Source organism: Lemur catta, chromosome 2, assembly GCF_020740605.2.
Source record: "Lemur catta isolate mLemCat1 chromosome 2, mLemCat1.pri, whole genome shotgun sequence".
In the NCBI taxonomy this organism is placed as follows: Eukaryota; Metazoa; Chordata; class Mammalia; order Primates; family Lemuridae; genus Lemur; species Lemur catta.
The window spans coordinates 140,166,115-140,310,293 of NC_059129.1; the positions used below are offsets into that span (position 1 = coordinate 140,166,115).

The window sequence follows — 144,179 nt, forward strand, 5'->3', positions numbered from 1 at the left end:
ACATTAATAGAAATAGAAGGTGTCACTTGTTATAGGGTAGGGGTTAGGTGATAACAATGAAAATCATAGAGGATATTGTCATTTAGATTTTGATGATATAACAGGACATTTAGGTGGAAATAACCAGTAGGAAGTTAGAAGGGGGAGCTGAACTTAAAGGAAAGATTGAGGCTGAGAATACAAGCCACCCTTGTAAAGGTTCAAGTTGAAGCTTTGAGATTGGAGAGGTTTCCTAGGGAGAGTGTTGACCCTTTATTACAAGTTTAAAAACCAGAATAGGCAGAATTGGTCATCTTTTCTCCAAATTACAAACTGTCAACAACTAAAGTACTTCCAATTCTCATTATTTGTGGTAGTTATAGTCCATAAATTTTCCACAAACTCTGAATTAGCGGATACTAAACCGTTGCTCCTAGGGGAGATACAAAATTCGGTTCCTGTGGGCCTCTGATCCACAACATTTTCATCAACCACTCAATGCATGGCCTTTTTAAAATGTATGTTTCTGTTTAAATAAGCTTTATTTGACATACATTGTTCATTTGTTAACATAGGTCTCGTGGCCAACAGCACTATAACTCATGCTTGCATAAACCTTTTCTAACACATGTGTTTTCTCTGCGAGGCACATCACTTTGCACTTTGTAACACTAGACAGCACTTCAGCACAATGCTTGGGGGCCATTTTAAACAGTGAAATCACCAACAAGATCACAAAAATATGAAAAATGTGGCGCTAAATAAATAGTGCAAGGGACACTTACTTACAGTATGAGAGCTGGAACAAGAAGGCAGAGTTTCCACTTGTTAGGTCTCAGCTGGGAATGTGCCAGTTGGGTGATTCCAATTTCCACCACCCTGTTCATATCTGAGAGTGGCCTTGACAGTGCCATGAGTGCTGAATTTGGGGTTACAGATAAATTTTATAAAGTGGGCTGATTTGTAAACTGGAAGCTGTGAATAATGAGGATTGACTGTACTTGTATGAGAAGAATATATAGTGACTAACAACTGGCATCGTTTACTACTTGCTTCCAGCTTTAAACTTTAGGTTTAGGAGACCATTTGCAGATTTACCTGCAGTAAATTTTTTTTTGAGACAGGATCTCACTCTGTTGTCCAGGCTGGAATGCAGTGGCATCATCATAGCTCAATGCAACCTCAAATTCCTGGGCTCAAGCAATCCTACTGCCTCAGCCTCCCAAATAGCTGGGATTAGCACCCATCACTATACTTGGCTAATTTTTGCATTAAAAAAATTTTTTTTGTAGATACAGGGTGTTATGTTGCTCAGGCTGGTCTTGAACTCCTGGCCTCATGCAATCCTCCTACCTCAGCCTCTCAAAGTGTTGGGATTACAGGCGTTGAGCCACCATGTCTGGCCTCCTACTGCATATGTTTTAAAGGAACAGTGTAAGACAAAAATAAAGTTTTCTTATTAGATCTTATGATTTTTTTTCCTGTTCAATGAACACCTTTTAATGCTTTATATAAACATTAGACCTCACAAGCTCTTTTGAAACTTCCTTTATTCACTTACTGATGTACGACAGGGCCCACTGACTTTTATGGCTGCCTACAATTCTGCAGTGTGAATGTACAATACTTTGTTTAGCTACTCCTGCATGGATGGGCATCCATATTATTTTATTTTTTACCATTAGAAGCAATATTGCAAAAGCACTGCCCATCATCCGTATGACACACGAGTGGATTCTTTGGAACGGAGGCGCTGGAGTGGAACTGCCCTTGCAAAGAGAAGCTGGAACACGTGTTGCTTCTCTGTGCCTGTCTTCCATCCTCCCTCTTTCCGATAATAGCATCTCCATTTTCCTTTGGGGGACATGGAGGTGTAGTAAGGCAATACCTCTATTTTCTGTCCTCTGCTGTTCTTTTAAAACAGCGTGGCTAGTGCTTTCCCATCGGGAAGAGAACGCGGCGTCCCGCCCTCTAGTGGAGAAGGGGCCTCACGCCATCCAGACTGGGCCAATCAGAGGCTCCCCCGGGGGAACTTGAACCCTGAGGAGAGACACAAAAATGGAAAGTGATCCAAAATGATTTGTCCAGAAAGAGGTGCCTTAGAGAAGCTGGCCAAGTGTTTCTGCATTAGAGCTTTCCTGAGTCCTGTTTTTTAGGAGACCTTGTTATGCAGCCATTTCTTTAATCCAGTGAGCTACTCCATGTTCTTCTAACACTTGTTGGTTTGTTTGTTACTTAATTTAGCCAGAGTGTGTCTCTATTGTTTGTCAATGATATAAAGGATATGTTCATTTAATATTTTGACAAATACTTCTACGTGCCCTCCAATCTGAGGTAGCAATTTATATTATACTTCTACCAACAGTCGGAAGTGTCTGGTTATTTTGTTTTGCTTTTATTTTATTTTGTTTTGCTTTGTACAGGTCTGTGGTGTTAGCAGAATTTCCTTTTATTCAATTTTCCTAATACAATACCACTTTGATTTCCTGATAGAGAGATGTTGTTGATTTCTAAATAAGTGAAATGCCGTTTACTGTAGTGGATTGGCCAACAAATAACTCATTTATTATTGCCAGAATACAACTGGTTTGTATTAACTTGCCAGAGGTATAGCTGATGAAATGATCTAGTGTCAAATCAATTTCATTTATAAGTGGAGTGATTCACAAGGATACGAGCCGCCAACTTGGACACTAAGTATTCCAAAACTCAGCATTCTTACACGATTACCTTCGCCGCTGTACATGGTGACATAATCATCAAATACCACTAAAAAGAATGGTCAGGCATGGTACAAAAAGTTCCTTTAATGAACATTACGTTCACCGATTACTTTATTCTTAGGAAAACCAGCTGTGGAAGTAGAACAATCTGTGATCTGAATTGAAGGCATACAAAAATAATTCAGATTCTCCAACTGGGCGAATAAACATCACTGAAATGATGTCCCGTGTGTGTGTGTGTGTGTGTGTGTGTGTGTGTGTGTGTGTCCTTGTCCTGTGTGAAGAAAAGTGTCCAGGTGATTCGTGGAAAACGTGAGCCACAGGTGAAGATGAACTACAGTGAGAACTCAGTCACCCAGAATCGTGCACACCGGGAAGGGTGTGAAGAAATGAAATCATGCCCACAGCCAACTTCTTGAAACATTTCCTACAGAATGAATAAGGGAAAGAATATACACAGTGGACTTTTACCTCCTCTTTTTTTCACTTCACCTACTTTTGTTGAGATTTTAAAAAAGCATGGAAAATGTTCAGTGGAGAGAGATTTATAATCCTGGAACAAGGGCTTTGCAAGGCTTTGCACAAGAGCAAAAGTGTTATTCAAAATATTTGACATCCAGCATAGTAATGTAAATAAATTTATAAAGCAAAATTAAATCAATAACTACCATGTGTTTTATAGGATCTCAGAAAGGAAGATTACTTAAGTAAATAAAGTTGTGTTGTTTGGTTACTAAGATACATGGACAGGATTGCCTTTCCTGTGCCAAGCAGTACAACTGATGGCAGGAGACTCTCCAAGTGCCTGGAATAGATAAAGGCTCCTTGCCAAGGCCTCCGTTGTGCTGTCCGATGGAACCGATAATAGTGGACATCACCTGCTTTGCAGAGCTCACAATTAAGAACGGTGTTTGCTGTAGGTTCTTTGTACATACTATTGTTAGTTTACGGACTCTCCTTTGTGTTTTGAGTCCCTTAAGATTTTTGTTTTTTGACATGAAAAGATGTTGAACTTTATCAAATACTTTTTCTGAGTCAAATGAAAAGACCATATGTTTTTTTCTTCTTTAATCTATTAAATGTGGTAAATTATATTTATTCTAATGTTAAACCTCTTCTGAATTCCTTAGATAGAGCAAATCTGGACAAGACACATTTTCTTTTTTTATACTTGGCTGGATTCAGTTTGTTAATGTTGCATAGGATTTTTGTATCAATATTTATCAGTTAATCATCTGTAACTTTCCTCTGTCATATCATCTTTGTCTAGCCTTGGCATCAGGCTTATAGAATGCTACTACGGGAATACTTCATTTTTCTATGTTCTAGAAGATTGGAACAATTTTTCCTTGAGAGCTTTTTAGAATTTTCCCATAAAGTTGGCTGTGCCTGCTATTTTCTTTGTGGGAAGATTTTGAACCACTGATTACATTTCTTTAATAATTGTAGGGAGCATTCCAGCATTCCCTTTCGTTTTGAGTCAAATTTAGTAAGTTATCATGTTCCACGAATTCATTTATTTCAAATTTATTAACATAACATCTGAGGAACAAATGAAGTAATTATTGTAGGTAGATAAAATAATTATGATAATACATAATTATTCTCTTTTCTTTTTATGTCTACTGTTTGTGTAGTTGTGTATCTTTTTAAATCCTACTACTCTTATTTGTGTCTTCTATCCTTTATTCTTGATAAATCTCACTAAATGTTTGGTTATTATTTAAATCTTTTCTAAGAACCATTTTTTTTTGCGTTAGATCCTCTATTGTACCTTTGTGTTCCTTTTCATTATTGTCTGCTGATATCTTTATTGTCTCCTTTTTTTTAAAGAGTTTATTCTCTTGTTCTTCTCCTAACTTCTTAATGGGAAATCAGCTTATTTTCAGTCTTATATTTTTAAATACAGTATTTAAGTATTAAGTATTTAAGTATTTAAAGCTATATATTTTCCTCATGTATACATATTAAGGCTATGTATTTTCTAGTTTTACATCTTATAAGTTATAATATGTACAAGATTTATTATTGTTCAGTCTGACCATTAAAAATTTCTATTAGGATTTTGTCTATGTTTAATTCTAAAAATATATTTTAAATTTTGATTTTGATTTCTGACTTTATTGTACTATAGTAAGAGAATATAATAAATATATTAATAATACAATTTTTTGAAATTTGATATGGCTTCTTCATAGCATACTTCATGGTCAATTTTTATGAATATTCCATGTGTGCTTGAGAATCATGTGTATTCTGTATATGATCATTAAATCAACCTTCATAATTGTCTGGTTTGAATTTTCTACAGCTTTAGTACTTTTTATGGTTTATTGATAATTGAAGAAAAAATGTTGAAATCCTCCCTTTTTCTTGATTTAGAAGTTATACACTTTATATTTTTTAGCTATTACTCTTAAAATTTCACCATATTTAACAACAACAACAAAAAACTCAAGTTAATTTCCCATCTTCCCTCCTGAACAATACAAGTTCATTCGAATACTCTTAACAAAGCTACCCCAACTGGATTCTACTCTTTTGTGATCTAGTATTTTAGTTGCCTTCTTTTTTAACCCTATGATTAAACATTTTAGAAATTATATTATACAATTGATGTTTGTTTAGATTTGTCAACATTAATTTTTACAATTGCTATGTTATGTATTTCATAGTCACATCACTTCTAATACTGGAGGTATAAGTTGGGTAAAGATTTTTAGAGAGTTCTAAATCATTTTTGCATTTTTTGCAAATTTGACTCCACAAAATAGCATTATCACAACATTGACTTTGTGTATAAGCATTGTGCACATACATAAAAATGTTGAAATTTCAATAAACGAAGGATGTTCTTTTTGTATCTCTACATTTGTGAAAGATGAAATTTGTTGAGCTCTGCTTCTGCTGGGGATGGAGATGTCTCTGACCTACGCTGCTCAGGGGTCCAGACCGCTGTTGGGGTCAGAGGCACTCAGAGCCAGCGTCGGCCTGCAGTGAGCCCAAAGATGCATTAAAACCCCACCACATCTATACCACATTCTGTTGATTTTGCCCCACAGTATGTTGTGTAGGGATTTCTCTGTCTCTGAGGCCCTCATTCAGGCCTTTATGACCTCTCATTGGGATTATTTTAATGGCCTCCTAACTGCCTCTCTGCCTTGATTCATTTCTCCCACCAATCAATTCTACAGCTGGCTGCCGCGTTCATCTTTCTAAAACGCAGGGTTGATTTTTGTGGTGTAAATCCATTAGGTTGGTGTAGCTTGTCACTTTTTTGAAAATGCTGCTACTAGGTTGTCTCACTTATACATCACTGCCCCTTTGTGAGGAGCAGTTGGTTCACGTTTCCGTTCGGTGGCTTCCTCTTGCCTTCGAAATCCCGACTCTCTCCTGCCTTTAAGCTTTCCCATTAATAGCTCTCTCCTATCTTTGAACCTCATCACCTGCTCACCCCTTTCATGCACCCTACAGTCCAGCCAACCTGCACTTCTCAAATCTCTCCTTTTCCTTCCTTGCATTGGTCTCTCTGGGGAGAATGTCCTGTCACCTCTGTTTCCCCTGGCATTACCTTTCCTTCAAGGTCTGGTTCCAACACTGACTCTCGCCCAAGGCATCTTTCACTGGCTTCCCCAGCTGGACACGTTCTGTCTCTCCTGTGCACTAAGCAGTGTGTGTGTATAAACATGGATGTGTATCTATATGTGTGTGTGTGTACACACTCACACACACATACACACATATCCTTCCATTAGGAATTAATGACTTTGTCTTATAGCTCCTTTTCTTTTCTTTCTTTCTTTCTTTCTTTTTTTTTTTTGCCTCTTTCCTACTACTCTGAAGCTGCTTTTTGAGTTCAGGTTCTATTTCATCTTTGTACTTGATCCTTTGTTCTGTTCACTCCAACCCCATTTTTAATAATTTTTCAACTTAAAGAAGAAAGAAATGCATTTGCACAATCCCAAGTATTGTGAAGGGAGCACAGGGGAGACTGGGGTGGTCACAGCTGCATAATTCTGCCCAGTCGCTCCCTGAAGGATTCCTAGATGGAGGGTGGGACTTAATTCTGAAGAGCTAAAAAGCTAGAAAGGGTCTCTACTGATCTGTGTTTCATATGAAAGAGGAAAACCCAGACAAAGCAGAGACACTGTCTTGGATGAATGGTGGGGAGCCCAGGGCTTGTTGGCAGCGTCTGTATTCAGAGGGCATTAGAACAAGGCAGGGACAAATAGTGCAGGGAGTGGGGCCCTCGGTCCCTCTGTTGGGGGACCACGCTTGCCACAGAGATTCTCCTCCCTGGTTGGAGAAGTCCTGGTGAGGCTCTCCTCTTGGAGAACCTGTACCAGTCATCTGATTTGGAAGCTCAGCAGTTTCAAGTTTCCTTGTAATATGTGATACTTTGCATATTTTCTTTCTTGCCAACAGTTAAAACAAGATGTCTTACTTTTTAAACACATTCCAATGACATTTTCATGTAAGGCTCTGCAAACCAAGCTAACAACCGCATAAAAAGAATGTCTGCATTGATTAATAGCCTCGTTTAGGAGTTTGCTAACTATTGCAATATGCAAAGTGACCATGTTGCTACGTTTCAACCTTTATTTGATATGAAGTTCATTAAGCCATACAGAGAAGTCACACCTTAAAGTGAATGATACATCATTGAGCCTTGTGCTGTGTTGATTCGAAAATATCATTTGTCAGGAAAACAATTCCAGACACTGTCTTCATCTTGTTTGTGCCTTCAGGATTGATCACGGCGCTTGAAGCATAGTAGGTATTCCATGAACGATTATTGAAAAATTCAGTGAGGTCATTTAAATATGATTTTTTAAGGCCCAGTTTGTTCTCTGCATTGTTGGTAGGTCTGTGAGATATGCGGGAGTTTGCTCAAGTCAGGAATAAGAACACGTGATTATAAACCATGTGATATGAAACATAAGTGCTAAAGGAATTTGGAGGGAAAAATTTTTTCAAGGCCTAGTCAGGGAGGGCTTCCAGGAGGAGGTGGCATACGATTTGAATAAATATTGTAAAAAAATTTGTTGGAGTAAATGGATTAGGTAAAAGGGAAATGTATGGGGGCTGTCCAGGCTAAGGGAAGTGTGGGAGAGAACACCAGGGTGGGGGGCGTTGATCTATTGGAGCAGTAAAGAGGGAAACCCTCATCGTTTCCATCTGCAAGATGCTGCACAGGGGGCCTTGTTAAACGCCATGAGGCTGCACACGGAGTCTGTGTTGGACAGGCTGCTGCACAGACTTTATGAGCTGCAGTATATGTCATGTTTTATGAGTATATAAGAAAGATACTTGCTGTAAAAGCAAATCGGAAGGTTTTAATCTAGTTTGCAATATTCTCAGGTACACAGGACAGTGGGACACACTGACAGAGGATGTGCCCAAACACGGATACAAATAAGAGGGCAAAGTCTCGGAGGAGCAGAGAGTCATGCCCGTGACCCCGGGCAGCAGGCCTCAGGGGCCTGTGCAGGTGTGCGCCCTCCCCAGCAGCAAGGGCTCAGCTGGAACAGAGGGCAGTGAACTTGGGGTAGAGTCAAGAGAAGACGAGTCACAGGTTCAGTGAGCCTGGAGATTGGCAGGAAAGCAGGTTTCCCGCTGCAGGGTCAGCCTGTGGTAGTGAGATCACACCTCATCTGATATTTCTAAACTGTGTCTGCCAGAGCGTCTCCCGGCCTGGGGACATCTGCCCATTTGTTCACCGAATTGCTGCTGTGCATGGAGGCTGTTCCCCACAGCCGGGGTCTGCGCGGGAGAGGAGCGGCAGCAGGGAAGGGGTCCGGGCTTACTCCGACCTCTTGCAGAGGCCGGTTCTACTGAGCTTGTGCTACTGAGTAGAGAAGATCCCTCATCCACGCGTGCATGTGTCCATGGACTCACAAATGGTGGCTGTGTGCCTGCCCTGGGTCATGTCCTATGCCAGGTGCTGGGGATAAGAGGTGAGCAAAACCAGGCGTGATCCCAGTCCTCGTGGAACTGACCATCAGGCTGGGGTGATGGATGACGGGTAACCACAGAGACAGGACCACAAAGGGAAGTTGTACCGTGCTTTGAGTGGGTAGAAAGGGGGGATTTTACCTGATCAGAGAGGTCAAGGGGACTTTGGTAAAAGCTGGCCTTTGAAGGGTAGGCAGGAAGGCAGAAAGGGGCAGGGGACAGGATTGGCTGGTGCAAAAGCCCTGTGGAGAGGTAGCACGGTGACCCTGAGACTGGAACGGTGGGTGGCCAGAGCAGCCGGGGACATGGATGGGATCTTCCACAGAGAAAGGGGAGGAGAGTGGCAAGGGCCCGGCACTGCAGAGCTGGAGGGACAGTGGCGGGAGGAGCAGAAGAGAAGTCAGGACAGGATCCGGTGTCAGAGGCAGGGAAAGATGCTTCCAGAATGAGGAAGAGGCCATGAGCTGAATGCTGCTCAGGGCTCAGCAAGTCATGACTCAAGCAGGAATGGAGAGGAGGGCTCTTCCCCGGGCGGAGGCAGCCTGGGAAGCAGCTCTCGTGCTTTCTGTCTTCAAGAGCATCAAAGAAGTATGGACGAGGCACGACTCGTGAGCTGTGTCAGAGATGCACATTGGTTTGGATTGTGCAAGATCACAGCACGTTCCTCCTGGATGCCAGTGTCTGTGCAATTCTAAAGGACCTAAGGAAAATAGACTTTGCTCCTCAAATGTTGCCTGAGAGAGCTGGTTATAACGCTGATGCAGAAAATGGCCCTTTTTCTAAAGTCAGAAAAATCTAAGTGTGAATAAAAGAGGCCCTTTGTCCTAAATGCCTCCCTGCTGACGATTCCACATTGGAGAATACTCTTTGACTGGCCTGTAGTGCCAAGAACACTGCATTTGCAAATGGAGGATCAGGATTTGCTCCTGGTCATGCTGTTTACTGAGCGTATAAATGTGGGCTGTGCACAGAACCTCAGTTTCCACCTCTGTCAGATGGGCACAATAATGTATCTCCCTCCTTGATGGTTCATGAGGATGACTGAGATCATGTTTTGTGAATTGCAAAGCACCACACACTTGGACAGGAGTCCATGAAGCCTTGTTAGTCACTTATGCACATCTCAGCTAGAAGGGGATGATCAGAGCCTCTAAGGCGGTTTGATGGCTGTGTGGGAGGGGGTAGAGTACAAGAGGATATGCTGTGCCTGGGTAGGTGGTGTGAGAGGGGGATGCCACCCAGGAGGAATGGGGCTGAGGTCACCACAGGCAAACTGTACTTCATCACCTTCTCCAGGGCTGGTCACACTGGCAGGTCACACTACCAGCCAGGGGTGGGTGTTCTTTGGGAGAGAAGGATCTTGCTGGGCCTTTGTGTGGCTTTCCAGGGGACAGCCCACTGGACTGCTGGTAGCAAAGCCCACTCTTAGCTGTCAGCTGGTCCAGATGCCATCTGGACCAGCTGTCCCATGTCTGTGCCCCATTCATGAGCTGGGTACACTATTGGGGCTCATTTCAGGACTGCTGCACAAATGACGAGTCTTCCTATTTCAAGAGTGAGAGCCAGTGTGTCCTCATGCTGTCCGAGGCGCGTGGGGCTTGCATGTCACACCCCACACACAGCAGCATGGACCCGGGAGGGCAGCTCTGCTCTTGACACAAGGCTGAGGCAGGAAAATGCAGCAGGGAAGGCAGCCAGATGTGTGTTTTCCTAGCATAATGCCAGGGCCAACTTTTAAAACTGCCGACTGCAACCTGAAGAAGACTGCATTTTGAGCTCTTGTTCTACCTAGATTTACTAACGCCAAACTGTGCTCTTTTTAATTCCATAGGATTAGGGTGAATGTACCCCTATGTCTGCCCATGGGAAGTGCACGTAGCGTTATAAACCTCCTTGGTGGAAAAGTAAAGTAAAGGAAGAGATGGGCGACATTTATAAAAATTCCCTTAAGCTTCATGGCCTCAATAGCACAGTAGTTGTCACACTGGATTGTCAGGGGCTGTTTGCTTATCTGATACATTTGATTGTGAGCTCACGGAGACCAGGGCTGTCTGTGTCTTAGTCACATTAGTATGCCCAGGTCCCAGCATATTACCTGCAACAAGAACAGGTGTTCAACAAAGGTTATATAAAGGGATAGATGAATTACGATTTCTCTTGATATGGCCCAGTCCTGTGCCCACTGACAAGTGGTAGTTGGCAGAACTGAAATATCTGCTTCCATTTGTGGAATGAAGGCCTGATTTACCTGGGCCATTAGATAGAAACTTGGAACACAAGTCTGTGGGCTTTTTTATCATGCCAACAGAAACATTCTCAGAACCCTTAACAATGCATGTGCTAGGCTGGGTATGTGACATCTTAATTCTATATGTTTCATTGATTCCCAGGAGATTTCTACGAAAGAATAGACTTGCCTTGGCACTGCCTTGCGGTGGAAACAGGTCAGAGCTGTGCAGAGGAAGCAGCTTTTGGGCAGTGATGGTTTGTAGCAGTTTTTTTTTTTAAGGAGCACCATTTCTTTCCTGCATCTTTTAAACCCTGAGAAGATGAATAATATAACAGTGAGGTCTTAAGCAATTGTTTGCTAAGAAGGATTGGTGACCATTTGGATGATAAGGAAGTGCCTCTGATAAATCTGTACTGGACGTGGGGCGTGCAAAACTGAGTTTTATTTGTACTCTCTGCAGCGATCTTGATGCTTTTATTGAAAATCTGAGAGAGAGGGACCTCCTGAGGTGTCTTAGTGCAGTGGAGAGACATGTGCAGTCGGAGTCAGAAGTCTCAGGCTGGACTCAGGCTTACCAGTTAGAGGACCCAGGACATGCCACACAACTTCCTGGAACTTTGCGTTTCTCCCTGTAAAATCAGAATTGTGTCTCTAAAGTTGCTGTGAGAATCAGAACAAAAGGGATACTGCGCAAGGGAAGTTTAGTAAAGAATTATTTTATTTGATTGTCAGCTAGAAGCAATTTTTCTATCATCCTCCTCCCAGGTCAAGGTGAAATTGAGATGGTAGAGTCTACTTGCCAACCTCTGTTTTTTCCCCTTTCCCTCTGTTCCTGCAATTCTCCAGATCCATTGTGCCTAAATGATTGCTCTCCCCACAGTGACTCCAAGCACCATAGGTACACCCTCTCTTTCATTCTGCTTCTGTGTAGTCTTTTAAAAGTCAAGTGCACATCACTGTTGTGTAATGGATGTGTAATGTCCCGCTGTAGTCACAATATATAGATATATACAAATGTGGTGCTTAAAAAGGAATTAAAGAGCCATCTGAACCAAATCAAAGACTGAACAAGATTTGGCATCAGATGCATACTATGAGGAATGCCCTTTCAAAATTCTACTTGAGTTTGTGCTGGATGGTCATGCGAACTTGGTTCTCATTTATTCAGAACTTGGTTCTCATTTATTCACATGAAACACGAGGACAGCATTTTAATGTAACCTACCACGTGACGCAGGAGTGCCATGACAATGTATGTATGGAGAGTGTTGAACTCTTTGGATGTATGGTTAAGAAATAAGTAGAATCAGAAATAGTGTATGTGGAAACAGACTGATCCAAAAAGCAAGAAGTAAACCCTAGAACTAAGTTGAGCGTAGGCTAGTAAAAGATCCCATTTTATTTATTTATTTATTTATTATTTTTATTTTTTTTTGAGACAGAGTCTCGCTCTGTTGCCCAGGCTAGAGTGAGTGCCGTGGCGTCAGCCTAGCTCACAGCAACCTCAAACTCCTGGGCTCAAGCAATCCTCCTGCCTCAGCCTCCCGAGTAGCTGGGACTACAGGCATGTGCCACCATGCCCAGCTAATTTTTTCTATATATATTTTTTAGTTGGCCAGATAATTTCTTTCTATTTTTAGTAGAGACGGGGTCTCGCTCTTGCTCAGGCTGGTCTCAAACTCCTGACCTCAAGCGATCCACCCACCTCGGCCTCCCAGAGTGCTAGGATTACAGCCGTGAGCCACCTCGCCCGGCCAAAGATCCCATTTTAATAGCTGATGTCTGCCTAGCCCCAGAGTGACCTCTGCTCTGTTTTGTTTTGATGAAAAAAATAGTAGCAATAGCCAGAAGATTAAGAAATTATGTGAAAAAATGGTAACATCTCTCAGTACAATAGCGACAACAAAGTGGACTCCAAATTGGAAGGAAGAAGACTTCAATGTGCTTATATTTTTGAGATGATCACATTCAGGACAGATGACTATGATTCACAGTTTAGTTTATTTTGAGGTCTCTTAAACCTAAAAGTATAATTCTTTGGAAGTCTCCCTTAGGACATGTTTGATTAAACACACATTCTCAAAGTTGTAATCAAATCAGAATCAAGACTCATAACTGTCAGTAATTTCATTTAACATCTAACATCCCATGATGGATGGTTCTGATCTAGTTATTAGAACTCTAAAGCTGAAAGTAATTTTGCATTGCACTTCACTCTGAAACCTCCACCTAAGAAAGTTGCTTAGTAAGTAACATTCTGGGGGTGGGGAGGTCGATAAATGCACACGCAGCTCATGAGGAAGGAGGGAAGGAAACCACTCTTTGATGAGCTTTCACTGTGTGCCTGTACAGATTATGTGATGTGATAATTTCATTAAAACTAAATTGAGGCGTGAAATCCTGAAATTATGAAAGTCCTAATGGAGAGGTAATGACCAGGGTGAGAATAGTGTGGCTTGGTATGTTGCCAATTCTCTTTCTCCTCACATGCACTTAGTTGGAAAATCATCCCATCTGTACCTTTGAGATGTGCCAGGATCTCATCAGTTCTCGTGCCCCATTGCTGTCCTTCAGGCCCAAGCACCAGCTCATCTCCCCGGGATGCTAAGAGGCTGCTCACCTGGCTCCTCTGCACTCACACCTGCCTCAGCCTGCAAGGTCCTGACTGCTGCCCTCCTCCCTTCTCTTTGACTCACCTCCTGGTAGTCCTCTGCTCTTAGTCACCGCTGATCCCCAGGGTCTAAAGCAGTGTTGGGCACATAGATTCACAATAAGGATTTGCCGAATGAACAGATGGACGGCAATTAACTGGACATTACTATATGCTTGATACTGTGATGGCCTCTTTTGGGTGGGAGATAGGAACTAAAGATAAATCTTGGTTCTTGTCTTTTTAAGGATGGGGGAATGTACTAGCCAAGACAGGTGTGGCTTTCTTCTTTCTTGCTGGTGTCCCTTCTGACTGGAGCCAAAGCCACAAGCCCGTCTTGGCTACTGTGTTGGTGTCCTCTGGCTGCTGCAACAAATAACTGGGTGGCTTAAACAATAGAAATTTATTCTCTCACAGTCCTGGAGACCAGAAGTCTGAAATTAGTTCACCGGACTGAAGTCCACCACAAGCTCTAGAGGAGAATCAGTCCTTGCCTCTTCATCTCCTAGGAGCTGCCAGTTTCCCTGGGCTTGTGGCCACATCACAACCGCATCTGGCTCCATCCTCACCTTGTGTGTGTCAAATCTCCCTCTCCTTCTTATCAGTATACACATGATGGCATTTAGGGCCCACCCAGATAATCCAGGATAATCTTCCTATCTCAAAATGCTTAATTTAATCACATCCCCCCCCCCCTTATATAAGGTGACATTCACAGAGTCCAGGGACCAGGACAGGAATATCTTCGGGAGGTGGGGGGGGGGGGGCGTGTTTCAGCCTGCCACCGCCACCGTCACCATCCTTCCACATCCACAAATGAAGGCAGAAAGGGGGAAGACTTTTCCACGGGCTCCAGTTAGAAAAGTCCTGACTCTGAGTGACCTGCCTTGGCCGCTGGAGATTCCTGAGCCAATGGGGGAGTGGGGCTGTGGGAAGGAGGGCGGTGGGGCTGTCACTTGATTGGAGTGGGGGAAGGGACTGCTATTCCCCAAAGCAGGGCAGGGTGGAGGCTGCTGGGTAGACGAAAGCCATAGCTGCTTAGCTGGCACGTGGGGAAACATCACCGCATCAGGGAGCAATGTAACCAACTGCATTTTCACAGTAAAATGCTTGCAAACTCTGAGGGCGCTGGGAGCTCATGCGGTTTGCAAGATGAATGAAGAAGGAACTCTTGTCGGGAACCAGGAGCACATTTTCCCAAGAGGAGGGCGGTAGGTTTATGCCTTCCTGGAAGCTCAAATCGGGCAAGAGGCACAAGCCAGGGCTTAAGGGCCTGGTTGTGTTGTTTTCGTTTTTTCTTTTCAGAAAGGAGATACCGTATTTCTAATTTCATCAGTTTACAATTCATTTGTCATTTTTTTCCTCTCTGCAGAATGCCACAAATCTGGTCAAGTTTTGGGAGAGGAGACTCTACATTGGGTTGTGAGTTCAGCTGGATCAGGTCTGCGAGGACACCGGTCGCTGTCGCCTGCAGGGGCGCTCCGAGCCTGCGTGTCCCGGGCGGGAGCTGACCAAACGCAGGCCGGAATGAGGAATCCGCAGACCCTAAGGCAGCGCTAAAATCACAGAAATGGGAGAAGCGAGGTCAGTTAGGTCCCTGGCCTGGATTATAAAGCGCGCTTGAAACTGTTTCCTTCTCAACTAGTATCATGCGCCCCGCAGAAATGACCGCCAAGAGCGACAGTGTCTCAGGATCTTCTAAAAGCCCCTTTCCCGGGCGCGCCAGGAGCGTGGGAAGCACGGGACTAGCCCGGGAACGACGGCGACGCGCGGATGCCGCGCAGGGTCCCGGCCCGCGGACACGGGCGGCATTTATTTAACGGGCAAAGTGCGTTCCTGGGCTTGGCAGCCACTGGGCGTGACGGGCTGTTTCCCCAGCCAGACAATGAGACGTTAGACAGGGGGACGAAATTCCCCGGCCCCGTGGCCACGGCGACCACCGAGTTGTCAGAATCTCCCAGTTGGGATGGGGCGCCTGGGACCCCGGCCCCGCGCCCCGCCCCGGCCTCGGCCCCCGCCGGCCCCTCCTCGCCCCGCAATGCCGCCGGCAGGGGGCGCCCGCGCGCGGCTAAAAGGCGCGGCGGGAGGCCGGCGGCCTCAGTGGCGAGCGCGGCGGCCGGTGCGCGCCGGGAGCGATCGCCGCGGGGCCGGGGCGCGGCGGGCACTGCGCGGAGCGCGCAGACCAGAGGGACGGCGGCGGGGACCCGACGGCAGCGCCTCCGCACCCCGACTCCGGCCAGCGCCCCCGGCCAGCCCCCAGCACCCGGGCTCCCGATGGCCCCCGAGGCCGGGGCGCCCCCGCGCCCGCTGCCCTGGGCGGCACTGCTGCTCCTGGCCGCGCTGCTCCCCGTCGCCTCCTCGGCGGGTACCCCAGGTACGCAGCGCCCGCCCGGCTGCCGGCTCTCGGCGCCCTGCTCGCCGCTTCTCTGCCCTCCCGCCCGCTGCTCCGGGGACCACCGCCCCGCTGTGTGGCGCGCGTCGTGTCACTAACCTGTGCGTCCTCCTCACTCGCGGGTCGGGGCGCGCGCGGTCTGGGCACAGCCGGTCCAGAGGACCGTCGCGCCCCGGCTTTAGCTTTGCCGTCGAACGCCTTGGGGGCGGGAGGCTCGAGCCGTCTAACTGCCGTGAGATTCGACAAAGAAAAAACAAAAAAGGAAAACGTTCAGCGTTGCGGGGGAGAAAATGCCTTGGTGTGCCCAGAACTGCCCCGGGGGCGCAGGTGGCCACCCTTCTTGGCGCACGTTCACCTGTCCCGAGGCAGGATGGCTGTTCAAGGGGGCACTCGAGGAGCGGGGGGAGGCAGGGAAGCAGGACTGTTCTAGAAGGGCCCAGGGAAAGGCTAGAGCCGCCCCGGGGCCGTCGGGGTCTCTGCGCTCCGGGAGGAGCCGCGCTTTGGGAGATCCGCTCCCTCCCGGGAGCTGTGGGCCCGCGAGCCCTGGTGGGAACTTTCCAGCTGGGAGAAGACTTTTGTCTTGAGAGGAGGGAGAGGGAAGTGGGAAAGTCCGTTGCAGAGAAGCTCACCCTTCCCCGATGGATGGCTCGCGCTGGGGCTGGGATGGATGCTTTCGTAGGGAGCAGTGCTCTTCAGAAAATGCTAGCGCGCTCTTGTGAGGTTTCTTGCACGCTTCCCGCAGAGAGACAAGTTTGCGGTGAGTTTTTCATCCCTATGCCTCTGGTGGCCCTTGTTCCCACCCCCAGTGCAGGCATTTTCACACTTGAAACGGTGTGGCGTTTATTTATGCCATCGGCTGGTAGGAATGCAAGAAGTAAACGCTGTTGATACTGTCCACGTCCAGCTGTGTTAGAAAAATTCAGATGCTATTGCAGTGAGGGTTGCTTGCTTTATGATGCAATTTAGTGTCTATTTTGCTCTCTTACCACAAGGGTAAGGGGAGAAAAGTTGAGGGTCACATTGCTTTGCGACTTTTTGGTGGATATATCATGCTTAATGCTTGGTTCACGTTTATGCCAAGTATTCTGATGGCCATGCCACTTTTTAATAAAAGGCTGTGCCAGCTGTAGGGTCCTTTTTCCCCCTGGTAGTGATCTCTAGGAAAGCATTCACTGAATATTTTGAACATTACTTGACAAGAATAAAACTATTTCAAAGTCTTCCCACTCCCCCACCCACAACTCCTGGCTTTTGTTTTTCTAAGTTAAAATTTTCTGAGTGTTGAAAGAGTTTTTGTTTCAGAAAACAGTCAGAAACTAGAGCCAATGCTAAACCGGCTTTGTGGTGATTACAGCTTTATTCCTTTAGACTCCTCTGCCACCTGCAGATGGGCTACTAGGCAGGGTTGTTTGTGAGGCTCCCGGAATCCTGCCGAGTCCTGCGCTGTTCCTTCTTTTGCCTTCTGCTCTGTAGATCACAGAGCTGTGGAATGTCGGAGCCGGAATGCTTCCTGGCACTTCTCTCTGCTGTGTTGACGTGGGATCTGCAGTCAAATGATGACCAGACTAGAAATGGACAAAGGAAGACAAGCACATTTCAGAATGAGTATCTACCACATTTAAATTAAATCAGAGGGTATAGAAATACACTTAGCAAGCTGCAGATAGCTTCCAATGCTGTGGAAAAAATCATGGGGCACATAATTTATTTCATGGACTCCTTCTGATGGCAACATTGTGGGCAGATTGCTCGCTCTCTCTGGTTGAAGTAATGCAGGGACCAAGAAAGCTGCTTGTGTCCAGCCCTCCTAGCCTCCTACTCCTTTGGGGCCAGACTCTCTGTAAGGAAATTGCCCAGGGTGGCATAATAGTGGCAGACATTGCATTGCAGCTCCAGAGGAACTCTCCTAAAAGCAGAAGTGATTTGCAGGACACAGTGAAGTTCTAAATAAACCTTCAGCTTAGGGTCAATTAAAACACAAAACAAAATAAACAAGCAATGCAATGCTCCACATCCCAATCCATCCCTACACTAGGCTGCTGTGCAAACATTAAAGTCATCATGGTGCTTGCCAGTCTGATATGATACATTTTTTCTAAAAATCGTGTGTACACACATGCATGCACACCTTTATAGTGGCTATCTTAGAGTGGTCAGAGGTGATTTTTATTTTCTTCTTTAAAGATCCTTTCAGGGAATCTTTGAGGTCAAAACTATTTTCAAAGTAATATCAAGATGCTATTTGCCTTTTTCACTGCATTAGCATTTACACTGAGGGTGCAGAGGCTTGGTGGATAAACTGCTGGTGCCTTATCATGAATCAAGGCAGGGACACTGTAATGCACTAGCAGCCATTGAATTTTTCTAGCCTCTGCAGTTAAAAAAAGATTTGCCAGTTTCAATTAAGAATGTCCTTGATGCCACAGTAAAATTATTAATTTTACCAAATCTTTATGTCTTTGAATGCATGTCTTTTAAATATTCTGTGTGAAGAAATGGGAAAAACACAAAGCACTTCTGCTGACTACCAGGTTTAATGGTAACCCCAAAGAAAAGCACTTGTGTGACAGTTTGAGTTGAGAGTTGAACTAGCTGCTTTTTTTTTTTTTTATAGAATGTGGTATTTACCAAAAAGAATGACTACAGAGAAACTATAATTATTTTGATGTGGGTATTTGGCAGACATTTTCTCAAAAATGAACAAAGAGAGCCAGCTACTTCTAGTAAAATAACTGCTGGCATTTCTTGCCAGTGATAAAATTTGAGCTTTCAAGTGAAAATTAGAATTTTGCCAAGTTGTTTCCATCATTGTCAGCTTGAAAGCTTCTCAATACTTAGAAACTTTTCTAATGAGATAAATGGTGATATAAATGAATGTGATTTATAAATATGTTGTAAAATGTGTCAACATTTGGATGATCTCCCTAACCAAGTGATCCAATAAATCCAAATGGCCAGTGTGTAATGAGTGTTACAAAAAATCTTGCATGAGTAAAAGATCCATTCAAAGTGCATGACGGCCCAATGCATTTTTAATGTAACAAAATGTGAAAAATTCATGATATGGTTTCAGATTCTACAGTGGGACTAACCTTTAAGAAATTGCTACTTGATGAGTTTTGGTGTAGTATCAAAGATTTTCCAAAATTTTTCTCCCTCCCCCAGGTTTTCCAAATTTATCCAAAAAGGCTATTGAAATACTTTTCCAACTACACGTCTGTGTGAGGCTGGATTTTCTTCAACCAAAACAACATATTGCAATAGAGTAAATGCATAAGTAGATCAGAGATCTGTTAAAGAGATTTGCCCATATGTAAAAACAATGGCACTCTTCACATTATTATTTTTTGTTTTAGAAAACAGTTTTTATAAAAATATGTTTTTATATCAATATGTAATGGTTTATCATTTTAGAATGAATTAATAAATAAACTTTTCTTAGTTTTAATTCCTAGTACAGTAGGCAAGGATGGATAAAACCCACATAAACATAACCTGTGTGGGATCCTCACAAATTTAAAAGTAGAAAGGAATCCAGAGACCAAAAAGTTTGAGAGCCACTGGTATATGTGGAGGGAAGTAGGTTAAACAATCAAGATGCCTGGGTTTGAGTGGCAGTGCTGTCAGGGGACCACTGGGGACCTTTAGCTAGTCTCCTCTCTGGGACAGAGCATGTGACTGAAGATTCCTCCCACCTCTGAAGGCTCTCAGAAGCTTTCCAGTGGGCCAACCTGCCTCCAGCTCTGTAGAGTTTCCCTGTTACTTTTGTTGTCCTTGAGGGGAGGCTGTGAGCACAGCCTTTCCTTTCATCTTGTGCATTGCAGCCCATCAATGAGAAATGGAGGACCTGTTTGATTCATCAGCTGAGCATGAAATTCATTACTGTGGAATTAGAGATTATAATAGGATTGCAGTGACAGTTCACAACCCTGGAAAGTTATCACCAGACAGTTCCAGAGCATTATCAATATGTCCTACCAAGATCTTTTGTATCCATGTAATATATTTAAGTACTAAAGGCCCATTCCTTGAAAACGAGGGGGAGAGGGTGGGGAGTGTGTTAGTTTCCTACAGCTGTTGTAACAAATTACCACATATTTAGTGGCTTAAAACAACACAAATTTCTTATTGTGCAGTTCTTGAGGTCAGAAGTCTGAAATGGGTCTCACTGGCTAAAATTAAGGGCTGCCTCCCTTCTGGAGGCTGTGGGGAAGACAGAATATGTTTACTTGCCGTTTCCAGTGTTGAGAGGTGCCACGTTGCTCTCGTGGGAGGACTTGCACAGGACATCTTTGGGGGACCATTATTCTGCCTACCTCAAGGTGTGAGCATGGGGCAGGGAGCCTAGAAGCAAAGGTTTCAGGAGAGGCCCCGTGGCCCTTGGTTGATTAAGGAGCAGACCTCTTTCCATTGTTCCCTTGGAACTTAGGGATTTCTTGAGTTGTAATTAAACCTCTGTTATCAGGAGCTTTTATTTCAGCTGGAAAATACAGAGGTGGGACCGGGCTCAGTGGCTCACGCCTATAATCCTAGCACTCTGGGAGGCTGAGGCAGGAGGATTGCTTGAGCTCAGGAGTTCGAGACCAGCCTGAGCAAGAGTGAGACCCGTTTCTACTAAAAATAGAAAAATTAGCCGTGATCACTTGAGCCCAGGAGTTGGAGGTTGCAGTGAGCTATGATGAAGCCACTGCACTCTACCCGGGGTGTCAGAGTGAGACTCTGTCTAAAGGAGAGAGAGAGAGAGAGAGAGAGAGAGGTGTGAGTATTTCAAGGCATAAAAGTAAAAGAGAGAATAGAATATGTATGTGTATATATTTACTTGTAAATGCATAGGATATTTATGTTAGGATACACATGAAACTGCAAACTTTGCTGGCTTTGGGGAGAACTGGCTGGCTGGCTGAGGGATGGTGGTGGGTATTGTTCCATCCGTTATCTTTTACCAACTTTAGCAGATGTTAGAGCTTTTGGAGTCAGGGAGGTGTCCGTTATTTGCCTGAGTGAGCATCCTCTCTTCCTTCCTCCTAAGTTACCCTTGTCTGCAGAAGACCCGCGCCTTTCTCCTGGCCCTGCGCGCGGCCGCGGGGGCGCTCTGCGGCCTTTAGGGGGCGCTCCCGGCCCTCCGGAGGCGGCTCCGCCTCCTGCCGGCCCCTTCCCTGCAGGCCTGGGATGGAGAGAGGTCCTTGGCGGGAGCCTGGGCTTTGGAGATAAGGAAATTAGGACAAACCTTCGGTTCTCGCGCATTGTTCCCTTGGTGCTTGTCTTTTGGCAGTTTTGCTACTCGCTGGCGCTTCCTTCAGATACTGAGCTGGGAAGGGGACATCACTGATAAGAGTCGAAATGAGCGACTGTTGGCAGCTTTGGATGAAGCATTGGTAGGAAAGGAAATGGAAGCCTAAACCTAAAGCCTGGGCCAGCAGTGCGTTAGCTGTTGGGGTGCCCCAGCTGCCTCTGCAGGCCCCGCTAGAGCTGCAGCGGCCGGAGGAGGGGGTAGGAATAGGGGATTCCGGAGGGGCTGGCTCAGTGTCCCCTCGCGGCCTCTCCCCTCCTCCCTCAATGTTTATTTTTGTATCAAGGGAGAATATTATAATTATAAGTAATATCTAATTATAGTAGTTATATATAGTATTTGTTACTATAATTATAACAGTGCTGCACTTGCAATATAGCAAAATAACTTGAGAGCTGTTCGTGTTGACTAGAAAAGAGATGATACATTTTTCTATTTATGTCTCCTATACGCAGAGGAAATTATGATTCAATTATGGCATTGTCATAATCTATCCATAATTCTGTTTTCATCTTTATGAGTTCTTAGATGTACATTTTTATTTCCTTTTAGTAATAACTGGCAATTGAAAGTGTGGTGGAGTTTGCCATTTCTCTGTATGTTATGTCATTTAATTTTCACAGTAACCTTGTGAGGTTGGTAATATCCTCGTCTTCCTAGTGCAGGAATTGAGTTCAGAGAGGCTAACTGGCTTCCCCAAAGTCCACAGTCCAGTACGTGGTAGTCCTGCGATTTGGACCCCAATCTTCTGGACCAAATCCCACACTGTCCCTGCAGACCACCCCGGCTCTTGTTGGTTTGAGTTCACTGTGTGGCCCTTGTTTACTTCTCCAGGCTGGGTGTGAGTGCCAGCACCCACATTGCTGTGTGCTCAGAACACCCTCTCAGTCTATTCTTGTAACATTGCCGTTGGCTGTTGAGAAATGATTCTCTCACACACAGAGATGTGTTGAACTCGAGTAGGGCTTAACTTAAGATGCAGTTGCAGTGAACCTATTCCCTGTTACAAAATAGATTTTGCCTGTGGATACAAGCTAGGTCCTCACTGTGGGAAGCAGGCTTTACTCGGGGGTCCTGTTAAAACCTGCCCTGGCAGCTCCCGGAGGCCAGTGCTTGTGTCTGGCTCATTACATAAACCCTGCACGTTAAACACAGTGGCTTTCTGTGAGTGCCTGATCCTGGAGATGGAAATCACGACCTGTCAGGGATATATTTGAACCAGAAGGCTCTCGGAAGTCCCACCACCTCTGCTAAGACATTCAGGTTTGTTTACTGGACCACTTAAGTCAAAGAACAAAGCTGAGAAACTTTAGTTGCTAATCTATGGGGTTGACAAATTCCTGCCTCTCATGGTTGATATTATTAATAATGGCATTAAAGAGTCTTGAACTTTTTGGAAAAAATATGTCATTTAAATGCAGGGCTTTGTTATTTAGGGCCTTTTTTTTATAGTGTCACATCTCTTCATCCAGTTTATTAGGTCTTGATCAGCCACTGATTTGGCTGTGTGACTTTGGGCAAGTCATAACTCTTCAGGCCTCAGTTTTCTTATCTGTAAAATGAGGGGATTGACCTAGGTATTGTTAAGGGCCCCTGCAGCTCTAACTTTGTGCCAGTCTCCATATGAAGGGTGTCCATTCATTCATCATTCATTCAGTTAGCAAGTGTAAATACGTGTCAGATGCAGGATGCAAAGTCAGATAAACGTAGTCCCTGCTGTCAGAGAAGGCACAGGAAGGGGAGTGGCCGGGCAGGGAGGGAGAGCACAGATGGTGATATATGATAGGACAGAGAGGTACACGTGCCTTGGGGGTGAATTAACTGGAAGGTCAATGTGGGAAGGTGCCTGCCTCCCACAGCCAGGACCTAGCTTGTGTCCACAGGCAAAATCTATTTTGTGACAGGGAATAGGTTCACTGCAACTTCATCTTAAGCCCTACTCGAGTTCAGCACAGCTCTGTTTGATCAGGGCTTTGAATAGGGCATAGGCATCAGCTGGAGAAGGAAGACGAGAAGGGACATCTCAGGTAGAGCACCAGACATTCAGGCTTGGAGGCATAGGCAGCAGCCGGCTCAGGAAGCTCCTGAGTTTGACCTTGATCCACAGTGTTGGTGACAGTTGAAGGAGTGTCTGCAGTGCACAGCTCAGTGGGAGGCTGTGCAGGCAGCGGAATGGAGGACAACACTGGGCTCCGGCCAGAAGGGGCAGTCGATCTTCCGTTCATTGTGTTTGGGGGCTTCTTTTGTATTTGCTTGCTTACTTTGGGAGTTGGAGTGTTTCTTGACTACAATATAGACCAAGTCTGCTACTAGCTACTGTCTTTACCTTTAGTCCTATCTTATTTGAAGAATCTTCTTTGTTTCATGTTTTCTGAAATGGCTCATATGTTCTAGAAAAATCCCACTTTGGAAAAAGTTCCAGATTACCATGGGTCTCATGCATTCAGATGTAAACAGTCCAGTAGGATTTATAATTAAGGTAAGAGCCCTGAACGGCGGAGTGCATTGGCTTTGAGGCCATGGGTGAGTCTATGGGCAGAAGTGCAGTTTCCAAGTGGAGACCCTATGTGAGTAATTTTAGGAGTTCATTGGGAGGGGTGGTAAGTAACTTGGATTAAAGAGGAAATCAATAGATATAATTTATTTAGACCTTTATGAAGTCTGCAAAGAGAGTGGAGATGAGCATGCATTGCTCTAGGAGAAGTGTGGATAATGGGTCCCTTAAGCAGCAGTGCTGTGGCTGGAGCCAGGTAGCATTTCATACACAATCTGAGAAGGGTGCAGTGACAGCTCTTACTTTGTGATGTCCCATGTTTGTCTGGAGATGAAGTCTCACCAACAGCTACCCTTGGCAGAACTCACAGGGCTTGGTGGGGTGCGACAGGTGTGGACAGCGCAGAAGTGGTCATGTGTGGTCAGGTGTGGTGTCCTGGGAGCTCAGGAGAAGCCACCGCAATCAGGCGGGACCTGGGGGTCACTGTGAGCTGCCTTCTGAAGAACCAGATGTTTTGATAAAAAAGCTCCATGAAATTTGCTGCCCCCCTCCCCGCCCCCACAGTCGAGTGCCCCGGGGGATGGCGGGAGAAGCCGCTGCAGAGGCACAGACCCACCGGGGAGCCCCCTCATCCTTACAGTGTGTTGTAGAATAAAATCCCCCTGCAGAGAAGCCAGTATGGCTGCATTGATTGTCGTTCAGTGCCAAAGATGCATAAGGTTTTCCTTTCTCAGTAGCCAATTCTGGCATGCCTGTCCCACGCCCAACCCCGCCCCCCCCACTCACACACACATGTAAGGGTCAGGCTTTTAGACTTCACTATAGGCTTAAAAACCTATTTTTCGAAAAATGATTTGTAAAAGTTTTTATTTTAGGATAGTTGTAGATCCAGTGTTTAAAACCTTTTGACATCTTTGAGGGGCTTCCTCAATATCAAAATTTTAAATTAAGTCTTTTTGACCTAGAATTAACTGTGGGATTTTCCTGTTGAGCCCCTGGAGAACACTGAAGGATGTATTTCTCATCTTACAGAGATATTATTGATTCATTAGGCTTCTTTATGGTATGGGAAACACTCTCAAATGGTAAATGATGCTAGATCTTCTTTAAATTACATTTATGGGTATGTTATGGATATGAATGTTTCAAAATTGTATATATTCATAGAAATCTAGTATGTTGTCAGTCATAATTTCAGTTGTTAAGATATTGTATGCCACAAAAATAACCAGATTTCCTTGTTGATTGCTGATTATAATGAATTTCCATCAGATTTTTAACCGTGGCTCTTCTGTTCCTGTCATTCACAGTTATGATTAGTCTCTAAAGACATTTGCCATCAGATTCGTGTAAAAGACTCTTAAATACAGGTTTCTAATAACTTTAAGGTCAAAGAACTAAAAACATTTTCTGAACTGTCATAAAGAAACTGATGCATTCATGAAACTACTAATCAAGATCAAGCAAAACAAAAATTAATTACATGAGATTAAGTAACTGATCATGTTTTCATGACTTTTACTTAAAACATTGTTGGTTCTTTACTTCATTATATTATTTTCCAGATTTAAGGAGATTTTCTCTCTTAGGCTATCTATGGTTTATAGCAATTTGATAAAGTCTACATTTGTGAACAAAGGTGGAAACTTTTTCTCTCTACTTGATTCCTCCATAATTTGGAAATTATTCATGAATATCCGCATGGCAATATGGTTAATTACGTAAGTTCAGTAAAAATCTTCTCTCTTTTTGTAACAGGATACAATTAGCAGCATTGGCTATATCACCAAGTCTTTGACTGATATATCATATTTGAAAATGTACATAAAATGCCTGGCTTCAAGGGTCCCTCATCTTAGCGTGAGTGAATAAAAGTTGTCACTTCCTGACAGGCCCAGAAACCTTAAGACTGCAAGGAAAATCTAAAGTCTGCCTAGCCTCAAGAGGTTTTTAAATCTAAGATTCCTATGTGATCAATGTAGAAAAAAAGTTATATTTTTAAAGAAAAATTATAATACACCTGCTGTTAAATTGTAGTCCTGTGCCTGTTTTTGAGTTCTTGTTATCTACCTGTGGACTAGACTACATCCTGAATTCTTCTAGATTCCACCAGTCCAACTTTTTTTCCATGAAATTATTAAACATGGGAACTACTCTGTTCCTGAAGCCCTATAAGCTAAAATGAAACAAATTTTAAGGGACGAGTCTCGTGCCTGCTGTATGGGCCACACCAAGCGTCGACCAAACAGCTTGGTGCCATAACCAGAGACATTCAGACTGCAAACCATTCTGACTGTCTAGTCATGGAAAGTACCGAAGTGGATTCACAATCGATAGGCAGATTGAAGAGGGGAAATTGAATTAGATTATCTATGTTTCCTTTCAACTCTCAATTCTAATTCAAATGTATTAGCCAAGATTAGGGAACAGGAGGACCCAAACCCACTCCTGCTATGTGAGGAGGGAGAATTGGCCAAGAGCCAAATGGGAATCATGCTAGCTCATTTCGTGTTGGGCTTTGATTGATGAGATCAGCCGTTTTGTGGCTCTAATTCCTAGTATTGATATTATCTCGCATCTGTTGAGTGCTTTATGATTTTATTTCATATTTTATTCTTGCATCAATCCTATGAGGTAGGTAGGGTAACTATAGAAAAGGAGCTAATTAAGTTTTATATTTGCAGAGAGAAGCTTTAGTGGCCTATTTGCTTTGTTTGGGGGCCTTGAACGATAGTGGCTGATCTGATTAGAAGAGGAGAAAAATAGGCTCTTTTCAGCCTTGACTTGATATTGGACATTCCCTTCTTGGAATCTCTCCTCTCCTGGCTTCCATGATGCAACTTGTGTCCTGGTTCTGCTCTTTATCACTAGTATTTCTGGCTTAGAATGTCCTCTCCTCCCCCCCGTCATCCCTCAGATGTCTGTGTTCTTTGGGTCCGATGCGAGATGTCGAGTCCACAGCTGGACACACGGGCACACAGGGGGAAGCCAGGCTGGAGTTGTGAATTCAGGAGCCATCCGCATGTGCGTGGTATTTGCAATCGTAGGACCAGAGGCGCTAAGTTGGGGAGAGAGGGCAGAGGAGTGCAGTAGAGGAGAGGGAGGGCCAGGGGCTGGGCTCTGAAACACTCCAGCATTGAGGGTTCTGGCAAAGGAGGAGGCGGCGGCAAGAAAGACCAAGAGGGAGAGGCCAATGATGTGGAGGAGAAGCCAGGGGGCGGGTGTCCTGGAAGCGGGTGGTCAGGGAGGATGGGAGAAGAGTTGCCTCTAGGGCGAGAAGCAGTCAGCGGTCATTGGAAATAGAGGCAGGTGAGGACCAAGAGACGAGGATTTGGAATCTTCTTGACATCCATACAAGATCTCATTTGGTGCAGTGAGCTCATGTGTCTGCATGACTTCAGCTGCCACTGGTGGCTTTCAGTTTTGTGTCTTTGGTTCCGATTATTCTCCAGGTCTACAGTTGCTGCTTTTAGTTATAATTATAGTAGAGAGGCAACAAAGTGTGGTAGAAAGAGCATGGTCTACGGCTTCAGATAGGTCTGAGTTTGACTGCTGTCACTTACTAGCTGTGTGGCCTTCAACAAATCACTTAACTTTCGGAGACTCGGTTTCCTGATTTATAAAAATGGGGATACCGAACAGTGTCGTCATGAGGGATAAATAGTTATAATAATGTAGAACTCTTTTTTACCCACTTCTGGTTGCCTACTTTCTAGCTTAGAATCTGACACATAGTAGGCACTTAATGAATATCTGTTGGAGTGAAATGGCTGGCACTAAGTATGCAACAAGTGCTCATTTCCTTTCTTCTCCTTTGCTCATATATTTTTCCTTTGTCACAAATGTACCCACTGCAAAACTCAAATTCTTTGCTCATTAGGTGTGTTTTGTATTTTTCCCTCTTTATTGATATATTATTTGCCTGTGTGTGTTCATAACCATTAAGTGAGTATCTGAAATGTTGAAAAAATGCTCCCTTAGCAACCTAGGTTGTCACTAGGTCCACGTGGTGGCCGACCCGGCTCTCGTCGTGCCTGTCTCATCTGCTCTATTTCAGACCAACCTCTCCACAATATTTCCTTGGCTTCTCATCTAAGGACATTTTTCTGGGAGCTTTCTGAGTAATATGAGTGGTGATTTTGGGGACAGTAATGCCCAAGTATTTAACATAGTTAGACAATGACTTTCACATTTCAGGAAAAGGAATGAATTTTCAGGGAGTTTTTTTTTTTTTTTGACTGGTATGTCAAGCAGTTTATAGTAGGCTGAGTTTAAGCTGGACCAACAAACAATGGTAATTCTTTGAGAAACTATTTCTTGATTACAAATTGAATTTGAAGAATGTGCAAAAGATCCCACAGAAACCTGGAAAGTCCTGGTTTCCAGCTGGGTCTCTGATGCCTGTCGATGGCGGGCACGAGCCCTTTCCAGCCACAGCATCTGCTCTTCAGGACCTTTTTCCCCTTATTATTGTTATAAATAAATATACCCATTGAATCCCTCCACTTCCATTTTCCTAAAGTGTTCTGGAAAGCTGGTAGTTCATATGGGGAAAAAAAATCTCATTTTTTTTCTCTGGAACAGTAGCTTTTCCTCATACTTGTTCCTGAATCAAATGGCCAAGAACTTTAAAACCTCAAATCCTAATGATCAAATTCTGCCAGCTCTGCTGGTTAAGTCCATTCCAATTTCTGGCTGCATCATTTTCTGGACAGATGAACTTGCTCAGGTCAATGGCATATTGGCAAATAAGCATTCACACTGTCAAAATTAAATTCCCAGAGGGGATCCTTAAAATCAACAAACAGAAAGAAAATCAAAGTTAAAGCAAAGCAGCTTTCCTTTAGAAATCAAGAGGAAAAGTGATTTAATTTTACAGATCCAGAAGTGACAATGTTAGGTAGCAATGGAGCCATGGATTGGGCTGCTGTTCACATATGTGACTAACTGTGGCTAAACACGTGAGGGAAATGTTTATCTCACTTACCAATAAACCTGGGAGCAGAGAGACTGGGCCTGGCCCAGTGCTTTAACAAGGCTGTCATGGACCAGGATCATTCTATTTTTCTGCTCTGGCCATGTCATCATTCTCGGGCTTGTCACTTCATGTTTCGAGATGGCGGCTGCATCTCTGAGTGTCATGTTGACGTCACAAGGGGAAAAAAAGGAGGAAGATACAAAGGCCACGGGCACATAACAGCAGAGCTTTTAAAATGCTTTTCCTGGAAATGGCAGCAGTAACTCCTCATATATGTCATCGGCTAGATCATATGGCCATCCTAGCTGCAAGGGAAGCTGGAAAGTCACGACCAAATGTTTAGTATTCCAACCTCTGTAGTAGAAGAAGGTGAGGGAGAAAGAAGTTGGAAATGGCTTTTGGATAGACAATCCACAGTGTCAGCCATGGTGGTTTCTGAATTTGATGTAAGCTGCTAAACTGTTATAAATTAGCTGGGAAACTTGGTTTGAATGGGACTAACAAAAATCCAGATGAAAAAGTCCCAGAAAACACCCTGAAGGAGAAGGCAGATTTATTTTAAGAATACCGTCTGGGCAAGCCACGGTCCATCTCTGTTAGCTTGAGAATTTGATTTTAGTTTTGCCACTTGCTGTTTATTTTGAAATAAAATTCCTTCGTGCTTTATTTCATTGTTCCATTTTTGTGTTTTTCTGCTTTGCAGATCTTTTCCAAGTTGGGAGTGGGGTGGGGAAGGAGGCACTGAAGTAGGGAGATAATGAAAGGGACTAATGTATGATAAACTATATTAACGAACATTCTTTCCCTTCACTCCAATTTCCCCCCAAATACAAGTAAACAAACAACCTAGAATCTAAACATTCTAGGCAGAGTTTGTCCATAAGGAGCCATTCACCCTAGAGGTAACAGAGCACGTCCCAATGCCAGGCTTTGTTTGCCAGCATCACGGGTTGTGCAGGTGGTCTCAGGTGGAGGTTGGGGGCCGACTCCTGAGGCAAGAGGATGAAGGGGAGAGAGAGCTGCCCAGGTCCAATGGGGGCTCTTTCCTTAGGAAGTGCCCGCATGCTGATGGCACTGTCTGGCAGCCCCCTGTGTGACCGGCTTGTGTGCAGCACCCAGGCAGAGCCAGACGACATGGGGATTTGAATGCAGTTTACTGAAGCCCAAGCGTGAGGATCACCTCAACACGCGGCCACTTGAAACTCGCCCAAGGTGGAAAATACTTGCACAGAAACTGGTGAAGGTGGTGGCGGCGCTGGCAGTCTGGAGGGGAGAGAACCAGACTCTGACAATCTCCATTTAAAGATGGGCAGGTGGCTGCCGTTGGAGATTTGGATGGCTTCACCATCTGGCTTCTTTGAGCGGCTGAAGAAACAATGTGATTCACAATTGTATTCAGGGACCACTGAACGCCCTTATGAGCACGTTGGCATGTATGTGTGCGATTTGGCCTTTTAGTCTGAATAAAATGATGCTTTGTTGTTGTCAAAACACTGAAAAATGCCAGAGAGGCTGGGGACAACCACAGGGAATTCAGGTTTAGCGGAGGTGGCTGGGAGGTGAGCCGGCCTCCAGCTGGCTCCCTGGTCAGGAGTGAGTGCTGGACGTGCAGCTCCCAGGGCTCCTCTCTCATCACCTGCCGCCCTCCCAGGCAAACCCAGCAGGGCACTGTCGGGCCTGGGGGTGGGATCCAGCAAGTTACCCTTATATGGGGAATTGACCAGGTGTGAGGACGATGGACCCGGGACAGAGCATGGTCTGATTCCGTGGCTGTCCTTGATCTCCCAGGGGACCCGGGACATCTACCTGCTTTGATGTTTCTCTCTGACCTGATGACAGTGCTGTGTGGCCCCCCATGGTGGGGTCAGAGGCTCTGTTTGTAAAACTCTTTCAGCTCCCTGGAGTGTTTTCCAAGTTCAGACTCTGAAGACCTAGAGTTTGATGTTATTTTTCATACAGTTATCCCTAAAGACTGAATGGCTCCTGTGGAAAACACTTTTATTGAATGCCGTGCATACGAGGACTGCCAGACAGGGAGCAAGGCTGCTATTTTAACACCAGACTCTGTCGGCCCAACACCATCCTCCCAGGGGCACAGTTCAGTCCACCATCTGTAAAGTTTCCTTGTGTCAGTCTTACGTCACACAGCTACAAAGAGATCTGGACTTTCAGGGTTTTTGTTTGGAGAAGGGGGATCATAATTGTTTAGAAATATAATTGCACTATCCATTTGAAAAATTATTTAAAATTGGGTCAGTCATTTCAGTGTCAGTCGTGTTGCTAAGTACCCGGATGTTTCTGAATTTCTGTATATTCTTGTGCTATCTAGTATCATATGGGTAATAGCTAAATTTTTCCACCTTTCCTCTGAATTGTAGTCTCTAAGTTGGATCTCACATTGATTCCTACCCCGTAGCTACACTGCAATTTTAGTACATCCTAACCTCTTGTGGCTTATCTATTGGATTTTTGATCAAAGACTCATGGTTACACTGAGAGCTGTGTTTTCTTCATTTCAGAGTCTGGGAAGTGTTTGGTGGTTTCCAGTGTAAAACTTGAATTTCAAACAAAGATGAAATAAGGAGACTTACATAAACATGAAGGTTTTTTTGCATTAAAGAGCAATCTTTGGTATACTTAAGAAATAATTTTGGCATTTTTGGGGTTTTAAGGGATGAGTTTATCTCAAGAGCCCTTAACATTGCTCTGGGGGTTTCTGTGTAACCCAGGTTGTCCTCACCTGCTCCTCAGCACCCACCACCGAACTGGGTGGGCTGCACGAGCGAGCGCTCAGCTGGGAGTGGCAGCCAGAACCGGTGGCATTTGCCTTCATTCCTTTGGGTGTGTCTGCACTGGCAGGCTTTTGTGACCCAAGGCACTGGCTGTGGGGGTAGCTTCAAAAAAGCTTTTTTAATTGACTTTCATAGAAGATCTTGATTAATAATGTCCTGGTCCATTAGGGTCTGACTGCAAATGGCAAAAACTCAACTTGAACTAATTTAAATCCCAGAATTCAGTGGCCCTCAGAGCTACAGCATGGGAAAGGCAGGGCTCCAGCTGGTCTTAGGGAGCCTAGAACCAGGGCTCCAGATGCCGCTGGAACTCTCTCTTCCTCTCTCGTCTCTTGTCCGTGTGGCAGCAATTGCAGGGCCCTCCGTTCACAGACTCAGGCCAGAAAGCACAGGCAGCATCTGCAGTCCGGCTGCACTTAGAACCAAGCCAGGGAAGTGTCCTGGGCAGTTTGAGGTCACATGGTCACAGGTCTGTTACTTGAAGAATTGGGGAGCTGTACTGGATAGACAGAAATAATCTATGTCCTGTATGCAGCACAGCTTGGATTTGCTTCCTCATGGAGAATTTAGGATCTGGGGACTCAAAGAATTCAAGCAAACGGGAAACTTTGGATTCAATTATTCTTACTTTAGGGAATCCTGAAGAAATGGCACCAATTTCAGTGAATGGTGGTAGAGGCTCCAGTTGCTGGGGGAACTCTGACCCCATCTGGGCGTTTGAATGAATCTCCTCTGGCTCAGACTAAACAGTATAAGAAGTAAGATGAAAGCTATTTGAACTTTAATTTCTTTTGATTTACGCTCTAAGATAAAGAAGGCTTTACTTGTGAACTTTAAGTTTCCCCTGGGAATTTTGTGATGGGAGGGATTTCTATTAAAATCGGGGTATTTTTATATTGTGTGTATTGTGTTAGCAGTGCGTTTTTGTGCCACCATGCCAAATCATTGCTTTGGGCTCTTTGGACCACGTAAACTGGGAAAAATTCTGGATTGGAACAGGACAGACCGGGAGTGGATTTTCAGCCTGAAGGTCAACTTGGCTTTGGGGTTGGCTCAAGCATGATCCTTACTCATGTCTGAGCTTCTTGGGGTCCTGGCGGGGGTGGTATCCCACCCAGAATGCCAGGAAGATGCATGGCGGGACTTCAGGGGGTCTCCTGAACATGGGGCGAGGTTGTCCTAATCCTCACCCTGAGGGGTGGCCATAGCTTGACCACAGGTGGATCATTGTGCTCAGCGGGGTCAGGGACGACCCTCTGGAGATATCAAGGGGTCTTAAGGGGGCTTCTGTTTTCTTCTTCTCATGTTTTGCCAAGGAGCTGTCACTAGAGTGACATTCTGGCCTCTTGCCTATCCCATACTCTGCTCCATGGGACAGCCGTGCCTGATGGGCCAGTGGGAAGAGCCCACGTTGGCGACCTCCTCTCTCTACCTGGTGGTGTTACCAGATTAGAGGCCACAGCTGCACATGTCTCTTTTTGGGTCTGCCTGCACTTGGCTCCAGTCCCGTGTCCCTGAGGATGCTGGCTGGGGCGGGGACCAGGCCTGTTGCTCTCTGTCCCCAGCTCGGGAAAGCAGCATGCTGAGCCGTCTGCTCTGCAGGGTGAGCTGTCCCGTTTGGGTGATCCAGTGGCCAGAGCTGGAGAGGGAGATGGGGAAGTAGGAAGCATGATGGTGGTCACAGGTTGGAGCCACATTTTCCAATTCAAGTGTATCGGCAATAAATCTGATGTTTTGATTTGTGACACCTTTACCTCTTTTCTCAATTTGGTTTTGAACCCAAATGTTCATAAGAAGCACTTATGCTTCACATTCAGGGAAGACTGCTTCATACATTTTGTTGGTGAAATAAAATTAAAAGGTAATTTGTCATTTATAAGTGTAGTAGAAACATACAGTCCCTTTTTTATTGCTTGCCCAAATGTATTTCCATTTGCTATTTAAGATATAACAGACGGGTTGTAAGAGTCAAGGAACTGTGCAGTACACTATGACCAGGAGTTGTAAGATCCAAAGAGCAACTCAAATCTACTTTTCAGACTTGATTTTCAAATCAAATCAAACCAATTTTTAGTTACTTGAGTAATTTTTTCCAGTGAGCACTTGGTAGAAAAATCAAAGAAGAAATAGCATTTGTTTTTCTTGCAACGATTCCATCAGTAATTGCTTTAGAAGATATTTGGTTCTACCTACTCAACATTTTATTGGTGGGTTTTTCCTATGTTGTCTGTGGGTTTTACCTTCATTATCCACAATGATTATGTGGATGGGAGTTCTGCTTCAGTTCAGATACAGAAACTGAAACATTTAAGCATGTTTATGAGCTGCTGTTTTGTTCCTAGATGGTAGATGGACTGTAAATCAAACTTAAGGTATTCATTCACTCACCTGACATTTATTGAGTGCTGACTCTGGGCCAGCACTTTCAGCGCTGTAGCATATTTGGCCCAAATCAGCCAGCTTGAGCGTTACAGTGGAGCAAGTTCAAGGGAGGCATGTCTGGTGGAAGACAGTTCTGTCTTTGTTTCTCCCTGGCTCAGTAGTGCTCTCATAATCGCTGGCTCTCTCACATCTACCATCCATCTTCCTTTCTCTTTTTACCTACCTGGAGAATTTAATGAAGTAACTATATTTAAAAAAATTGAGCAAAACAAAGAAACAAACAAAAGCAACACTTTGAATCCAGAAAGATTCAGTTACTGTTTCGAATGTCAGTTTTCTCAGCATGGTTTCTGTAGGGAGTGTGTCATTACGGTATTACTTTTACTATTGATTCCTTCTATTAACTGATTCTGAACTCTTTTTTTCTGAGAAATATCCCTTGCCAGAATTCCCTTTAGAGAAAAACGTGTATTTTCGTTTGTCATGGATATGCCTGTACACTTTAGGATGACTCTGAGCATCTAATTTGGGTGCTTGGACGGGTGATGATGTCTGAGCCAAAATTGAGCAGTTCAATATTGTTTAATTTGAGCATGTTCAGTTTGAGACTCATATGGGACTATATAGACAGTAGGGAATATTGGTCTGGAATGGTTAGGCCAGAGATAGATGTGCAGAAGTGGTCGGTTTTGCTGGTAGTTAAAGCCTGCGTAGCATCCCACGTCCCCTCCCCAAAGCCTTCCTGGGATGTGTCTTCTTTATTCTCTGGAGCCCAGGACAGCTTTCTCACAGCCGTGGGTCTCGGGGAGAGGGGGAAGCGGGCGTCTGGAGGTGGGACGTGATCCCTTGGGCAGATCTTTGCCTAATGCCTTCGGGGGTTGGGATAGCTCCAGTTCTCCAGACTTTAGCTTTCACCTTGATTCGTGGACCCAGATTCACAGAGGAGTCAGAATTGAAACTGGACCTTGGGAGACTGTCTGCATCAGCAACTAAAGGATTTCTTCTGGGATCAAGGTTGAGGTCACTGACCGGCCACCAGTGGACGAAGTCTGGCCAGCTGGGTTTTGTGTGTGTGTGTGTGTGTGTGTGTGTGTACCCCTACATAGTGTTTTTAAAAAGTGGAATTAATCACCAGTTAATATAAAAATTGGGAGATTTCACACAAAAGTCAGGATTTCTAGCTTCTTAGGAAAAAACCCAGAACATCTGACAATGTGGGGCCTGCATTTCCTTTTGTCAGCAGGTGCCTGACACCGAATTGTGCCTGTAGCTGGGGTAGATACTCTCCATAAGCCGCCCTCATCTGCATCACCTTCCTGGGCCTTGCAGGCATTTAAGTGAGCGCTGAGTGTGTGGTCAGCCCTGAGTGGGCAGGTGAGGCCTGGTGCCCGTCCACTGTGATGAACAGACACTGCAGAGGTTGGTCAGGCAGGCCCTGAGGACTTAGCTGTGGGCTCAAGCTTAGTGCTGGACTCAGAATGTTCATTATCCCTGGAGAATTTCTTGAGGCCCGTCTGGGAAAGCTGAAGACCCTCTAAGGACAGACACTGCAGGGCCAATGGAATCTTGGAATCCATCCTGGAGCAGCTGTGGATCTATACTTTGGAGCTTGAAGCAAACTGGCCTCCTTGGGAGCTCTTGGATAAGATCTGCTTGGAGTTTGGAGCTAGATGAAAGTAAGGAATCTGGGTGCTGGCTGCACCCTTATTTTCCATTCCCGGACAAACCAATAGACAACTCATGGGAGCCGTGGCACAGAAATGTCTAGCCTGGCAATTGCTGGTTTTCTGCAAGATCATCAAAATATTATTTTGCCACTCAGTCCCTGGCAGAATATCCTGGAATCTGTATAGAGTTTACTGGTTTGAACTATGGCAGTGACTTTGCTGTGGTGTGAAATGATTGAGGTGTAGCAGGCCCTTGCTGGCTTCCTCCTTCAGTCGGGAGCACTTTGCCATCTGTCTCTGTTCAAAGTCAGCCGGGACTGGGGGAGATGGGGAAGGACATAGACAGGAAATTATTCTTATTTGAGCCCAAATCCCTTAGGCTTCAGCTTAAGCTCATTTCCTCATTTTGCATCCCGTGGAGATGAGAGACAGCTCATTGTGCCCTACCTGCACGCCTGCACTGCGAAGTGACCTCCCAGCGTTCCCGCTGTTGGGCTGCAGAATTCCTGCTGTGTTGATGCTTGGGTTTGTCCTTTTGTCTTTAGAGACACAGCTCATGGGATATATAGATTTAAGGACTGTCCCCAGCATCGTCTGCGTTGGATGAGAATGCTGAGAAGGATCACAGAAGGTCATGTGCTCCATCTGTCTGGCGGGGAGGATGGTCTGTACTAAGTGTCTAAGAATACTAAAAATCAGCAAGGACCCACTTTGTCATATTTCTTCTTCATGCTGTCAGAATGCTGATCCCTCAGCACGAAACCCAGAACGCAGCCTGCAGAGCCTGAAAGCACTTCCACACTCCTTATGCCTTTATTTCACGTCTAGGGACTGCAGTCATTAGACCTTCAAAACACTGCTCAGGAACAGGACAAATTGTCATATTTACTTCTAGCCCCAAGGATAAGTTTTCTGTCCAGTAACCCAAGTGCACGCACACTGGTTTGCAGCTGCCTGAGTGATGGCTCCCGAGTCAGGTGCTGGTCTGATGACTTCACTCAGAGCTGAGGTGCTGCCGGGTGAAGGTAGGGCAGGGTTTGCTTTCTATCCGGCCCTCCTGCTGGTCTGTTTGGCCAGTTCTCTCTGAGTTAGGCATGCAGGCCCCAAAATGTCATCAATTTTAAACAACAGAGTTGATAGGAATCTAGAAAATGAAAATATCTTCTAATCAGGCCACGTATTTTGTTGAACTGGCCCAGTTTGTGTGTGTTGGGGGCAGGTGGGGGGAGGGGGTGGTGTGTGGGCCTAAGGCCCCTTGAGAAACAGAAATTCAGGACTGACTTTATAGGGAGATTGACTGTAAGGTTGCCTCTGAGGTCTGGTTTTAGGGTCCCTGAAAGACTTTTATGTTAAAACAAACAAACAAACAAAAACCTTTCATTAGGTAACTCTCTAAGGCCTAAAATGTCACTACCAGAAAGTCTGTCCTCTGACTTAAAGTTTTGATGTAAGAATGCAAATGTCCCCAGGAGAGCACGTCATTCACTTATTCTACTCCTTCCAGAGAAAGGGGACAAGGAGGACACCCAGCACAAGGAGACGTGATGGAAGGAGGGGCACGGGTGACCGCAAAGAGGAAAACAGTGGGGGAAGGTGGGCTAGAGGGTGGTAGGAATGGTAAACACAGCTACAGGGGCCTCACATTTGTGTTAGGATAGTCATGGCTGCCTAAATTAACTGTTTTGGTGGACATGGTCATTAATCACCTAAAATCAGGGACCAATTCTGAGGGCCCATGAACTTCTGGAGGAGCTGGGCATTGGAGTTGAGTGAAGCCTTTGCAGTAGCTTTATCCCTGGAGCAGCTGTGTGGCTCTGGGAAGCTCACCTACCCTCTCTGTTCCAGGTCTTGATGTCCTCATCTATAATCTAGAGGGAGTAAATATTTCCCAAGGTGTGTGTTATGAGCATCTCTTGCAGTGTAAGTTTAAGTGGCACATAGTGGACACTCCATAAGCCCCCTTTCCCATTCATTTCACACTCCCATTTTCGTATGTTTTAGAGTAGACGTACATCATATGCCCTTTTTCCTAATATACAGATGTGGGCCCAGGCAGTTATTGAGTTGATGTTACCTGATCCTTGGGGAGAGGAGAGCAAACAAACTCATGCATGAACACACTTGGAAACTCTGAGTAAGCAGACAAAATGATATGCATTAGATTTTGGCAACCAGAGCATTTTACTCTTGCCTTTCTCTGTTATTTTTGCTGGGACTCCTTGGTGGATTTAAATGGCTCTCTTCATGCTGGGCTGATGTGTTCCTTTGAATGTGGATTCTCATGTGAGTTAGAAATTATTCAGTTCTGTGTCCAAGGATAAATGCAAAGCACAGCAGGGAAGAACAACGAGTATACTTACAAATTGTTCTTTTCATGTGTCAGTAGTAAAAGTAAATCTTTTTATGGCCTAGGTAGCTGTGTGGATTGAATCACTAGTGCCCAGTAGAAAGTGTGACAACGTTTGGGTTCCACAGGTCTCGCATTTCAGAATGTCTATTTAGGTCTACAGCCATACCACCCTGAATGTGCCTGATCCTGTCTGATCTTGGAAGCTAAGCAGAGTTGGGCCTGGTTATTACTTGGATGGGAGACTGTTGGAGATCAAACTTTCCTTAAGCGAGATTTGAAGTTGAACAGGAAGGAAAACTGCTATTCACATATTCATTCATTCGATTTCTTCCTTGGGAGAAACACCCAACTGTGAGCTCCACTTTGTTGTTTTTGGATGTCTTGCTTTGCCTCTACACACCTTTTGATCAGTGTGAGATACTGGATTCCTAAGAATGATTCCTGAAGTTTTTTGTAGGCAAGAAAGGGTAAATGAAAATTAGAGAAGAGTAGCCACTGTTGCTAACTTTAAATGCCCCAGAAGGGATTGGTACGCTGTGTTTGTGGTCTACCCAACTCCCATTTCCCCAGAGAGGATTAGATTGTATTTCTCCATCCCAGGCTCGTGGAAACCTCACATCTGGAGTTGGGGGGAATGCTCTGGGGACTTTGGTCTGTCCCCTTAGCCCAAAATTGTGCATTTGTCTTCACAATGGAGATTCTTTCCCTAATGCTGTGAAAATCTTCACACTCATGCTGTTTTTAGTTCTCTCCTTTGCTAATCATTTTACTCCAGAGGCAGGGGGGCAGTTTTGGGAGGAGTGGGTGATGTCTGTTAAAATCATCATGTTTATTCTGTTCAGAATTTTCATCCAATATGAAAACCACATCATAACCAATGTGTGTGTCACCATGAAACATTCTCCTTTCCCTTTCTTCTTCTATGAGATTCCAAATGCATTTTTCTTAATGTTACTAAGTTTAAAGGTTTTTGGATTATTTTTTCTTAGGTTACTTTTTTTTTCCTGAGAGTGCCTTACATCATTGGATAGTCAGTTTCAGATTCAAGTTTGACCAAAATGTGTTTGACTATTGCTTGAATATTTAGCCTATATCTATGTTATGTTGCATTACAATATCAGTTACATAGTAAGCTGAGAGATTTTGTTTAACAAAATGTTATGTTTCATTTTAGTAATTTTGAAAATCAAGAATTTTCTTTGGAACCTCATAATTTAAGATAAAAATGTAATTGTGCTTCTTATTAACTTGTTTTTCTTCTGCAACAAAATATGGAAACATTTACATTAGCTATATGCAGATAAAACTAGAGTTTTATCTCCATTTAAGCTGTTGATGAACTTAGTTTGTTTTCTTTGAGGAAATGAATGCTTCTGTAATCTCAGTTAGAATACAATGAATATTATTCCTTATGAGGATAGTTTTATGTTGTTCTTCTCAGAGGTGTTTTAAAGATTGTCCAACTGTATCATACAAAATACTAAGAACTTATTTAACATGTGAATGCATCTGGAGACTATGTCAAATTACTAAGTTGTTATTCTTGCACTAGCAAGACAATGTAATCAAGCCAGAGAATGCCTAGAGTTTATTTTGATTTGTTTCCCATTTGGTTTAAATTTACCACCCACTGTTATCCAAAATACATAAAAGCTTGTGGGTTTGGTATATTTGTTTTGCTGTCATACTGTAATGATGTGCAAACATAACTGTACTTAAAGTCTTCAGGATCAAATGGATTAGATCTCATTTACTTTTTTGCTAACAATATCAGAGAACATAAAAAATTCATTTTCCTAATCTGCTATTGTCATAAGTTGATAGTTGCACTGTTTGCATAGTTGACCACCCACTGAAGCCAAGGCACGTGAAACTGCTGTCCACTAAAATGGGCCTGAAAGTCACATGGGACCCACCCAAAGATGCTACCAGTAGACCCGTGGAGCATTACAACATTGCCTTTGGGAAGTCACTGAAAAGTCTTAAATACATCAAGGTGAATGCGGAGACATACTCCTTCCTTATTGAGGATGTGGGTAAGTGACCCTGTGATCTTGTTGCCAGTCAGAATTAACTGTGCACCAACATTCTCGGTTACATCCTTAGGATGACTATTTGTGAAACAAAGGATGGCTGGGCTCAAGGAGCCTCATAGTTCTCTGGGAATGGGGACCCAAGTTTAGAAGCTCTCGTCGGAAGGCTGTCGTCGCTTGACAGCCTTCATCTGGCCACTGGGCTTCCCCATGTGTGCACTTGAACTCAAGTGCTCCTCTCTCCACATTGACGTAGCAAACAATTTTTAGTTTCTGCATGTGCTTTTGGAAAATATATTGATCCTTTTTTGTCTTATAGAAACTTGACTAGTAGACAACTTAGTAGGCTACTCCAGAGACTCTTAACTCATTTTATAATCAGGGATTGCTCAAGTCCTATGTCCCTGTAAAGGTGTGTGGACTATGTTGTGCTTAGCCACATCTGGTTACAGTAACATTTTTCCCTATTTAAACTTAAGTTTGATTCTGGAAGTTTGGAATATTTTAGATCTTGGCTCAATATGTATTGTCACGTAAGTGCAGATGCAGGTGGTTTGGACTTAGGCTTTGAGCTGCCTCTGGATCCTCTGTCTTCTACTTTTTTTGGTTTCAGTGGCCTGAAACTCCATCAATCCTACCATCATGTGGTGGCCTGATCTTGGATCATAAGGAAGTAATAGAAATCAGCATATAGGAAACAAGGTCTCCCCATGCCATGTGGCATTTTGATCCTTTAGGGCTGTAGTCCCCAAAGCCCGGGCCTTGGACCGGTACCTATCTGTGGCCTGTTAGGAACCAGGCCGCACAGGCTCCACCCATGCCACCCTGGTCCGTGGAAAAATTGTCTTCCATGAAACCAGTCCCTTGGGGACTGCTGCTTTAGGGGATCAGTCGGCCCATGGCTGCTCAGTGCCAGTCACCCAGCCATCGCCTACCTCACTGCTTCTCCACCTCCTGCATTGGATATTATGCTTCCTATGGGACAGAGCAGAGAGTATATAAAAGGGAGCTAAAGGAGGCCAGACTCCCAGTCTCCCATCCTCGTGGCTTCAGCTGAATGTACATTCCCTGAATCTCACACATCACCGCGGCCCCCGCGCCCACCCATGAGGTCAGTGGGGAGCCTGTTGGGCCGAAGGCATGAAGGGTCACATCTGCCTGCTCACACCTTGGGCTGTTGTGGTTGCTGCAGAGAAGAAAAACATGTGAAAAGAAAGCCATAGAACTCCCTGAAGAACGAATAGCATCTCCCAAGCAACTTTCTGATGAGTTAACTGTGTGGCAATCAGAGACGTGGATTAAGTTGCTTTGAAATATTACACAAACAAGCTCAGAGTGCGCGAGAAAGTGTCTGGCGAAGCTTGGTTTTGCGTTCTGTCTGACCCTAGGGCGTCTTCCCGTTAGTCCGGCAGGTCGTGCCAAACCCTAGGTGACCCCAGGTCCTATCTTGGCCAGACAGAAGTCACGGATCACAGCAGGCCCGCAGATGCTGTCAGCCCAGTTGCTGTTTCGGGGCCTCTGGCTTGAGAACTGAGTGAAGTTTTGTTAAAGGAAGGCTCCTTGCTTTGAGAAATGTCATTATCATTACTGCCTTTGACAGAACTCTTACCTCTTTGACCCTTCATTGCCTGACATGCCCACAAACTTTTATTTCTACAAGGAATTGGCCGCTTCACTTACTGTTACAAGATCATGGTTCCTTTTGAGGAAAACCAGCACGACTGGAGATTTGCTTTTTGAAGTTCCAAGTTCAGGGTACACTCTCTTTGTAATGTGGTGTCCTGGTTTCCTTTCTTGTCTCAACTTCAGGAGCACAGCCAAAGAAACCTTTGCTATTTGACCTTAGCTCCTAGGTGAAGGTCAAAAAGTGAAGCCCAATTATTTCAGGATTAGTATTTCTAAGATTCTAGGAAATATTTTTTTCTAAATTTTTGTTGAAATGATCAAAAACAACTTGCAGATACAGTACAGGGAACATTTTTATTGTGAAAAACAGAAAATTTCGTGAAGCTTTATGTATTGCAGTGAAGTTTTCCCATGTGCTAAATTTTATGAATTACATTGACATTTCTTATTATTTTCTGGAGGTTTTCATTTGGAGCTTCCATGGGGAAATATTATTTGTAGTTACTGACAGCAATGTCCAAACACCTATTTAGTGGATGGTGCGTTTCAACTTTCTACATTGACTTCATGTTAAAAACTCAAAAACTCTTGGTTATCTGCTTTTGAATCCAGGTTTATTATTCATGCCACCTACTTTGTAGTAAATAAGTTTATGTTCTTTGGGTCAGGTGTGTTTCAGTTGCATGAGAAGAATGTTAGTGAATTTAATAAAAAAGAAAGAGAGAAAGCTATCATTATGCTTGTCACTTAATTCAGATTTTATGTTTAGTTATAATTGGTATAAGGAAGATGGTTAGTGAGCCAAACTGTGTCATTCTTAGAGATTTGAAATGGTGGCTTGATACAAACCGTATGTTTCAGAGCCGGGGGTAGTGTACTTTGTGCTGGTTACTGCAGAAAACCACAGTGGAGTGAGCCGTCCAGTGTACAGAGCTGAGAGCCTGCCTGGTAAGTCTTACCTAGAATTGAAGGCCGTAGTTTTGTTACTTAGCTTGGGAGAGACATCCCTCCTTGCTTCTTCAAGTCAATATAAATTTAGAATTATTAAAGAGTTTCTGAACAAGAACTTTTTAGACTTGCAAAAAAAAGTTGAAAGATTGAAAATTAGGAGAGATTTATCCCTTCTTTTAAAATAGTTTTAACGTAGGTTATTATAATAGTATTTTGCCTGAACTTTTTGAATACTCACTGGAGTAAACCCTGTGCAAAAGACCAAGAATATGTTTCGTCCATAAAGCTTAGGTGTCAAGTCACCAATATGGCCTGAGCAGATCGTTTTGAAGACTGTTGCAAAGATTATTTAAACATGCATTAGGGATGCACTGAAATGTGGAAAATCCAATAGTGCTTGTTCCTAACTATCAAGTTGCATTTCCCTAATTTAGGAGGTGAATGGATCAAGATTGATGGTTTTCCCATCAAGGGTCCAGGACCATTTAATGAAACCATCACAGGTACTACTTGCTCATTCGTGTCAGATTCATGTCTTCATTGAAGCACCATCTCGCAAGAGGATTGTGCTTCTGTCACACACATGTGCTCACAACCTTTGTTGAGTTCCCATCGCTAAACTAACACACACGCCCCACCGTCTCGGTCAATCTGTTCTGCACCTGGGGAACCAGACTGTAGCCAGTGTCACTCATTGTTCGCTGTTCCTTCATGTTCTCACGTGGGGAAGTGTCTGCGTCTACATCTGGGGATATTGTCACCCTGTTAACAGGCAAATATGGTGGTTGAGATGGCAGTAGCCCATAGGGTACTTACAGCTCTTTTACCTGTGAATGGCATCCATGAACGGGACTCACAAAACAGTGGCTTTTATTGGCTAATATGTTGTATCACATCTTGCTTTTTTCTTACAACCTTGGGATATTTCGTGATATGTTAGAAAACCTGCCTTCCATCTCCGCTCCATATTTGCGTATCTGTATGTTTTATCATTTGGATGTTGATGTTGTCTGGTCATATTGTTTTACTTATTGAGAGAAGTGTTGACATTTCTCATATGTTTCTTGAAAATATTTAATGAATGGTGAAAAATATAGCATAAAATGGATGCAGTTATTTCAGAGTGTGATTGAGTAATATCCCAAAGGCATTCTGGTGAGGAGCTATGTTTTATTTTCATATACTATGCATTTAAATATCTCCATCTGGTGTTATTGTTGAGAGGAAGGTGAGTATGTGAAACCAACTACCCTCATTTGCTTTTCAGACCAGGTTTGATGGGCAGAGATAGTTTTCAAAGTCCCTACTGTATGAACAAAGGGTGGAACAAAGTTTCTACTATACAAACAAAACAATCAGAAAAGGAAACTGGCTTTTGGGGGAGATGATGTATTCTTGTTCAAATACGATGGACTTGAGGTGACCATGGAATGTTGCAATGGAAATACCTTGTAGGTGATTCGAGAAGAAAAAATAGAAGTTGGAAGAGGGAAGTAAGAGCTATGTAGCCACATAGGAGTCATACTAGAGAGTAAGAGATGAAGTAGAAAGTACAGGAGTGGGTGAGGGAGAGCAGAGGGCCGGGATCACACCGTGGGAAACATTGGCGGTACAATGGTCGAGACGTTAGTACACCTAGGCAGTGTGCAAAACAGGAAAGGACGTTTATTCCCAAGGCTGTTTACCCATGAAGGCACTCATGGAAACTGACACACGTGATAATTATGGATGTTTGTGCCTTGGATTTGAAGCTTATATTTTGTATTTTAAAAGGGCATATTTTTATATTCTTCCTGATAAAGTTTTCTGAATGATGGCAGTTTTGGAACAATTAGTTTTCTTACTTTTTCATAAGTAATTTCTTATGCCTTCTTTAATGGAAAGACGTGCACACATGTGTGTGCTTGGGTGTGTGTGTGTGTGTGTGTGTGTGTGTGTGTGAGACCTTTCTGAGTCAGCAAGCACAAATCCTGGGGATCAGGGATCAGAGACAATCATGTTCCAGCTCATTACTGGTTTTATGTGTTGTGAGATGATTTAACCTCTCTGCAGGAGGCTTTGCAGGCCTTGGTTGCCAAAGCACCCTGCTATAAGACATGTTGCTCCATTTGTCATACACTGTGATTAAAAATGACATTAGAAGAAATTGTTCAATCTGGGAGGCCAAAGCGGGAGGATTGCTTGAGGTCAGGAGTTGGAGACCAGCCTGAGCAAGAGTGAGACCTCATCTCTACTAGAAAAAAATAGAAAAAAAATGAGCTAGGCAACTAAAAATAGAAAAAATTAACTGGGCGTAGTGGTGCGTGCCTGTCCCAGCTACTCAGGAGGCTGAGGCAGGAGGATTGCCTGAGCTCAAGAGTTTGAGATTGCTGTGAGTTAGACTGATGCCACTGCACTCTAGCCTAGGCAACGGAGTGAGACTCAGTCTCAAAAAAAAAAAAAATAAGAAAAATTGCTGGCTGAAACCACTTATAGCATACGATATAAAGCAGAACTTAAAGAAAAACAAAACCATGAATATCCAGTTTGCACAGGCCAGGTTAAAGTGCTCCAGGAAAAAAAATCACATTTCATTGTTCATAAAAGTAGTAACTTATGAGAAATTATCAATAATGTATCTATACCCTTTTATGAGGCTTGGAAAATATGCTATGTTATCATTCTAAGAAATGGTTAAATATATAATGGTCTTGTCAAACAGAACAAATATTCAGAATTCCACATCTTCATTCAAAGGAAGGGATTTGCCCTTAAAACTTAAGAAATTAACATCAGCACCTGGTGTGAAGCCCAAAGGGGTTCACTTTAGTGCTTTGACTAATGGCACCTCATATTCTTCCAGTGTTTTATCTGAAACCAGAGGAAAATCTGTACTTTTATGCTGTTGGAAACAGTGGTTTCATTTCAAATTCCAGAAGGCCTTCTTTTACTGGCTTAGACCTATTTATAGAATTATATTTACCTAAAAATACAGGACTTTAATTATTTCATTCATTCATCCTAGACACAGGTGTAGGGCTAGAGATGGAAGGTAGACAAGGCCTCACCCTAGTGAAACTCAGATTCTAATGAGAAGGAAAGGCAATAAACAAATAAGCAAAAAGTGATGCAGATAATCTATCAGTTTTCTAGGGCTGCCATGACAAAATACCACAGACTGGGCGGTTTAAACAACAGAAGTTTATTTTCTCATGGTTCCGGAGTCTAGACACCCAAGGTCAAGGTTTGGTTTCTCCTGAGGCCTCTCCTTTGCTTGCAGATGGCCACCTTCTTGCTGTGTCCTCACATGGCCTTTCCTCCATTCTTGTGCACCCCTGGTGTCTCTCCTGTGTCCTAATCTCATCTTCTTATAGGGACACCAGTCAGATTGGATTAGGGCCATCCTAACAGCCTCATTTTAACTTAATCTCCTCTTTAAAGGCCCTGTCTCCAAATACACTCACATTCTGAGGTACTGGGGTTAGGACTTCAACATGTGAATTTTAGGGGGACACTGTTAAGCCCATAATATGAGCATATATTACTTGAAAAACAAACAGCACTGTGCTGTAGAGTAAGCAGACAGGGGTGAGGGGCTGGGAGCCTGGGAGGCCCAAGATGGTGGCACCAACCTGAGACCACAGAGGGTGAAGCCATGTGAGGAGAAGGCAGAACGTGCCAGAGAGTTCTGGAGGTGGGGCAGGACTTAGGTGATTCTCAGATGGGTCATTCATCCAAATACGAAAACTCTCAGGACTCAGAAAATGATGGGACTAAGCAAAAACGCAACTCCAGGGCAGAAGTTTTGGCTTCCTGTTGTGTAGCTCATCTCATATGTCTCAGTCAGAAGGCTTTCTTTGTATTTAATGTAGAAGCCCTCTTGTTGGGACGTAAACCCGTATCCTCCTGCTCTGTCACCTGGGAAGAGACGTCACACGTCTGCCCGCTTGTTGGAAGGTTATTGTTTAGCTTTTCTGCAGACTTCTTTCCTGCGAGCTGTTTTGGCTTTTTTTCTGCAGGTGGATCTGGGTAACTAGCAGTGCAAAGCTGGCCTCAGGGTCAGGACAGAGACACACTGGGGCTTGGGACAGAGACACGTCCCAACTCTGCCACTAACCAGCCAAGGGACTCGGCCGGGCAGAGAGCATGTGCCAAACTCTTCATCTGGAAAACTGTGTTAGGTTCTGGTTAATTTTAGCTCTGCATATAATCATATCTATTTAATAATTTTTATGATTCTCTAAAAATCTTTGTGGTTTTCTCCAGCTCTGGAGCCTAAACTAGACATAGTACTGAAATAAAAGTCTGATTTGTATGTTTCGTTTTAGTTCATAAAGCTTGCTCATTTTTTGGGCAGTTAAATAGCAGCTTGGACTCAAGATCAGCATAGGATTCACGTCAGCCCTTGGCCATCTCCAGCCAACACTGGCATGACACTGACCGGTGCTCCAGCCATTCCTTTTCTTCTTCTGGCCACCCACTCACCTTCAGGTTGCTCCCTGAAGCCAACAGCATGTGGGCACTTGGCACATAGTGTCTCTCCACACCAGGCATCCATGATGATGGCCCATTTGATGTTCTCACCTCCTGGGTTCTAACTGCCGCCTCCCCTCACAGAGTTAGAGTTAGAGACAGAGCTGCTCCCTTCCAGAATCGGGGATCATGGATTCCCTGTCTGATGACCATCATCTTCCTCCTTCAGCACCCTGGCGTCGCAAGCTTGCTCTCAGGCCTTGTCAGGCTTTGACCTGCAGACCCTTCCTGGTGGCAGGGCCCAGAAGCCAGCCCCTGCCCAATGCCTTCCTGTACCTGGGTCCTGTCATTCCCACCCGCTCTTGGGGTCAGCCCTGATCCTTCCAGCTGTCTGTCTGGCCTGCTCGGTGCCCTGCAGAGCCCAGCTCTCTGGCTTCCTCTGTCTGGCGTGCTAATTGCTGGGCCTTGGGAGATTAAGAAAGATCTGAGCTCATCTGCATTACTGTAGCTCACCAGAGCCAGTTTCCTCACTTCTTGGGGTCCTCAGTGCTGCCTGGTGATCATTCTGTTAGTCCTGACTCAGTTTCCTCTCCCAGACACAAGGGCTAGTCCAAAATGTTGCCACTAGCTCCAGCTCCTTTTTCAGCCAGGGTTCTCCTCAGTTCTAGCAGGTGACCTCACTTTCTGCTTCTCTGCAGAGGTGAAGTTTCAGCTGACATCCTTCATCTTCCTCCTCCTCACTTCTAAACCTTCACTGCCCCCTCCCCTCCTCCGAGCTCTGGAGGAAGGCCGTCCTCACCTTGGAAAGCATGATTAGACCCAGGGCAGGTCTGGGGTCCCACTCATCTTTGGACCCCTCCCAGTGCCTTGCTGAAAAGGTTGATACCTGCTGTTGACCAAATTGTTTGACACCAAAACAGTGAAAATGTGAACTCACGAAAAACCTAAGTTTAGCATCTTTACTTTCTTACCTAGCACCCCTTTCATGGGAAATATCTACAGATTTATGAGATGTGTGTACCCCAAGCACGCAGTTTGGTCTTCTCTATCAGTATTTCAGCAACATGAGCACCAGTTTTCAGACATATTTTCCTGTCAGTTTGCTAATTTAAATACCACCAATGTGGAAGTTAAAAATTCTAAACCTACTGTCTTCAGAGGGCTCTTTCCCTAATCTGTTGATTTAAGAGTATAATTCATCCACTAAGCCCTAGTCTCATCACTGCTCACCTGTGAACATCTGGCTCGGGCTCCGGCCCAGGCCTGACCAGCACACAGACGTCAGCAGCACTTGCCCGCTCAGCACCTTGGGTTTCTCGGCTGGGAAATGATGGGACTTAATGAGAAGGTTCTATGTTCCTTTCTAAGAACTTTTTTAGGCTCTAAAGTTCTTTCTAAGGTTCTAAGTTTCCTTTCAGCTTTGAAAATTCTTGAATCTGTGACACCAAGTGGACTGAATCCAATTCTAATGAGTGATGCTAACTGACAATTGGGAACCACTTGTATAAAGGAAAAATCACTATTTTCCTATTGCTCTACCCTACGTAGAATGTTTTAGGTCAGCACATCAAAAAATCGTACTAATGAAGTAAGAAACGCTGAATTGTAATTTCTGTGTTTTGAGACATACCTGCACATGCAGAAGGTCCACAGAATCAAGAATCATCTCTGGTGACATGGGAGACTACTTCCCCAAGAGCTCCTATCTGTGTGCCCTTCCCTTCCCCATTTGCAATGGCAGGAATGAGTCAACAGAGTTGGCCACATTCACTTATTTAAACTGACTTGTGTTGGCCGGGCACAGTGGCTCACGCCTGTAATCCTAGCACTCTGGGAGGCTGAGGCGGGTGGATCGCTTGAGCTCAGGAGTTTGAGACCAGCCTGAGCAAAAGCAAGACCCCATCTCTACCAAAAATAGAAAGAAATTATCTGGCCAACTAAAATATATATAGAAAAAATTAGCCGGGCATGGTGGCGCATGCCTGTAGTCCCAGCTACTCGGGAGGCTGAGGCAGGAGGATCGCTTAAGCCCAGGAGTTTGAGGTTGCTGTGAGCTAGGCTGACGCCATGGCACTCACTCTAGCCCGGGCAACAAAGCAAAACTCTGTCTCAAAAAAAAAATAAAAAAATAAAAAAATAAACTGACTTGTGTCATTGGCACACTGGATAAAAGGTGCCATCATGGTAAACCGATGGGCAAGTCAGGGGTCAGATAACACTGCGGTCAGATTGTGGGGCTGCCATGCGCCAGACTTGTGCTTAAATTCAAAATTATGGAATTCATTATGAATCTAAGACTCTTTTCACATACTAATTTTCTCAGTAGCTTTCTCATGCAGTTATGAGTTTTGTTAAGTATGCAGTTTGCAGGGCAGAAACTTCTGGGTCATGGCCTGGATGGTAAGCACCTCAAGGGCAGGGTGCTTTGACTCACTCACCTTCGCGTCTGCAGACCTGGGACAGTCGCACAGTGGGTGCCCGAGAGACGTGCCGTGGGAGAGGAGCGAGCGCTGACAAGAGCTGGGCGCTGGGGGATGCAGAGCTGCCTGCGAGAGGCTCAGGGTCACGTGACCTCCGTCTGGCCCAGCATTGATTCTCGTGGGGAGCAGCTTCCTGGCAGGCCAGTTTGTCAGCCGCAGAGTGACGCTGCCATTAATCGGAGGTCCCCTTTCTTGCCTTCCGCTACTTGAGGGGCTGGGTGGAGAGAGACGCTGTGCCCACTTGTGCATTGGGATTCCTCGGCTGGTGGTCTGTGAGGATGAGGTGTTTGCACAGACAGATCTGAAGAAACGCTGCCCTGTGACGGGCACCTCCACCCTGGGGGCTCGGACCTCCTTAGCTGAGTGCCCGTTCCAGGGAGGCCTCTTGTGCTAGGATGTGGTTAGACTTCACCACCCGAGAGCCCATTCCTTAGTCATGAAGAAGTGGGCGATGGAGGTGTGTGGGCGGAGCGGTTTGACTTCGTTTAGCCAGATATCCTCGGGAGGACGGCAGGCTCAGGAGTTGCAGCCCGTGCCCTTGGCAGAAATGCCAGGGAAGGGAGTCAGGAGCGATCCAATCCGGCCGATGGGAAAAGGCAAGTGGAGCAGCCTTCCTCTCCACCAGGGCTGAAACACCATTTCGTGGTATTTGTCACAGGTGTTCCACCCGAAGACGGAAGCGTCCCTGAAAGACCCTGTCCTAAGCTGCCGGGCGTGTGCTTGTCTCAGAGGAGGATGAGTGGCTGTCCCAGTGTGAGGGCTGCGGGCTCAGGGCAGCTGGAGAGATGGGTTGTCCCCCCTGTAAGGCCTTGCATGAGATGTTTGCTGACTGGCCTTCATGTCCTGGAAGAACCTACAGTAGTGTAACAAAACCTCGTACTTCTGATGAGGCCCGCATCTCTGGGGCCAGACGCCACTTTCTGACCGATACCCGCCTGGGGCTTTTCTTTGAACGTCTGCCAGGAAAGGAGGGCAGGTGTGGGTGTGCGACACCTTTGAAGAGGGTCTGTCTCGGAGCACTGGGCACAGTTAGGGGCTGAAGCGGGATAGTGCAATGAATAGGTCCTGATGGGACAGTTGGCACCGACTTCCCCTGAAGAGCAACCAGGCAGGTCCTTGGGAATTTTGCCGGCATTTTCAGTCAGTGGGTATATGAGAATGTCTTGGACAGGGGTTCCTGGTGCTGCATGCCACATCCTTCTCCAGAGGTGTTTGGGGGGCACCAAGAGGCCCTTCTCCCAGAGTAGGCGCCGTGCTTATGCCCCACGTGGCTGCTGGTGATGCCAACTCTGCCACTGCCATGAGCTTCTCAACAGGAGGGGGGGCGGAGAGAGCTGGGACTACAGGTCCAATTCCCGCTTGGTGCTGACTCTTTCTGGTTTTGAAAATTTCCCTCAGCCTTCCTGAGCCTCACTTCGTCTGTAGAAGGGTTGTTATTGGGGTGTTGTGCAGGTGTACGCCAGACACCTTATACCTTGGTACATCCAATTACTTATGTGGGATGGCGGCACGCGGACAGACGCTATTCCAAAATACAGCTATGAGATTCCCTTCCTCCTTGTCATTGTTAAATAGCTGGACCTATCCAAATACCACAAAAGACTCATTAAGTAAATAGTTAAAAACGTTGAAGTTGTTTATTGAAGAGGAAAATACGGCATTAAAGAGAGACTTTGGAGTAAGTGTTGCAAATATCAGGTGCGTAGAAGAAGAGTTTTGTGAATCAATTCCCAAAGTCCTTTCAGGAAGGTTCTGTGTCAGAACTTACCCCCGAAGGACAGCCCGTGGCAGACGGAGGCTGGCAAGGCCTCTGCTCCCGCTCGCCCACCTGGAGATGTCAGGCAGCGCCGGGCCTGGGCCTGGCCGGGTCAGGGAATTCAGACGCAGAGTGTGGCAAGTAGAGCAGGCGTCCCACCCATCCCACAGTCTCACCTGGCCTTCACTGCTCCCCAACGCACTGTCCCCGCCCTTCTTCTTCCTCCAGGCTTGCTCTCCTCTTCCTCACCACGCCTGCTTATCAGGAGTGCGCAGAGGCCTGGAATCTCGCCCTGCGCTGGGGGCGGTGGGAGACCAGGGCGTGTGTTCACAGCCCTCCAGGTGCTGCCGGTGCACACAGAGCTCTGGGCAGCGAGGCTCTGCCCCGACAGCGGGACTCCTCCCACCTGAGCTCAGTGTCCACAGTTCATCGAAGGCTGATGTTCGGGGATGAGCACACAGGCCTGCTCTTTCAGGCCACAGGCAGGAGGATCAGGGCCACCTTTGTGAAGGCAGCGGTCAGCACCATGGGGTGTCAGGTTGGTAACGGGACAAACCAGACAGACCATGGGCTCTTCAAAGCTATAGCGTGAGTAATTCCTCACGTTCTGCAGGAAAGTGAGAAGTCCTGCCGGCCAAGACTTAGACCAAGAGACAGTGACCACCAGACAGCAGGGGACATGCATTCTTTATGCCAGTGAAGAGTAGGACTTAGAGTAATTGATAATTGTTAAATGTTGATGAAGTTAATGAATAATGCTTTCAGTTCATGGTGCCAAAGGGGTCTTTGGCAGTAACTCCTGTCTTTTGCTCACGTCTGGTTCTTTGAAGATTTTGTTTGGTGCCCCTGTGTGCAAGGCATGGTGTTAACTCTGTGATACACTCACAGCTCCCTTTCTGAAGGGCGCTGTCCACTCGGGTCGTGAATCTAATGAATGAGAGATTTCATTTTTGTTGTGGCCACAAGCATAACTAGTGTGCCTAATACAGTATATGCCTGGTACGGTGCTGAATGCTTTCCATGGATCACATCACAAAACCTGATACACTATGTGCTATTTTATGGGAGAAGAAACTGAAGTTCAGGGAGAATTCTAAAAGTCATGTAGCCAGTAAGTAATACATTTGATTCAGACTTTGACTTTAGAGCCTGTGTAAGCCCAATTCAGAAGCTACCAAGTTTAATTAGCATAGAATTATAAGTGGGCAAAGCATCATGTTGAATTTGGGATTGTTTTTCTTTGTGAAAAGAACAGACTTTGATTCCATACAACTTAAGAATATTTGCCCAGTTGCAAAGCTGGTGATACAAATCTGAAATAGTCTAACGCTGTCTGGCTTTCTGATCTGTACTACAAGCAGGATGATGATTGTTTCACCCAGCTTCCGTGCCAAGTGGATGATGCGTACTTAATTGCTGCAGGTCTTCTTTTATCAACCAGTTCTGAGTATGACTTACCTGGTTATGTTGTATCTGGAGTAATCGAGGGAACATGTCATGCCCAGTTTGAAATATATTCAGCGCTGGTGGATGTGAGCTCCATTACTCTTGGCAGTTATGACTTCCTGTTTTCAAGATAAGGACTTATAGAGATTTATTAGAAAATTTCAAAAGGCTTTGATGAGCCTATCACACACAACTTAGAGAAAAAAAGAATTTATTGCAAATGAATTTGAACCATATGCATAGTTTTCTTACTGTGTACCTCATCTTAAAAGGGGATTAGCAGGCTGGGCATGGTGGCTCATGCCTGTAATCCTGGCATTTTAAGAGGCCAAGGTAGGAGGATCCCTTGAGGCCAGGAGTTCAAGACCAGCCTGAGCAACATAGTGAGACCTCATCTCTACCAAAAATAAATAAACAAATAAAAAAGAAAACAAAAATTACCTGAGCGTAGTGGCACGTACCTGTAGTCCTGGCTACTCTGGAGGCTGAGGCAGGAGAATTGCTTGAGCCTGGGAGTTTGAGGTTGTAGTGAGCTAGGATGATGCCACTGCACTCTAGCCTGGGCAACAGAGAGAGACCTTGTCTCAAAAAAAAAAAAAAAAGAGGATTAGCAGATGATCTATAAAAGATTTTTGAAGGTATATCTAACCCAGAATATTAAGGAAGGTAAATTTTCAAAATACATGAAAAAAATGTGTTTGACTTTTCTAAACCCAAAAATTTGAAAGGGAGACGATTGTGTTTAGAGGGATGACATTTCTCACTTTGCTCTGTGACTTTCACCAAGGCAGTGAGCTCCATGTTGTCGTGGGGCCATTCCTCCTGGGGCAGTCTTTGGTGAGAGTCCTTGTGCGTTTGCTACCTGCGGAGATACTGTCTGGTTGACTGTATTTAACGCTTACTGAGCAAGGCAGTGTGTTCTCACTCTGAAGGGAGCCTGTAGGCTCAAAGCCTTTGTTTCACGTTCATTAGCAGAAGAGGTTGGGAGGTGGGTGGGACGGCGCTTGGGGTGGGCGGGGAGCTCAAATGGAAGAGCATAGTTGAAAAGGGTCAGAACTTGGAATCCCAGTGGTTGAATTCAGGTCCCTGCTTGGCACTACCATCTATGTGACCTTAGGTCAACTGCTTCACCTCTGTGAGCCTCAGTTTTCTCTTAGGGATGCTGATGTCCACCCTACTTACCTCAGGGCTATGGTGAGGACAGCTAAGATAAACTGTGAGAGAGCTTGTTGCAAACTGTAAAATTCTATGTAAAGCAGGCAATGTGATGGCTGCAAAAACCAGCCTCAGCCCTGCTCCCCACAGCAGCTCAGGGCCTGGCCTCCTTCCTGGACTCCGGGTGGAGTGGTTAGATGGTGAGGCCGGAGCCCGGGACAAGGAAGACCGGATAGTGCCAGAGGGCAGCTGTTGTCCCTGCTGTTGGGCTGTGTGGCTGGTGGGTCCCCAAGGTCCCCAGCCCTAAGGACAGAGCCATGGGCTGGGGACCTCAGGCAACAAACCTGTGCCATCTGGGACTGCCCCTGTCCTTAGAACTTCACTTCCTCCTCCTCAGGGACCCCATCACTTTAGGAAATCCCAATGGTCTTATTTATTATTACTGCTTTTTTTGCTATCTTACTGTTGAGTGTTAGGGGTTGCCGAGTATGAATCTGTGTGTCCTGTTTGGAGCAGAGACCTGCAACCCTCCCCAAGGCCCTGGGGTTACAGCGAAGTCTCCAGGAGCCCTGTTGGAGCACCGTTCCCATTCCAGATGCAAGGCTGGAAAGGTTTCCAGACTGGAGCCGAACTCCAGGGCAGGGAGTGCCATCTCCATGCAATAATTTATTGTTTAGCTGACTCACATAAGGCCCATGCATGTGTTTTCAATAGATTTGCTCATTTTACTGGACTATACTATTGGATTAAAACCTTTTAAATAGCTACTACTTAGTATATTGGGGGAAACACTTGTTGAACGTGACATGGTGTTCTCTCGTGGCTGTTTAGGAATGGAGCACCCAGGGACTGATTAGGTAACTCCAGCCAATCTACAAATGAATGTTCATTTTGGTTAGATTCAGGATGCTGGAACCAGGTGTCTGGCATTTCAGAATAACCGTCTCCAATGGCTACTTATTTCTGTGTTATTGAAGCTCACACTAATTCATGATATTAGTTTTTGTTTTTATATCTTAGTGTTGAAATGCTAGCTTAGCTGGGAACTTTTCAGTCTCATAAAATTAGTCAGAATTGATGATGGGGTTGATGGACATAGTGGAGGGAGAATGCCTAGAAAGTAACTGTCTTACACAATTAAAGAGATTCCTCTAGGCCCAACTGGATCCTCAAACGAAGGCTAGAATGTGGTCCACCATTAGAAGTGGGCAAGGTGGAGGTCGTATGGTCCCAAACATGCCAGCTGTTAACTTGATGTAAAAACAAAACTTTAGACACTAAGTATCGGCCACCAGAATGCATTGCTGTGAAAAAGTTAACAATGAGAGCATTTCTTGAGATTAATGGTTTTAGCAAGAGGATTTCTCAAAACTGATTAATTTAGTGAGAAGAAACCACAGACCCCAAGGATAGCAGCGATGGTGTAGCATGACCAGGATCTGTCTGGAGGAGCAAGGCTTAGACATGGAAGGAAAATTAAGACCCTAACGGAAGTCATTAGTATTTAGCTCCTAGTGATTCATTGCAAAAGCAAGGAAAGCCCATCTTTTCAACATTACAGGGAAAAAGCTTTCTGGAGGACAGTTATAAATAGCACATAATGTGTCTCGGCTATATTTTTACACTGACCTTTAGCTCTTGCCAGAGAATATATAGTTTTGGCTTTACGGGGGCCAAAGGAGCTAGATGAAAGAGGACACTGTCAAACCTCCAAGATGTCTGGCCAGCGTCTCCCAACATAGAATGTTTTCGTGTTAAGTTCTTGAGACCTTATGAAATGTGAGGGGAACATGTGGATGGAGTGTTGATGCCCTTGGGAAGAAAAACGTTCTTACTAGATTTAGTTACCAAAAATGGATACTTGTTGAGGCTCAGTGTTTGGGGAGACTTCTTATACATAATCATAAATTCTAGGTGTTAAACTAATGGCTCTGTGTCATGTCTTCTTTAAGAAAAGGAAGTGCCCAACAAGCCCTTGCGTGTCCGTGTCCGGTCCTCAGACGACAGGCTGTCTGTCGCGTGGAAGGCGCCACGCCTGTCTGGAGCCAAGAGTCCACGCAGATCTCGGGGTTTTCTCCTGGGCTATGGGGAGAGTGGCCGGAAGATGAATTATGTTCCACTGACGAGAGATGAGCGGACACACGAAATTAAGAAGCTGGGTGAGTTTAATATTCATTGGCATTCAGTGTTTTAATGATCTTTGTGATTGTTTCAATATTTAGAAGCTCATTCGTGACAGAACATTATATTTCAGTTGTAATGTCCATTTTCCAGGTATTACTTGAGACGGGGCTGATGCTTTTGCCATCTTAGTTCTGTCTTCGTCGTTTTGTTCTTTGAAGCTTTGTCTTAGAATCCTGGGATGCTGGACCTCGGGTCCCATGGAGGTGGGACATGGTGGCAGCCGAGGGCAACTGCAAGTCAGGCCGCCCCCTTTCCCCCCACCCCTTAGTGGGTGGAGGAGGCAGTGGCTGTGGGACGAGGGAGGGAGCCCTCGCGGTGGCCGGACGGGGCTGCGTGTGTGGCTCTGGCCCAGGTGGGGTCCTATCCGTGCTGGGCTTGCCAGCAACAGGCTGGTCAGGGACACGGGCCCCCTCTGCGGCCTGGTGCTTCCTGCACGCGGAGACCGTGTCAATAGCTGTCTCTCCCCCGCCTCCCTCATCTACTTGGCAGAATGGGGAAGAGCGTCGGGTAAGTGTGGCTGGGCCCCTTCATGTCTCCCCCCCCCCGGGGGCAGCGGGCTCTGCGGGCACCCGTACGGTCCAGGCCTGCTTGGGTGGCAGAGTCTGCCTAATTCTGGGTTCGACCCCCTATCCTCAGATAGTTTTACTGTGTGGGTAAAACAGTATTATTTTGGTGCCATGGGCCAAATTCTACCTAGGGTATCAGGAAAAGAATAAAGCCACTATTTATGCATTTCTGACACTGTAGGGAAGCATTTTTTAAATGGACAGTTTTGATTGTTCTGAGTCTTTCACAGACTACACATGTTAAAATGTCATTGAATGTTGACAAGTTTTTCATCTGACGGGGCCTGTTATTTTTTCATTTCTTCAGTAGTGAGCCACTGGCTCACCTGAGGATAGCGGAAGGAATTTTTTTTTTTTGCCTGAAAATACTGGACCTCAGGTCAGGGGTGGGCAAGTCCCAGATTGCATGGATAGGACAGGCCTCTTGGGCTTCTGGTAGAACATGTTAGTGTTTGAACTTCTACCACATAAAAAGCCCTGGACTGCCATTGTGAGTGATGTAAGAGGTTACCACGAGGAGGAGGAGGTCTCACTGGAAGGTTGGCTCATCTTGCGTGGGCAAGCTGGGGCTCAAGTGGACCCTCCAGGGGTGTTGAAGTGGACCTGACGTGACACAGGGAGCCTGTCTCCTTATTTATCGAGCATAGGACTCCATTCTGTTTGTAACAGAGATGCCACCAAACTTGCGGCACTGCAGAGAGTGGTCACATATTAAGAGGCCTCGGGGTGGGAGGTGGGCCTGAGGTGGGGGCAGCAGAACGCCACTCTCTGTGCCATTGACGAAACACGTCCTACTGGGCCTCTCCTGTGTCAGGCACGGTCCCGGGAGAGGCGCCAGTGTTGACTCGATGGTCAAAGGAGGCCCCAAAGAGAAGGTGATGTTCGAGCAAGTCCTGCAGCTGGAGGGGCCACAGGACCATCCGGGGAGAGGAGATAGCGGGAACAGGGTTCTACTGAAGAACGAGGAAGTGGGGAGTCCTTCAGGAGGTTACGACAGACCCTTAGAAGTCACGGCAGGGTGTTTCTGCCACCCTGCACACTTGAGGTCGGGAAGTGGGCCCATGTGTTGGCTCTGGCTGGTGACGCCGGGGTCATTTTGGAAATTTTATTTCCCCCCTTTATTCAGTAATCAGGGATACAGAGCATGTGTGTTTGTGCACCAGTGCATGCTCTTCATTGCATCTCCATGGAGAGGAGACGGATTGCTGCCTGCGGCCGCCCCTCCTCAGCTGTGGTTATTAAGAGCCTTGGCGTTGGAGCCCGCAGACCTGCGAGGGGCCTGCCACTTACTCTGTGACCCCAGCGGTCATCTCAGCCCTCTGAGCCTGTTCTGCATCTGAGAAATGGAGACAGGGAGAGGAGCTTCCTCCTGGGGCTTCGTCACATGGGAAACGGGGTAGCGCAGGGCAGAGACTGATACACGAGAGCTGCTATGGTAGTTACTGCAGGAGAGAACTTTTCCTTAATGGTCATCTTGGGCCAAGTGTAGTTTCAAGAGCTCAGCAAATCAAGAATCTGGGCATAAAAATAACCTAGGAACTTTAAGCACTACACTGAATACATGTAAACATTTTAGTTGTGGGAAAGGATTCATTTCTTGGTGGTTCTGGATGAAGGATGGGGCACTGTGCTCCACGTGTAGTTACTTACACATATTCCTGGGCCGTGAGGTCGGATGGCAGATTTTTTCTTTGTTTACTTTTGGCACAATTCCACTGTCAATAACACCAAAAAATTAACTGATCTGAAGTGACTCTCTGTACAGAAGCTCAGTTTGATGTTCTGTGAATCCGAGTGTTACAAATGTGATCCCTCGCTTTCACAAAACATGCATTGCAAATCCTTTGGTAGAGTGAGACGTGAGTGACTTAGTGTAAATAATGTCCTCATGTCACAGCATGAGCTTCTCCCGCTTTCAAATATCATCCCCTTCCCTTGAAATCTCTGATTAGTAGACAGCAGTTCACTCTATATAAATAGGTCCCTCTATGTGAGATTTGTGAACACAGGTATCCTTTTATGTTTAACTCAACAAGTTTGTAAAGACAAAAGGTCAATTCTTCCCTGACATCTGACAGTTTGCAATGCCTGAAGGAGGAGTCCTGTGTTCTAAATTCCCTTTAGGATCTTAGTGTCAGCCTCTGTTAATGTACCTAGATATTGCCCAGTAATACAACTATCTGCACTAGAAATCAGTCAGGTTGCCTCATTTTTATTTTTGAATTGATTAAAGCTTGAGTAAGAGGCTTCTTCAGTAGAGCCTAGAGTTCGGCATTAGCAATTTTGGATTCAGGGAAGATTATGAGTGCTTCTCGCAGGCGTAACCTTGGGCAAGTCACTCAATTGCTATGGCTTTATGTCCTTATGTGTAAAATAAGGTCAAATTAGAAAATAACGGAGGTTCACCTGGGTTTCAGACTCTGTGATTCCACAGTGCTCAAGAGTACAAGTTTTACTCCAGCATTTTAGTTTTTTCCCCAAATACAGTCATCCCTCGGTATAGGGAGGAGTCGGTGCGAGGACTCCTTGGTGTACTCAGATGCTTTCATGCTCCAGTCCAACGGTCGCCCTGCAGGGTTGCCCTGCAGAATCCAAGTATATGAAAAGTTGGAACTGACTGAAAGAACCATCCAGAAATAAAGGATACATTTAAACTGTTCCATTTATTCTTAGCAAATCTTCAGAGACTCTGTTCTGAGGATTTTAGTTTCAAAGGGCACAGCATCCCACGAGAAAATAAAGACCTTCTGGGCTATTAACATAGCGTATCTGCTGTTCTTTACTCCTTTCTTTCTGATGACTGATAAAAACAGAGTAACTCCCTGTTCTCTATTTTATAAATAAAAACAATTAGCATACTGTATGGGGGATGGGCATGCTTGTAGCTCTGGCTTGGGCGATGCAAAGGCATTATATGTAACCAAAATGTTTGTTCCCCCATAATATTCTGAAATTAAAAAAAAGGAAATAAATAAATTGTAAAAAATAAATTAGGGGAATTATGTAGGTAAATATGATATTTTATTTTTTAAAGCATTGCTCATCTCTTTTTGATGCTGATAAGAAACTCATTTTTCAGGAATTATAGGTAAAAATCAGTTCCTCATTTTCTAACATAATAGTGTTCTTTCTGAGTTTAGTTCCTATAGTTCTTGGGCTCATCTTTCGTTGCCCTGAAGAAGTGGGAATGCAGAGGGAAGGGGAGGGGGAACGCAGACCCCCAGGGGATGTGTGTTCCCAAGAGGTCCAAGCCCCAGGATCTCATCCATTGCTCCCTGGTCCACAGCCTCGGAGTCAGTGTACGTGGTCTCCCTGCAGTCCATGAACTCCCAGGGGCGGAGCCAGCCGGTCTACAGAGCTGCCCTAACCAAACGGAAGATTTCAGGTATGTTTGTAAGGATGCATTTGATCAAACCATGGTCTAATATGAATGCCTTGTTTCGAAATGGTGCTGGCAGGGTGATGAATGACATGAATGTTTCTGAGGATAAAAGAAACAACAGGGCAGACTCGGTCATATTTTAGGTGCAAGCATGCTACTTTTATATGCAGAGCTTGGAGTGTTCTTGTGACAGAATAGATTTCCCTGCGTATTTTGAGTGGCTTCGCTGTGCAGTAGATTTGCCATGTTAGGAGCAGCCAAACATTTATCCCATGGAAAGGCATAGTCTGGTCCACCCATAAGCTGCCCTCAGTGATGCACTGAATGAAGTAAAAGAAAGAAAGGCAGGTGTGGATAGCATGCTAATGTGATTTCAGCTAAAATTGCATTCAAATGGCATTGAGAATAGCAAGAAAAAATTTCATAATGGTTTGCTGATAGCCTGATCACTGTCCACTTACTAAGGGACACTTTTTCCCATGCTCATTCACAGATATTTTTTATATTACTTGTATATTAACAAATTACATATACCTTTTCTGGACCATGTGGCTTAATTTAAAGAGGCAATCTACAACTATATAATCTATTATTTTCATGAACTCATGACACAAAATGAAATTTATTTTACATTAAATAAAGAAGTCCACATATATGATGTTTCACTTTTATTATTCATTAATTGCTGCCAGAAGAAAAGTCCCTGTGTTACTTTTCTAACAGGGTAAATATTTCCACCTTCCCCTGCTTGTGCACATCCTTTAGAAACGTGGCCCCTGGAAAGTAAAAAGAAAAATACGCAAAACCAAACAAACAGCAAAACAAAAAACCCAGAAGACCAAAAAGCAATATTAAAGACATCTTATAAATCTTAATTTGTTAGAGATTGATCTAAGACTATAAGCTTCATGACTATGATATATTCTACTAACAACAAAGCTGAATTTCCGTAAGAAATTGACAGACTGAATTCTATTTTATGTCTGAATATAAATTTTAATCTGCCATGGAATCACCTATTCTAAAATGTGAGGACATTGAGCCCATTGTGATTCTTGCAGTTGTTTGAAACCAGATTTTCATTTCATGCCATAATCGTCAAGGAAATGTGAATTGAGCTTTTCTTCCCCTAAACTCTTGCTTTCTATAAAAAGTTTATTATTTCCCAGAAACTTGCAGTGTGCATTGAGAAAATACCAAGTCCCCTGGACTATCTTTGGCCAGGGCCAGCACCTGCTTTGTACTGTTCCGTATGTCGACTGGGTTGGGCAGCTTTTAAAGTGACCTGCCCATTCCTCAGGCTGTGGTTAAGAAAAGCAAGAGTGGAGACTTTTGCTTTTCTACACAGACCAATCAAATAATTGCTTAACTTCCCATCCATTTCATTTTGTCTACATTAAGCGTAAGCAATCTAAAAATTATACAGGGTGAATAGTAGACTCAGATCCAGAGGAACTCAGGGCAGAGCCCATTGTTAGAGAAAGCCTTTTCTATGCGTCCTGTTGTCATTTCAGAAGAGGATGAACTGGATATACCTAAAGACATCAGTGTCCGGGTTATGTCATCCCAGTCTGTGCTTGTGGCCTGGGTGGATCCTGTTTTGGAAAAACAGAAGAAAGTTGTTGCATCAAGGTACATTTGCTTATTTCTTTGTCTTTATGTATGAGAGATATGGGTTTTCTGGCCCTAAAAAGACAAGTAATGATGTTACTTTTGGATTTGTATGGATGCCGGCCCCTTTTGTAGCTCGATGGTGGAAGGTTTTATGGCAATGTAGTCAATCCTGAGTGTGGTCACATGTTTCTGACAAATCAAATCCGACCAGGGTCTCGTGTGTCATACACACAGAGGACCTCACGTCGCACTGGCTCAGAGTTGGATCTTGTGTTTGGAAATCTCCTGGATTGCATTTCTTCCTTTGCTTCCATTCGTGTTGCCTTGTTTCATTCACATTCTGTTCATGCGCAGGGTCCATCTCGGGGGGAGTCTTACCATTCCTCCCGTTACCCAGGAAGAATCACAGTAAGGTGGATTTTCTGTAGAGTGGTGAGCATTTGTCTAATGCCTCACACTTAGTGGCTCCTTATTAGACATTTGTCCAATACTGAATTGCTTCATGTCCAGCTTGTTGGTGCATAATAAAATGCACTTTATTTTCTCTTAGATCATGATGTTGTGCTAATCTGGTTTCTATATTCATTTGCAATAGCAATAGAAGAAAAATTAGTAATAAGATAAAAATAATTTATATGTTAAAAGGCCACTGGGAACACCATTTCTGGTTAGTGGTAGATTAAATATATCCATCAAAATTGTGTGTGTTCAATGACTGCATAGTTTATATAACCAAGAGAAAGCCCCAAATTTGGTGGCCTACTTATTATGTATTAATTTTGAACCTATCTGCAACCAGGAAAAGGGAACATACTTTAAAGTAAATGGAACATAATGTTGAGATTATACACACACACACACACACATATATATATATATATATAGACTGTCATTCATTTTAGATAGTTTCCTTCACTGTCTGCAATTGAAAAAGACATCTGCACTTTTTGAAAGACCTCAGAAGATTCATAGCGATTCTCTCCCTAACGGTATGGCCTTCCTGAACATTAAGTGTCCCTGATTGCCGCTGGGCTTTGATTTCCAACATCTTGCTGGAAACCAGAGAAGGCTTGCATTTTCTTAGCAGAACTGTTGTGTTATTGGGGTGCTGTGTCTTCAACTGAAACCTTCTCCTGACCTACTAAATGTAACAAACAGCACATTTTTAATGGATCATGTGCTTTCTACTGCAGAGAGGCTACAAAGAAAATTTCTTTTAAAAAGAATCCAGTAAACAGTGTTTGCAACTCTCAGAGTGATGCAGGTGTCTGGGGTTGTTGAATATTCCATGTTGGGTCACATCGCATTTCTCTCCCTGCTAATCACACACCGGAGTTCCTTTCCTACGTTCCTCTGTCCCGCTCTATTTGTTACACATTTTTGCTCCTTTTCATGGCAATAAGTCTACTTAAAACCACATGTTCCCTTTCTTCCTGAACCTATAGAAAACATGCCTGATTTGGCATGAAATGTGGTTTTTTAATCTTTTTCTCTGGAGATCCAAGATACCTTGGGTTCCTCCTGGTCCTTAGTATTGCCCCTTTCCCACCAACACAGACACAAACGCACACACACCCCTGACAAGGTGGTGGCCTCATAAAAATCTGTCTCCTTTCCATCCCTTCCCTCCATCCTCATCCCAATCTCTACTTGGTCTCTTGAGCAGTTAAGACTTTGGTCTTGAAAAGACACCAAGCTCCATCTTTCCTGGCCTATGTTACAGACATCTTTGCCTGGAGCTTAAGTAAATTCTTTGAGCCAATAACATAGTCAAAAGTTTAGATTTTTCTCCTGTTTGATTTCCCTACTTATCTCCAGAAGTCATCACTTATGGGGAAGGAAAAACAGCAGGAACCTGGTCTCCTGTTCAATTGCAGAGAATTTGGATATATTGTTGTGTTGCATTTTATTATAGACAGTACACCGTGCGCTATCGAGAAAAGGGAGAATCCGCCAGGTGGGATTACAAGCAAATCACTAACAGGCGTGTGTTGATCGAGAACCTGATTCCAGATACCGTATATGAATTTGCAGTACGGATTTCACAGGGTGAACGAGATGGCAAATGGAGTATATCAGTCTTCCAAAGAACACCAGAATCTGGTCTGTATTTGAAATGGCCTTCAGATTTTCAGTTTGGGAATTATTCCTAAAATAAGATTTAAAGTAAACAGCTTAAGAAGCCAATAGTGACAAAGGCTAGCACAGGCATTTTTGAAAGACACATGAACCCTAAATTTTGGTCGTGTTTCTATGTACAAATGTGAAGACGTTAGGGAACTGTTTCCTTGGGTCCATGTCGTACCCTTTGCTGGCCTTTTCCACTAGCAGGTTGTTCATGCTGTTCCTACATGCGCAGCACATTACATCTCAGCATGTAGCACACATACGTCATCACTGTATGCATGAATGCCCCTGGGAAATGCATGGCGTTTGCATGTAGGAGACTTTTCTTTCCTGAGGCTGAGGTTGTGTTTGATTTTGGGGGAGAATTTTGTTTTGTATCCAAGTCTACAATTCTTTTCTTTGAAACCATATCTTTAAAAGTTTTATTAAGAAAAATTTGGAGCTGGATTTTAATCTTCTTTGTACATTTCAATATTTAGCAATGAGAGAAATTCTGAATTCCTAAAAGAATTTCCCTAGATATGTCTAAACTCACTATATAAGTTGGTTGAAGTGACATAAATCACTGTATTACACAAAGAGCAAGTACAGAATTTTCTCTCATGTGTAATAAAAATTAACACAGTAGCTCTTCAGTAAGACATGTGTACATAGAGACTGCATGCCATTTACTTTTAGGATATCCACTAGGGCAGTGGTCCCCAACCTTTCTGGTACCTTTCTGGTACCAGGGACCAGTTTCATGGAAGACAATTTTTCCATGAATGGGGGCTGTGGAGAGTGTGGAGCTCAGGTGGTGACTCGAGGGCATTTTAAAATGTTTGATTCCTTCTCATTTGTAGCTCCTACCACAGCTCCTGAAAACTTGAATGTCTGGCCAGTCAACGGCAAACCCACAGTTGTCACTGTGTCTTGGGATGCGCTACCAGAGACTGAGGGGAAGGTGAAAGGTAGGAATCTCATTCCGTAAACTGTCAGATACATGGATTCTGATAAACACTGCCTCTACCCACAGCTTTGGTGCCTGAAAAAGAAATAGGAAAGCAACATACGGGTGAGAGGTGCTAACCCTAGGTACAAGGATATTTCATGCAAGATTTTCACTAAGGGTCAGGTAGTCGCAAAGGTAGTTCTTCTTTCCATCTTCCTATGAAGGGTTTTTGGTGTTGCTATTAGGAGGGGTGTTTTTAATGGCATGGGTGTGACATCATAACCTTTACCCATGCAAACAACACCCTGGTTTTTCTGCCATGGATCTTTTCGCTGTGCCAGGAAGATCACGAAAGTAAGAGTTACAGAAATCCTGTAGGACCATAAATATCTTTAAGAAGACCATAAATACATTAAGTGGGTTTGAAAAACTGAAGTAATAAATGCAGGAAAGTGGATCTATTTCCTATTTGTCACTAACTATCTATCTATCTATCTATCTATCTATCTATCTATTTATTTATTTATGTCATGGAAAGTATAACATTAAAGTAGAAAAAAATACTGAAGATTTAAAAGAATAAAAATAAACTATTCAGAACTAGTTAAATTTTAAAATTGTTGAAAATACCAAATCTTTTCTTTTTAATGTCAAAACATTCAAGAACCTTTCATAATTCTATTTGGAGACATTTTAAAGAGTCATATTGAGGTTTTTTCCTAGCATTGCCTATACAAATGTACCCTAAGGGTAGAAAGGAATGGAGTTTGTATTTAAGAAAGGAATATTATTTATTGTCATTAGATTTTGGGAGACTTCTTTAAGACTAATATGTCCAGAAACTATAAAAGTTTGTGTAAACTTTAAGAAACCCAATAAATTGCCACTAATTTCCTTTGAGAATTTCTTAACTGAAAAAAATTAAAATTTTTTGTATTCAACTATAAGTTATCTTTGAGGATGTCTTTTCATGGCACAAACAGAAGGTAAGGAAGGTAGATGTGGAATGGTATTTTCTATATTTAATGCTTTTTCACTTTCCAGTTTGTTAGGAATAAATCGTACTATTCTTCTTGCTCATATGTTTCCCACTGGAATAAATCAAAACCAAATGAAGAGAATACATATTTAGTTGGCCCCTTTAGATCATTCTTTTTATGACAATTTGGACATTGACTCCCTCTGTATCAATTATTGTTGTTATGCTGAAAAAGTCTCTGAAAATTGAATTAAGATATTTTTTGGCTGAAAAACTTTTTTTTTAGTTTTAAAAAGTCAATTATTGCACCTCTAGTGACTTTATTACCATGTTACTTATTTGTTCTTCCCTTCTCCCACATCTTAGTTTATAGCTCTTTGGTGAAAGAAGAAGCTCCTTGGTAGTCAATTAAATATTGCCCAGAAATAATAATAGCTACTGAGTTTTTATGTCCAAAAGAATTCATGTATCTTATCTGCTTAGACAGTTTTCATAAGGGTGTAGTGGTGAGATTGAAATTCATAATTACATTGGGGCATTTTTCTGTGTATAAGAAATGTAAAATATAATAGAAGAATATAATTTGACATGGTTAAATTTTTTCCAGATGAATTGAGTCCATATAAAATCTGAATTATAAAATTTTACAGACAATGATGTTTGTTCATTTTTAATAAGACAAGAATGCTGTGGATTTTTTTTTTTCAGACAAATGCAGCAAAAGCATTTTTGGTTGAAATTTTTTTTTAATTAATGTACTTTTTAAAGATTAGAGCTTAGGGAAAAGCAAAGATCTCCCATGACCCTGATAATTGCTTGATTTTTGTGTAATTTAGATTATTTTTCTTAGCTCCTACTCATATTAATTTGATAAGTTTTATAAATCTTGAGTCCTTTGAAAGGAAAATAGGCATGACAGTTTTTACCTGAAGGTGAAAATTATGTTTTAAAATATGACTTCCTTATGTTACAATATTTCCATGTGAGCATAGAGATATTTTACTTCCTTGGACTGAACTTGCTGTGGCTTCCAAATTTCAAGGGTATTACATACTTACAGATATAGTCAATTAAAGAAGGACACATTAGATATCTTGTAAATCTGTTATTTACTATAACATCTTTTTGTCATAGTTTTAAAAACTGTGAAATATTCTTATTGGCATATATCGAATAAAAACTTATATCAGTCCTACAAAATGAAATTATATTTCAAATATGGAATTTTTCTGATTTAATATGCTAATAAAAATAACTCAGCTTAATAAACTGAAACTCTTGAAGATGTCAGCAGCTATTCAGAATCAATTCCTAGCAGTTGTTCACTTCTTTTTCCTTAGTTTCTTCTATTTGGGATATATTCCACCATAGCAAATTAGTAAATAAATACAATTTAAAAAACCCACACCCACAAGTGTAAGTATTTTAGGGAATTGTATGAAGACTGGCCTCCTGGGTTCCATATGTTTAATTTGCTTAAGATCGCAAAGTGCCAACTAATTAAATGCATAGCCCTGTCTGGTTGCCCAGTCGAATGTGCAATCACCTTCTGCTGCGTCTTCATGCTCCAGCTGGGGACTTGGCGTGTATTGCTAGTGTATTAATTTTAGTAATGCACGTTCTAGTTCATCCTGCCCAGGCAGTCTGTCTGCTGGACACAGGACTGTTTTCAGTTTCCTCCTTCCAACTGTCTGCCAAATCATTTCAGAATACATTCTTTCCTACGCCCCGGCTCTCAAACCATTTGGAGCAAAGTCCCTCACCTATCCTGGAGACACCACTTCTGCCCTGGTGAATGGTCTGCAGCCTGGGGAACGCTATCTTTTCAAAATCCGGGCCGCAAACAGGAGGGGCCTGGGACCTCACTCCAAAGCCTTCGTTGTCGCTATGCCAACAAGTAAGCATTGAGTTTGTGGCTCTCTTTTCTCTCTATCTTCATTCGTGCTATTTGTTTTTTGTTCCTTTGAATCATGCTCTTGGGTTTAGAACTGTTCAGTTGATGATTTGGGGGGGCTAAGTTGCATACTGATTTCTAAAATATTTTTGTAGTCCCTTTAGAAATTAGTCTCCCCAAAGACTAAAATGTTATTGATTGTTTGATAACATTAATTGTTATTACAATATTGATGTATAAGTTATATGATTAATCTTATATCACTGTTTAATTTGGGGCTTATCGTGACAGGGAAAAAACACTTTTACAAGGGTAATGTGACAATTTTCATTGTTAGCTCATTTTAATTTCTACAGAGCATTTAAAATTTTTAGTTTGTATTCCATTATTTAGGAATGAGGCTTCACTCAGAAGGATTTCAGTTGTCTAGCTTATCTGATCAGTATCAAAACCAAACAAGTTAAAGATCCAAAATTGGAGTGGAATGGTTTGGGGTTTCTTTTCCACTTCCCCACATTTACGCCAGAAGTTGGCAGCACTGTCCTCGGTTCTGCGCTGTGAGGACGCGTGGCAGACTGCAACATGAAACAATTTTGTCCTGGGAAGAACTGTGAAATAGACGAAGTTTGCTCCCTGCGGATCCCTCACTGCTGTGTAGATTCCCCTCCCCTTGTAGGAGCTCTTCCCTCAGCCAATCCTGCTCTCGACAGGGCAATGTAGGGTGCATTTAATATAATGGCTGCTTATCCAAGGAGCCTTTTTATTTTAAGCCTCATTTGAGAATTGTAAATGTATTTATTATGAAAGGAATTTGAAGCAAGAAGGAAGAAGGAAGGAAGGACATGTTGGGGGAATAGGGAACCCTTCGTAATCCCTCAAAAATTTCAAATAGGTTGCTTGTCACACACAACGCATTCCCATGTGGTTTTGAAGCTAGATCACCACTGAGTATTTTGCACAAGGTTTGTATGTATTTCATGCCTATTAAGAACAGCTATAATGCATGTGTAATGTCCTGACAATTAGTTATAAGTTGTATGTATAAATCCTACATACAATTTCATATTTACAAAATCAATGAATTAATTCAAAGTACTATTTAAGAATTCCTTCAGATAAGCTGTGATATAATCCAATTCAATCTCTAGATATTCAATTCACATATATTTTCTGGGGCTATATCTGTTACTTAAAGCAAGATAGAGCTTTAAAAAAGAACACTATCATTGGGAAAATAAGTTTTCAGTGTTCTAAGGAATTAGAAGTTATCAACTATGATTACTGATTTGAAATGCCCCCACATTGCCGTCTTAAATACTCACTGTTTGTCACACAGCTTTTGAATTTCTTCTTTGACAGTCAATTCTTTAAATCTGTTGTAGCCAGGAGCAGTGACGCTCAGCAGAACACGGAGGGTAATTGGAAATCTCAAAAACCCGATCCTCCCTCATCTTCTCCCAAAGCTGCAGCTTCCTCAAAACACACTCATTTGCCTGTTTCTCCCCAAGATAGAAATGTCAAGGACCCTCTTCTTGACTTGAAGAACAAGATACTGGCTAACGGTGGGTTGCCCAGAAAACTCCCGCTTCGCCCAAAGAAGCCTGAAGAGTTGGATCTTCAGTCGACAGAAGTCACCGAGGAGGAGGAGCTGGATTCCCTGGAGGACCCTCCAGCCTCCCCCTCGGAGACCCAAGACCGGATGGGAACTCCGAGGCCACCAAGCAGGCATGGGCACCCGGCGGTGGCTTCTGGCAGGACTCCCGTGCTGCCCCGGAAGGACGGGGCGGATAAGCGTGGGTCCTCGCTGACCGCCCACCCCCGCTCCTCCTCGGCGGCCTCTCCCGTCCGCCACACAGCCACCCAGCGCACCTCTCACCGTCCTTCTGGGGGCTCCTCCGCCAACCCGCCTGCCCGCTCTGCTGACAACGACTCGGTGGACCCAGACGAGGACGAGCGAGCTGCAGGCTCCCTCCACCCCAAGGACACGTCCGCCCAGCAGCCACCTCCCAAGAGCCCGGTCCAGCCCCGGCCGGCCCTGTCGCCCAGCCGCCAGTCTGCCTCCAGCGTCCTGCGGGACAGAAGCGCCACGCACTATGGCACCAAACCAGCCTCACCGGCGTGGAGGGCACCGCATTCTGCGGCCATGGAGGAAGATTTCAGCGCCTCAGCCCCGCCATCGAGACTTTCTCCTTCCCATCGGGGGTCATTTCGGTTGCTGCCCACCCAACCACACCTGAGTCCTCCGCCCTCCGGGGCCTGGAGGGATGGTCATGAAGCCCCAGCCGCCCACTCTAACGCGCCGTCACGGTCCACCACATCTTCCTCCAGGACACAGGTCTCTGAGGGAGCAGACGCTTCTGATGGCCAAGGCGACGGTGACGGTGATGCCCAAGACGGCGGGAGGCCGGCGGAGGCCACGGCCCAGACGCTGCGGGCCCGGCCTGCCTCCGGACACTTGGGTTTGCTCAGACACAGGCCCTTTGCCGCCAACGGCAGGTTTGCAAACAGGTTTGGCGGCGGCCGGGGCCTCCGGCTGCAGCCCTCCAGCCCCCCACAGTCCACGGTGCCGTCCCGAGCCCACTCTAGGGCTCACTCTCACCCAGCTTCCGTCCCCAGGCTTGGCTCAGGTATCCATGGAGATGGGGAGGATGAGAAGCCACTTTCTGCCACCGTGGTAAATGACCACGTGCCTTCCTCCTCCAGGCAGCCCACCTCTCGGGGATGGGACCCCCTAAGAAGAAGCCCCCAGAGAGGGGCCAGCCTGCATCGGAAGGAGCCCATCCCAGAGAACTCCAAATCCGCAGGGACAGATGCACATTCTCAGGGCAAATCCTCCTCTCTGTCCTCTAAGGCACAGGACGTTCAACAGAGCACAGAAGTGGACGTGGAGGGCCATTCTCCCAAAACGCAGCCAGTGTCCCTGGGCCGCCAGCCGTCCTCTGCGCGTCCTGCTGTAGCACGGTCACAGCACCACCCTGCGCTCAGTGTTCCCAGAAGGATGACACCAGGCCGGGCTTCAGAAAGGCAGCCCCCTCCACCCGTCTCCACGTCCCAGCACCAGCCCTCGGCCCCCCAGAGCAAGGACGCGGGGCGGTCACTTACCCAGCCCAAGCTCGCGCCAGCTCCGGCGGGGCGTCCCCGCCCCACGTCGCAGGGCAGCGCCCCCTCCCTCTCGGACCCGCACACCGCAAGCTCCCGAGGGGTGCTGCACACTGGGCGCCGGAGCCAGGATGAGGACTCCCAGAGCAGCTACGAGGGCGACAGCATGGAAGTCGGGGCCCCCGCCCGCGCCAAGGACGCCGCCCCGCCCCTGCCCGAGCACCGTCCGGTGGAGTCGCCGGCGGGGAGTGCGAACCACAGACTCCGGAGCGGACACGCAGGCTCCTGGTCGAGGCCCGGCGGGCCCCAGACCCGCGCCCGCGTCCCGGGCAGGGCAGGATCCCCTGCGGGGCAGAAGGAGGGCGGCGCGGACCAGGCCACACCCGGGGAGACCCAGCCTCCCTCCAGGCGGCCCCTGCCGTCCAAATCCCAGCAGTCAGTCTCCGCGGAGGACGAGCAGGAGGACGCGGGATTTCTAAAAGGAGGAAAGGAAGACCCTCTGTCTTCTTCTGTGTCCAAGTGGCCCTCTTCCTCCACCCCCAAGGGCAGCAAATATGCTGATGGGAGCCTCGCCAAGGATCAGCGGGAGCCTGCCGTTGTGCTGGCTCCTCGCAAAGGGAGCCCAGCGCAGGAAGAGAGCGCTGCTCCCGGGAAGGGACCTCTGCCGCCACCTCCAGGCAGCCCCCCAAGGGCCTCCCACCTACCTCCCCGACTGCCACCTCGGAGCCCTGCCACCCAGAGTCCCGTCACGGGGACCCCCTTCTGGCCGCGGTCCGCCACCCGCGCCCCTCCCAGCTACTCCACCACCCCGATGCTCTCCTTGCGCCAGCGGATGATGCATTCGAGATTCCGGAACCCTCTCTCCCGCCAGACTGGGAGACCCTCTTACAGACAAGGTAATTTGTTTGTAAAAACAGTCGCTTGATCTGTTTTTAAAAGGCTCTCAGTAGTGTTCATGGCAATTCTTGAAGCCATGAATAAAATAAGCAATTCCTGCTTATTTTATTTAGCATCTACTATGTCTAAGGACTGTGTTAAGAGCTTTGCACGAGTAATATTATTTCATCCTGTTAACTGTCTCTAGGGTTTGCATCACGACCCCTGTTTTTCAAATGAGGAAGCTGGGGCCCAGGGACATGAGTGGCTTGCCCGAAGTCAGACAGCTGTGGAGTTGGCTGTAATTCCAATCCCAAATGGTCTAATTGCACAGCCCTCTGTCATTCACTCTCCCATACTGCCTATTTGAGTTTCTTAACTTACACTCTTAATCTGTGAAAATGTGTTGCAGCCATGATGCCAAACTCAGGTTCCTGTATGTTAGATTCTTCTTAGTTCAAGTGCTAGCATGTATTGAAGGAATCCACAGTAAGGAATTAGATATGCAGTAGGCTTATCTTGTTCTTGTTCTCATCTCCCTCATACAAAACTCTCAATCGAACAAACCCTGGGACAAACTCAAATGTCTTGGATATGAATTGCTCAGACATTGCAAACAGTGAATGTTGTCTGAAACCTCCAGAAAATGGTTGTCACTCAGAAAGGTCACAGGCAAATGTGTGCCTTGTATTTCCAGAACAGAAGATGGAGCATAGACAGCTATGAACTGCAGTCTATGTAGACTAGAAGGGTCTAAGGTATTTACCATAAATTTGCATTCAGTTAAGTGGTTCCTTGAACTCTCCTTGCATGTAACTGGGGCTACATAGAACATTCTTGAGTGAATGTATTATTTGTTAATCTGTACAATATATTGTTATTTTAGTCCAATGTAAAGACATAGAACAATGCCCCCATCAAAGTCAGGTTTCCACTGAGATTGACTATTTTAAGCAAACTTAATACCCCAGTAATAGATGTAGAACTCAACATTCCCGTGAGCATAGCAGGAACTCAATAAATATTTAATGAATGAATGAAGGAGTGAGAGAAATGTGTCCAACCTACACATAGCCATCAGGAAGCCCAAGCACTTTACGCGCAGTGAGGCCGGACCAGGGCAGAGCGTAGCTGAAGAGAAACAGCTCCACATGAGGTGGAGAGGGACCAGACAACGGCAAGGGCACTGCTGCACCCTCTCCCTACTCTCTGGGCAAGTATTAATACTTCTCAGGCAGCCCCAGGCTGTGAGCCGGGACTGTGCACTCCTACTTGGCAACTGATGACTGGGACCTGAGTCAGCTAGAAATAGTTGTCATGTTTAGTATGACATGCCGAGAAAAGCAGGACAGCTTCTAGTTCATTTTAGAGATAATTTTCTCTGCCCTTCCAAATCTTCCTCCCTCCAGCTTCCAAATGGCTAAAATAAAGCTGTAGCTACTAAGGGCTTAAGCTTTATGTGGTAGTTTTACTTAAGCCGTGCACGCTAGTACCCCCAGTATTGTCAGAAAACTGTAACTTTACTATACTCTCAGTAGACATTCATATTTGCCAGGGAGAAGTCACAATTTAAGACTATCATTATCTAAGATATTTGAACTATTGGTTTAACATTCTGTTTAGTGTTTCTGTTGGAAATGATGTGTCACTACTTACAGTTTGATATGAAACCAACTTTCCAGGAATGTTGAACGTTGAACTTACCAGGCTCTGTTATTGGTTTGTTTGTACCATGTAGGTTACAATGGCCGACCAAATGTAGAAGGGAAGGCTCTTCCTGGTAGTAATGGAAAACCGAATGGACAAAGAATTATCAATGGCCCTCAAGGAACAAAGTGGGTAGGGTACATTTCCTTACACATAGAAGTTGTTTTCATGCTGTTGAGAAAAGAAATATGGTGAACATTTCTACTCATGTGTGAAGATACTTGGATATGGTTTCTTTCAATGCTCAGAAAGATCTTTTGTTCTCCCGAGTAACTAGTTTGTTTTCTTCTTATAGCTAGGGAGATGAGGCATGGGCCTTTGTTTGTCATTTGCCTTGGCTGGTGGGGAAGGTCAAACAACCGTATGGCCCAACCACAGCCATTACTGAGCCAACGAAGAACTTATCTCAATGAACTTATCTTTTCCCTGTCCTGATAGTCGCATTTTATTTTTATTTTTTGTTTATAGTCAAATATCATACATACTTTCTGTCAGTTGCCTCAAATCTTTTCTAAAAGTAAGCAGAGTAAAAACAAACAAACAAAAAAACCCCTCTGAATTACATAGGCAATTTTATTAAATCATCTCTTGAAGCTTCCAACATTTGTTTGACTAAAATCATGCATTAGTACTTTATGTACGTCTAAATTAACTTTAACTGCTCAGGGTTAAGATGAATGTTTAGGGGTTTTTGGTGGGTTGAGGGTAATGGAAAGAATGCTTTACAATATTCAGGGATTTAAAAATATATTCTCAAAGAATAAAAAAAATTATTTATGCTGGAATTCTCAGTCAAAACTTCCCCCTTAAAACAATACGATTTAGGAAAACATTAAAGGACTTTATGAAAATTTCAGCCATAGGTGATCTAAAGATGCATTTTGCTATTTCTCAAAAGAAAAGAAATTTATAATAGGAAGAATGCATACTAGAGCAAAATGTCATTGCAAACAACTTTGAATTGAAACAGAATGGGGTGGATTTCAAAAGTAGGGTTTATATAAACTTTGTTTTAATTACTGAAACAGCACCCGACAGTGTGGCCTGCTCATCGGGCTTCCTCCAGAAGCCTGACTGTGCAGAGCAGTGGTTCTCAGATGTCAGCCAGCTCAGGATCACTGGAGGGCTTGTCAAATTCAGGTCTGGGTGGGGCTGGGTGTCGGAGTTTATGACAAGTTCCTATGTAATGCTGAGGCTTTGGGTCTAGGGCCATGCTTTGAGAACTACCAGCAAAAAGCATGAACTTGTTCCTTAATAAAGACAATAATTGCCTTTTTCAAGTTTTATAGTTTCTTAGAATACGAAATTTTTGTACACATAGTATATTAGGCAATATTATTACAAATTATATTGTTTTTGCTATAGCAACATTAAATTTTAATATTAACAACAAATGGAAACATGTTTTTAATATACTAAAAATCTATGTTCATTGCAAGAATTTAAAACAATTCTGAAATGTATGAAAAAGAAAATAAGCATCCTCAACCCTAAACTACTTCTCCGTGATGATCACGGTTAACAGTTGGGTGTATATCCTTCCAGAATTTTTTTCTCTGCAGTCTTAAGCTTATATACACACAAATGAATATATTTTTATCTTTGCAAAATAATCAGCCCTGTAATCTGAGTTCAGCATAGGTCAATATATGTAGAATTCCCACATCCTTTTTATTGGCTGCATAGTATTCCACCACATGGATGGGCTATCATTTATTAAATCTCTTCCTTCAATTGATAGACACTTGTGTTCTTGTCTCTTTCCCAGCATTAGACATAATGTACCTAATGGTAAAGATATTTTGAACATCTTTTGTGTATTTAAGAAACTTAAAACAATTTACAAATTATATGGGTAAGCAATTATAATATGAAATATAACTGGTTTGCACTTTATTTTTTTAAACCTTGTAATGATACTGACAAAAGTAATGTCTCCTACTCACATTATGGTTTCCTTCTGTGAGAGCGTTACACATATGTACATGTAGTTGGACTAACGTGAACGTTTCGGAATGTCCAATATATTCTTTAATCTATGTCATGGATTTAGGTTGTGGACCTTGATCGTGGGTTAGTACTGAATGCAGAAGGAAGGTACCTCCAGGATTCACATGGAAATCCTCTTCGGGTTAAACTGGGAGGGGATGGCCGGACCATTGTGGGTAAGTGAGAATGGTTTTTAAGGAACAAAAGTCTACAGAAGAGTTGTAGAGTAACCACTTCTCCGCCCCTTCCTTTTTCATGGCTGTCCTTGGTCCAGTTACTTTTAGTCACGTGGGAAGAAGAGCCTCAAAAGAGGCAGAACTCAGTGTTTCCGTCATACAGCTTTACTTCTACTTTTCCTGCAGGCTCCGCCCTCTAGAAAATGTGTCTTTCCACTTTGTTCTTGAAACTGGGCAGTTCAGCGGAGGGGTCTACAAACTGCAGCCTGCAGGCCAATCCCTGTCTGCTGCGTGTTTTTGTAAGGCCTATGAGCTCAGCATAGTTTTTACATTTTTAAATGATTGCTAAATCATAAGAAAATTTTGTGATATGTGATAATTAAAATTCACGTTTCAGTGTCCATACACAAAGTTTTATTGGAACACAGAAACATTTATTTATGCCTTATCTAACTCATTTGTTATGTATTATTTACGCATTGCCTATTGACTTTTCTGCACTGCAAGGGCTGAGTTGAGTGGTTACAACAGAGACCATCTGGCCCATAAAGTTTAAAACTTTTACTCCCTGCCCTTAACAGAAACAGTCTGCCACTCCTGGTCAGAAGTAGCACTTTCCTCCTTAGGAATAGGAGAGAGGAGGCGGCAAGTGTTGTTACTTCCTTTGCTAGACACTGAGAGTTACCTCAGGATAATGGGCACACCCACGAAATATTGCATATTTATGTGCGGTAGTGCAGGGCAATGGACACTGGAATAAGGCCAGGCATTTCCGGGTAGCAGTAGATACTGCCACCTCAGCTGTTGTCCTTTTATCATTAATAGTAATTATCTCTTTGCCCTTCACTGCCTGAAACACAACAATACATGAGCTCTGGGAGGTGCTTATCACCTGCTCTTATTTTCTGTGGATTGTTTCACCTTCTTGCCTGGCTCTCGGCTGATTTTGTTTCAGATCTGGAAGGGACCCCCGTGGTGAGTCCAGACGGCCTCCCGCTCTTTGGGCAGGGGCGACACGGCACACCGCTGGCCAGTGCCCAGGATAAGCCAATTTTGAGTCTTGGCGGGAAACCCCTGGTGGGCTTGGAAGTCGTCAAAACAACCACGCACCCACCCACCACAACCACACGGCCTACCACGACCACGACACCCCTGCCTACCACTACGACCCCGCGGCCCACGACCGCCACCACCCGCCGCACCACCACCCCCCGCCGCACAACCACTATGCGCCCAACGACCACAATCCGAACCACTACGCGGACAACCACCACCACCACCCCTGAACCCACCACCGCCGTCCCCACCTGTCCCCCTGGAACCCTGCAGCAGCGTGACGACGGAGGCAACCTGATAATGGGCTCGAATGGCATCCCAGAGTGCCACCCTGAGGAAGGTAACCTGCCTGGTTCTGTTGGTGCCCCCTTACCCGGTGCCCGAGCATGCGGCATTTCAGAGTAGCGTGGGAAACCTGCGGCGGAGGGTAAGAGCGCAGTGGGATAGCAAGGAGAGGTGTTTTCAATCCCAGTAGGTGCGTTTGACAGTACTGTATCACAGCTAAGGTTGTCAGATTTAGCAAATAAACATATTGCCTGGGACATATTGATATGGAAAAGTTATTTGCTGTGCATTTAAAATCAGCTAACTGGGCATCTTGCATCTTGTGTTTAATCTGGCAACCCTTATCATGACCCACATCAAAAATTTAGCTGAAACTTGTGACATTATTAGTTTGGACTAGCATTTCCCAAAGTGTATTCCAATGGATATTAGAAGATTAGTAGTTGTTTATTTATTTATTTTTTTTAAAAAAAGGTTCTGTGATTAACTACGTGATTTATACAGGTTGGATAAATTTCTTACTGTTGGAACATTTAGATCATTGAATAGTCTTGTGAATCTCCAAGAAAAGTAGTATTTCTCAAGCACATTTGGCAGCTGAACGTTTTTTTGAGCAGCCCTCCCCTTGGAAAATGCTAACCCTCACATGGCCAGCCTTCCTGTGGGGGCCTGGGCTGTCAGCTGGTAGGGACGTGCCTTTCCCTGCTTTGCCATCCTGGTCTGGGCTGTCCTGCTGCCCTGATGCGGGTCTGTCTTCCTTCTGAGAACAACTCATTCTCCCTAAAGAGTAGGAGCCAGAACACCTTCGTCCATCCTTCCACTCAGTCTCCTGTTCAAGCTGTTTTGGAACAAGCCATCCTAGATTTGCACCAGGCATGGAGGAGATAAATTCATCTTCTTTTCTTCAGTTTGAAATGAATTGCAATGTTGTCTATAAAGCTGATGTCTTTTTGAACTAAGGCAGAGTGAGGATCCTTCATTTCAGGAATTATTTGCGAGCCTCTAATTCTTAACCAGCAAATTATTGACCATGAGAAGCACAATCAGTTTGAATGTGAATGCTGTATCCAACATGAGAATTCTGTTTGAAGTTAGTCTTCCCATGGAAAAGGTCCAAATAAGCAGGAAAACTTGACACGTCTAAAAAATTCACACCGAAGAACAAGGAAACACGAAGGAAGACCATTGGGATGACAATTCTCACTCTGTCCATTTAGCCTGTGAGTATAAATTTGAATTTACTCTTGAGTTTCTTCTATTAAAGCATTATGTCACTTTCCTTGACTACTTCTGCATACATTAATGTGTTTAATTTTAAAGATCGAGGTATGATTAAAGCAGACAATTAATAATTGGTTGGAAACAAAAGAGTGATGATTTTGGATTAGGTTTTACTTTCTATTGCTATCAATTTGCACTTTATTTTGTGTGCTTTTATTTAGGCCTTCTAGTGTGTTCTTTTTATTTATTTTGTATTTTTGGACATTTATTTGGCATGAAAGTCAATACTTTTTTCTTGGCATTTTTGTTTCTTCTTTTCTTTGCAAATCATAATATACACATTCCCTCCTATCTGATCTCCTGGTTCCCTAGTCCAAGCTGAAGGACAGTTTGACACTAGGCAGCATTTTGAAAATAAGTACAAATCAGTGCAAAGTCTTGGGAAAAAATTAAATTTGGGGGCAGCAACATACCATTCTCATATGATATTTTAATGTACTGTAATTTATTATTTTAAAAGTTCTTCTGTGTGGCCTCTCTTCCTTTTTTATTTCTGTTGGCACTAACAACTTTAACATTTCCTTTCTTGTATTAATTCTAATCATAGTTAATTTTATCTTTCAATATTTTTAAACCAGTTTATTGAGGTCTGACTGGCATAGAACAAGCTGTACATATTTAATCCACACCCGGATGAGTTTGGTGTAAGGATACACCCGGGAAAACACCATCCTCACCCAGGCCGAGGACGTATCTGTCACCTCCCAAAGTTTCCTTCCTGCATATTGTTAGTATTATTCTTTTCTCTTAAAAGTGATAATTTATTTTTTTTGTGGTAAGAAGTTAAATTTTTAAAAAATGTTTATAGCTCTATTGAGATGTAATTCACATACCATAAAGTTCATCCTTTTAAAGTTAGTGGTTTTTAGTATATTCAGAGTTGTGCAACTACCACCACTGTCAAATTCCAGAAAATTCTCATCACCCACAGAAGAACTTTGTCCCCATTAGCAGTCACTCCCACCTCTCCCTCCTCCCAGCCCCTAGAAATTCCTAATCTACTTTCTCCCTCTGTGGATTTACCTATTCAAGACATTTCATATAAATGGAACCATATAATATGTGGCTTTTGTGTCTGGTTTCTTTCACTTAGCAGAATTATTTTTAACATTCATCCACACTGTAGAATGTATCAGTACTTCATTCTTTCTATTCCATCATATGGATATAGCAACTTTTATCCATTCATCAGTCACTGATCATTTGGGTTATTTCCTCCTTTTGGTTATTATTAATAACGCTGCTATAAACATTTGTGTACAAGGTTTTTTTCTAAATACCTGTTTTTAGTTCCCTTGGGTATATACCTGGGACTGTAATTGCTATGTCAAATGGTAACTGTTTAACCCTTTAAAGAACTGCCAGACCGTTTTCCCACAGCAGCTGCACCGTGTTACGTGCCCACTGGTAATGTCTGAGGGCCCCACTTTCTCTGCATCTTCACCAGCACTTACATTTATGTGCACGTCCTCATGTGTTACGGGTGTCATCCTGTGTGCAGATCCCTACAGGCAGAGACGCATGTTATGGCTTGTTCTGGTACATTGTTGTTACATATATTTCTCTCTTTCTACACATACGGGTGGTTTTTTTGGGTGTTTTTGCTTCTGTTTTTTGCTCAGTCTGACTTCTCCATTAGGTAATAAGCTCCTTGCAGTAGAGACAATGTCTTCTGCTGCATCCCTGATTCCTTGTAGTGCCTAATTATGCATCTTTACATATCTAAACAACACCTTAAGAGACAGGCATGCTCCATTTTTTAACTGAGAAGTAAAAGTCAGTGCTGTTTGTCTTTCAGGTTCTGTTCCTACAGATCTGATGATATCGTGTGCATTTGGAAATGGGACCAACCAGCTGAACATCTTCAGGAATTTGTAGGGTGACTTTGTTGCATGTTGCAGAAAAACATCGGTCATTACGGAAAATGGCTCTGCCCCACCACAGCCTGCTCTCTAGACAAAGTACAAACGGAAGAACTGACAGTTTGTTTGAGCTGGACCAACCGTACAACATGCAAATGTACTTGAGTGTCAAATGGCGGTCATTTAAATGCTTCTTTCTCTAAACTTCTACTGAGAATAATTTTTTTCATATATTTTGATTATCTCTGGAGCTAAGGCCTTAATTCATTGGTGACATTTTTCACTCATTTTTTCCGTAACTATTCAGATAAGCTACTGAAGAGAATAAACTACACTACCATGGTTGATGGCTGGCAGCTACTTTTATGTGAAGAGGTTCAGGCTTTTACCATTGATGCCAGGTTGACTTATTAATATAAAACATCCAGTTATACATAGTTTCAAATGGCTCAAAATGGCACCCTGATGGGGCAAATTCATGTGGTCAGCTTTTTTTTAAAAAAAATTGTAAATATACTTCATTACATCTGGAAGTTACTTTTACTTGGAGTCAGGATGGTGCTATTTTAGAAAAATTATGCCTGCATTTATTTGGCCTTAAAAAAAAGAGCGCTGAGGCACTCAGTGAGATGTTTCCTTATGCCAGAGGATTGACTGTCACTCATCCCAGGAGGTGATCTCAGTTTGCATCTCTGAGGCCTGCTGCGTGGGCTGGAGTATTTCAGCACCTCAAGGAATTACCGTTAACACCAGAATCCATGAAGGAAATTACCGTTAACACCAGAATCCATGAAGGAAATGATATACTTTCCCCTTTCCTTGTTTACCCTGGGATGCAAACGCTGAACAGTGTATTCATTTTTGACCTGGCTAAAAGTAATAATGAGAAGAGATGAAACTGAACCGATAATGAGGCAAAGCAAGACTATGTTTCTAAAAATTAAATTGACAAGGGAAAAAAAACTGTAGGCCAGGAAACAATGGCAAGATAATCCCAAATTTTGGGGGATGTGGACCTGAAAATGATCCAATTTGAACAGGCCCAGAAGTAATTTGTCTTGGATCCAGGCATACTGACATTGGAATGACCTAAGGAAAAATCGTGTTTAATAGTGTTGCATGAAGTGGCCATCCTGCCCCTAACGGGTGGATAATTTGCAACTTCTCTCTTGTTGACATTCGTTGGCCTCATCAGAACATGCCTGAGTCACCACGTCGAGGAGCGTCTCTTGGGCCTCTGAATGGGGGCTGGGGGCTTCTTCAGTGGCCCACAGGAGGATGGGACAGACAACGCGAGGTTGTCACTGTCCTCTGCCGGTGAAGTTTATTTTGGCAACATCACATTCATGATGTTATTCAAAGTGGGCTCAAAAAAAAAAAAAAAAAAAAAAGACTGGTAGAATAATCATCTTGGCGTTTATATACTTTCTACCTCACTTTCCCCTTCACTGCACCGTGGAATGATGATTCCAATAGAGCACCTTAAGCCTCAGAAAGAATTTGATTGATCAGTTCAACTTTTTAGAAGTGGAGGCAGTTTTATGAAGTATAAAATACATAGTCTTTGGAGCCAGAGGGCTTGAAGTTCAAGTTCTGTTTTTGCTGTCATTCACCATCTGTGTGTCTCCAGGCACGTTGTAAATCCTCTCAGAATCTTGCTGTCCCTGCCTGAGAAGTGTGGGTATTATAAGCCTGACGAACCTCGAGGGTTTGTTGTGAGGATTAACTCGAACAATATATACATAAAAGTGGCTGCTACACATAAGGCGTCCAATAAATCGAGGTTATTTCTTCCTGTCTCCCACCCCACCCCCTTTGAAGAGTGCAGTGAGTTTAGCGAGTTCTATGTAATTGATGTGGGCTTTGGGTCAAAAAAGGGGAAGGAATTCCTTTGAATTTTTTGCCTCCAGATTTTATCAACCACAGTGAGATGTTCTCCTTTTTATAGTTGCATCTGTATCCTCCAAGCAGAGGAATAATGTAATTGATACCATCACACCTTCTCAAAAAGACCTCTGTTTAAACTACCCAGATAACAGAGGCAAAAAAATGCCATGTTATGCTTAAATCACTCATCTTTCTTGACCATGTGTTACTTATGCTCATAATATCAGTTCAGTCATTATAGGAATTTTAATAGAAGTTCTAAGTAGGGTTTCCTGGAAGATATCCAAAAATCACATCTAAAATTCTCTAAGTTGTATCTAAAGCATAATCCTGTAGCCCTGATAAATCTAGTGGTTATTAAGCCCAACCTGTCTGTGAAGAGAGCTTTCTGACCATTGGCATGTTATTTCCAAACTTCCTATGCGAATCGAGCAATCTGATAAGTACAGATTTATCTCCTGAGTCGATGAGAGGGGGTGGGAGGTTAGAAGGAAGTAGAAAAGCACAGGGAACTCTCATCGATGGAGTTGGCCTACTTGGGAAAATAACCCTCCTTCTAGAACATTCCAGAGCAAGATTGAGGGAGTGGAGGGAATGAAGGTTGATGAACAGAAGAGTTCACATGCGAGGGGATTTTTGCCACCATCGTGAGCACCAAGCTTCACTCTCCCCACTCTCCTGGTTGCCCTCTGAGAAGACCCTGCCCTGGTCACCCAGGGCGGGCAGGCTGGTGGGGCGGGGCGGAGGGCGGAGGGCGGAGAGTGCTGGGCAACGCAGAGGGACTGTTTGCTTTTGAGCGGGAAGGCATGTGGATTGCCCTTTTCTGAGCCCAGAGGAGAGAAAGTATGAGTTCCATTCCAGTGTTCTGGTGATTTTCCTTCTGCAAAAGCCAAGGAGGCTGGGCCTTGATTGCTCCTGGGGGTGAACTGTGACCCTGGGGCCGCGCCTGGGCAGCGGCTGGTGGGGAAACAGTGGGTGATGCCTCCCCTCTTTCCCCACTAGACGAATTCTCAGGCTTGGAGACAGACACGGCAACGCCCACGGAAGAGGCCTACGTTGTATATGATGAAGGTATGAACTGGGTTTTAAAACACTAGACACTTTCCTTCCTGATCAGAGGATCTTGTTTTAATCACTAAGTGGATGATGTTGGTGGCAGCTCCTTTCAGAACTCTGCACGGCTTGGGGAAGGGCAGGTGCATATGTGATTAACGAGAAACAGCAAACACACCCCGGAGAAGTCCCGGGCGCTCCTTGTTCTCTCCCTCCCGACCCTCCGCGGCTCCAGAGATGCTCGAGCTGCCTCTCCGGAGGCCTCCTCCTTCATTGATAAAACTGCTTGGTTTGTCCAACGTCCCAGCTTCCTCACTTGGCTCTTCTCTTTCTCCTTCGTTTTCTCTCCTTTTCTAATTACATAAAAAATATGGTGCTGTAGATGTGTTGATTTCTTACTGTAGAATCTTTGCAAGGGTAAATTTATAAGATTAAGAATACAAAATGCCTTGGACAGCATGGAACAGTCACTCAGTGAATGGTAACTCATGTTGTTATTACACTTGAGACCCTGTGATCCTTTTGTATGCTTTAGAAGTCACCTGTGCAGTTGACAGAGTTCACGTAGGAATCTCGTCCCCACCTGGTGCTGGCCTTTGACACCTGGGCTCAGGATTCTCACCTGTGTGCTTCCCCTTTTCTGCTACTGTTCGTAGCTCCAACTGTCTGAAATCACAACTGTGTGAATAATGCCACCTTTGGCGCTTTATTTATTCACAATAAAGCTTGATGCAGTGGTTTAATCCAATGTTTTCAAACAAAAACTGACTTAAAAACAGCAGATGTCAGAAAGCAAAGGAATATTTCTTAGCACGTTTGAAAATACTAACCACCTTTCTTATTGTCTTTGAACAGTTTGAAAGGAGGGCAGAGTTTCATTTTCTTTTTCAAATGTTAGAGGATTAGTTCTTTTAGCAGGATTAATCCCACCTGCCTCCCCAGAAAAAAAAACATACACAGAAGATAGCTTTTAAGAAAAAATTCAAGTTTGTTTTCTGATGTGATCTTTTGTGGCTCTAAAAGGGGAGAATGATGCAGGTAGAGAATGGCCTTGAGCCAGTACCACGAGCTGAACTGATGGATTTGAAGATTCTCTCCATCTCTGATTATAAAATTTCATTTTTCTGATCACGTGTGTTTCTTCTTTCCCTTTCTCTCTTTTGTCTGCAGCCACTTTGCTGTGAGGACTGAAATGGGAAGAAATAGTATTTTAGTGGAAACAAACTATGTCTAGGCATAGCTTTTATTTTAGGCCGTCTGTGTGTGTTTCAGTCTACAGCTGAATCTTAAGATGGCATCACATGACTGTAAATGATGCCCCTTTTCTGGTAGGGCCCAATGACAGAGCCTTCATCTCATTTCAGATTATGAATCTGAGACCTCAAGGCCACCAGCCACCACGAAGCCTTCGACCACCGCTGCCACGGCTACACCAAAGGTTGTCCCAGAAGAAGGCACCATCAGTTCCTTTCCTGAAGAAGAATTTGATCTGGCTGGAAAGAAACGATTTGTTGGTAAGTATAACTTCCTTAATCGGAGAAACATGAGTTTTTAACTTTTGCTCTTTGAAGAAGAGCATAACTAATCTCTTGGCCTGGCCGAGGCAGTGCATTTTGAGTTTTCCCAGAGTAAAATTTCCATTTGGGGTAATTTAGTGAGTCAGTCCTGTTGAGATGCATATTAACTTGCTTTCTGCAGAAGTCAGAAGCGGGGGAGGATGCAGGAGGACTTTTGGTATCCAACAGAGAACAGTTTGGAGAGGCTGCCTTGTGTAGACTAAGAGTAAGAAACACAAGTCCTCAGGACCAGGGGACGTGAGTGTTTTTATTGCAGCTAGCTTTTCTAAGACAAGACTTACCACTAGGCCTGATCTGCTATTGTTGACTAAATTCTTCCTGAAAGGTTAGCAGGTTACAGAATTGAGCCAATAGCGCTTGCAGTATTACAGAGCCAAAGCTGTTTTTCTTTAGTTCTTGCCTATAATTTTCATTAGCCTCAAGGATTTGGGCTTTAGAGAGTCATCTTACTCTTCTTCACAGTAATTAAAACAATTTCAATAGGAATTTCTCTGTAACTGAACTGTGTTTCATCCTCTTTGCAAATCTTCTTTTCCCACGCCCTTAACGAACTTCATTAAGACAGTTGGATTAATATGTTACTAAGTGGAGACAAGCAACAGCTTAAACCAATATCGCACTTTCTGTTTCCAAAACAAATGTTCTGTCATGAGCAGAGAGCAGCTCTTGCCAGCCGAGATGTAGTGATTGAGTGTCTGAACCACGCGGACTTGAGGAACAAGAGTATTAATTTGAGGTAGCATTCCTGAGGCAAGTGCTAATGCTGGCCACGGCGTGCAGCTGCCTGGCTGCATTCTCCAAACGCTGACTTCTCCCTCTGCAGTTCAGTGGCAGGAATCGAAACGCCTTCCATGCTGTTATTGACTGTTCGCAGAACTCCTCTGCACCCTGCAAGGCTTGCTGTTGTCTGGCTGTTTTCCTGTGTCTGTCACTCTGTAAAGCGTCATCGCCTTCTCCCCCACACTTCCAGATAAGATCCATGGACAAGTCCTAATAGCCTAATTTCAGACTAATTACTGGAAAATGAAGAAGCTAAGAATTGCATTCAGTGCCAACAGCCAGCTAGGAATGAGAACCTAGCACTGAAAGATGCAGTGGAATCTTCACAAATTACTAGACATTGGTACTTGAGAGTCTGGAATGTCAGAAGCCCCAGCTCCATTTCCTTGACGTTTCTAACTTCTTAAATGGTGGGCTGTGAGAAAGAGCTGAGGGCTAGCAGTAGAGAGTCTCCGGTTTGACCCTTACTTAGTGGACACACCCAGCGCTGTTAGGCAGGCGGTAACATGGGGACATCCGTCTGTATCCTTCCGCATTCCCAGGATCTTGTATCCACTGAAATAATGTGTGTAGAAAAGGCTTCAACCTGTCCACAAATGCAAGTAGCTGTTAATACACTGAGAAGCAATGTGGTAGAAAGCTGTCCAGGCCTGGCCTTATGCACAGCTACTCCAGATGGTTGTGGGGGGTTATGAAACTCTAAGGAAGGCCACCCAGGGCTGAGGTTAGAGGCTGTACATCTTGACCAGTATATATATTTTTTCTGGTTCCAAGAAAGTTGAGGGAATGAACTGTATTAAGAGAATGCTAGTGAAGTGTAGGGTGGGCCTGACTCACACTTTTCCAAATGTTTGAGCACAGAAAGCTATATTACATTGAATTATAGTTTGGGGATCTTTCAGAATCACTTTGAGGACGTAGTCATCGATGTTGGTTATCAGTAGGATCTTTTGAAACCACCAGATTGAAAGATATAAACACACGGATCCATTAAGGAGAGCTAGGGATGTGCTTTTGAGCTTGGCATTGGGGCTGGGGGCTCTGGAGCCTCTGTCTGGTGGGGAGAGACGGAATGGTGGGTCTCACTCTGTGGAGCAGATGCTGTAGGCCTTCAGCAGTGCAATTGGGTATCTCTGTTCCTTTCTAGCTCCTTATGTGACGTACCTAAATAAAGACCCGTCAGCCCCATGTTCTCTGACCGATGCGCTGGATCACTTCCAAGTGGACAGCCTGGATGAAATCATCCCGAATGACCTGAGGAAGAGTGACCTGCCTCCTCAGAATTCCCCCCGCAACATCACTGTGGTCGCTGTGGAAGGCTGCCACTCGTTTGTCATTGTGGACTGGGACAAAGCCACCCAGGGAGATGTGGTAACAGGTATGTCCTAGGCAAAGGGTAAGAGTTGCCATGATCTGTAGGTGGGAAATACAGACCATAAGGGATCGATGGATGAGTAGATGGATGCATGTATGGACGGATGGGGGAGTGGGATGGATGGATGAGTGGATGGATGAATGCATGGACAGATGGGGAGTGGTATAGATAGATAAGTGGATAGATGCATGCATGGATAGATGGTGGTGGGATGGATGGATGAGTGGATGGATGCATGCATGGATGGAGGGGTGGGATGGATGGATGAGTGGATGGATGCATGCATGGACAGATGGGGTAGGATGGATGGATGAGTGGATGGATGCATGCATGGTAGGATGGTGGTGAGTTGGATGGATGAGTGCAGCTGTCTTCTTTCAACAGGATAAAATGTAGGCAACAATGGAAGCATTGTGGGGTAGTGTACCGAGCATTGGATGAAAGTCAGAAGTCCTGAATCCTAGTCCCAGACTGATTTGCTTGACCTTGAGCTAGTTACTTCATCTTCCTGGGCCTTGGTTTCCCCATGTGAAAAATATCATCACATCTCTAACATTCTATAATCTTGCAAATGGCCAGGGAGTCCAGGCAGCCACTTGTAAGACCAGGTCCTGCAGCGAGGGTGATGACAGAGCTCCTGCTGTGCTGCCCTGCGTCAGAGTCATCCCTGCCATCGTGCCTCTGCATCTTTCCATGCCTGCTGGGTGCTTCCAAACCAGGCTGGGTGCTTCTCAATTTCTTATGTGGGAACTGAATGTGATGGAACAATTCCCAAGGATCTTCAGCCCTGCTAGGTCTTGGCCTTTGAGATGTTTGTGACTTCATGTGACTCTGCCAAGGGTATATTTGAGGATAAATCTTGAAATAAGTTTTTATAGAAAGAGAATCAATATTTTCTTTGAATAATCTTCCTTTGCAAATGATTCCTCCTGGGCCCATGAGCTGTATAAGAGGAAGGAATATGTGTGTGGCATGTTGTATGTGTCTCAGGCTGGGGATGGTGGCAACACAGGTTGGAGTTTGACATTAGCTGTCGCTATTATGCTAGTGTAGTTCATATAATTCAACATTTCTAGTGCTTTTGTTTTATTTCCCCAAAATTATCTCTTAAAATGAGAAAAAATGTCCAAGTATATCCAAAGCATAACTTCTGTTGTGGAATTTGCACAGCATCCCAAAGCCAGGAAAGGACACAGGGAAAGGATGCTGCTGGGTATGGTGCCAGGGGAGGCTGAAAGGCCCGGGGGTGCAGGGGATGTGCAGTGTTGGGGAGTTTGAGCCTCTGGTGCTGATCACTCCAGGGTGTGTGCTACATGGGCTGCTGAGACCAATTTCTGTGAAGTCCAGTATGTTCCTAATACAATGCAAATAAATCAATGGAAGGAGGAAAGCTTGTAGTCAAAACAGCCAGAAAACCCTTTTATTTATTGACTCTGCCTTTTTGAATGGCAATTTTTAAAAGCAAGCAGGCATTGAGAAAAAACAATTGAAAATCTTATTTTAAGCTATTTAGCTTTTGATCTCTTGCATAACAGATATTACTTAACATAAATATATTGCTGTGCCCTGAGCCAAGGGGCTTCGAAGAAACATTGGCTGCAGGACCAGAGCGCTGGCCACATTAAACGTGTCTCCAGGGCTCTTGCAACGAAAACAGAGCCTTCAAGGAACTCGTAACACATGCCTCTGAGACACAACTCAGACACGACTTCTGTGTTATCCTGCAGAGGTCGGGCTTCGGAAGCACCCATGCTCTTGCTCCCCGGGCCACCGGCCATGCATTCCAGGCTGTCCGAAGCTTCCTAGAGACCTCAGTGTCCTCTCATCCTTCTCATACCCTACACCTAATCTGAACGAAAGCTCAGTGCTCTACTCTTGCGTACTCACGACACTGCAGAACAGTGTGAGTGAGGTGTCTACAGGCATTTGGGCCCTCCCAACATAACACCGCCAACGCCTGTCCAGCTGCCTGCCATGGAACCTGTCAGCACGTGACGCCGGCCCTGCCGTGTGGAGGAAAAGCTGCAGGTCCCACAAGGCTAGGAGGGAAAATAGCAGGAGCTCTTCCTCCTGCAGTAAATCAGGCACCAGCTCTTCCACCTGCAGAACAACGAAGCCAGGTGGATACATAGTTACACTCTAAGCCTAAACAGAACATCTGTCATCGGGACCCCCTGCAGGGCACCTGGACTCTGGTAGCTGTGTGAGATGCAGCTGAGTTTCCCTTGCCATTCTCCCCTTCGCAAAGGTCAAGTCAGTGTGTAACCAGGTGGTATCCAGACAATGTGAAACCGCCGGGTTCCTGCGTGCAACCTTCCCAAGCCACCCTGAAGGAACGAAGCGATCAGTTCATTAGGAGTGATTCTGTGGGGAGTCACCAATGTGATGACCTCCTGGCTTTTCAGTTAGTTTTGGGGACTGGTTTTGATGGGAACCACAGAGAAGTCTGGAGTTACACTGTGTCCAGCAAGTATTAATACACTAGCAAAACCCCGAAGCCCTCAGAACCCAGACACAAGGACACACCCTGCACGGGAAGCACAGGGTTCTGACGGAAGCCGGAGTCAGAGTCTGAGCCATGCCAGCTGCAGCAAAGCCGGGTGTTGTGGCACAGCTGTGATCTTCCATCGGCCTCTGGTGCGCTGCGGTGAGATGCAGCACCAGCCCGGGCATGTGTGGCTCAACTTCACTGTCGCCACAGCAGGAGGGAACCTGTGGAAGGAGCAGCAACACTTCACAAGTTCTCATGAAATATTTGCTGAAAAACAAAAGAATGAACCTCCTCCATGGAAAGGTGCCGAAAGGCTCCAAGGCCCAGTTTTCTGGCTTCTGGCTCCCCCTTGCCCACCTGTTAGCTGTGTGACCCTAATGAGGGATCACAGGCTGCTGAATCACGTTTACCTCCCGGACGCATTGGAGGCTGTGGATCTTCCCTCCCCGTGGCCTTGCGTGATCCAGTTCTCTCAAGCTGTCCATGCCTGTGCGGGCTTACCCTCTTTCATCCTGACATTGCATGGTGGAGTTTCTCAAGGCTTGGTCCTAGGTCTTCCTTTCTTCTTGCCCTGTCTTCTCTCCCCACAGAGTCTCACCCATGTACGTGGTTTTAATTCTTCCTGGAGATGAGTCATTGATTTATATATAAGTCAAGGTGAGACCCTCCTCTCCTCTCCTCACGCAGTAAAATCAGATGCAAACAGGGAAATCACTTGACGTCATCACTGGGATGTCTCCAAAGCATCTCAGACTCAGCGCGTAAAAAGTCAAACCCATGGTCCTTGGATCCTCAAGGCTGGTCTTCATCTGCGTTTCCTGTTGCAGGGAATGGTCTCGCTTTCCCCATGTTGTGCAAGCCTGAAGCTTTGGAGTCTTCTTCAAATCTCCTTCTTTTATCTCACCTCCATATTCAGTGCATCAGTGTTACCTCCCCGATTTCTCTAGACCCCATTCATTTCTCTCCAGTGACGACCATGTTAATCTGGCAGTTGCCATCTCTCTCCTGGCCACGGCGAGAGCTGTCTGACTAGACTGTCCCCCTCCACGCCCACGCTCCACAGCCAGTCCATTCTCTCTCTGTGCAGGAGAGGTGCACTGAAGATGCACACCTGACCGTGTCACCCCTGTAATGTCTTTCCCTTTCTTTTATAATGAAAAACAAAAGCCTAGCATGTCCTAAAGGGGTTTCCTAGTTTTTCTGTTCTGTGCTGCTTCATCCTTAGCTCCTGCCTGTCCCTAGCCCTGCCACTCCCAGGCCCCAGCCATATGCCTCCTCCTGGCTCCTCCCTCCTTCACATCTCGCCCAGGGATTCCCTGTACCTGGGGCCCTTCCCGCCTCCTACCACACCTTAACTGCTTCTCATCCTTCAGAGATCAGCTCCATTTTCAGGACCTCAGGGACGCTCTTCATGTCCTCCATGGGGTCAGCTCTCCCTACGCACCCTCCTGAAGCACCATGGACTGGCCCTGCAGAGCGCCGATGCCACCATGTGCTCTGTCTGTGCACCCTGCTGCTCCAGGAGTTCACGGTCACTATTTTATCCCCATGCCTAGTGCAGTGTCTGGCAAACAGTAGTCACATAATAAATACTTGCTGGATGAATCAATGAATGTGAACCCAGACAAGATATTTAACCCATCTCTAAGACTCAGTGTCCTCACATGTCAGAATGGGGATAGCAGTGCCTGCACACTAGGATCGTGAGAATTAATCCAAATAAAACTGAAGCGTAAGTGCTTAGCATAAGGTTTGGCACATGCAAATGTTTTCTTCCTCTGTGTACACATGAGAGACCTAGCATAAAGGATGTGCTGAGCTGTGGTATGAACTTCACTTTGTCTCCTGGGGCAGCGGTAAAGGCTGGGCAGGTGTCAGGGCTTAGGGCCACCTGCTGAGGTCTGACACCAGCAGATGAGACAGCAGGTTGGATGATGGAAAGAAGCCCTGTCTGACAGCTGTCACTAGAGAAGGCAAGGGCAGGCCCAGGAACTCAAAAAGGAGTGATAAAAGGACAGCCTTCACCAATGGGCGAAGGGTCACTGGGAGTCTGGGGTCTTTCAGCCACACACACATGCATAGGATTCACTCCCAACACTCCTGGTTTCCTGTGCAGGACAGTTGTATATTGTCTCTACCCAGAAAATCTTAAATATGTGTGTGGAGGTCACTCTTTTTTTCTTCTGCTTTTTTTTCTCTGAGCAGTGAAGACTAGATGTGCTCTAGTTCTGAGGAGATGGGGGAGGCCAGGGAATGAGGGGTGCAGAGAAGGAAGAGAAGTAGTGAGCTAGCAAGTTGTCAGGAACTGCTTTTATTCATTGTCCCCATCTGGATTCACCAGGAGGTGCCATTGTTATGTTCTACCCTGTCCCGAGGGGCTCACTGTGCCTCAGTTCCTCCCACAGAGTCAGTCTCGGCTTCGCCTCACTGTGCCTTCTCACCGGGTTACAGCTTCTCTGTGACTCGGGGCCTCAGTGCTCACTGGGTTCCTCCCTGTTTCCGTGTTCAGGGTACCTGGTTTACAGTGCGTCCTATGAAGACTTCATCAGAAACAAGTGGTCCACTCAAGCTTCATCCGTGACTCATTTGCCCATTGAGAACCTGAAGCCAAACACAAGGTATGATGTGTCAGTCTTGTAGAAACAAAAGATGAGACCATGTGCATGGTCATAGATATCCTTTGGTTGAAAACGAAAGGGTTAATCAAAACGTTTTTATGATTTCTTTGAATTTTCTGCTTAGTTCTCACAGAATGTCAATGAATGCTTACCATATGTCATGTCGTTTTCTTAGGAGAAATTACTGTATGTATTGTAATTGTTAGGTGTTTGTGTTTATATTTTATTCCCAATTTTCCTAAGCACTACCTGCCATTGGGGAAAGAAAATTGTTCTGTGTGTTGAAAGAGAATTGGTCCATTTTCAGTCACCCATGTGGTGGCATTAGGCAATGCAACTTCATATGTGACATTCATGGAGCAGCAATTACTAAGCATTTTAGTTAACTGGTACTCAAACTCTATGATGTAGAAGCTCACACCATTCCAGAAGGATGCTTTGCACACACAGATAAAGATCACAAACATGCCTTCCTCAGCAGGAGCGGCTGCCTGGCTAGAGCACCATGCTGGAAGCCAGTTTACAGCCCTCAGTGCAAAGCAGGCAAAACTGGCTGCCAGGGGTACAGAGAGAGTGATGTCCATCCCTCTTTTGTCCTCTCTGGTGTTGATGGTCGTGGCCATCAGAAAGCTGCTCCGGAGGGTAAACGTGGTGGTCAGGCAGTGGTGCACCGGTAAACTGGTTTTCTGGAAAACAAGTCCCTGGTTGGTAGCGTTTTCTGATTGCTGTGGTGTAAATACTCCCACCCTGGCCAATTTCAAGCCACCGTGGGCTGGCAGAGTTCCTGTGTTTGGCGATGGCTCTCCAGCGTGTGGGAGTGGCTCTAGCACACGCCACAGTGCCCAGCCACCATGTGTGCCGAGCAGAGGGCACAAACTGACGATGGCACCCAGTCCTCTGGTTTCCTACACGGGCAAGGGACAGAGAAGGCTGGACCAAAATTCGCTCATGAAATGCAAGTGTGGGAAAGGGGGTAGAATCCGGACGCTAGCCATGGGCGTGGGGAGACTGCTAAACGAGCTGAGGACATGCTGGTTGGGCTGTCTTGCACTGAGCTTTCATAAACCATGATGCATTTCAGGATCTGGCAAATAAATAGCAGGTAGTAAAACAGAAAACTGAGAAAGTACTCTTCTTTATTTTGCCCTAATAGTAATAGAAAATTGATTAACTAGAGAAAAAAATAACAAAATTAGAGAAAATGGGGTTTACATCCATTGGCTTTATTGTGTGCAGAGGAACAATTTGTAGCACAGCCGCAGCGTCAAAGAGCTGAATCCCTTTGGGAGCTTTGGCCCCAGAGCTACTTGCTGTGGAGCTTGAACCCAGCCTCCTGACTCCCCCAGCCCAGCGCTCCTCCACGAGCCTTGCTGCCGGGCTGAAGTTGCATTTTGAGTCACGTCGGGGCATGATTGTGTAGGATGGTGCAGTATTCCTTCCTGCAACAGGTATTCAGTCAGTGCTTGCTGTGGGTGTACTCAGTGCCAGGTGCCCGTGCCAGGCTGGGGCAGGGTGGGTGGAGTACACACCGCCCCATCCTGGAGGGGCTTATGGTCTGGTAGAGGAGAGAGATTCTTTTTATAAATGCCCATGGGTCAGTGTGGTGAGGGAGGAGCACTAGGGCTTGGGGAGCACACAGCAGGGGGATTTATTTCCTTCTGAGCATGGGGCAGAGAAGGCCAGCAGGTGGCTTCTCGGGGGAAGTAAGGTCTGAACAATCAGAAGCAGGTAATTTGGAGAAAAGGTGGGTGCCGTGGGGCCAAATCGCTGCAGGCAGAGAGGATGCCCCAGAGAAGGGCGTGTTCTGGGAAGCAAAGGAGGCCAGTTTGGAGTGAGGGGCGACCAGACAAACCAGTGCCAGAGTCCTCTGGGTCCCTGGTCACATCCCAGCCACTATGCCAGCTTCTGCCCATGAGGTCTGCCGCTGCTCCTGCAAACATTTCCTCAAACCCACTGCACGGCTGCTAAGTTTCCACACTGAGGAAAATGAGAATGTGATGTGAGGACGCTCATTTTTTTCCAGCATCGCTGGACTGCGGTGGACTCACTTTGGCATCTGCGTCCTCATGCTCATTACGGCCCTGGGAACGGGCATTATCTGCATATCCACCAGCCTGAGCCCCACGTCAGTCTTTGGAGTCTGCGTATTTTGAATCCATACTTAAAGTACACAGATTTGTCACTATTGAAGCTTTTCAAAAGAAGGTGCCAAAAGCTCATATAGGAAGGCAAGGCAGCAAGGCGAGATTGCTTCTGTTACTTGGAGACTATTCGGAGTAGTAAGCAACATATTTTAGTCCACAGAAAAAGCTTAATGTGGTTTTTGAAAATGGGGATTTTACTTTTTTCATAATTTCATGTTGTTTTTCAGCTCAGTAAATTTCCTTGACACAGTAAGTGAAGTTCAAATGGAAATATGTCTTGGGCATTGGCACATGTGGGTTTCTGGAGGACTAGCATCACTGTCTCAGTAGGGAAGGTGGGGTTGGAGAATTCCTGGGTGTCAGTGGTAAAGCAAAATTGATACCAACATGTGCATGTGAATAGGCTCCCTCAGCCTATCTGGCGTCCCCTTTGCCACTTCCCCAGTTGCACAGCAGTGCTTCCCTCTGCAGAGCTCGGGACGCGGTGAGGATGGTCCCCGCGGTGGCTTGAGAACTCTCTAGCAGAAATGTCCACTGCAGCCCCTGGATTTGTGTCCTTCCTTAGGTTTTGATTTCCTTTTTTAAAAGAAAGTATCTGTGAAGTTTGACCGAGCTCACCGATGTATGCCAAACCCACTGCTTGAACTGCCTGCGGAGTTTTGCCTTAAATAACTCCACAACCACTGAATAAAAGTATGCATAACTGGGAAAACACGAACTGCTGAGTGAATTGAGATTTGGAAACTCATATGTTCTTAATTGTGCATATGTTTTTTTAAAAAATTGAAATTTAAAAAAGAATACTTGTAAATGAAATGTGAATGAGGTAAGAAGACTAATTTTAACCAGTGGCTTTTCTTTGCTTTCTGTTTAATCATACCCAATGTAAAAAAGCTCTGTGTACTGCGAGGCCAGAGGCGGCCTTGGCCATCTCAGCAGCCCAGAAGGTTCCGTGCTAGGCTCACTGGTGCAGCAGGCATAACCCTTTGTTCTCTACACATAAATAATTCACCTTTTTAAAATTTAATGCATTTTAATTAGTGCGTATAATCTGTGTGCCTGACTTAAACAAACAATTCTGTAGCATTTGATTGTGACATTCTTGCTGGCCCAAAGCCAGAAGAAAAGGCTCCTTATGAAATCTAAAATGACAGAGCCACCACCGCCAGGATTCTTATGCCCCTTTACCTGTGAGTAGCTAAGTACTAAGAGAGCACATAAAACATCTGGAATCCCGGAGGAGGAAAACACAAAGATTAGGAATAAATGCCGTGGATCACACTGTGGTGTTGGTCTCCAGTGTTTTTCTAACCACTACTCCTTGTCTTTTAGCTGTAAAAGTGCAAAGTGAGATGCGTGGAGACTCAGTTCTCCTTCTAGACGAGCTAGCTGACTCAGACAGTGTGCTTTCTAGCACATTCTCTGTTCCAAGGCAGAGTTCAGCTCTACAGCAAAGCCTTTCTCTCCAGGCGTTTTCCTGTTCCCTTTCCTGGACTTGTTTTTCTTTCCTTGAGGCACAGAAGCTCAAAACTCAGTGACTTTTAGGGCGGCCCATTCCTAGCTGCAGAGCCAACCATAGCACTTCTCATGCGCCCGAGTCGTCATTGTTGTGCTAGTTCTGCTGCGGAGGCCAACCTCTGGCCCGGTTCGCCTCTCTGCCAACGACGGGTTGCATCATTGCTGGATGGAACATTCTCCTTTTGCACGTGGACTCTAGTGATAAGAAACAGGTTACAATTTGAATTCTCCTCGGTAGTGTTTTGCTGCTTCAACTTCTCCCTCTGGAGCTGTCGAGCTCCAGCTGGGACCTGAGTCTTAGGCTGCGACAAGAGCAGGGTCAAACAGGACGTCTCATTGAGGGGAGCCGAGGAGAGCCCACGCTGAGCAGGGTGGTCCCGGTGCTCTGCGGGGCACACGGTCTCCCGCCCACTTGTGCAGTACGCCCCTCTGTTCCCGCCAGGCATGCAGCTATGCCGCGGTAATTGTATTATTTAGAAATGTTATTAAAAATCGAGAAGGTTCAGAAAAACACAAAGAACCATTATTGGTGTACGCATTTGTAAAAATTAGGACTCAAAACCTGCCAGTAGTTTCAGAATCTGTTTCATTACACAGAAACCAAATAAATTTCTCTTTCAAAAGATCTTTTCTTCCAATTCCAGGTATTATTTTAAAGTTCAAGCCAAGAATCCTCACGGTTACGGACCTGTCAGCCCTTCAGTGTCATTTGTCACGGAGTCAGGTACAAGTGACTCACATTCTTACTTGTTTGCTTGCTTCTTAAAAATTAAATTAAAAATCTAGAATAATAACTGCAATAGAGTAAACATTAAAGAAATAAAATCCTTACTTTTCTATTTAATAAGCTCAGATTGGATATCTCTTTCCAAAATAAACATTATTTTCTTTGCGCTGGATTAAAACTTGGATAATAAAAGTAGTCTTCACTAGCTCTCTGAGGAACAGGAAAGTCAAATTCCAATGAAAGGAAAAAATCTAGTCTTTAACCATGTAGGAAAGATAAGGTCAACTCTATCTGTACAAAATTTAGTTGCAGAGTTAAAAAAAAATTTTTTTTTATTGCAAACAGCTGAAGAGCATGTAGTCGTGCAGTCTGAGAGACAGCTGCTTCTCCACTGAGCCAAGTCTCTGAGATGCCTCCTCTACTAGGAAGCAGAGATGTCTTTACTTAATATTGAGAGTTTAATGAAAATATCATTTATTCATAAGCAATGTCACTCAGAGCATGTCCTTGCGTTTTGGGGTGCTGGTGAGCGAAGCTCCCTGACCCTTCCATGAAATGTTTCTATGGCCCATGGCTGAGGCAGAGCTGCCCCACTGTGACAATTCTTGGGTTAAAACTTTTCTGTAGAGGAAGCCAAATTGGGTTTAGACCAACCCAGCCATGCCGGCTCTGCACCCAGATGCCTCTTGCTTCCATTTGGTTAGATGACTTCCTAGATGTAGCCTGATCCCAGAAAATTTGTCACTGGAAGATATTTTTAAGTATAATGATTTAAAATATGCTGAATCAAAATATGTGGGAGAAAAAACTCTTTCATGGGAATATGCTTTATACCGGAAATTCAGGTAAAGGACCTCAAAAGCATTTTTACCCATTTTATTTAAGAACTGTGTTTCTTGTTAGTAGTTAAGAAAGATAAAGAGAAAACCATTGTCGGTGGTTAATTTGCTAAATTAAGGAATGCGTCTGTGTTTATGGCTGCATTTCCTATTGCAGGGAGATCTACACAGTAGACCTTTTGAAGCTATCAGAATTGTCATGATAAAGGTCCATGGAAAAAAAATAATTCAAACCTAAAAAGCTATCAATAATAAACCCAGGTCTGAAACCTGAGAGTAGAGAGGGATTTATTACATGTAATTTCTGGGACTGCGATCTAAACTTTTGGGAAGACAGCTGTCTTCTCCCTTTTCCCAAAGAAAGCTCCCAGCTCATCCCTTATGGTCTCCAAGGGGTGGGTGATGAAAATTCAAGGCCCCACCTAGCCTCTGATAAGGATGTCTGGGTGAGGCCCAGGTAACTCACTGCCAGTGAGCTCCCGGGAGACTCGGTCGTCCTGGTTCAATCAGTTTATTCAACTCTCTCCTTCATTGTGTGCCACCTTGCTGAAAGAGGTTAGGGGAGCAACAGGAATTATCAAGTAACTGAACTGTGACATTTGCCGCACATAATCTAAAAATTAATCTGTGAAGTGACTGTAAGTGTGTAACGTAAGCTGTGCCACGAGGTCAGGTTTTTGTTGTTTGTGCTGTTTTACCTTGTTCCCCTCCACCCGGCCGTGGAGTATTTGGGATTGACCTTGAGAAGTTCAGAGCAGGAGAGCAAAGCAAGCACTTGACACTGACAGCTGCAGCATGTCTCTGTGTTTTGTGGCTGACAGATAATGTCAAAGTGAATGGTCTGTGCACAGGGCGACCCACAGCTTCTAGGTAAATAACAAGGCAATATAACTAGAAAAGAGTATTTCTGAAAAGGAAATGCTTAGAAAACAAAAATTAAGGAAAAACTTTGGCATCTATCAAATAAACTTTATTTTTTTTCTTTATTCCAGTTTGGTTAGCTCTTGAAATTACAACACACATTTCAACAGTTGTATGGTTGTGAAATGAGATGCTAAATCAGTTATTTCTTTTTCATTCTACAGACAATCCTCTGCTTGTTGTAAGGCCACCTGGTAAGTGTCTCTTCTCAATAATTTTGACATTCTGGTAATTAAGTTGAATATTGAATATGAGATTGCTATGATTACTCACAAGTAGAAATCCTGGACCATTTTTGCATTTTCATGATTTTCTGACAACTTCTATGGTTTCCTTGCACTTTTCATCCTGATCTATGGAAGAGAATGACTTGGGAATTTTTTAATAGGGCCATAGTAGTTAATGCCTATGAAAATCCATTATAGCGTAGCCAATATATATGAAATAGATACTTTGTTTACATAACCCCTTTGAATGTTTTAAATAACTGAAAAGATAGCAAAATGCATCAAGTGTACAACAACGTTTTGCTTTGTTTTTCATACAAAGTGAGAAAGCCCTGTTGCTTAAGTGCAAGACAGGTCTTAGGAGTGGCAGGACGGGAGTCTGTGCTGAGGGCCCTGAGGGTAGGAGAGCACACACCAGATCAGCTCTGCCAGGACAGCTTATTTTCCTTAAGGCTTAAAGGGCTTTTGTTGACTCTGGGAATCCCTTCTTGAAATGCAGATACCTTAAATATGTTCAGGTAAAGGGAACCTCCCCCCAGGTATACTTTAGTACTAAAAAGACAGAGAAAGAAAGAGGGTGGGAAAACTCTGCTTAGAATACCCTGCAAGGAGGGGAAGGCCCAGTGAGTAAGTCCAGTTTCCTGGTACTTTGTGCAAAAATGAACACACGGAACGTCATACCTTAGCGCTGTGTTCTGTGTTGTCAAGGCGGTGAGCCCATCTGGATCCCGTTTGCTTTCAAACATGACCCCGGCTACACGGACTGCCACGGCCGGCAGTATGTGAAGCGGACGTGGTATCGAAAGTTTGTGGGAGTCGTTCTTTGTAACTCACTGAGATATAAGATCTACCTCAGTGACAACCTGAAAGGTAGGTCTTTGAGGCTGGGTGGTGTGGAAGGCACGGAAACTTTTTATTTTATCAGGTACTGAGGTGACCCAGCAGGTGCATCAGAATGCGTTTGAGGCCTGGATCTATCACTGTGGCTCACTCTGCCTCAACTACAGACCAGCTTCACGGGCTCTACTTTGGGGAGACTAATTTTTGCATTGGCACCTAAAAATATGTTTTTAAAAATCCACTATGTCTTAGGAATAAGGTCCCCAATTCTGTTAGAAATGTAAAGGCCTGCTTTCTTTACCATTAATTCAATAATAATAGGTATGAGTACTGTAAGCTGGAAGAATTGAGGAAAAGTCCCCTGCTACAGCCACAACTTTACAGAGAAAAAGTGTCGGTGGTGAAACGTGTCAGCAGCACTGTTGGCTCTGTGTCCAAAGAAGAACCACATTGTTTGCATCATGGTGTGGGCTTAAAACAGAGAATAACATGAGTAACTTGAACCAGTAACACTTCGAAATGCCATGTCTATCCAGCTGGCTATGCCAACTTGTTTTTTATTCAAAACTGCACAACTTTTTATTTTGAATGTATACATTTTTAATACTTACCCTCAGCTTGTCTGTATTTTATCACTGATTGGTGTTTTCAATTTTTAAGTTATTTTTTCTTGCTAGGAGTGATCATTTAAAGACAGTGTCCTCCCATCCCCCACCCTGGCGGTTTCTGTGTGCGTGCCTTTCCCAACAACCACAGTCTGTTTATCTCTCTGCCTTTTCCTTTCTCTTCCACCACCGCTCTTTTCCTCACCTGCTTCAGAATTCCTAGGAGAGGCTGCATAGCCACTCGAGTGACCCAGGGGTGGGAGACGCAGCTTCGCCCTACTGTGCAGCTGGGGTTCAGCACCACGGACAGCGCCTCACCCCACGGACACACCCTCCTAGCTATATGTGAAAATAGGTTCTTCTCTTTCTATAGACCCTCCTGCCTTTCATAGCTATTGTGTAATATAGTCTCTGACTCCTGTTGTTTTCTCTATTCTTTTCTTAAAACTAAGGAGTAGAAAGATCTACCATTTGTAGGCTGAAACTGCCTATGATATTAATTCTGTGGTTTCCACTTAGTGAACATTAAGTATTTAGCATACATGATCCTGCTAAATTCTTACAACCTTTATGAAATTGGTGACATTATCACCATTTTTCAGACATGGAAAGTATGGCATACGCAGTTTCTGTATCCAATTCAAATGATCTCCAAAGCTTGTGCAAACTCCTAAGCCAGCTGTGGCATTCTTTGACTGTGACTGACTCACTGTATTCCTTTATTCAGATACATTCTACAGCATTGGAGACAGCTGGGGAAGGGGTGAAGACCACTGCCAATTTGTGGATTCACACCTTGATGGAAGAACAGGGCCTCAGTCCTATGTAGAAGCCCTGCCTACCATTCAAGGTAACACAAACAAGTGTCTGGTGTATTACACTGGGGGGTGAAAGAGGAGGGTAAACATAAGGAGGAAATTCACTGTCACAGTACTGGCTCTGCACAGTAGAGTGGGGTGTTCAGTACACGGGCTGCAGAGTGGCAGGCAGCCATTTATTTGCCAAAGAGTGAGAGCGGTGGTTGGGTTTCCAGAAACATTTTGAGGAGGTTGGAGCAGCCCTTCTACATAAATGGAAAAATGGTCAGAAATAGTACAGGATTCTTTCCTTTGAGATATTGCCTAGAAAGAGCTGAAAGTCTACCACAGATTCCAGGGATTAAGGATGGAGGATTGAGGTCCGGGCAGGTTGGAGGTCCGAGGCTCTGTGAGAGCTGGGTGAGCTCTTATTCAACGTTGTTGCCCAACCTGGGGCCTGCCCCGTGTGAGTGCTCACTAGGAGTTGGCTAAAATCGTCTTCTTTCTTGCAGAGAGAGAGACAGGGCGCTAACGATCACTCTTTCCTGCCTGTGTTACACATGCGTGGGGACTGGATTATCCCACAGATCTTCTTGGGATAAACTTCACAGGCTTAGTGACCCCACATAAAAATGATTCAGTTTATTTGGAGGTCACACTTTGTCGTAAGAGCAACTTAGCAGAGGTCTCCTGCCTGAAGGCTTGCACAGATGAGAATTTTCCCATTGATTCCCGAGCCTCTGATGTCTTTTCTTCTCCTCCCTTTCCTGTGACCCGCCCAGGTTACTACCGCCAGTATCGCCAGGAGCCCGTCAGCTTTGGCCACATTGGCTTTGGAACCCCCTACTACTATGTGGGCTGGTACGAGTGTGGGGTCTCCATTCCGGGAAAGTGGTAACCACAGGACTGTCGCTCTGCAAGCTGGCCCTGCCCAGCCCCATCGGCTAACTTGCACTGGGGGCTGTGAGCAGAAGTCAGATGGCGCCCCCAGCCCCGCTGCGGCTGCCCGGCTGTCAAGAAGGCCACAGGGTGGACACTGGACATTCTGGTCATCTTCAGTCTGGAACTCAGTCCCATTTCTTGGCCTAGACTACAAAGAGAATTCAGTTTTGCTGTTAACTTCTCTTCTCCGCATTGTTTGTTTATAGTAAGCACGTCCCAGAGACATCAGAAACCAGCAGCTGATTCAGTGTGATTTCCAGACTTTTTAGGCACAAAATTTGGACACTTTTGTATTTTCAGGAACAGCATAAGCACACTGTGCTTGCTTTATGGAATGCTACATGCTTTCTGTTTTTCTCATTTTGGACTCCTCCAAAACTAGGTGAATTTAAGCTTCAGGTCTCTTTTGTTTGCAATAGAACTGAATTACTAAGAACATTGCCAAAGAAAATATATCCCACTTGAGATTTATTCTATGGACCTACCCACTGCTAGATTAAATGTATCAAATCTTATTTGTAAATTCTCAATTTTGATATATATATATATGTATATATGCATATACATATCCACACTTGTCTGCAAGAATATTGATTAAAATTGCTAAATTTGTACTTGTTCACTAGATAAATGTGTGTGGGACTTCTTGGATGAAGGTACCGTTTCTTAACATCTTGTAGAAGTGTCCGAGGACATGGGCTCTGCACACAGCCACGGCGGGGAGGTGTGCATCTTCCTGCGGACGCGGCTGGGCTCTGGATGCCGGAGAGGCTGAGTGACGGGACTAGCTCTGGCCCCACCACGCACGGCTGCTGTCGGAGTGCCACCCACCTCAGGGGCAATCCTCCCAGAATCATGTGGCATATGTATTTTTTACCACTGTGGGGGCTTATCCAGTATGAATTAGTCTTTTAGATCACAAATAATTTAAAAGTCCTGTTTTTAAAAATTCTTTTTTTCTTTCCTTCAATATCTACTCCTTGCAATAGAAGCATCCTGCATCTCTTGACTGCAGCATGAGAGGGTTTATTTAAAGACACTTTTTCCTGACTGTTCTCAGAGCATGGTGTCCTTTCCACGTGCCCAGTGCATCCACATCCCTCGGCAACGCTGTGTGGCAAAGGGCTCGTCTTCTTCCCTAAAGCCGTCAGCGGGAGAGAAGCGGGGTGGGAATGGGTAGGAGGCGACCGCTTTTCTGGGGCCTCGAGCCTTACCCCTCTGGACACCATTGCACTGCAGGGTGCAGCCCAGGCTCGCGGAGGGGATTATTTTCAGCACTAAGTTGAGGTGAAACCTGGTGTGTCTGGTGGGTTTGCAGGTCAAACGCACAAGGAGACAAGTAGCTTTGCAGGGCCTTTCTGATGGGGCTGTGATGTCTATTTTCTTCAAATTTCACAATCTCCTTTCCACAGTAAACAGCAGTAAAGAAAGTGTAGGCATTATGACAGCCTGGGAAAGCACTGGCATTCCTTAGGGAGATAGATCATGTGTTACCGACATTTTAGTTTGCAAAATAGGGTAGGAGTCTTGAAGTCGCTTTGGGGGCTCTTATCCATGAGAGGAGGATTTGGGGAGGAGACACTCTGTTTTTCACACTGACCAACGTTCAAAAGTGCTTCACGGTGCCAAGCCAAGGATAAGATCTTCAACTATGACTGAATTTCCTAACAGCACATAACTTGCTTCCCTTATCTCTTCTCCTCCCAAATTTCTTTCTGGTTGTCATCGCCCACCAGCCTGCTGCTGGGGAGCAGAGAAAGATACTGGAACAAGCCGCACTGGCAGATGGCTTGCTTCCTGCAGATGTTTCCTGGGGCGGACATAATTCATCAGCGTGTGCCGGAGAAGAGCCATTCACTCTGGTCTACAAGCCTGTCTTGGCCATGGGGCCCCTTTGGAAGAGACGAGCATTAGGCTCCACTCAGTGCTGCAAGCGGCCTCGCCTTTGCAAACCACGCTTCTCATGCAAGAAAGGGCTTGGTCCCGCCCCTCAGAGGGGTTTGTGCTCACTGCACAGAAATTGGAAGAATTCACTGCCATTCACTCATGCCATGACTTTTGAGCCCTGCCTGAAATTTTGAGGCTGTATTTGATGACAGAAATTTGAACTTTTATCAAAAATAAATGTTTGCGATTTTAGATGGAAATTACCATAATCCCCAAATGACAACAGCTGCCAAAACAAAAACAATGCATCTAAGCCTAGGAAGTATTATTATCAATATTCGGCCCAATTTAGGTTGCATAATAATTCAAATGAGTCTACAGTGTTTGCATCAATCTTCCAGAACTGTGTAAATTCTGGAAGCCATGTTTTAGGAAGGCTGTTGTCAGGGAGATTCCAAGGAGGCGGCATTCAAAATAGTAAAGAGTCCGGAAACTGTTTCCTATCAATGTAGGATGAACTTGTTGGGAATGTTTACCTGAAAAGGGAAAACTTAGTCTACTTAAAAAGCCTATGAGGAATAAGAGAGTTTGTCAACTCTTGAGGTCAGAAGTAGTTACAAGTGGGAAAACAGGAGAAGAAAGTTCGGTTCAATATGACAAATAATTTTAGAAGAAGCCAACTATCGAGTGAGTGTCACTGGAAAATGGTGAGATACCCATCCCTGAAAACCTGTGAATATAACTGGAAATGTCTAGATTTACAGCTGCAGGCCCCTAGCCTGTCTGTATGGCCTATGAGCGCAGCATGGTTTCTGCCTATTTAAAAGTTGTAAACAAAGCAAACAAAAACCCAATAGCTTTAGATAGGGACCGTGTGTGGTTCACAAGTCCTAAAATATTTATTATCTGATCCTTTAAGAAAAAATGTTTGTGCACCCATAGATTAGAGTTTTCTTGAGGTTTAAAGCAGCTTTAAACAAAGTCCTAATTTAAAAACTAGCACAAACTACTTAATAGATGTTTATTCCCTTTTCTCTTACTGAAATTATGGTTATTTTCTGACCATCATTCCCCAGTGCCTAAAATCTGAGCTCTGAATTTAGTGGTTGGACCCCGGGTTGCCAAGCTTCCCGCCCGGCCAGCCCCTGCCTGTGGTGTGGCCTTGGAAAGTGCAACGCTCTTCAGGGGGCTTCCTGCATATTTAATATCACAATTTGGTTAGAACATATTTTCCAGCTTTTACCTGATGAGCTTTGACTTATTTTTCCTCCTTTGATCTATACGTGCTGCATGTCTTGGTCGGTTCAGGAGGGTGAGGAATTTGAGAACGTGAGGAGTGAAGCTAGAATGGGTTTGCCTGTCTCCGCATGGAAAATGGTTCCTAGTCGTTTGGGTAATTACAAAGCAATTCCACCAACAGAATCAGCCCGTGGTGCTGTAACATCTCACGTGTTGTGGGTGCCTTAAAATCGTCTCTATATGATGTAACCACTTTGCAACTGGAGTGAAGAAGTGAGATTAAAAAGGTCAATATCTTCCCCACCATCCCCACATCCCAGCCTTCAGACTAGGCTGGGCCCAGTAAGGTTGTGTGAAAACACAGTCACCCGCGGGCGTGGTGAGTAAGGGGAGGTCTCCGCGCCAGGCCAGAGCTCGCAGTCTGGGACCGGAGCTGTTGGGACCGGGAGGTGCCCTCGGCTCTCGGGCTGCTCTCGCCTCCCGTCTCATGCACTTTCCTCGCTCGTTCTCCGTGTGCTTTGCTCTGCTCTCCTCCCTGAGACTGGCTTTCTCTGGACACACGGGGCCCACATGGCCACCAGCCCCTAGGCTACCCTCAGAGCTGCCTCGTGCGACTGTGTGGTGTCCAGCTACCGCCATGCACAGCTACCCTGCCTGCGGGACCTTGTGGCTTGGCTTCTCTCAGCCAACCGTCCACGCCCTCAGGGTCCAGCCCCAAAGTCCTGGGATGAGGCTCTGGCGGGGCATGTCGGGGCAGGTGTCTCCACCCTGGTGCAGGTGGCTGCTCCTTTGTGGGGGGCGAGGCCACCTGGTCTAAGCTACCTGCCTAGGCCTGCCCGGGGCACAGGGGCTGTCCACGTGTGGAAGGGGATGAGCGACAACTCCAGGACAAATGTGCAGAAAAAAGAGAAATAAAATGACAGGAAAATGAGTCATCTAATTAGGTGACTGATAATTTTAAAATGACTTCACTTAGAATATATTGAGAGTTCTGTGTTTCTTCAATAAAATCCTCTGTCTTCTGTGCTCTGGTCTTTCTAACTGCCGCTGGAGTAGCTTCCGTTCTTAAACTAAAAGAAGTTTGAGAACCATTCCCCATATTGATGAAATGCAATTACGGGCTAGCTTCACTCTACCACATCTATATTTTCAAAAAAATGAGTTCATTTCTTTTGTTGTCTGAGATACTCCCAAGGGAAAATTCTTAACTTTGAACAGAAGATAATCAGATACACAAAGGCATTCTGCAGCTGTCTTTTATCAGACCAACATGAAATGAATAACCAGTATTAGAATAGTCTTCTGGAAAAGGACACACGGGATTAGCCAGAGACAGCAAATTCTCAAAAGCACCGGCCAGTAATGGGTCCTGGGCACTCACGGTGGAGCAGGGGGACTGTTTTGGGCGTAGCCTGGGGACAGCCTTGCTGGGCCCTGGGGTGCCAGTTCCATAGGGCAAAATCCTGAGTCCCTCCCACAGCCCCCAAGGCCCTGCAAGATCTGGTCATGACCCCCCCATGCCCACTCGCACTGACGGCCCGGCCACCGCATCAGTCTGAGGCTTGTCCCCTGTCAGGAGTCTAACTCGCAGAAGCCTGGCCTCGGCTTCTGATGTTTGGACGTCCCTCGGCTGGGACACGTCTGGTCAAAAGCTGGACGTCCGGCACCCCACCGGCAGGAAGGGGGCCTCTCTGAGCTCTGCCCACCTGGAGATACCAGAGGGTCTTTCTTGTACTACCAGAGCCCCCCGGCTAGTGGCACAGCTGCCGTTGCTGCCCTACCCCGTCCTCTCAGTTTCACTGGGGCTGTGCAGGTGGTCACTCTCCTAGAGCAGGGGCTCTGCAGAGGGAGAGGTGACGAGCCTCTGCCTGACATAGCGTCTGTGATCTCAGGGCTCCGGGCTCGGCTGAAGCACCACGTTACGGCTTCTGTTTCAGGCTTGACACTGTCAGGCGCTGCCTGCTTGTCCTCTGTGTAAATGGGGGACTTCAAGACTAGCCAGCATGGCTCTTTGCAGTTTACTGCATGAAGGAGTTACACTAGTCCAAGGTACAAGCAGACCCCAAATGGTTACCTTACACCAGCTGTGAGGTTTTCAAACTTTGACGAGGGACAGAGGGGAAATTCTACTCATCCTCATGCTTCCGTGAGCCACCAGCACGTAAAACCCGTGAGCCTTCAGCCGGTCGCCCTTAGCCAGGCCAGGCTCTGTGAGGAACCGGCGTGTGTTCTTGTGCTGGTCACCCTGCCATCGAATTGCTTCTCCGTGTTCTGGAAGCTCAAGTACAGAACCACTGCAGGCAGATTTCTTCTTACACGCCTTCACTAGCTTCTCTTTATCATAATCACCAGGGATCCCTTGGACAGTAGTGAGGGTCTTCCCGCCATCTCTCTGTTGAGTTCTTTCGTGGATATAGTCCTCGTGCCAGGACAGAGCCCCTGACCACTTGCCTCTCACTCCGTGCCTGGCACACTTGTCACACCTCTGCCATCCACCTGCACTGGCCAGGCCAGGGCTCCTCAAGCACCTGAAAGTCACAGTTCCATGTGCTACCGCTGTCCTGGTGGCTGTGGGGACACTCCAGATGGGGCCTTTAGGTCGTCTCAGGGGCTAGGGAAGAAAGAGAGAGAGAGAGGAGAAAAGAGCAGAGAGAGATACCCCAATCTAGAAACCTCCACCGAGATTTCAACAGCGGTACTGAGAGAGGTCCGGAAAGCAAGACAGGCCCGGGAAGAGCCCACTGGTCTGTGGGGGGCGTCCTTCTGCTTGGTCCTGGGATGTTTGCTCTTACTCAGAAACCTTGGTTTCTGCTCCGCAATCCTTCTCTAGCTTTGCTTGCCACAGCCTTGGTCAGACTTCTGCAAAGACGATACAACCATCTGAACAGACGAGGACGCTGTGCACACTTTGTTCATTGGCAAACAAGTGATATTAACTAACTTCGTACAAGGCAGCGCAATGGTGGATCAGCACCCAAGAGTAAACAGATACCACATGCAAATTAGGGCAATTCAAGGAGATTTAATAAAGGAGCTATTTGTGCAGGGTGCTGGGTGCCACGGGGTACCACGTGGGTGAGCTGTCACTACCCGGGGGGCTCAGGGGCCAGAGCAGGGAGTGGTGGGCAGAGTCTGGAAGGAGAGTCTTAGAGAGTCTGGGTTTAGAGAAAGGACGATCTCACTAAGGGATGGAGCCAGCCTTAGGCAGCCCTGCAGCAGGGTCCCCCCTCGCTTGTCCCCTTCCTCCTGCTTCCTGCCTGTGTCCTCTGTGTAAATGGGGGACTTCAAGACTAGCCAGCATGGCTCTTTGCAGTTTACTGCATGAAGGAGTTACACTAGTCCAAGGTACAAGCAGACCCCAGATGGTTACCTTATACCAGCTGTGAGGTTTTCAAACTTTGACGAGGGACAGAGGGGAAATTCTACTCATCCTCATGCTTCAGTGGATGAGTAGATGCTTCAGCACGTAAAACCCGTGAGCCTTAGGGCCAGACCCAGCTGGAAGCCAGGCGGCAGGGAAGCTGGCGGATGAGGCAGGGCGGGGTGAGGAGAGGAAGAGAGCAGATCTGGAGGACAAGTAAGTACGGCCGAGGCCACATCTGGGAGTGGACGGTGCATTTTTCACAATCATTAGTTACTTTTAGCACATTATGATATCACGAGCAAAGTGAGTTAAGGACAAGTTCTCAGGGCCTTCAAACTGCCTTCTCTCCCTGGAGCTGGTGGGGGTGTGAAAGGGCACTTCGTCGTCAGCCACACGTAGTTAAGGAAACTGAGGCGCAAAGCAGAAACAACCTGCCCAAGTCGCACGACCAGTGTGGGCCCGGGATGGGAGCTGCAGGCCTGCTCTTCCCGCCGCACGATGGCACAGGCTCGCTCGCCACCCGCCCTCTGCCGGAGCCGCCACGCACATCGCTCATCGTCGGGGCATTTTCCCGAGGAGGCTGCAGGAGGGGAGCATCCCTCAACGCTTCCCTCTGGGTGGTTCTTCCAGGGGGTGGCGCCAGCAGCCAGGTCCACACCTACGTGCCACCTCTGCGCCCTGCTGCCCTGGGCATCGCAGATGTCGCTCGGTTTTATTCCTGCCAAGAACTAAACGTCTACCCTCAGCGACCCAGGATATGTGGTCAGAATAGAGATGACAATTTGAATTAAATCAGTGTTTTCCACCCAAAGGGGTCCAGGTTTGGGTTTAATTTGACAAACTTTAGCTTCCTTCAGAACTAAATTTTCATTTAGTTCACATTATCAAGTCTTCATTCAGCCTTTACCTTACCCTCCGCGCTGTCTAGCTGGGTGTTTGTTGCTCTCAAAAAGTTGAATCAAATTTAGGGACAAGGCATCCATGCTATTCCTCCTCAGCCGGGGCTGGTGGGGTTGCTGCCGCCCAGCTGTGCTCTGCAGCCGCCTGCTGTGACCAGACGCAGAGGAGCTCTGGGTTCCTCCCTCTGTCCCTGCCTCAGTGTGGCAGCCACGCACGTCCTCTCCACGGCCACCCGCTGGCCCCGGACAAGCGAGGCTTGCATGCCACCTGCCCACCCTAGCGAGACCCCGATAAGCCCCACCCCACTACCACCTCCGTGGAAGGTTTGGAAAGTTATAAATTTGCTTCAGGATGAAAAAGGAGGGGAATTTGGCAGGGGATTCAGAGATGGGTGTTGAACGTTTTATGCAGGACATAGTCCTGCTGTGATCAAAGTCCGAGGAATGGACATGTGCGGTGAGGAGCTCCCCGAGTGAGGTGACAGCAGCACCTCCTCACTCTGGGCACCGAGGGCAGCATTAGGGCAACGTCGGGACAGTGGGGGCAGCCACACTTGCACACTCAGCACTCGAGAGCTTTGGTCTACACCAAAACTGTGCTTGGAAAGTTGGGCTTTTTAAAATAAAATTAGGTATTTTAAAATAAGATTGGGTATCCAGCCTACATGTTGGGTATTTTAAATGTGCTTCCCCGTGTGCTGTCGTCTCAATTGTTCCATTTCCACGTGAAGCGCAGCTGCTTGGAGACTCCAAATTCCATTTGCAGCAGTTTTGGGTTGCCTCGTTGTATAGGAAATATTTATTTGGTGACCACAGCTCCTTTCTGGTTTTGATGCTGAATTGGAAAATGCTGTTTATCCATTGGGACTGCTCTAGTTAACGAGAAACAAATGGTGGTCTGAGAGGTCCAAAACTATTGACCAGTTGTAGTGAATTCTTACAGTCTTCTGTGGCCTCAGCATCCATTTTGAATACAGGCTTAACTTTCTCATACCCGCAAGAGCTCAGCTGCCTGGACTCAGCTTCCAGTTCACACCACACCCGGGTGGCCCAAGCCAGCAGCCGGAGGTAAGAGGTAAGAGGTGTCTCTCCCGCCTGGCGGGTGGGGCTCCCCCGTTCCCACAGGCATTTGCCTGGGGACTTAGAGCCACCCACACCCTCGGCCTTTTTACATACAGTCGTCCCCCTCATCCGAGCTTTTGCTGTTCACAGTCACCTGCAGTACATACAGTACGAGGTATTTTGAAAGAGAGAGACCACATTCACATAACTTTTATTTCAGTGCATTATCATAATTGTTCTATTTTATTATGAGTTATTGTTGTTAATCTCTCACTGTGCCTACTTTATGTATTAAACTTTATCACAGGTGTGCGTATATAGGAAAAAACACAGTATACATGGGGTTCGGTACCATCCACAGTCTCAAGTACCCACTTGGGGTCTGAGGACGTGTCCCCGTGGATAAGGGAGGGTGATGCTGTACCACTAGTCTCCATGCTGTCTCTCACTGTCTGACCCTCCATTCCTGCCCTCTGTGACCAGGGCAGAGGACAGACAGAGGACTTCCCTCCGTCTGACTCATTACAGCCTCCCAGGATCTGTAAGTAAAAATCTGTGAACTTGTGTCCTACCATGGTGCTGTGTTGAATTTTCACCTTCCATCTGGAGAGCCCGGGGCCGCCCCAGGCTGAGTTTTCCCCGACGCTGGGGAGAACACAAGGCCGGGCTTCCAGCACCAGAGCGAAGGCCAGGCAGGTACAAACTGGACACAGGTCACATGAGCCACATGAGGGTCTGCCAGTATAAGCAAGTTTCCCACGTGAGGGACCCCCTGGTCGCAGGCCGGACAACTAGGCAGCAGGCCGTCCACCAGGTAAAAGAAATATCCCATGAAAGGCGCGCTGTGAACACCCACACGCAGCTCCCTTCGTTCCCTGTTAGGGCAGGTTGCTTGCCGCTCCGGTACCAAAACCCAATTTAACTGGAGGTTCTCAGAACACCAGTCCAGGAGATTTTCTTGGTGCACATTCAGGACTTCATCTGTAGTCAGGATGTTTCTGAGTTAATTTGTAATTATTGAGTTGGAAAATAGTTTGTATCCTGGTGCACAGCTTAGATACAAGGTAAATATTATTAATGCATTCATCTGTATGTCAATAACAGCCGATTTCAGTAAGTGCTTACTAAGTGCCAGGGACCCTTCAAACATTCCTTGTTTGTTTTTATTTACTTTTTGAAAATTTATGTACAGTAGAACTCATTCTTTTTGATGTACGCCTCAATGAGCTTTGACAAATGCATAGTCATGTAACTACCACTAAAATTAAAATAGAGAACAGTTTTTCACCCCCTAAAAATCCCTCTGCCCCCTCCCAGGCCTGTTAAACTGTTTTCACCTTTTCCAGACCACCATATAAAAGTAATCATATAGACTTTGCGTCCGCCTTCACTCTTAGTAAGCAGAATGTATTTGAGATTCCTCCATATTGTTGCAGATACCAGGAGTTGATTCCTTTTAGCTCCTGGGTACAGTCCCATTGTGTAAATATACCACAGTTTGGTTACGCACCCCCTGGGTGCAAGACATTAGGGTACCATCCAGTTTTGAGTGATTATCAATAAAGCTGCTATAAACCTTCATGTACAGGATTTTCTGTGAACGTTTTTATTTCTCTTGGTAAATGCCCAGGAGTAGCATTTCATATGGTACATGTATGCATGCTTAACTTTGTGAAAAACTGCCAAACTGGTTTCCAAAGTGGCTGTATTATTTTGCTTCTTACCAGTCATGTACGAGAGTGTCTGTTTTTCCACATCTTTGCCAGCATCTGCATTTGTCGGTGTGTTAAAATGCTAGCCATTCTAACATGTGTGGTGCGGTGCCTCATTGTGGTTTTAATTCGCATCTCTCTAATGACTGATGATGTTGACCGTCTTTTCATGGGCTTATCTGCTATCCAGATGTCACCATGGATGAAGTGTCTTTTAAAATATTTTGCCCATTTCTTTTAATTGGGTTCCTTGTTTTTTTATTAGTTATAAAAGTGGTTAATATAGTTTGGAAACAAGTTCTTTGTCAGACACACGATTAGTGTATATTTTCTCCCAGCGTGTGGCTTGTCTTTTTAATTCTCTTGACAGTGTCTTCTGTAGAGCAGAAGTTTTTAATTTTACTAATGTCCAATTTATCAATTTTTTTCTTTCAAGGATTGAGTGAGATATTTATGAAATTACAAAGACTTTCTCCTATGTTTTCTTTTAGAAGTTTTATTATTTTGGCTCTTACTTTTTGGTCTATAATCCATTTTGAGCTAATTTTTTGTAAGGTACAAAGTGTAAGTTAAGGTTACTTCTTTTCTACATAAGTGGTTCCAGGACCATTTTTGGGAAATACTTGGCTTTCTCTACTCAACTGCCTTGTGCCTCTGTTGAAAATCCATTGGCCGTGTAAGTGTGGGCCCATTTATGGAGTCTCTGTTCTGTTCCACTGTTCTATTGCTCTGTCTTTATGCCAATACCACACTGTCTTGTTTTCATAGCTTTATAATAAGTCTTAAAATCAGGTAATGTGAGTTTTTCTTATTTTTACAAAATTATTTTGGGTATTCAAGTTCCTTTTCCTTTCCATATAAGTTTTGGAATCAGCTTATCAATTGCTAAAAAACAAAATTCCTATGGTATTCTGATTGGTATTGCATTGACTCTATAAATGGATCTGGGAAGATTTCATATCTTAAAAATAGTATCCCAATCCATGAATATGACATATCTTTTGATTTATTTAGATCTCGTTTGATTTCTCTCATCGGTGTTTTTAGTTTCCAGTATACAAACCCGGCATATATTTTGTTGTACTTACACCTAAGAATTTCGTGGTTTTTGGTGCTACTGTAAATGGTACTTCAAAATTTTTTTGATTTCTAATAGTTTGTTGCTAGTGTATAGAATTATAATTCATTTTGTATGTTGACCTCGTGTCCTCAACCTTGCTAAACTCACTTATTAGTTTTAGGAGGTTTTTTCTGTTATTGTTGTTAACATCTTGGAACTTTGTATGTAGATAATTATGTCATCTATGAATGGAGACAGCTCTATTTCTTCCTTTCCAATCTCGATATGCCTTCTTTCTTCTTGCCTGTCACTCTGGCGAGGACTTCCAGCATGACGTTGGATAGGAACGGGAAAGGAGACACCCCCACCTCGGTCCTCACTTTACTGTCATGAGTATCCCGCAATTTTAACAATTTTAATAAAGGAGCTGAACTGATTTGAATAAAGAAATCAATAATACATAATTTGTTAAAATGTTAAAATAAAGGATTTCAACGTAGGGACTGATTTTAGTAAGTAACAGTTAACAAGTTTGAGGTACTTCCTTGTGCCAAGCCATGTTCCCAGTATTATCTCATTTAATCCTCACAACAAACCAGTAAGTAGATGCTTTGTTCTCCTTAGAGTCAAAACTAACAGTAACTGCGGAATGCCAGATGGGGAGGGGAGACCAGGGATGCGAACCCTGCAGGCCTGACCTCAGAGTCCAGGCTTTACCCACCTGGCCCCACACAAGCTCTCTCTCACAGCACTCATCTCCCTTCTTCCCTAACAATGGCGTTCCCAAGTTTGAGCAGGGAATACGCTTCCCTGTGGCCACATCCCTAAGTTATGGCCACTAGAGTAGGAGCAGATGTGATGAGTGCCACCTAGAGACCCTGACCTTAAAGGGAACAGGTATTCACTCTCCTTGAAACCTTCACCTTCCCTTTAGCTGGGATTCAAATACAATGGTGAGTTGAAAGCAGCTTTGGACTCTGAGGTGGCAGCCAGTGTGGACTTTGGCCGCAGGGTCCCGACAGCCCTGTTATATGAGAGGGGAAATCCTGTCTTGCTTAAGCTGTTATATTTTAAGGTCTTTCAGGCATAGTGGCTTACACTGCATCTTAAATAATATGATCTCATCTGTCTATAATTATAAATATGGTTCTGCTCAAAATGCAGAATTCACTATCATTATTCTTCTGTACAAAATGAAAGCAAATGAAGAGAGTGGTGAAATATTTTAAAAATCTCAAATACACATGTCCTTGACAAATCTATGTTTATGGTTATATAAGATTTTTAAAAATATGATTTTCATTCCATGCATCTGTGTTAGTTTCCTGTGGATGCTGTAACAAATTACCACAAGCTTGATGACTTACAACGGCACAAATTTATTCTCTGATGATCCCAGAGGTCACAAGTTTGAAATCAGTTCCACTGGGCAAAAGCCGAGGTGTCAGCAGGGCTGGTCCCTTCTGAAGGCCCGTAGGAGTCTACTTCTTCGCCCTCCTCAGTGTCTGGCAGTGACCTGTGTTCCTTAGCGTGTGGCCCCTTCCCCCACCTGCAAAGCCACTCACTGTCAGTCTTTGCTTCTGACTCCCACTCCTCCTGTATCTGTTTTATAAAAACTGCTTTTATCACTTGAATCTACTCAGATAATTCCGGAAAATCACATCTCCAGGTCCTTAACTTAATCACATCCTCAGAGTCCTTTTAACCATATCAGGTAACACTCACAAGCTCTGAGGGTTGAGATGTGAACTTACTTGGGAGCCATTTTTTACTCTCAAACAGCATCTGTGCAGTTTGTTGACTCCAGCTGAGGGTTACAGGCTGGACATTTTCCCCTTTAAACAGGCTGCTTTGATTTGTCCTTTGGTTGTAAGTGGATATATGGACAAGACAACTCCTCTGTCCTTTGTTTATGTTCTCTGGAGAAAGATGGACTGATCTGAATGGGCCACTAATAAGAACCATGGCATCAGAATAAATGGATAGATTCTAGGCACCGAGACCTGCAGACTGTGGCGTATAGATGGTTGTTCTGTGCAGTCTGAGACTCGGGACTGCATCCCCTTCCAGTGTGTGCTGCAGTCCCATGAAGAGCGCTGGAGGAATAACGATAGCTGTGAAACTCATGCTTTTGTAATGTTTCATTTGCAAGGTATTATTCAGAAATACTTACAAAACATTATTTTATGAACTATGAACCAGTACAACAGCAGAATAGTTACGCTTGTGGGCTGTGAGAGCCAACTTACTAGACTGGGAAACTAGTCTTCACTTGTGAATGGTGAATCCTATCTGAGACACTTTGCCTTTATTAATAAAATTAGGATATTGACAGTAATAGTTAACATTTATTGAGAAGTTATGCCATGGCTTGGAGTCACCCTTAACTCCTGTCTCTCACACAACAAAGCAAATATGTCAGGAAGTCACTTTGGTGTATCTTCAAAATCAGTCCAGAACCTGACCCCTTCTGACCCCCCCCCCCACTTAAGGCTGTACTGCCTGGTCCCAGCCACCCTCCCACCTGCCCTGAATACTGCAGGGACCTCCTAACCTATCTCCCTGCTTCTCTCGCATTCCCTGCACTCTCTTCTCAACATGGCACCCAGAGCAATCTTTTTATAACAGAAGTCAGATGTTACCACTTCTTTGCTCAATGGCTTCCCACTTCACTCAGAGACCACAGTACTCAGTGGCCTGCAAGACCTCCAGGACCTCCTGCATGCCCAGCTGAGCTGAGCAGAGAGCTGAGCTGACAGGTGTGAAGTAGTCATGGAGACAGCAAGTGGAAATGAGGCGACAGTCAAGCCTTTCATCCCTTTCTGCAATGGTATGAGCGAGGGGCTGAACAGAGAAAGCACCAACTCCTTCCTGTTCCATGTGTCCCCATGGATGGCACCAGGCGAGGTCCCCAGTGGATCAGTGCAGACATGGGGACCCACCAACACCCAGGGAGCCTGAAACAAAAGGCTCCTGGCATTGTATGGAGCCGGGGTCTAGGGGGGTTGGGAGAAAGGAGAGGGGGAAGGAGTAGGTGTGGAAAAGCACTGAGTACTGGGTCAGAGTGGGAAACAGTGTGCTTGGAGCCACTCCCCTGCTGAGAAGGTCTTGCAGAGATGCCTGGGGAAGGCCCCCACCAAAGGCCCCCAGTAAACTGGCCTTCACAGGAGGCACCTGGCTTAGGAACACAGACGTGCCGAGAGCGCGGCCTGCTGGGCCTGGTCTGGCCTGCAGCTCCATCTGGAGACCGCGGTACCCCAGCTGCGCTGCGAACCAAGGCCAGTGTGAGAAGAGCAAATTGGCCCCATGAGGCCTGCCAGGGAAAGCCTTTGCAGTCGCCTGGGGTCAGGCCTGACTGCTCCGGCCTCAGGGCTGTGTCACAGACCAGGCCCTCCACAGACACCCGGGGACCCAGGGGGAAAGAGCAAATAGGGCCCGAAACTATGTGTCAGAACTAACTTTAAACAAAATCTCTCTGTCCTCCTACCTTGTCAGATATACCTGCATAGTTAAAAATAACATGGAAAAAGCGAATAAAACAAATGTAAAAATAAATATGTGTAAATAAAAACTATGTAAAAGCCATGGTTTTTATATGCCTAAATGTCTGGAAAATATCAAAGACAGCTGCATTTTTTAATTATTGTGACATCTTCATGTCTGTTGATGGGCTGGAGATGTTTGGATGAGTAAGAAAGACATTCATAAATTATTTTATATTTGTTGGATAATATTTATTTTTTTGCTCACATTTCAGAAAGACTATTGTTATAATCACTTTTACAAAATTTGCATTCTATCGACAGTAATCACCTAAGTTAAAAATTAAAATGCAATTATAGTCAAAGTATATAAAATTTTAAGATATTTTCATCAAAATATAAATTAAATGTAAGTAATTAAAATTGAAAGTTTGTTTGCATTTTAAAAGAGTTATTTTTCTTTTAAATTATTCCAAATTATCTGTTTAGATACAGGGAGACTATAGAATATGATTATTAGCATCACAATTTCAAATAAATATTTAAAGAAAGCCAAAAGTTTTTAGTTTGGGGTTTTAATTAAAGCACATTAAATATTTTAATAAAATTGTAATTATTTTGCAACTTCAGATTCAAAGTTCATTTAGTTACCAATGGAAAGAATTGGTACAATGTTGCGTGCATGTTTTGTTTACAACTTACATATATATGCAAACTTGAGAGTCAGATGAATTGTCTAGTATGGCAGAATATTCCGCAACCGCCAGGTGTGACTGCTACAAATACCACACTGGTTTGTGAGACCCTCCAGATCAGGGATTAGCATACGAAGAGAAGGAACAAAATAAATATTTGGCACCACTAGGAAAAGAAAAACAATCCATTATGTAAGAGCTTACTGCATTCATGCTGAGTGTTTGGTAAATTAACCTGTCTTTTCTCTTACCTCCATGCGGCTGTTGCTCAATCTTCTCCTCAATCTGATGTTGGCCGGAGCACAACCACCAACCTCTGGGCTTTGGAACAGTTGCCTCATGTTTCTAGAACGAAAGGCAAAAGGTTTGAAGAAGTGTTTCCCTGGGGCCTAAACAGCGCTGGTTACAGCAGCAGCTGTCTAGAATCACGGGTAGCGCTGTGCCGGCTCTGAGCACCAGATTCCCAATAGCTGGGATTTCCACGTGATGTGTCAGTGAATTTATTTTCCATATGTGTTTGTGATAGGTGGGGCCTCTAAAGCATGGGTCCTCGGGCAGGTCAGTACTGCCTTGCATGGGTGTTGCCTTTTTCTGGAACATTCTTCTTTCATATATCTGCAAGGTTAACGCCCTCCCTTCCTTCAAGTCCTTGCTCAAATGTCCCTTTTTGGTGGGGCCTACTCCTAACTCCCTATTTAAAATTGCAATCCTCACCTCTGCACGCCCCGGTACTCCCTACACCCCTTCCCTTGTTTCCTTTTTCTATAGCACCGACAACGTTGGGACACACTATACAATTGACTCGCTCCTTTTGCTGACACCCATCATTCTCTACTGGCTGGAACGCTGTGAGGGTGGGGACCTGGGGTGTCCAGAGTGCTGAACGGTGCCCAGGACATAGTTGAAGGGATGAACGGCAGACTCTGTTCTAGCCATTTGCATGCAACAGCTCCTGGAAGCGGTCTGTTGTTATCCCTTGTTTAAAAAAACTGTGGCAGAAGTTAAGTAACTTTCCCAAAGTTCCAGAGTAGGAAATGGTGAAATCACAATAATTGCTCATAAGATCACTGTGAGAGCTGAGCAAGATAATCTGTTTACAGTGCTGAGGACAGGGCCTTTTATGTAGCGAATATTCAACAAATTGCAACCGTTTTTATCTGATGAACGATTGGCCCGTGTTCTCTGGTCTCTGAGAGCCAACCACAGGTTCATGAATGCATGCTGTTTTGCCACGGTGTGGGCTCTGGAATCCCGACATTGTTCCGGGCTCATGGCTTACACAGAACCACTGCTCACAGTGCTGTGGGTTTGATGGAGGCCCCGGATGCGTCTGGGCGGCAACTTGCCCTCGGCATTGAACGCCGCCCCCCGGATCCATGCAAACTGGATCCCTGTGCCGACAGCCCAGCCCCTAGCTCATTGACTACAACACTATTCAGAAGATGGTCTTTTTATTGGAAAAAAAAAGCCAAAAGTCACATTTTTTTAAGTGGGAATTAATAAAAACTTTAATTCGGTCTGAAACTCTGACCTTGAGGATTTTCAGTAGCTTTTTGATCTGAGCCAATGCAAGGAAGCCTCAGCTTGTGAAAGCTTCATACGTAAGAGTTCATCTTCCCTGGTTTCTGCCAGGACAACTGATGCAAAACAAATGTCTCTAGATGAGTCCCCCCCAAAGAAGCCATCTAGGCCCCATAAGACTTTGCTGAATGTCTTATCAAACATACTCGATAAAATCTCCTTAAAGAATACCACTTGAGTTTTGTGACTGTCATAAAACGATTTCCTAAATTCCTGACCTACTTATGGAAATAATATATATGTATATATGATAGAAATTCTGAAGAGTTATATATGTCTGTTTCTACAGAAAAATGAAGGTAGTTGTAGTGTCTTTTGAACGGAAGCTGTTCCTGAGTGAATGCTGCTTGTATAACTCTTTACGGCCTTGTAAACACAGCACGCAGCGAGCCGGGGCACCTGGAGAATTTTTAGGCACTTAACATTTAATGATCCCTGGTTAACGGTGTTTGTAAAAACTGTCGAAGAACGCGTGGACTGGTCCACTATAATTACGCGTATAACATCGCATAGGCTGCACACTGAGCAAGAATGGGGAAAGGCCTGTTTTAAAAGAGAATTTTTAAGAGTTTGCTATAGATTAAATTTTCTGTTGCTAAATTTGAAATAAGATTGAACTGTCACTTTTTACATATACTAAAAGGTACAAAGTATTTTGCCTACTAGACATACCAAGTAACTCAAGTGTCCCAGGGCCACTGGCCTTTGCCTTCTCTGCTGACCACAGGCAGAGCCCTGCCAGCCGTGGCTCTAGGTGGCACCCGGGCCCTTCCACACGTAGGCGTTGCAAGGCAAATCCTAACCCTCATCAACTCCAGAGTTTCTTTTCTCTTTTGGAGTGAGGAGGAAATCCAGATGTAATGCAACGTTGAGCATCTTCTCAGAGACGTGGGAGGCTGCAGGTGGACGAAAGGCAAGGAAAGAGGGACGACAGGCTTGGCCGCCGAGAGATGTTCATTCCCTCTGAGTGGGGTCTACAGAGGTAAAAGTCGAAAACTCGACCTGGATCTGTCAGTAGGGTGTGAACGGCCCACGTGACCTTTGCAGAGAGGTGTCCATAGCCCCAGAGCTCTGCCCTGTGAGGGACACGACAGTCCTTGTTGCTGGGAGTGGGCAGAGGTTATCGCTGGGGCCCTTGCCAAATATTCCGGTTCTCTTCTTTCCCAGCACAGGGCAGGGTTGTAACCCCCGTCCTCCCAGCGGAGGTGACACGTGCCATCTCCAGCAGGACCACTCCATCGCCAGGGCGAGGCAGTCCCGCACCCCCTTCCCCTGCTCTGGACTGCGAGGCAAGTGCTGACACGGGTCCCTGTCGTCCGGTTCTACACCACGGCGAGAGCTGCCGGCCAGCTCAGGGTGCGCGTGCAGGGGAAGGGCTCAGCCCCTGGTGTGTTTCTCCTGTGACTTGGAGGCTCTTTGGCACCAGGGATAAACAAGCCCACCCTGACTGCCCCCTGCCGTTTTGGCTTGTCCAGCATCCATTTGCCCTACTCAGGTAAGTGCTCCTTTGTCTCCTCTAAGAGAGAACCACGTGGGCCCACCCAGTACCCATCTGATTTGGGTGGAGCCACCCCGTCCTCCAGCTCCAGGAACGAGTATGTGAGAAGGGCCAGGCACCGGAGCATTTACCACCCTTTTAGGCTGCAGGATGTCCACCTGGGACTCTTTCTGCAATGTTTTGTAAAGGGATGCTCTCTCTCCCTGGGCTGTGAGGCTGGCAGGACGTGAATCTAATGCTCCTCGTGGTCATCTTGCCACAAGCTGGAAGAGATCAAAGCTAACCAAAAGAAAGCAGAGCCAATATGTGAAGAGAAATGGGTTCCCGGAGACGTGGTTGGAGCACCCGGACCCAGCTGCGCCTGAGGTAGTGTTCTCTGTGCCGTCACGGCTACAGAGGTCAGGGACTTTGCTTTTGTGGATCAGCTGGTTTGAGCTGGGTTTCTGAAACTTGAGTCTGAGAGAATCCTGACTAATACACTTAGGAAAAAGTGAACGATGGGAGAATTCATGGACTTACCCATTGCTTAGACTCCCCCTGAGATGGTCCGGGAACAGAGGGGTAAATAGGTTTGGACGCTAAGTGCTGAGTGATAGGGAAGGGGGGAGGACAGAAAGTTAGGAGTCACTCTCAGTGAGGTAAGGAGGAGGTGTCTGGCCACTGAGATGGACCCGGGGTTCTAGCAGATGATGCTAGAGTCTGGGACCGTGTATTTAAATCTTCTTTAATGTCCTTCAAGAGATACCGGACAATGATAGGAGTCCTTTTCAATTACTTCTGGCTTTTAATAACTGAGCTCCTTGAACCTGATAATGCTGTTTCTGAGCCCCGTGGGTCTCTAGGCTTACAAATTTCGTATGCCAATTTGTAGAGTGCGGTTTGTATGGCTGCTTAAAATGGAACACTTTCTTTCTCCTCAATTTTAATTCCTCTGTTTATAACTTTTGTTTTGACTTGAGAAATCTTTAAAAATCTCTACTGACTTCTTTTTGTCCGGTATTAATATTCTTTAAAAAGCGGTAAAGTAGCATTAGGAAAGGTCTAATATGAGATCATAAGAATATCCAAGTTTTGAGTATAATTTTATAAGAAAAAGCAGACTAAGAAAAAGATTCTGTTTTATCCAGAAACTCCTTTTAGAAAGCAAAAATGTTGCATTTCATAATGAAATCTGTGCTGAACAAAGGTTCCTTGTTTTGTTGTCTTAAAGGATTTGGATAAATTTCTGGAGGCCAAATTTTGGTTAGCTTTGCAGACAGATGACGACTAATCATGCACGAATTACCTGAGCAGTTTAACGCACACCTGGCCACGGAGCCCTCCGCCGACACGCCAATCCCATCATGGTTGCTGGCAGCACAGTTTCTATTGCTTTTCCCTGGTATCTTGAAGATCAGAAGATAGAATGCTGATGTTTAGGAGGCTACATGTGAGTACATGAATGATAATCCAACTAGCATAAATGTTATTTGGGATCTAGTAAGATAAGAAATACTTATTGCCCCAAGTTGAAAAAGGAAAGGGACAGAAAAGTGTTAAGAATTAATACTTTTATTCTTGGTGAGACCCTTCCTAAAGGATTGGGTCTAGTTTTGTTCTTGTCTCTCTGAGGAGACTTGGAAAGAATTCAGGAGAAAAAGAGGTAGAAAACCTGTGGGGTTAGTTTCACAGAAATGGGGGCGTCTCTGTGCAGGAGGAGGCCGAGCCGTGCAGAGACCAGCTTCCAGGGTCTTCTCTGAGCTTCTTCGTGATGCTCGGTGCACTTTGGGACCAGACGTTTGTTTAATTCTGATGTCCCCCTTAGATCGTGAGCCAGTGTCCCCGTACCCAGCCCAGCACCTGGCACTCTAAGTGGTCAACCAATACTTGATGAAAGAGCAAATGGAAGAGTCCAACTCTCTCATTTACAAATGAGGAATCTGAGGTCCAAGGGGCTCACATGGCTGCTTAGGAGTAAAGGCCTTTTCACCCAAGCTCCGTGTTTAACACAGGGAGGGCTAGCGTCCAGTTCAACTACCTGTAAATCCTAGCCAACAAGGAACTCTTTCCTAGGCAAGGCCTAATTTGATTTAAAAGTGTAGATCTTATATCGAAGAGGTTTGTCTTTGAATTCCTTACAAATTCAGGCCAAAGTACATATAGTGGGATAATATTTTGGAAATCGTAATCTATGCCTTCCCCCGGACACCAAGGTCTCTTTCTTCCCCCTCCCCCTCCACTGCAGTGGCTGGTGAGTCTGCGCCCATTGTTGGGGGCGGGGGAGGGGGGGCCTCTGTGTTGTGAAAGCAGACACCCATGCATTTATGCAGGTATTAATTCATTTCCCAAATACTCACTGAGCTCTGCGCCTGATGCAGGTCTCAACTCTGGTGACCAAGCTGTGTGTACGGAGCCCCCACTGCTCTCTCCAGGCTGTGCGTCTCCAGAATCTGCAAGGAGGGTGGAGAGAGTTCAAGCATCAGCACAGTGTGGGATGGCAGAAGCTTCGCAAAGACTATGGCTGTTCCTCTTCTTTCCACTCCCCTGGACAGAGGGGCCCTGCACCCTGCTCCTGGCATGGTGGCAAAGCCTGGGGAGATTGGAGAAAGCTGGGGGGTGTCCATGTGGTGACCCTGGGGAGGGCCCAGTAAGCCTGGACAGGCAGAGGGGGTTTCCCCGAGGTTCCCAAGCCACAGGAGCCCCTGGGTGAGGGGGAGGAGATACACCTGAGCCCTGGGGCCTGGAGGGAGCCAGGAGACAGGGACCCATGTGGACTGACAACCACAGACCCAGCGGGAAGATGGCGACCTTGGCAGACACCGCTTGGACACACCACTTTGAGGCCGGCATGTTCCCTGTCCCCCTCCCACATGCACGATGGCTTGGGAAAACGTGTGCCCCATCTGCCTTAGCCACACCCCAGAGAAAGGGGAAGAGAGACTTAATGAACAATGAACTGAGATTCCATTTTTGCCACCCAGAGGAGTGGGGACAGTGGGGTTTAAAACCAAATCAAGTTATACTTCTGTTCACATAGAGGACTGAGATTCCTACCCACCACGTACAAGTAGGTTTCTTCCTAGGCAGAGTCTGTACGTGAAACCCATGCTGGAGAGCAGTGAGGCGACATCACACGTCTGTAAGTAAAAATATGCCAGCGAGGCTGGGCCTCCCCACCGGCCGGGCAGAATAGGACACAGGAAGGGACATGAGCGTGTGGGCTCCCCCAGGCGGAGGACAGTGGCATGTGCTTCTCCCCTGGCCTGAGTGTCTTCGTGCCCTCGGTTTACCTCCCAGGCCTGTGGCCTGTCCTGTCTGCGCCTTTGCAGATGTCCCCTCCTCCAAGGAGTCAGGACAGGGTAGATGGCCTCAGGCCCCACCTCTGTTCCCGCTCCCCTCTCTGCCCCTCAGCCTCAGCTCACGCTGGCAGGAAGCTGAGCGTGGAGCTCTACCGAGGGGCTTTGCACTCAGAGTAACACCGCAGAGGGATGACGTCGAGTCCTCGTGATGCTCCCAAACTTCTGTGGGTTTGGTTCCTTTCTGAAATCCAATTTGTTCCTGTTTCTGATTGGTCCTTTAGGAATGTTCAAGAATCAATTTCCCCAGTAACTACATTCCCATTTTCCATGAGTACTGATCAGTGGACCCCAACCTTTTTGGCACCAGGGATGGGCTTCATGGAGGACGATCCTCCCACGGACCGAGTGGGGTGGAGGTGTCCTGGGGTGACGCCAGCGCACCACATTCACTGTGCAGTCAAACCTCTCTGCCAATGACAATGTGCACGTGTAGCCGCTCCCCAGGGCCAGCACCACCGCCCTGGCTCCACCCCATCATCAGGGACCACACTCTCCCCGGGAGCGCACCCTAGGTCCCCGCATGCACCCTAGATCCCCACATGCACCCTAGATCCCCGCATGCACCCTGGATCCCCGCATGCACCCTAGATCCCTGTGTGGGTTCCTAGGAGAACCCAATGCCACCCTAATCTGCAGGAGGTGGAGCCCACACGGTGACGCAAGCCGTGGGGAGCAGAGTCAAACACAGAGGAACCTCCCTCACCCGCCCACCCCGTCCTGCCCCGCAGCCAGGCCCCCAGCAGGCCTCGACTGGCACCGGTCTGTGGGTGGGGGTTGAGACCGCAGCTACTGATAGCAGCCAAAGACTGCACAGTAACAAAGTACATTTGATTTTGTTTAGATTTAATTTTATTCCAAGACCGTATGCTTTGATACCCTACAGACAAAAATTTGTTTGGGAAATTATGGGTCAACTTAAATTAACTTGTTGGGAAATGTTCTCAAATGAAATCTAGGATATGTTTTTACTTTAAAGTACTGCTAAAAATATTTTGGCCTCTGAGTAGACGTACATTCTCTGCTGAGTATATTCTTTGATGTTCCTTTGGAGATAAGCCATTTAATTCACTTGTATTGCATATGATTTGACTCAGTTCAACTCAGCTCATTTCTATCATGCTTATTAATATTTACTAGCACCTACATTTATATACAGCAATTTACTAGGCATTTCAGTCATGGTCCCTACATTTGAAAACTAACAGTCTAATCAGGAAAATGGGATAATTCCAAGATAATTTTTAAGCCAAAGTATAGCTCTTAAGAAAGGCCAGGGATAGCAAAGAGGTGGCAATCATGCCACATTTCCCTTTCCGTGCCCATGGCAGACATTACTAATCATTGCCACATTATCTCTGTGGCCAGTGGTGCCCTCAGGAACCTTCTCAGTCAGTCTCTACCAATCAATCAGTATGAGCATGCTAGCTAAGCCTCTTACCCATGTCTGCAATAAATTACATAATAAATAAATTACATAAATGCTCAGAGGGATTCCAGATTGGAGAATATCCTTCAGGACTGTGCCTGTAGGTTTTGTACTTAAGAAAATAGAGTAGCTTGGTATTTACAAGGATTTGCTGGTCAAGAATGAATTAAAACAGCATGAATCCTTACTGAATTTTTTCCAGTTGACTCACAGCATGAATCTATACACTCTTGCAAAGAAGCACTTGAGAAATTAATCAGAGAGTTTTGAAATCTGAAATTTAGATAAATCTGCAAACTGTATTGAGACTCAGAAGAACAAGATTCTATTGTACTTTGCCACTAAATAATTATGTGGTCTTGGGCAATTCTCAAGCTGTACATTTCAGCATCGTGATGGGGGTGGGTACTGTGAGTAACATTTTAAAGCCTTTTTTTTTTTCCCCAAAATAATCTGAGTTCAGCATGGTAATATAAATAACAGATGGAAATGTGACAGTCCCACTTGAAGTGAGGCTTGAAACCTGGGCCCTGATCCCCCAACATCTTCCCCCCAGCCTCCACCTGGATCCTATGGAAGGTCCCTGGAATACCTGCAGTTGGGGGGACTAGTTTGGAAAACCTCTAGACAAGACGCTTCACACACTCTTCCAGCTCAGCGCGTGTTCGTGGGTGTAAATCAGCTAGATCTGATTCAGTACAGTTGTGCTGGGCATTGGTAAAAGTAACAAGCTCTGGAAATCACTTGTGTTGGAGGAAAACTTGAGCAGATGAAGCAGATGGTCCCGTGCCCCATTCAGACCTGCTCACTTCCCACTCGCTCACGAGGGCCTATTTTTGGAACTTCTGCACAGCCTGATTGTTTTCGTATCACTTTGCTCCCACTGCCATGTGACGGTGTGAGATCACCTCTGTGTATATAAAATGAGAGGGATGAATAAACTTCTAATGGACTTGGAGGCCAGATTTTTAACTTCAGTCTGTTTTTAGCATTTTGACATTTTCTTCTTGACGCCAGCTCAATAACACGTTAAAAGCCTTTCCAAGGGCTGAATTTATTATAATGCCGTGAAACGAGCTCATTGGATCCTGCCCTTCATTTAGCCATCAAGTTCAGAGTTAGGGCTTCTGAAACTTACTTCTTGGCTAACACTTATTTAAATCTGGTATATGTAAAGACAAGACAATTTTTATAAATGAGAAGCAAATTTTTGTGTTCAGATGATAACAGAACAGGCGTCTGCTGATTTGGTTCTTGTATCCCGGGATCTAGAGTTACGTGGGCCATGCTGTGGCTGAAGAGAGCTGGAGGCCTTTATAGGTGACTCACTTCAGACCATTCATGGATTCAGTCCTACTGGGTTTGAAGTTGGAGTCACACAAGGAAAATAGGCAAATTAAATCATTTAACATAATCCTGCGTTTTGAATACTTGCTCCTAAATAACTAAATGGAACTTTGGAATGTCTCTTCTGGGATGAACTTTCACAATGAATTTTCCAAGAGTTCTGAAGAAACTGGATCAGTTGTAGGGAGGCCAGGGCCCCTCCAGGCACTGGTAAGTAGCAAAAAAACCATAAGGATAAATAAGTTTGGGCAACATCCAATGGGACTGGAAACCAACAATGTTAGGCTATGCTGGAGGTGATAATCATGGGAATTCTTTTAAATTTACTTTTTGAACAGGAATTGCCTTTCATAGGGGAATCAGAATGTATTGGAGTCCCAGCTTAGGAAGAGGAGTTTTGAAGCTGGAGGATGTATCAGACTTACGCTAACTTGCATTTTCTTTGCCTGGTCACAGTGACATGTTTGCAGCTTTCTAGCACCTGGTTTTTCCTTCTTGGTGGACTGAGCTGTTCAGTGGTTGTGGGTCTTCCCTCCTGCGAGGCTCAGACAGTGGCAGGCAGACCTCAAGCACGCTTTTGGAAAATACCCCTTCCTGGGCCCACCTAAAACCTTCCGAATTAGAATATTTCAAGGTGGGTCCTAGAGATAAGTCTGTTTCTTAAGCTGCCATGCTACTCTGACATCTTCCCTTGGGGACTCCTGCTTGTCCCCCAGAGTCTGGCTTAAGCACTGCTTCCCCAGGACAGCCTCCCCTGGCTCTGCAATGCCAGGAGCAGGGCCGATTGTACATTTATTTGCATGATTATTTGGTAATTATCTGTCTTTCCCACTTGACCAAAACTCTGCCAGAGCAGGAGTGATGACATTCTCACCTGCCATTGAATGTCAGGTCTTAGCACACACAGTGCCTGGCATATCCTGGCATCAAATAAATTTCTGTTGAGTGAACAGATAAATGAATGGATAAGTAGGTGAATGGATGAATAAACAAATAACTGAGCAGCCAAGCTTGGGAATGCTACTGAGGGTGAAAGTCCCCCTGACAGATTGGCTTTTCTGATCTCTGCTAACAGCATACTCCTTATTATGGGATATATGCTGTTATGATGATTCCGAGGAAGGAGGGAAGAGAGTAAGGAATGGAATCTGCAATGCAGAAAATAGTATAAACTACACAAACATTTGTCAGCGTTTACTGCTCTGAGTAGGGATCATTTTGTCACATTGCCAGCTCCACAGGGCACCCTATGCCACAAGGACACTGATGTTACCCACTCTGTAAGCCAGATTCGTTTCCTTTCTAACATTACCCTGGGTCAAAAAGGAGACCACAGTTACTGAGGAGTTCCTGTAGTGATGACAACTTTATAACACAGGAATAGTCAATTTAGTCTCCACTCTCGATTTCTGACTTACTGAATTCTGTCATGAGCGATGTTCACACAACACCAAAGCAGTCAGGTAGTACAAAAACCAGTCTGGCTGTCTTTTGACATGGTGTAGGGCCCCAAATTCAATTGTTGAACAGAACTCGTTCCTTTCAACTGGCTGTCTGTGCTATGCGAAATGTACAGCCAAGGTGAATGTACGAGATCGTGCAGATTGCAAATACCCTAATTAGAAGGCGCAGAGAATGGCAGAACTCCTCACTCTGAGACCTGGGCTAACTCAACAGGTGCAACTGAGACAAGAAGGGACAGATAGTGGTTGAGGTTTACAACAGGTAAGGGGCCTGTTTTCTCTAGATGTCAGATAGGCTAGAGATGGAGAGTCTGAGACCCAGTCCAGAAGGCTGGAGTGAGCTCTAGTAACCAAAGCCAAACCTAGGAAGCGTCTGGAAGCCAGGATTACCAAGTCTGGGACAAGCCAGTGGGCAGGAGTCCAGAGCTTTAGCCAGGGTTTCACAGACCATGACCCCTCTCAGAGGGCAGCCCATGTTCCAAGTTGACACCACTGCACACCACAGCCGCTAGGCACCTGCACCCCACGTGTAATCCTCACCACAAAGTTGTGAAGTCATTATTATCACTACCTATCGCTGAGATTGGGCAGCAGTTCCAGATAATAATGGTTAACATCTGTTGAGTATTAGTATCATGTTAACTTATACTTGAGTATAAGTATCATGTTAACATGTATTAATTCACTTGATTCTCAAAATTCAACTAATACTAAATGCCCACTCTAGAGCAGAGATTACGGTAGGTGCTAGGAATTTAAAGAGAAATAGAACATTGCCAATCGCCTTTACGAGCTTTGGGTTTAGAATGGTGGTTCTCAACTGGGGCAATTCTGCCTCCCAGGGGACACATGCCAATGTCAAACAATAGTTTGGGCTGTCACTACTGGGGAAGAGGGTCCTAGTGGCACCTGGCGGGCACAGGGCAGGGACACTGCTAAATACTTCACAGTACACAAGTCAGGACAGCAAAGAATTATTTGGCCCAAAATGTCAATAGTGCAGAGATTGAGAAACTCTGGTTGACAAAGAGGAAAGGAAAGCACACGTAACCTGTAGGTACCATATGTGACAATATCAGAATTTACAAATGCAGTGCGGATTTGATGGACAGAATGATCAATTGTACCGTGGTGGCGTGGGAGGGTGCAGGGAAGACTTCTTTGAAAAGGCAGGTCTTGAAAGAGGAGAAAGTGCCGCCCTGGCCTCTGGGACTGGGGTGGCCCGCGCCCTCCTAGCAGGGGTGGAGGCCGTATGAGCCAAGGCCAGGGGAGTGCTGTGGCATCTTAGGGCCTGGGGAGATTGTCAGGTCCTCGGTGTTAGGTCTCACTCAGTTACAAAAACTACTTTTTGAGGTGTCCAGATACAAAGATAGTCACACATCAGTTTTGCCCTCAAAATTGCTCAAATTGTATAAGACGAATCCTGTCTCTAAATTAATTCCTCTTGTCAAGTTATTGTTTTGGCATGTAACTGAGAAAACATTACAAATGACGGGAATTCCCAATGTGGATTCTAAAGAGCGTTCTAGACATTCCCTATGGTTTGATTCACTTTGAAGGGTTAAGGTCAAGCCATTGAGACCACATTGCCCCCTGAGAGCTCCGGGTCTCAGTCTGAGAAGTACAGGAAGCCGGCAAACTGCACAGGGAGTTTCCTTTTCAAAAGAAGTCCTAATGGGATCAAGAACCTATAAAGTATTTTTGGAATTCACTAGAACTTCTTCCACTTCTACCTAGGCTGTCACTGTGTTAGTAACGTTTTCTCACTTGGGTGCTGTTGTGCAGGGGTGAGCCAGTCCTCTCCCTGGAGATCCACTTACTCAGTGAGGGCAGGAAGACGATTTATGGAAATGCTGGCTTGTACGGCCAGAATTTAAAGGTACTCCAAAGCACTTACAAAATAGTAATGAGATGTCAGGATAAAACCAAAAGGTCAATATCCGAGAACACAAGGCAAAATGTACTGAGAGTTACATAAAACTCTGGCTGATGTGGCAAGCAGACTTTTCTAAAACCCTGGTATTCAAACCCTCTTCTTATGGCGTAGGATAGGGTTACAGGGACATAATGTGCTTGGTGATCGATCAAACCATTAAAAGGAACAACATAAAAGTTGAGAGTTTTGACAGGCTCGACTCTTTTCAGAATACAGCCCGACTTGCAAATGTGCTGATGTGCATCTTTGCAAAGTTCTATAAAACTGTGGTGAAAAAAGGGAAATTTATATTGGAAACCCTCCACTCGTCAGCTGAATTTCCACTGCCCGGTTCACCAGACTGTCTGGCAGGGGGCTGGCTGCGACAAGGGTGTGGGCAAAGCCCAGAGCTCATGGCCACACGTGGAGGCTGCCCCTTGGCCGCTGGCCCGGGCACCTGGACCAGGAGAGGACATTGGCCCAGGAAAGGCAAGATGCCCGGCCGATAAGGGACGGGCAGGAGGGGATCGGGCTGATGGAAGGGAGGCCCCACATGAGCGAAGGAGCCTCTCTGCAGGAGGGATGACAGATGGTTTTGTGAGCAGCAGAATCTCCCGCCTCGTCAGAAAGTAGAGAAGAAAACAAACTGACCTCACGGCTTTACTATGTGGAAGAACAGGACCCTGGGACCACAGGGAGCCTCAACATATTTACAAAGCAGCGCTCTGAGGGTCTTCCCTGGGCAGAGAAAACACACAGCTCCATGTCGTCTTGTTCACAGATGTGTGCTCATTCCTGCATCTGTTGTAAGCACCAGATTAAAGGGACACTGGCTTAACAGGGTTGGAAACCGTGTCCTGTGATTTGAAAAATTGGGTTATCTTTTAAATTGTTGCCTCTGTATGCCTGTCATTTTTGCTGAGTTTTCCCTTCACTAATTAATCTCGCTTTTATTCTCTTGTCCCATGTTTTGGAGAGGAGGAAAGATAAGAGAGACCATGTTACCTGGTGGGGCCTGCAGGATCTTGGGTGCATGCTGCCTGGCACCAGCACGCTCCGGCAAGGGGCACCTGCAGGCTGCAGCCCCCCAGCTCTGCCCAGCCCTGACCCCCGCCATGGAGCTGCCGGGTGGCCCTTTTCTCCCTCTGCCACACAGACGTGACGCTTTTGTAACCCACCCACTGGAGGGGACACGTTTTCCTCATTCCCACTAAGACGTTGTTTATGTGCCGGGGCTGGCCCTGGTCCGCAGACCCTCTTCTCATTGAGTTCTTGGGCCCCAGGGGGCCCGCGGCTGCCGGCTAGGCAGGACGTGGAATGCGCCGTTGAACACAGAAGGGGAGAGGACGCTGATGTGCCAGGTGGATTAGTCCCATTGGAATGGTCTAGTAGGTCAAGGTTCACCGACAGAGACGGTGCCCGCCTGGTGTTGGATGTGTGTACGTGTGTATGTGTGTGCAAGCGTGTGGCTATGTGGCGTCCATAGGAGGCTGCAAGCCCTGTGTCCTGAACACAGTCAGCTGAGGACAGCGTTGTGGTAAATGGCCCAGAACTGGGAGGAACGGATGAGGAACAAGCAGAGACGGGCAGGAAGGGGTGAGCTTGAAAGCAGGGCACAGATGTTGGCACAGATGCTGGAATCCATAAATGGGATAAAGGTGCCGTAAAGGTGAGAGTCCCGTACTTTCTTGTCCTGCCCTGGGCGCCACCCTGAGGCCGGTGGCAGAGGATGGATGCTGGGCCCTTGAGACTCTGACCTTGTTGGGAAGAGCAGAGGCTTAGAGCACAGGACAGGCTGGGACGAGCCCTACAACTAGACAAGACACGCAGGTTCTAATCCCAGCTCTGCCACCAAATTGCTGAGTGACCCCCTGTAAGTGGGTTAACATCTCTGGGCCATGATTTCCAGATCTGTGAAATCAGGAAGGTTGGCTAGATGGCTTTAAGGTTTCCTGATGTTCTGAAATACTGTGGGTTTAGAAAAGAATGAATGGAATCGAGCAGCTATAAATTAGCACAACACAAAAAAGATCCCAGCTCCCTGGAATCTCCCTATACCTCAGGCACCGCTGCCAAAAGCCCAGTGCATCCTTCCTGGCCTGTTCTGGTTTCCACAGCTTTGAACTGACTGGCCACTGCCGCCCTGAGTCTTTCCAGTGCGTGAGGAAGGACCCAGTGACCCCAGCCCAGGGAGCAGCCCGGGGCTGAGGAGGGGTCCCATGGGAAGGGGGGGGAGACTGCTCTTGGGGATCACAGGTGGGCAGCGAATCTCCTCTCTGCCCCTCCCATTGTAGATCTCTCTCTCTTCAGTCACAACAGCTTCTTCCTATCCTCCTAAAAGGACAAATACAAAGGGAACATTTTTCTTCCCCACCATAACCTCCTCCACTGTGCTCCCAACTGCCTCACGTGGTTAATTCTGAAGGAAAGACCCTGTCTACAAGGGGCATTTAACACCCACTGAGAGGCCCCACCCCCGCTTGCACCAGCCTCCCCTGAGGCCGGGTCAGGAGGCTGCACCCTGTGAAACGGCCCTACGACCACCTGCCGCCTCGGCCTCAGAGGTGGCTTTGCTGTCAGATGCAGACAGGAAACCCCAGCTCCTGTCCCGGACTCTGGGAAGGTTCCCTGCTGGCAATATCCTACCTGTTCACAGTGCCTCGGGCAGGTTATGGCTAACACTGGCCATTTTTATTCAGCTTCTTAAGAATCATAAAACAAACCAACCAAAGTCGTGCTGTTACTTCTTCATAAATACACATTGTTCAGGCCTTTGAATAGTGGTGCTTTATATGAAATCTGTTTTTATATTGAAACATGAGATATTGAAATTAAAAAGTAAAACAAATGTTTTAACATTAAGAAAAACATTTAAATAATTGGCAAAGCCCATTGCATAAGAGCAATTCACAGGCAAAAATACAATGGCAGTACTTGTAAAAGGGCCTAATTTTGTCTAGGCTGATGCAACCTTGGAACAGCTGAGATCTGCAATAAGTGGTAACCTAGTTGTTGGTTATTAACAGCCTAAAGAAAATATAATTCCTTTGTCTTTGGTTTACGAGGATTTTTTTTTAGGACTATCAGCAAGAGAATCTGACAAAAATGAAAGCCTGTATCTCTAGGAGTCATTTTCTCTTGAGATCTAGCCTCAGTTAGCTGGCCAGTGATTACAGAGACAATAGTGACATCTCAAAGGCACTGATACTGCACATGACAGACCAGAGCTGCTCGAGCACTGGGCAGGGGCTCCGTGACACGTGCAGAGCAAGGGGCCCATAAATCACAGGGCCAAGAGACACTGCACGCAGTATTCCCCAGACGTGTGTAGACACTACTGGGATGAGCAAAATACAAATTAGTTTAAAATGTTGCTCTTTGACCTTGCCCCATTTGTGACTCAATGAATATTATACTAAGAATATGTTGGGGTGCACAGGTAGGGTGCAGACAGAGATTTCCTGAATTGCATTTTGGTCGTAAGGTCGGGAATCACACGAGTAAAGCTTCCACTTCAGGTCTTTAAATCAAATTACGCATTCTTCTTAGCTCTAGTTTTTGGACGTTTGGTGTCTTTTGTACAGCATTATTCACTATAGGGAGAACTTTCCCCAAATTTGGTCCTCCTTGTTGTCAGAGTACTTTTGAAAGCACTCAAAACCCCTTATGTCTCTGTTTCACCCCAAGATGACTTTTTAGATGACTTTTCTCTAAGTCTCATTTACTGGATGCTGATTTATGCTTCCTCCTGCCAACCACTTCAAGTCGTCACCAGAGGACGCGAAGAAATGAGTCCTGACTCAGTAGCAGCGAGGGCTGGGAACTGGTGTCAGTTAGGGCAAAGAATTCGTCATGAGCAATCTCAGTGTATACTTCTGCCTAACGGTGCCCATCAGCTTCGTTTAAGTGAGATAAACGGTTTAACCTGCTGAGTGTGACACTTGGCACGGAGCTCAGCATGTGTCACCGGGGAGCCACTCTGCTGAGCGCCTCTGGTGGCGCCATGACTGTGGTCTTGGTTAGGCTGGTAACCCACTGGCTTGAACCACTTCTGCAAACATAGATATTAAGGAGCAAAAGCAGGATGGAAACAGCAAGGCATGAGAGCTGGGCCATGACAAAGTGTATCTGGAATTGCTTAAGAAGTTTCCAGCATAGAGCTGCTCCAGGTCACCAGCAGTAACTGCAGAAGGAACGGGAAACACACATGGCTACTGCCCGCAGATCTTCCAGGTGATGCAAGGACAAAGGGACTTCTCTGGGGGTCTCATGCCATCAAAAGTCTACTCCAAATAGATTCCTTCTTACTCCTTAGAATTCTTTTAATGTTCCAGCCACTCACACTTTCTTTTTAGAGTCAAAGGTAAAGCGTCCATCCGGGACTCTGCTCTGTACCTCTCCAGGTCTGGCCTCCAGGAACGTCTGGTCCTAAATACTGGTGCATTTAGTGGGCAGGGAAGGAAGGTTGTCTTGGATATTATTAAACAACAGGATAACAGGAAGTGTTTTCCTGCTGGAATAACACTGCTGCCCGCTCAGATGAGGACCTCCCTGAGGTCCCACCCACTGTTTGATCTTCTCTCTTCTGTCTGGATTTGAAATGAATGATCCAGATTGGAGGTACAAACATCATGCTCTGTGCAAGGCAGAGTTGGAAAATGGCTGGGTCCTGGTGCCTCATTAAATCAAACACATGTCCTGAGCGGTTAAAACACCCTTGGAGACAGTGTGTTTACATGTCTAACTTCCAACAACAAAGGAAATTGGAGTGAGTTAAAGTGGAGGTCTGGGCCTCATTCCGGCAACACGCACAGGCATTCTCTGACAGCTCAGAGTCATTGCTTGTCTATGTTTCTTGTCACTTCTCCCAACACAGACCCTCCTTGTTTCCAATTTCCTGGACTCCTGTGGATGTCTGATCTTCCTAACGGCAGATCATACCTCGCACTGGAGGTACCTTCCGGCCTCTCCCGTGAGGTGTGTGGGTATCTGTGGCCTAGCACCTCCCTGGCTGCCTTCCGCAGCAGCGAAGTGGATCACTAGGGTCCCTGCAAAACTGTGAGACATTTTCATTCTTCAACAGGGGTATGAGAGAACCTGCAGCAAATCCAGTTTTTACTATTCCTATAGGGGTAGGGTTTAACTTTTTTTTTCCTACTTGGAGACAATCATCATATATAAATAACATTGCCAATACGATTATGTCCCCTCAATTCAGAACTATATGTGCAATTTGTTCTGTCAGGAGTTGCGACAGCAGATCTTCAAGCAGTGGGTTTAATTTATGTTTATACTGTGAAAAGGATATATCCAGAAAGGGCTCAAATACTTGCCAAGTGCCCTTAGATTTTGCTATTAGTTTGCTTGTTTGTTGGGAGTTGTATAAACATAATTTATTTTCCCATGATTTTTGATCTTCTCTAAATTCCACAGAAAAGAGGAAACACAGAAAGACTGTGATGAAAATGGCTAATAATTAAGTGGCCTAATTAAAATTATAAACACTTTAGATTTGTTTTAAAAATAAAAACATGCTGTTCCTCCAAAATTGAATACTGGAAAATTCATCCAAGCTCTATCCAGATTCATCCTCTGTGCCTATGGGCCCGGCCTCCACTCCCAGCCTCCAGGCCCAGCCTCCTGCTAGCATGAGCTGCTGTGACATGGTTTGCTCTGGGAGTTCTGCTTCCAACCAAGATGGAGTAACAGGAGCAGGATTTACTCTCCCACTTGAAACAACTAGAAAACCAGACAAAATATATGAAAAAAATGTTTTCAAGACCTTGGGCATCATATAGTGAAGGAAAATGATCTCTGAGAATTAGGGGAGAAGCGAGGGGAGGCCTGTAGCTGCCGCAGCTCACTGTGTGGACAGAGCTTTCAGGACGCAGGGCAGGGAAGGGGATCCCAGGTGGGGCCAGTGAACACCCTGAGTAGAGAGGTTGGAGCGGAGAGTCCAGGGAGACCAGGTGGCTGAAGCTCACAGTGCAGACTAGAGAGGAGAGAGCTTCACAAAGAGAAGCCGAGAGTTCTGCAGAGGGTCTCTTTGATTGTTCAGCAGAGAATTGATTAGCTCTTCCATGTGAGAAAAATAGAGAAGGCAAGGAAAAGAAACACCCAAAAGGATTAGAGAAAACAGTACCTGGATTCACACAGGTTGAGTAACAGTGCTATTCTATCAGCCAGACTAAAAAGTTCATAATTCTGCATCATTGGGTAGAGTACTCAGAAGCGTCTTGCCTCAATTAAAAGGCAGAAGCTATCAAAAGAGATAAAATAGCAAGACTAAACTATAGTTGCCTATAAGAAACACACTTCAAATGTGAAGACACAAATAGATTATAAGTAAAAGTCTGGGAAAAGATCTATCATGCTGGCTCTAATCAAAAGAAAGCTGGAGTGGCTATATTAATATCAAACAAAGTCCATTTTGGAAGAAAGAATATTATCAGGGATAGAGAGTGCAATTCCATAATGTTAAAAGGTAAATGATGAAGGGAATATAAAATCCTAAATGTTTATGCATTTAATAACACAGCTTCAAAATATTAATACATGAAGAAAAACTAATAGAACTTCAGGAAGAAAAGGACAAATCCAAAATTATACTCAAAGATTTCCATATCCCTCTTAATAATATAGAACAAGTAGAGTGAAAATAAGGAAGGCTATAGAAGACTTGAACAACACTATCAACCAAATTGACCTTCTTGACAGTTATGGAATGTGGCAAAGAGAAAGAGAAAAATAAACATTCTTTTCAAGGGCACACAGAACATTTACCAAGATAGATCATTTCTCATTCATACTATAAATCTCAATTCATTAAAAAGGATTCAAATAATAGATATATATTCTCTGACCACACAGAATTAAATTAGAATCAATAAAGTAGCTCATCTGGAAAATCACCAACTATTTGGAAAATAAATGACACACTTCTAAATAACCAATTGTTCAAGAAGCAATAAAAAAGAATATTAGAAAGTACTTTTAACTGGCTTAAAATTAATACACAGCATATCAAAATCTGGGGGTGTAGATAAAGCAGCATTTAGAGGAAATTTTATGGCACTAAACATCTATTTTAGAAAATAAGAATGGTCTTACGTCAGTGGTCTCAGCTTCTACCTTAAGAAACTAGAGAAAGAAGAGCAAATCAAACCCAAAGTAAGCAGAAGTCAGGAAACAGTTAAGATCAGAGCAGAAGTCAATGAAATAAAAATAGGAAAACTGGCTGGGTGCAGTGGCTCACGCCTGTAATCCCAGCACTTTGGGAGGCTGAGGCGGGAATATTGCTTGAGCCCCAGGAGTTAGAGACCAGCCTCAGCAAGAGTGAGACCCCATCTCTACAAAACACAGAAAAATTAGCCGGTGTGTTGGTGCACACCTGTAGTCCCAGCTACTCAGGAGGCTGAGGGAGGAGGATTGCTTGAGCCCAGGAGTTTGAGGTTGCAGTGAGCTATGATGATGCCTGGGTGACAAAGTGAGATCCTGTCTCAAAAAAGTAAAATAAAAAATAGAAAACTCAATAAAATGAAAAGCTGGTTCTTTGAGAAGCTCAACAAAACTATTATAATAAACCCCTAGCCAACCTGATAAGAAACAAAAAAGACATAAATTTCTAATATCAGAAATGAGAGAGGGGACAGTACTTCAACATCTACACATATTAAAAGAATAATTAGGAAATTTTATGAACAACTTTATGCCAATAAATTTGACAACTTAGATGAAATGGACAAATTCCTTAAAAGACAAAATTTGCCAAAACCCACTCAAAAACAGATAACATGAAAAGCCCTATGACTCTTAAATACATTAAATTTTTAGTTAAAAACTTTCCCACAAAGAAAACTCCAGACCCAGATGGCTTCACTGGTAAATTATATCAAATATTTAAGGAGGAAATAACACTAAGTCTTCATAAACACTTCCAGAAAATTGTAGAGAAGGAAATACTTTCAAACTCATTCTATGAGGCTAGAATTATCCTGATAATAAAACCAGACAAAGACATTCCAAGAAATGGAAAGTATAGAAAACTATTCCTCATGAACACAGATGCAAAAATATTTAACAAAATTTTAGAAAATTGAATCTGATAATTTATAAACAATACATAAAAAGGATCGTGGCCATTATGACAAAGTGTGTTTTACACCAGAAATACAAGACTGGTTTAACATTCAAAAATCTGTCTATTTATTTCACCATATTAACAAACTATTAAAGAAAAACTATATGATAACGTGCATAAATGTAGAAAAAAAATTAGGGAAAAATCCCCACATCTAAATGAAAACTCTCAGCAAAGTAAGCATAGGCAGGAACTTTCTCAAAGTGGCAAGTGGCAAATGGCATCTAGGGAAAATGTATAGCTAACATCACACACACTGGTGAAAGATTAAATGCTTTCTCTCTAAGATCAGGAATAAAACAGGGATATTTGCTGACATCACTTCTATTCAACATAGCCAATACTGGAGGTATTGGCTAGTGTAATAAGCCAAGAAAAAGAAACGAAACAGAACCAGATTGAAAAGAACAATGTTCACGTATGTAGAAAATCTGATGCAATCCACCATAAAGCTACTAGAAATAATGAGTAAGTTTAGTAAAACTGCAAAAGTCAACTTTATTTCTATATATTAGAAATGAACAATTGGGAATTGAAATTAATAAAACAATATCAGTTACAATTGCATCATTAATACTAAGGATAAATATGACAAAAGATGTGCTAGACATGTGCACCAAAAATTAGGGCACACTGCTGAGAGAGAAATTTAAAAAGACCTAAATAAATGAAAGGTATACTGTGTTCATGGGTTGGAAAACTCATTATTATTAAGATACCAATTCTCCCCAATTTGATCAATGCAATTCCAATCAAGGTCCCATGAAGAATTTTTTTTTTAGTGGAAATTCACAAGCTGACTCTAAAATTCATATGGAAATTCAAAGGATGCAGAATAGCTAAAATACTTTAAAAAAGAAGAGCAAAGGTGGAGGACTGCACTACCTGACTTCAAGACTTATTCAAAAGGTATAATCATTAAGATTGTGGTACTGTGGTGCCAGTGAAAAAGGAGACATGCCAGGTGGTGGAACAAAGAATAGACAACACGGAAATAGACTCACACGTATATGGACAACGGATTTTGCCAAAGGCTCAACGGCAATTCAGCAGAGAAAGGATAGTCTTTTCAACAAATGGTGCTGAAAAATGAGATATCCATATAGAACCAAATAAACTTCAATTTATGCTTCACATCATATATAAAAACTAACTCAAATTGGATGATAGACCTAAACGTAAAATCTAAAACTATAAAACTTCTAGAAGAAACATAGAATAAAAATCTTTGTGATCTTGGATTAGACAATGATTTCTTATTTATAATATCAGAAACAAAATATATAAAGGAAAAATTGATAAATTAGACTTCATCAAAATTTAAAATTCTACTTTTTAACACTGTTAAGAAAACTAAAGGATAAGCTATACATGGAGAGGAAATCTCTGTAAGGCACATATATGTTAAAGGACTTATATACAGAATATTCAAAACTCAAAAATAAGAAAACAAATAGATTCCCAAAATGGGCAAAAGATTTGAAAAGACACTTTACCAAGGAAGATATCTGAATGGCAAATAAGCAGATGAAAAGATGCTCAACATCATTATTCATCAAGGAAATGAAGTTAAAGCCCCCAGAAGACACCACCACATGTCTATGAGAAGGACAAGAATTCAGAAGACTGACCATACCGAGTATCGGCAAACATATGGAGGGGACTGGGCCTCTCATCCACTGGGGGTGGGAATGTAAAACGTTATAACCTCTTCAGAAGTTATAAAATTAAATGTATACCTACAATTTGATCCAGCAATTCCACCCCTAGACATTTGCCCAAGAGAAATAAAAGCATAGGTCCATAACAAGACTTGTACATAAATGTTCACAGCTGTATCTCTAATAGACCCAAACTGGGAACAACCCAAATGACAGTAGCAGATCAGCAGTTGCCCGGGGAAGGGCAGTGGCCAATGAGGACTCTCAAAGGGCCATGCGGAAACTTTTGGGGTGATACATGTTTTCAGTATCCTAATGATAGCAATGGTTTCTGGGTGTATACATAAGTTAAACTTACCAAATTATACACTTTAAATACGTGCAATTTATAGAATGTCAATTATACCTCACTAAAGCTGTTAAAAAATCAAATACTGTGCTGAAATTTGAAGGCTGATACTGAGACAATGCTCTAAATCTCCTAATTCTTTGTAATCACTTCAGAAAGGAAACAGCCCCTAAGCATCGGTGATGATAATAGTCACTGGACTATTCTGTGGTTTTATAAATATTAGTACAAACACCTGTGGTTCACTTCTAGGATTCCTGTCACACGGGCAGTGGACGTGAACTGTGCTCAGGCTGACAGGTGAGTTGCAGGGAAGGTCGGTTCGAGAGTCAAAGCCAGAGGTGAGGGTGCTGTTTCAGTCTGCTCAGCAGCCCACGGAGCTGCAGAGGGCCGCAGGTAGGGCCGGCTGTGCAAGAGAGCTGCCCAGCAGGAGCACCCGCCTGCTCGATTCAAACAGGGAACGTTCACAGCAGTCAACACACAATTGACCAGTTCAAGGGCCGGGTTGGATGTGACCCAACACCAGAGAGGGTTGGCTGTAGGTTCCCCTCGCGGGTTTTTGCTCTGAGCCAACCAGGTAGCTCACAAATACTTGTCATGGTACTTGTCACAAGTGGGCTAAAATTAGAAGACAGACATTAACGGCTATCAATCCATTGGCATTGGCGAAGAACGGATATGAGAGCTGTTTAGAGCTTACCTCTGCCCAGGACTCTCCCTGTTTGGGCGTTGAAGCTCTGTTGTTCTCGGAAGCCCCGAGGCCAGGACGCACTGGGGTGCTGTTCACTCCGAGCACTCTGCGCCCACGCGGCTGCCTCCGCATTCGCCAAGCCCGGGAAGCACCAGGATGGGAGGACCACAGGTGGGAATGCCCACCAGTCATAAAGACGTGGTTAGAGCCCAAACTAGGGCCCCAGCGTACTCCTGTGCCCCCTGGAAGAACATTGCTAAATAACAAAGACATAAGGTTCAGTTTGAAAGTGAAAACAGTTCCGGAAACCCGGCTGGGAATTCAGAATGCGACAACCAAGCCTTCCCTGGACTCTGCCGTTCGGACTCTTCTTCCTCCTTTTACTCTAAGAGGTAAAGACCTGGAGTTTCTCTACCCAAGAGATTCACCCTCCCTACCACTGGCTTTGCTGACCACTCGACACCCCTTTTGAGACAGCAGCCTCTCTGGTGGGGAGGGGAAAGTCATAGTTGATAGTACGTAATACAAAGTTCTAACCAGGGCTCTCTCTGCTGAGCATTGACTTCCATCCTCTTAGGGGCCTTTCCCAGGATGTGCGTGTTTTGAGAAAGCGCATGTTCCTATCTCGGCTTTGCTCATGCTGTCACCGTGCAGGGCAGGGCATGCCTCTGGGCCAAGATGCTGACACAGCCACTTAGGAACACTGTGTTCTCGGGCAAGGATTTTAGCCTCTCTGAGCCTGGATTTCCTCTTCTGAAATGGAGACAATAATAGGCCCCGCCTTGTGGGATTGCTACGAGGATCAAGTTCACACTTGTAAGGCACTCAGATGAGCGCCCAGCACACCGTGAGTCCTGCGTAGGCATTCATTAAACAGACACATCATTTTTAGCAACTGCCTTGAAGACAAACAGCAGCAGCATTCATTCCTCTTCCTCCCAACTGCTGCGGTACCTTTCAGCTCTGGTGCTCTTCCAGAGCTTCATGAACTCGTGTGTCTTATGGAAACATGATATCTATGGAAACTGCCTCCATGGCGACAAAGCCCAGTGCCTGCCAGCTTCAAGCTGGAATGGCATCTGTTTCATTTTTCAGAGAAAAGAGCCTCTAAACCCATCCGTGGCCCAACTGTATCCCCATGTTGAAACTGTTAATTAAACTAAATTAGGCCGGAGGCTGCCTCTGTATGTAACCACCTACAACCTAACGTAGTGGGTAAACAAACTGAAGGCCTAACTAGGAGTCTGCTTTTGCAACAGCTGGGTGGCAGCCGATCACAGCTGCAGAGCTCCAGTGAGTCGCAGGTGCCAGGATCAGACCCTGCTCAAACGAGGCAAAGGTGGCTCTGTCACCAATGGCGCTCTCTGTCCCTCACCTCCGTGTTCTGTCCATCAGTGCTACCAACCCACGCTGCAGGCCAGACTTCTCTGAACCTGTTCTGGTTCTTGGGGCTGCCCAATTCGCAAAGGTGAGGATCTTTGTTCAATTAAACTCTGTTAAATTTAATATGTGCAAAGTTTTCCTTTTAATAAAACTTTAATTAAGGGTGTTATAGAGCCTGTGCCAATGTTTAAAAGGCTCTCAAACTTGAAAAAGTGTTGGAAAAATGGGCAAGAACATGAGAAGTAAAGGAAAATGCCACTCTTCTTTACTGTTATTTACTGACTCCACACGGTGCTTCTCCATCAGGGACATCAGGGACGTTTCCTCCCACGCAGCAGCTCCCCTGAGCCGTGGTGGAGGCAGGCATGGGCCTTGGAGAGGCAGCAAAGTGAACAGTGCAGGGGTATTTTGAACTTTCCCTATCTAGATATCATCTTTAAAAATGGCGAAGCATTTCAGAGTACAGAATAGAAAAAGAAAATCTTTTGGCACAGTAAAAGATTTCAAATGTTCTGTGCATACTATGTAGCAGGCACTGCAATCGCTCTGTGGGTGGGGTGGGAAGAATAAACTTACAACTTTGAAGGACGCCGTGTGTCTTAGACCTCCACGGCCCCAGGGCTGGGGGACCAGCTACCTGTGCAGCCTCTCCTGAAACTTGCTCTGTGTCCAGGGGAGGTCAGTCCTCACCTGCCCCTGGCCCCTTAGACAACTGTGAAGAGAGCAGATAAACACCCTTCCTGCCAACTCCGGGACGTAGGAAGTTTCTGCTCGAACAATAGGAAAACATGTCGGCAGGAGGTGAACCTCAAAGCAATAGGCTGTGGTTCCAGCTTTTGCTGCTTCAACAGGGGTTTGGTTAGTGTAACTACACTTCTGTGGGTGCTGCTCTGAGCCAAGAAACACGTGTCCCAATTCCAGCTTCCAACACAAACTTCCTTAGCTTTGTCTTCTCCAGATGAACATTCCTGCCCCAGCAGACGCTGGCCTCAAGGTCCTGGGCCTTTCCTCCCGCAAAATTACTCAGGAAACACCAAGGACCGATGCCTTCTGACTTGCTTTGTCAAAACAGTGTCTTAGTGTCCCTCCCAGGGGGGTTGGGGTCCACCTTTTTTCCCATGAAGCATAGTCCACTTCTACTGCCAGCCACTATGTCACCCACTGTGGCTGGTTCGGGACTCTCTCCTGGATCCTTGCAGATGCTTTGAACACCTTTCTCTAGCTGGGGATTCTGACATGCTAGGCTGCTTCTGAGAACAACTGCCAAAGAGCAGTTTACTGAAAAGGAAAAAGAGTCCCTCAATACTGAACTTTTGTTTTAAGATTATGATATCAAGTATACTCTTTTCTGTGCAGCAAAACAATCTGGGATTTGGCTTTTATTAGTAATGTACTAGAAAAAATAGGTTGAGATAAGATTAATATTTTTAATCTTATCCAGCTTCGTCTCTTGCCCAAAATATAGTAACAGAAAACAAAGAAGGCCATAGCTTTGTGAGAGAAATAAATTTTCTCTATGTGATATTTGAAAGGTGGTCTTACCAATAACCTTTCTAACAGAGGAAAAATAAACGATCAAACAGAAACTAACATAAATAAACTCACAGCAGGTAATCGCCCCTTTGGAAAAAAAAAACTCAACACAACTACCTCCTTTGTCTTGTTAATTAAAACACTTGTGTTCTAACTTGTTATCTCTGAGACTTCACTTTCTCAGACTTGAAGAACCTAAGTGGACAGTAGGGATACGAACTTCCTGCTCCAACTCTCTGCCTTGGTTCCTGTCAAAAACCAGATTCCAAGGACTCAGATAAGCCAGAAGGAGCACCTACAACAGCTTTACCATACTTCTATTATCAGTCTGCTGAAAACAGAGAGAAAAAAAAAGCTATTTTTACCCTTTAAAACTCCAAACAACTTTCCCTCAGGGCCCAGCATTTTTCACTCTTTCCTCTGTGTGCTGTGGCCACTCCCTCCCCTTTTTTCTCTCTCTTTCCTCTTCTTTCTTTCTTTTCTTCCTTTCTTTCTCTCTCTCTTTCTTTCTTCCTCCCTTCCTTCCTTCTCAGAGAAATAAATAAACTTTTACTTCTGTATATCCTAACCACTGTGTGAGAAATCTTTCTCTACCCATGTATGAATTTCACATGCTTTCAATATTCAACTATCATTTAAGAGATAATGATATTATACATATATATGCAATATTTAACTTGTGACTCTTCTCACTTAATCCTTATAAATTATTCTATTGCATTGAAAAAACAGATATGATTATCTTTGCTGTGTAAAGGTGACTTGCCCCAAGCCACATAAGGACACAGTGGCAGAGCCTAGACCAGTGTGTGTCCATCTGGGGCCTGACAAGTCTCCCTCAGCCACTGGGTCTGCCCAGCCCTGCCAGGGTGGTGTCAGGGGACCCCCATCTTCTTCGCCCCATCCTCCCTGGAGGGAAGGCAGCCTCTTAGCATAACCCGGCAGCAGAATTAAGCTGTGAGACGTGAGCAATGCCAGCAATACTCACAAGGTTTGTTTTTCCTGATTACCTAGGAAATTGTACCTAGTTAATCACAGATGATTATGAAAATTCAAGGCCAGTGCTGCCCAGCATCATGTGGATGAGGACTGACATCACACTGGACAGGAGCTCAGTGGGGAAAGAAGTAGAAAGGAAGGAGTGAGGGACCCCAAGGGAGAAGGGAGCAGGGGCCCCATGGGAGAAGTGGCAGGGACCCCAAGGGAAAAGGGGGCAGCTTCCAGGTCAAGGGGGCCCAAAAGCACCTGAGCCAAGGGCAGCCGTGAGAACCATGTCCACTCTCCCCTGGACCTGGTGCTTCCTGACCCGCTTCAGACAGGACAG

At 45.0% G+C, this 144,179-nt stretch overlaps 1 protein-coding gene across 1 annotated transcript; it reads left to right on the forward strand.

Moving 5' to 3' along the window:
- The first annotated feature begins 39,755 nt into the window (after nt 1–39,755).
- Nucleotides 39,756–101,757, forward strand: FNDC1 (fibronectin type III domain containing 1). Its single transcript, XM_045542326.1, has 22 exons — nt 39,756–39,918; nt 42,403–42,489; nt 42,927–42,995; nt 55,734–55,940; nt 59,818–59,916; nt 61,428–61,545; nt 63,443–63,630; nt 64,497–64,604; nt 67,273–67,461; nt 68,841–71,453; nt 73,172–73,272; nt 75,194–75,305; nt 76,261–76,701; nt 82,679–82,747; nt 84,094–84,243; nt 86,234–86,464; nt 91,462–91,570; nt 95,877–95,956; nt 97,884–97,913; nt 98,655–98,816; nt 100,119–100,241; nt 100,971–101,757. The coding sequence occupies exons 1-22, from the start codon at nt 39,771–39,773 to the stop codon at nt 101,084–101,086; spliced, it is 5,550 nt and encodes a 1,849-aa protein (XP_045398282.1). The 5' UTR covers nt 39,756–39,770; the 3' UTR covers nt 101,087–101,757.
- Nucleotides 101,758–144,179: the final 42,422 nt, after the last annotated feature.

What these genes read in the sequence shown, in the direction of transcription:
- FNDC1 (XM_045542326.1), top strand. Translation starts at nt 39,771, where the DNA reads ATGGGCCTGAAAGTCACATGGGACCCACCCAAAGATGCTACCAGTAGA. An exon ending in CAGAGCTGAGAGCCTGCCTG is followed by an intron (nt 42,490 to 42,926) that starts GTAAGTCTTACC and finishes TCCCTAATTTAG; the next exon opens with GAGGTGAATGGATCAAGATT. An exon ending in AACCAAACGGAAGATTTCAG is followed by an intron (nt 59,917 to 61,427) that starts GTATGTTTGTAA and finishes TTGTCATTTCAG; the next exon opens with AAGAGGATGAACTGGATATA.